This window comes from Vigna angularis, chromosome 5 (genome assembly GCF_016808095.1).
Source record: "Vigna angularis cultivar LongXiaoDou No.4 chromosome 5, ASM1680809v1, whole genome shotgun sequence".
Taxonomy (NCBI): domain Eukaryota; kingdom Viridiplantae; phylum Streptophyta; class Magnoliopsida; order Fabales; family Fabaceae; genus Vigna; species Vigna angularis.
The window spans coordinates 36,010,749-36,135,816 of NC_068974.1; the positions used below are offsets into that span (position 1 = coordinate 36,010,749).

At 32.6% G+C, this 125,068-nt stretch overlaps 17 protein-coding genes and 2 pseudogenes across 27 annotated transcripts; 15 read left to right on the forward strand and 4 right to left on the reverse strand.

Annotated features, from left to right (window-relative positions):
• The first annotated feature begins 437 nt into the window (after positions 1 to 437).
• On the forward strand, positions 438 to 7,497 carry LOC108319624 (uncharacterized). Of its 5 annotated transcripts, XR_001831307.2 has the most exons (15): positions 438 to 737; positions 893 to 982; positions 1,163 to 1,285; positions 1,572 to 1,739; positions 1,846 to 1,932; positions 2,071 to 2,195; positions 2,843 to 2,890; positions 2,988 to 3,044; positions 3,217 to 4,140; positions 4,398 to 4,535; positions 4,625 to 4,765; positions 5,877 to 6,059; positions 6,159 to 7,011; positions 7,243 to 7,316; positions 7,393 to 7,497. XR_001831307.2 is itself a non-coding variant. In XM_017550819.2 (13 exons), exons 1-13 carry the CDS (start codon positions 717 to 719, stop codon positions 6,790 to 6,792), a joined length of 2,739 nt encoding a protein of 912 aa, XP_017406308.1. In that variant the 5' UTR covers positions 438 to 716; the 3' UTR covers positions 6,793 to 7,048. The 5 variants fall into 5 exon arrangements, 1 of the variants encoding a protein (XP_017406308.1); XR_001831309.2 differs by lacking the exon at positions 4,625 to 4,765 and having other exon boundaries at positions 439 to 737; XR_001831308.2 differs by lacking the exon at positions 2,843 to 2,890 and having other exon boundaries at positions 439 to 737.
• Positions 7,498 to 9,292: 1,795 nt separating this feature from the next.
• On the forward strand, positions 9,293 to 12,808 carry LOC108319625 (protein PLASTID TRANSCRIPTIONALLY ACTIVE 16, chloroplastic). Its single transcript, XM_017550820.2, has 5 exons — positions 9,293 to 9,957; positions 10,733 to 11,185; positions 11,286 to 11,354; positions 11,925 to 11,983; positions 12,099 to 12,808. The coding sequence occupies exons 1-5, from the start codon at positions 9,517 to 9,519 to the stop codon at positions 12,628 to 12,630; spliced, it is 1,554 nt and encodes a 517-aa protein (XP_017406309.1). The 5' UTR covers positions 9,293 to 9,516; the 3' UTR covers positions 12,631 to 12,808.
• Positions 12,809 to 19,351: 6,543 nt separating this feature from the next.
• On the reverse strand, positions 19,352 to 20,323 carry LOC108319617 (transcriptional regulator TAC1). The gene has a single exon (XM_017550810.2). It carries the CDS (start codon positions 20,115 to 20,117, stop codon positions 19,602 to 19,604), a length of 516 nt encoding a protein of 171 aa, XP_017406299.1. The 5' UTR covers positions 20,118 to 20,323; the 3' UTR covers positions 19,352 to 19,601.
• A 3,770-nt stretch (positions 20,324 to 24,093) lies between these two features.
• Positions 24,094 to 25,854, forward strand: LOC108319649 (tropinone reductase homolog At5g06060). The gene is made up of 5 exons (XM_052878590.1): positions 24,094 to 24,307; positions 24,580 to 24,787; positions 24,928 to 25,147; positions 25,264 to 25,370; positions 25,478 to 25,854. Exons 1-5 carry the CDS (start codon positions 24,219 to 24,221, stop codon positions 25,658 to 25,660), a joined length of 807 nt encoding a protein of 268 aa, XP_052734550.1. The 5' UTR covers positions 24,094 to 24,218; the 3' UTR covers positions 25,661 to 25,854.
• A 2,405-nt stretch (positions 25,855 to 28,259) lies between these two features.
• On the forward strand, positions 28,260 to 29,962 carry LOC108319621 (tropinone reductase). The gene is made up of 5 exons (XM_017550813.2): positions 28,260 to 28,478; positions 28,752 to 28,959; positions 29,085 to 29,304; positions 29,414 to 29,520; positions 29,624 to 29,962. The coding sequence occupies exons 1-5, from the start codon at positions 28,390 to 28,392 to the stop codon at positions 29,804 to 29,806; spliced, it is 807 nt and encodes a 268-aa protein (XP_017406302.1). The 5' UTR covers positions 28,260 to 28,389; the 3' UTR covers positions 29,807 to 29,962.
• Positions 29,963 to 33,919: 3,957 nt separating this feature from the next.
• On the forward strand, positions 33,920 to 36,852 carry LOC108319619 (tropinone reductase homolog At2g29260, chloroplastic). 2 transcript variants are annotated; one of them, XM_052878591.1, is made up of 5 exons: positions 33,920 to 34,309; positions 34,409 to 34,616; positions 34,929 to 35,145; positions 35,248 to 35,432; positions 36,385 to 36,499. In XM_052878591.1, the coding sequence occupies exons 1-4, from the start codon at positions 34,119 to 34,121 to the stop codon at positions 35,388 to 35,390; spliced, it is 759 nt and encodes a 252-aa protein (XP_052734551.1). In that variant the 5' UTR covers positions 33,920 to 34,118; the 3' UTR covers positions 35,391 to 35,432; positions 36,385 to 36,499. The 2 variants fall into 2 exon arrangements, with proteins under 2 accessions (XP_052734551.1, XP_017406300.1); XM_017550811.2 differs by having other exon boundaries at positions 33,921 to 34,309; positions 35,248 to 35,354; positions 36,385 to 36,852.
• Positions 36,440 to 39,432, forward strand: LOC108319618 (tropinone reductase homolog At5g06060-like; annotated as a pseudogene).
• Positions 39,433 to 42,256: 2,824 nt separating this feature from the next.
• LOC128193338 (tropinone reductase-like) lies at positions 42,257 to 44,035 on the forward strand. The gene is made up of 5 exons (XM_052878592.1): positions 42,257 to 42,505; positions 42,780 to 42,987; positions 43,125 to 43,344; positions 43,437 to 43,543; positions 43,647 to 44,035. The coding sequence occupies exons 1-5, from the start codon at positions 42,417 to 42,419 to the stop codon at positions 43,833 to 43,835; spliced, it is 813 nt and encodes a 270-aa protein (XP_052734552.1). The 5' UTR covers positions 42,257 to 42,416; the 3' UTR covers positions 43,836 to 44,035.
• Positions 44,036 to 47,033: 2,998 nt separating this feature from the next.
• On the forward strand, positions 47,034 to 49,139 carry LOC108319622 (tropinone reductase homolog At2g29150). Its single transcript, XM_017550815.2, has 5 exons — positions 47,034 to 47,162; positions 47,422 to 47,629; positions 48,208 to 48,427; positions 48,520 to 48,626; positions 48,730 to 49,139. Exons 1-5 carry the CDS (start codon positions 47,074 to 47,076, stop codon positions 48,910 to 48,912), a joined length of 807 nt encoding a protein of 268 aa, XP_017406304.1. The 5' UTR covers positions 47,034 to 47,073; the 3' UTR covers positions 48,913 to 49,139.
• A 3,911-nt stretch (positions 49,140 to 53,050) lies between these two features.
• Positions 53,051 to 54,833, forward strand: LOC108319623 (tropinone reductase). The gene is made up of 5 exons (XM_017550818.2): positions 53,051 to 53,247; positions 53,515 to 53,722; positions 53,894 to 54,113; positions 54,230 to 54,336; positions 54,427 to 54,833. Exons 1-5 carry the CDS (start codon positions 53,159 to 53,161, stop codon positions 54,607 to 54,609), a joined length of 807 nt encoding a protein of 268 aa, XP_017406307.1. The 5' UTR covers positions 53,051 to 53,158; the 3' UTR covers positions 54,610 to 54,833.
• A 156-nt stretch (positions 54,834 to 54,989) lies between these two features.
• Positions 54,990 to 57,897, forward strand: LOC108319589 (metal tolerance protein B). Of its 3 annotated transcripts, none has more exons than XM_017550765.2 (2): positions 54,990 to 56,260; positions 56,684 to 57,897. In XM_017550765.2, the coding sequence occupies exon 2, from the start codon at positions 56,714 to 56,716 to the stop codon at positions 57,875 to 57,877; it is 1,164 nt and encodes a 387-aa protein (XP_017406254.1). In that variant the 5' UTR covers positions 54,990 to 56,260; positions 56,684 to 56,713; the 3' UTR covers positions 57,878 to 57,897. The 3 variants fall into 3 exon arrangements, with proteins under 3 accessions (XP_017406254.1, XP_052734553.1, XP_052734554.1); XM_052878593.1 differs by having other exon boundaries at positions 54,990 to 55,195; XM_052878594.1 differs by lacking the exon at positions 54,990 to 56,260 and adding an exon at positions 56,267 to 56,408.
• Positions 57,898 to 60,656: 2,759 nt separating this feature from the next.
• On the reverse strand, positions 60,657 to 62,773 carry LOC108319629 (ras-related protein Rab11C). Its single transcript, XM_017550824.2, has 3 exons — positions 62,534 to 62,773; positions 62,180 to 62,372; positions 60,657 to 61,335 (listed from the first exon to the last, which is right to left on the reverse strand). Exons 2-3 carry the CDS (start codon positions 62,342 to 62,344, stop codon positions 60,850 to 60,852), a joined length of 651 nt encoding a protein of 216 aa, XP_017406313.1. The 5' UTR covers positions 62,345 to 62,372; positions 62,534 to 62,773; the 3' UTR covers positions 60,657 to 60,849.
• A 2,115-nt stretch (positions 62,774 to 64,888) lies between these two features.
• Positions 64,889 to 67,442, forward strand: LOC108319627 (pentatricopeptide repeat-containing protein At4g01570). Its single transcript, XM_017550822.2, has one exon. It carries the CDS (start codon positions 64,906 to 64,908, stop codon positions 67,207 to 67,209), a length of 2,304 nt encoding a protein of 767 aa, XP_017406311.1. The 5' UTR covers positions 64,889 to 64,905; the 3' UTR covers positions 67,210 to 67,442.
• A 508-nt stretch (positions 67,443 to 67,950) lies between these two features.
• On the forward strand, positions 67,951 to 68,866 carry LOC108319608 (uncharacterized). Its single transcript, XM_017550796.2, has one exon. The coding sequence runs from the start codon at positions 68,130 to 68,132 to the stop codon at positions 68,733 to 68,735; it is 606 nt and encodes a 201-aa protein (XP_017406285.1). The 5' UTR covers positions 67,951 to 68,129; the 3' UTR covers positions 68,736 to 68,866.
• Positions 68,867 to 74,289: 5,423 nt separating this feature from the next.
• On the forward strand, positions 74,290 to 76,533 carry LOC108319653 (protein THYLAKOID ASSEMBLY 8-like, chloroplastic). Of its 3 annotated transcripts, none has more exons than XR_008249228.1 (3): positions 74,290 to 74,790; positions 75,233 to 75,684; positions 76,249 to 76,533. XR_008249228.1 is itself a non-coding variant. In XM_017550861.2 (3 exons), the coding sequence occupies exons 1-2, from the start codon at positions 74,416 to 74,418 to the stop codon at positions 75,620 to 75,622; spliced, it is 765 nt and encodes a 254-aa protein (XP_017406350.1). In that variant the 5' UTR covers positions 74,290 to 74,415; the 3' UTR covers position 75,623; positions 76,249 to 76,533. The 3 variants fall into 3 exon arrangements, 2 of the variants coding, with proteins under 2 accessions (XP_017406350.1, XP_017406349.1); XM_017550861.2 differs by having other exon boundaries at positions 75,233 to 75,623; XM_017550860.2 differs by lacking the exon at positions 76,249 to 76,533 and having other exon boundaries at positions 75,233 to 75,973.
• Positions 76,534 to 78,174: 1,641 nt separating this feature from the next.
• On the reverse strand, positions 78,175 to 79,907 carry LOC108319655 (universal stress protein PHOS32-like; annotated as a pseudogene).
• Positions 79,908 to 83,243: 3,336 nt separating this feature from the next.
• On the forward strand, positions 83,244 to 86,361 carry LOC108319606 (uncharacterized). 2 transcript variants are annotated; one of them, XM_017550793.2, is made up of 5 exons: positions 83,256 to 83,924; positions 84,057 to 84,353; positions 84,473 to 84,743; positions 84,959 to 85,078; positions 86,086 to 86,361. In XM_017550793.2, exons 1-5 carry the CDS (start codon positions 83,706 to 83,708, stop codon positions 86,196 to 86,198), a joined length of 1,020 nt encoding a protein of 339 aa, XP_017406282.1. In that variant the 5' UTR covers positions 83,256 to 83,705; the 3' UTR covers positions 86,199 to 86,361. The 2 variants fall into 2 exon arrangements, with proteins under 2 accessions (XP_017406283.1, XP_017406282.1); XM_017550794.2 differs by lacking the exon at positions 86,086 to 86,361 and having other exon boundaries at positions 83,244 to 83,924; positions 84,473 to 84,822; positions 84,959 to 85,077.
• Positions 86,362 to 102,845: 16,484 nt separating this feature from the next.
• LOC108319600 (copper transporter 6) lies at positions 102,846 to 103,587 on the reverse strand. Its single transcript, XM_017550786.2, has one exon. The coding sequence runs from the start codon at positions 103,433 to 103,435 to the stop codon at positions 102,977 to 102,979; it is 459 nt and encodes a 152-aa protein (XP_017406275.1). The 5' UTR covers positions 103,436 to 103,587; the 3' UTR covers positions 102,846 to 102,976.
• A 15,750-nt stretch (positions 103,588 to 119,337) lies between these two features.
• Positions 119,338 to 121,283, forward strand: LOC108319602 (UDP-glucose iridoid glucosyltransferase). Its single transcript, XM_017550788.2, has 2 exons — positions 119,338 to 119,859; positions 120,145 to 121,283. The coding sequence occupies exons 1-2, from the start codon at positions 119,382 to 119,384 to the stop codon at positions 121,020 to 121,022; spliced, it is 1,356 nt and encodes a 451-aa protein (XP_017406277.1). The 5' UTR covers positions 119,338 to 119,381; the 3' UTR covers positions 121,023 to 121,283.
• Positions 121,284 to 125,068: the final 3,785 nt, after the last annotated feature.

Below are 125,068 nucleotides of genomic sequence, written 5' to 3' on the forward strand. Positions count from 1 at the left end.
TATTTGTTGAATATGTTTCGAAGATATTTTTTTTCAAATTTACGTTTGGTCATTGTATTTTGAAATTGATTAATTCAATACTTAAGTGTTTTTAAAATATTTTACTTTAGTTTTTTATATCTAAATTTACTATTCACTATTAAGTTGATATAAGGATTAATTTTATTTTATACATGTGAAAACTAATTAATTACTTTTTGTAGTATAGAATCGAAATCAAGTTAACAAAATTACAGAAACTGAAAATATACTTTTCCTTATATTTTCTCAGTCAAATAATATTTTTATTATCATTTACATTTGTTTTCATGAACAATAATAAGAAAAATAATTTCTTCCTCTGTAATTAATTAATTAATAATTTATACGCACCTGTAGATCTAAAAGGGTGGAATTGTAATTGCACACTGGAGGGATGATTTTGTAATTGGGTCAGTGCAATTAGGGCACGCTTCGAGTAGGTTCTGAAACGCAACAGAGTTCCAAGATAGCGAGTCTGCGCTCCAACTCTGGAACTCGGTTCTCTTCTTCTCTTCTCAACCACATTGTTGAGAATCAGAACCTATCCATCTTCTCTCCCCCTATTTATATCGGTGTATGTGCCGTAGTTTAAACCTAAGTTCTGCTCCGAATCCGCCTTTCTCCGCTTGTGGGTTCTCGTTCGCAATCTCCGTCACACACTCTTCTCTCCGTACGGAAACGATTGCCATCAAAAGATGTCGGGAGGTTTCTTTCGAGTTAGTATAGCGGCACCTCTGAGCTTGCAATTAACTCTTTCCCCTGTTTAATCCTACCTAAAATATCTCAACATTTCTCAGATCTTCTCCTTTTTCCCATTAATTGTCATCTTAATTGCAGCGTGATACTCAGCTTTGTTGAATTTTGTATTCAGGGCACATCCGCGGACCAGGACACTCGGTTTTCGAACAAGCAAGCCAAGCTGATGAAATCACAGAAGTTTGCACCGGAATTGGAGCATCTGGTCTGTTTTCTTGTTTAAATCTTTAGTTTATAGGGTTTGTTGAAACGCTTTTGCTGTTTGGGTGCGACGAGGGTTATCGTTTGTGTGAACTTGATAAATAAAGTTTGCACTAGTTTGTAGTCAGTTCCTTTCCGTTTGCCTCTTTTTTGTTTTAATTCAGATATGCTTGATGGTTTGTAGGTGGACATGACGAAGGTGAATATGGAAGTAATTAAGCCTTGGGTCACCAGAAGGGTGACCGAGTTTCTTGGTTTCGAGGATGAAGTGCTTATTAACTTCATACACAGTCTTCTGGATGCTAAGGTAGTTTTATGTTATTAATCATGGAGATTAAAAAGCGTTTTCACCTTTGTAATTTGTTTTCCCCCCTCTTAATGTGTGTTGTTAAAAATTATATTTATATTATTTGCCTAACATCTATTTGCTTTTAGGTTGTGATTGAGAAGTCTTACTCCTTAAATTGAACTATCAGTAACATACATGTAGTCATGCATTTTTTTGTTGTATTACTTGGTTTTTTGCCAACTTTTTCACATATTTGTGCTTTAATTTTTCACCATTTGGTCACATTCTATTCATTATGACGCAGGAAGTGAACGGGAAGGAAGTTCAAATACAAATTACTGGATTTATGGAAAAGAACACTGGAAAGTTCATGAAAGAACTTTGGACACTTCTTCTCAGTGCACAGAAAAATGCCAGTGGTGTTCCTCAGCAGTTCTTGGATGCCAAGGAAGAAGAACTTTTGAAGAAGAAGGTGCTATTGAAGTTCAATATGCCATTCATTTTTGTCTCAAAATGCCTTTTCTCTTTATTCTTGTGTGTTTCTGAAAAAAAAAGGGTTTTTCTTGTGGATGTTTTAGGCTGAAAATGATCGGATAACCAGTGAAATTCAGAGGAAAAAGGATAAGGAAGGTAGAGATATTTTGGAAGAGAGGTTTAAGAAACTGGTAATACTACTCTGTACATGCTGGAGTTACATTTTATAGAGCTGAGATTTTGGTTTTAACTTTCATTTGTGTTTCCATGGCGTTCAGCTAGCTTCTGCAATTATTTGGGTTCATGTCCTTTACCTCAAACTACTGTAGGACGGTGGATTTGATTCCAAGGATAAGGATACTGCATCAGCTCCAAATTCAAAGTCGAAGGATTCAGGATATGATCGAGATGGGAAGGAACCTGAAAAGAGGAATGGTGTCAGGGCAAGGAGCAGGTGAAGTGGATTTTTTTTTTAATAATTACATGTTATGTTATTTCTTTTACTTTTTAGTGGTTTACCTATGGGTTAGGCTCCAGAATATAAAATGATTTCTTTTGGTTCTCACAGTCAGTGGATTATTATTTTGTTATATTTGGTGTATGTTGTTATATGACCTAGAACCCTTGCTTGAGTTTGCCCAATCGGAGATATAAGGTCTGTTTATAGTATAAACTCGTCTAACTTGCCCACAAACTTAAAAAGGCATTCTTAAATCCTAATCTATATCCTGTTAGAGCTCATATTTTTTCATGACAATTGGCAACCTTAAAATTGCCTATATTAATTAAAATAAATCACAATGTAATCTGCATAAATTTGCTGAAACTTCTGACATTATGAATATTTATTTATGTGCGTAAAATGTGATATATAAATATTACGTTTGATGTGGTTGGAATTACATATTTAAAGTTTATCAAGTAATGTCAATCACACCATGCAATATATTTTGAACTTTTTTTTTTCTGAAGCTTTACTTGTTAGTTGAGTATTTGGTTGGTGTTTGAGTGTAGAGAATCGAATCCACATAAACATTACTGTGCTCCTTCAAACTTTAAAGTTGAATTCTTATGTACTAATTGACTGTTAATTTATTATAGACTTTCTAGGTCCCCACATTCACCTGCAGTTTCTACTTCACCTCATCGGTAACTATTAAAAACTAACATTAAAACATATTTTCACCTTTCTTTTTTATATTGAATTGGAAGGTTATCAATACGTTGTGTTTGCCATTTCATGCAGAGGCTCACCCTCAAGGTCAATGAGCAAATCATTTTCAAATTCCCGAAGTTATTCAGGGTATGCTTGTATATTCAGGGTATCCAAATTTGATGCGTAATTAAATGCAACTTGGTCAGCTATTGGATCTTATTTCATTCCCCACCCCATTAGTCTTCTAATAAGTACTATACTGTGCATTATATTTTAATTTAGATTTGTCATTTTGTATTAATGGGTGTATATTGTTTAGTGGTAGACACAGGTCAAAAAGTATGTCTAGGTCTCCAACAGCTCGAGGACGCTCTCCTTCTTTTGAAAAGATTCACCGTTCTCCACAAAGACGATCTATTTCTCCTCATCGGCATTCACCACGACGTTTTCCTCATAGGAGGTCACTTTATTTGAGGAGAAGATCCGGATCTCGCTCAAGCTACAAATCTCCTTCTCCTATACGACGTAGAATTCATTCACCAGTGCACCGAAGTTCACCTTCTTATCGACGTCGGAGGTCACCTTCACTGGTGCGACGACGAAGGTCACCTTCACCGGTGCGACGACGGAGATCACCTTCTCCAGTGCGACGACGTTGGTCACCTTCTCCAATGCGACGACGCAGGTCTCCTTCTCCTGGGAGAAGACATAGATCTCCTTTGGTACGACGACGTAGATCTCCATCTCCTGATCGTCATCATAGATCACCGTCTCTTGGTCGTCGTCATAGATCACCATCCCCAGGGCACAAACATAGATCCCCATCACCTCTTGGAATGTGGAGATCACCCGGTCACAGACATAGATCACCATCACCTCTTGGACCAAGAAGATCACCTTCACCTAGACGACGAAGATCACCTGTCACTCGGCATAGATCACCTTCTCCAGTCCGTCGAGTTCCACCAATCAGTGCTCGGAATAGATCAGAATCTCCCATGCAATCCCCCTCCCCAATACAACGAAGGTATGGTAGTAGAACTCCTCCACACTCACCATCCCCATTGCGACGCAGATCACCTATTCCTAGCAAGAATAGATCTCCAAGTATCTCCCCTCAGAGGTCTCCTCGAGATGAATGGAGTTCTCAGTCTCCAATACGACATGTTTCAACCTCTCCAAATAGGAAAAGTTCTCAAAGACAACAAAGAAGTCCCATGCAGTCTTCTATAAGGAGAGTCAGGTATAGTAGCTTTTGAATAAAATTGCCGTTTATTTTTGTCTCTGGCCCTCTTAAATTTATTAATTCGATAATATTAAAGTGTTTAAGAAAGACATATTTCAAATACATAATTGCTTATTCAATTTTGAAGTAGGTTTGAAGTTTCAACTTTGGAATTTTATAATGACCCCACACCTTGTGAGGGACAACAAAATTAAGTAGTGATAGTTTGAACGTGATTTGTTCTGCATTTAAATTTAAATTTATAAAATATTCAGGAGTAGCCCTGTGGGGTCTGTACGAAGAGGCAAAGCTTTGAACTATAAATCACAAGAGTCAATGTCCACTCCGGAGAAATCTCCAAATCGATCTGTATCTGCAGAAGCAAGGAGTGAGACCAGCAGTGAAGGTAGAAGGTAATTTTTCTTCACTTTGAGCTATATTCTTACCTCCACCATTTTAAATGTTCACGCACACTTACTTTTTGCTCTTTGCAAATGTTTAGTCCTCATGGGAACACTATGAAACAAAGAGAAAAGTTATCCAATAAAAGAAGCTTGAGTCCTTTAAAGAAACAAAGAACCCATAAATCTAGCCATGAAAGCCCACAGACTAGAGATGAAGCAGAAGAAACATACTATTCCAGGTTTGGTATTGAATCATATAACTGTTTAGCTAGTTGGTTTAATTTTAGGAATACAAGCCGTGTTATTGAAAAGCAGCCATGGGTTTGCCATGGTGAATTTCAGTGGTGGACTATGTGCTGGTGGCAGACTTATTGCGGTTGTCACAGCATGGTGGTGGTTAATTGGGTCTTTCATGGCTCATAGAGGCTGTGTTGGCCGTCAAAGTAGTGGTTTATAGCAGCCATGGTGGAAATTGTGAAGCATGTGGAAGATGCCTCGGACCAGCATGGGCCAATCTGACCCGACACACTCAAGAAGCCTAATTTTTTCTTTGATGTTGGATCAGTGCAGTAGTCTTTCTTTTTAAAACAAAAAATCGGGTCATACAACCCGACCCAAACCCAAAAAACTATAAAAAATAAATTAATGCCACAGCCTCCTCTGGTTCACAGTGTCCCATTACAGCATTGTCACTGGCCCATTGCCGTGCCCTCGTTTCACTTACCTGCCTCCACAGCCACCTCCAGTTCCTCTGAAAGTCCTCTCTCTTTTTTTTTTCCTTTTCATTTTCTATTTCCTCTTTGTTTAGTGCACTCACCCTCTCTAAATTATTTTTTTCTTCTTTTCCTCTAATTATTCTCTAGATATCTGAAACATTTAATCATCTATTTTATAGCAACCCCAATGGCAGCTGAACAAGGTGATTTAAGAACATAAAAAATATGACTAGAAATTTAGGACATTAGTATTTTGTTATTTTAAGTTTAGAGTTTGAATTTCGTAATGTTTTTCATTTAATTTTGTTGCTATTTGGATTTCTAGACATGATATTATTATTATTATTATTATTATTAATTATATGGTTGTCTTTCATTCTTTTTAGCATTACAAATATATTTCTGCTTGTCTTAATTTTGTCAATATGTATATTATATTTATTTGACCACAATGCTTCCACCATAACCCAATATGGTTTTTTTATATTTTTTCATAATGGGCTTGTTGGATCCCCTGTAGTTTCCGTTATCTGCTATCAATCACAACTAGAACAATGAATACAAGTTACTATTATTGATTCATTTATTGTTTTTCTTGTTCTTTTCTCATTATTTTTTACGTTTCTTTTGTTAGAGAAAGGAGAGATCCTAAAGTAAACTCATCACACAAGATAGTAAGACACTCACCAGCTAGTACGAGAAAAGGTTCACCTGCAAAATATGGTCATGAGGATGAGTTCTCTCCTGAGAGGGATGCAGGTCATCCAGCTTCTGAACATAACAATGATTGGAGTAAGAAAGACCAGGAAATAAAACGGTAATACGGTTGACTTACTGCAGCTGTTCTAACTATTGGGATGGTTGGCTTCTACACTACACTACATACATATCTGACAATGGTAAACTTCTTTGGCAGGGATAAGTCTGCTGGAAAAGGCAATGAATTTCTTTCTCAACAAAAGCCCTCAGTTAACAAGGAAACTTTTTCGAGGGAGAAGCCTCGTGAATCTGTAGATATTAAAAAATCAGATGACAAGGACCAATCCCGTTCAAATTATGCCAAAAGTAGTGATCGGCACCAGAAATCAGAAGCCACTCCATATTTAGTTGGAAGAGATGATATTGGCAATCAGAGTGCTTCACATGATTCTGTTTCTGAGGAAAGTGGTAAGCATAGACGAGAGGGCAAGAACAGGAAAAGGCATAAAAGGTCTGAGAAAAAATATGCGTCTTCTGACGAGGATTATAGTTATGATTCTGAGATAGAGGACAGGAAAGAGGCTAAGAAGAGGAGAAAGGAGGAGAAGAAGTTGCGGAAGGAGGATAAGCGTAGAAGACGGGAAGAGAGGCGTCGCAGAAGGGAAGAACGACGTGCAGAGAAGCTGAAGCTGAAAAGTAAAACAGACAATATTTCAGATGACGAGGAAGCTGGACGAGATTATCATCAAAGTGATGGTGAAGAGACACCATCTGAGCAAAAGAAGCTTGAGATTGAATTGCGGAATAAGGCTCTTGAATCCCTCAAAGCAAAGAGGGGCATCAATAATTAAATGCATCACTTCTGAGTTTTTAAGTTGTTTTATTTAAAAACTTGAGAAATATCTTAGTTTGTTTAGGAACTTCCCATTTACAAATGTTATGTTTGTTTATTTTTTGGTAACTGTTTGATGTTATCTATCTTTAATGCTGGCAGCGGAAATGGATAAATGACGCTTACTGAGCAAATCTGTTGAGTACAACTCTATGCAGACATTGCCCTATATTTACTGGTAATATTTGTCTCCCCTTAGTTGGGAATTTCATGTTTTTTGGGTGGTGCATCTTGGTTCTATCTTCTACTGTTTTTTGGTTTGTTTCACGTTTCTTTTCTCTATTTCCCTATGGCTTTGATGTGCATAGTAATGTTGACTAGTTTCCTATTTAGACCAGATTAATCCTGAAGGTCTTGGTAATATTATTAATGAGTTTTATACTAAATTAGCTTTCTGGTCAATTGGTAGATGAATTTTATGTCAACTCTAGATGACCTGGTGAGAAGACCATGTGCAGATCTTTATTTTGAACTTCAATTCAGGTGAAGTATTCATTCTTTTAGCCATTTTTCTAGTTCTAGAAGAGCATTATAGGTAAATCTGTTGTATATAACACAGGTGGTTCTTTACCGCTGTATATTTTTCATGATTAACGTTGGCATCTCAGGAGTTGTTTCTGGGCTGTTTCCCGGTATTATTCCTTGAAAGCATTTATTGGGTCCATTGAGTTTGATGTAGCTGTATGCTTTGTTGTACAAATATGTGGTCGTTTACGTACTTTGATTGTTTGATTGTTTGCAAGAAGTTGGCGATATCTTTTTAAGTATTACTGTCTTGTGGGTCGTATGGTTGCTTCGTTGCGATGTTACGCCTTGTTTATTTTTACTTTATGTGATACGAGTGCTTGTTTCCAGGTTTTACTTGGTTGCGATTCAAAACTTATATTTTCGCCCTTTGCTTGAGAACTTTGAACGCCGTGTCCCCGTGTGGCGTGAATGCTACGAGCACACTACAAGAAACAAATGTTAGTTTTGAAAAAATGGGTGTGGGTATGTTAATGCAATTTTTGTTTTTTAAAATATAAATAAAAAATATTTGTATATTGTCGTGAAAGCATTTTCCGGCCTTCTTTTGAAGGACTTGTTTTAAAAATACTTGTAATATAAATAATGTTTTAAAAATATTTGTATTTTTGGCTTCATTGTGGAGTTATATCCAACAGTGGGTTGAATATAAATTTGTAGCTGATGTTTTTGATTAACCGTGGATTGTGATAGAGGATATTTCTAGTATTATTAACACGACCATTTTGGACATATAAAATTAAGTTTTATTTAGTATGTGTGTTTTTTAAGTTAGAAATATAGTTTATAGTTTTACGGAAAATTATTATTTCATACTTATTTTATCATTTTGAAAATACTATTCTGAAAAGTGAGTGAGTACTGGTTTTGGGTTAACGTTTTGAATGGCGTCATGTGTTTGGCTAGACTAAATCAGAGAACCGTAGAAGCACACTGTTGTCACACTCGTTTTGAACGATATTCGATATTAAGCTATTTATTCAAGTGAGTCTGGTCACAGCAGCTCAACACTCGTTCCATGCAGGGATGCTTATCGTGGCCTTTAAATAAAATTTGTTACGCTAATCACTTTATGCATAAGTAATTAGCCCTCGTACTCTCTTTTAGTTTTATCCCATGAGCACGCATTTTTCTTTGCAGTTACTAATTGTGAAGTTTCGACTTTTTTAATCAACCATAGTATTGGTACTTATAGTCAAGGGATGGAGTCTCATACAATACTTTGTTCAAAACATACTACATACGTATGTACTTCTGTTATTGTATGTCGGGCTAAAGATACACAAACTCTCTGTTCAACTGGCTATATCTTTCCTTTGTTTAGACATCTTCTCTCTTCTCTCCTATTGTGTGTCATTTTGTCCTTTCAAGTCAGCGGTTAAGACACAATTTAATAAATACAGTAGATGTTAAAATAATAATTGTCTTACCGACATACTATATTTGTAAGTTTCTGAGTTTTTTTACCTTAATAATGTTTTAATTATGGTCCAATTACTTTTAATCTTGTTTATCACGATAGTCTTATAATTAATTGTCAGATTTGTTTTTTTTATAACCGATCGACCATGGAACTTAACATCGGACGACACAAGGCTAACAAAACTGATCCGTGTAGTTCTTTTGTCTCATTTTTATATTATATATTCAACTTCTTTTTTGTCTTCATCTCCAGACAATATTAATGTGTATGTAATAAGTAAATGGTTCACAAAGGAAAACAAGTTTCGAAATATTTGTTTTAGCCCACAGTTGTTTGCATACGAAAGCTTTTGCTACCATATATTGGGTTGGGACATTGTACCCTTATCCAAAGTTCAGTGTAAAAAAATTCCATAACTAGCACAGTGTTGCATTAATGGACGAAAACAGTGCTAGAGGGGATACGATTTTCGATTCACGATCGTGTTTTAAAAGGGAACGTCATTTTCTGTGCTGTTGGAACGCTTGGTGTTGGATATTTCCGCAAAGGATAAAGTATGAGTACGTGGCTGGAGACAATTGGCCAGACTGCGGTTGCCTCTCCCATTGGGATAATTGTGAGAAGACGAAAGAAAATCAGTGATTGAAAGGGCGAGGAGGTAGAGGTAAAGGTAGAGAATCCAAAAGACGTATAGTCCCTCCTATTGAAGGCGAGGGTGAGCTTGGAAATCCATCCATGACTCCCACTCTTACGTCCAATTCATCCCTCCTAACCACAACCCCCCATTCAAGGTTCACCCTCCGGAACCCAAGGCTCAGAGTCTTCGCCAAGAAGTCTGGATCATTCCCATCATTTGGGCTTGGCAAACCCAAAGATGATTCATCTTCTCCTGATGACAAAGATACCTCTTCCAATTCCAACCCTTTTCGTTTAGACTTTGGAAAGATACCCGATGTCACTTCCTTGATCCCAGTTCCAACCAACAATTCTTCGCCAGGCTTTTCATTTGGAAATCCAAGGCGCAAAGATCCTTCAACCGTCTTCGTTGCTGGCGCCACAGGGCAGGCTGGTATTCGCATTGCACAGACGCTTCTTAGGGAAGGTTTCAGTGTTCGGGCTGGAGTCTCCGAACTTGGCTCTGCACAGGAATTGGCTCGTCTTGCTGCTCAATACAAGGTCAACCTCTCTCTTAATCAGCTTCCACTTCAAACATTAACCTTTTTAATTCTTCAAATTCTGAACGTCTCGAGGATCACTTACCAAAACAGTTAATCTTTTTTTATTCCTACTAAATTACATGTTTCTTTGTCATACGTTGCTGTACTTTTGAAAAGAAGAATATGATCAACTTCGCCATTACACGAGCCACCATGAAAAGCGAGATCTGTAACATGTTTACTGTTATACGGGTTTAATTGAACCATCTTAAAATATGGTGATCATTCAAATAATATAATAATTATGTAACAACATTCACCTCAAGTATTTCAACACTTTTTTAAGAACATCACGGCACAAATTCTGTTGCATGTCAAACACAAAAAATGATCAGCACCGTGTAAAGTTATACTAATAAAAAATGCAATTTGCAAATAAGATATTTAGATTGAAACACACTTTTTTTTAAATATTAAGACTACTTAATGAACTGGATCTTATGTGGCAAGAAAGATTACTAATTCTAATTTCACGGTCTAAGTAACGAAAGTGCTAAAACTCCGGAGAAATCACTAGTATTACAGAAGAATCAATGGGACATGTGTTGACCATTTATGATAGGAAAAATATTTGTTGGCACTAATCTGTGGTGAATAGATAGGTAGTACATGAGCGACGAGGAGAATAAAAATATAAATGTGATAAGAGAGATACGGTTGCATATCATTACTCTTTATGAAATTTCTATTTGGAGTGCTTTTCGGAAACTAATTCATGCATGGTGAATACACAGATTATATCAAATGAGCAGGCAAAGCGTTTGAATGCTGTGCAATCAAGCTTTGACAACGCTGACTCAATAGCCAAAGCCATAGGCAACGCCAGCAAAGTGGTTGTCACCATTAGTTCCGCAGAGAACGGTCCAACAGCAGAGGTGTCGGCATCAGACGCATTGCAAGTGGTTCAGGCAGCACAGTTGGCCGGAGTTGGCCACGTGGCTGTCATCTACGACGAGAACGGCGTTGGGGCCTCAACCTACAATGTACTGGACGGTCTCTCCTCCTTCTTCAACAATCTCTTCTCTCGGTCTCAACCCTTGACCATACAAGAGTTCCTACAGAAAGTTATTGAAACTGACGTCAAATACACCTTCATCAAGACAAGTTTGACCGATGATTTCGCACCCGAAAGTTCCTACAATGTGGTCGTCTTGGGCGAGGGAAACACTAGTGCGAACGACTATAAAGTAATGTAATGTATGCGATGAATGATATTGTTTCCTTTTTTCCCCACCCTTTTTCTCCCCATACCGGTGGGTAATAATAGACTTTTAGAAAATGATGTAGGTAGCGAAGTCCAAGATTGCATCGTTGGTGGCTGATGTCTTCGCCAATACTGAGGTAGCAGAAAACAAGGTATTCTTTTACGGATTATGCATCCAGTGTTTGCTGAAATTTCTTATAAAATCTTTATACTAGTGCTTCTGACATCAAATGAAGAAGGCATTGGATGATTCTAAATTTTTCTAGACATTCAACATATTTAACAATTTTTAAAGTACAATTAAGTTGTGATCGTAATTTCATTACAATATTTGATATTGTTGGAATTATGATTACGATAACAAAAGCTCTTTGATTTTGTTGTTAAATTGCAGTGGCGGTCATTTTTTTTTTTTTAATTTTAGCATTTAGTTTTTCACTTAACGTTTTTGTTTCTGACGTATTTATGAGAAGATATAATATGCATTTCCGATATCTCAGAACTACGTACATTTGAAAAGGTAAGGCCTGATATCTTCCCATTAATCATCTTAATATATTAGTATTGAATGAAAAACAGCAAAACTAAACTTGAAACCATGCATATAATTCTTTTTTCATCCAATGAAAAGTTATGGAGGGGGGGTTAAGTTATTCTATTTGAAAAGCTACAAAGATCGAAGCTTTTGGTTTGACCAATACACCTCTCTCTTAATCTAATAGGTCGTGAAAGTGTACTCGGATCCGAATGCCCCTTTGAAGCGTGTGGATGAACTTTTTAGGTAAAACAGTTGATGTATAGCTAGTTGTGTCTCTTTTTCATCTATAGCAGAACAATGATATTTTAGTAAGGAGGATCAGTATCTATTTCTATCTGATTTATGAGTTCCTTTGCAGTCCTATTCCCGAGGATGGAAGAAGGAAAGCCTATGCTGAAATGCAGGAGAAAGCAAAGGCAGAGGAGGCGGCAAGAGTGGCTGCAGAAAAAGCCAGTGAAGCAGCTGAATCAGCAAAGAAGTTGGAACAAGAGGTGAAAAAGCTTTCGCAGCAAGAAGCACTGGCTGCTAATCTGGCCCAAGAGGCACAAGAGAAGGCAGAGGCAGCTGGAGCCTCGGTGGAAAACCTCTTGAACAAGGCAAAAGACTTTGGTGCAGGGTTTTCCTGGGAAAAGTTGAGCTCACAGATTACTACTTCAATCCAAAACCCTGATGAGGATGAGAAACCAAAGGTTCAGCTAGCCACGGTAAGGGGACAGGCCAAGGCTCGGAACCTGGCGCCAAACAAAGCCGTGGTTAAACAAACTCCTCCGAGAAGAGCTGCTAGTAAACCAAAGGAGGAAAAACCGAAGAAGGAAGAGACAGCAAAAGAGGTGAGAAATGTATTTGGTGGCCTGTTCAAACAAGAGACTATCTATGTTGATGATGACTAGAGGAAGTGGAACATCTTGCACGGCATAAAACTGCGTTGTTTGAGTATTTGTTAACGTAGATAATTTGATTGCATGTGTATTGTCTTGTAAAGTTCTATGTTTTGAAGCAGGATATTTATGTAGTTGTACTGGTTCAGAACCCTGTTTTCGGGGAAAACAATAAATGGGTTTTCCCTTATCTTCTGCTTTCTCTTTATTCATTAACAACTTGTGCGTGTTTAGATTACACTTTTTTTTTTATACTTTTCTCAAATCATAATTCAAAGGGGAAAATTGATTTTATCTTCAAGTTAACATCTTTGGCAAAATTTTGAGAAGATCAACGAGATTTTGGTCTCGATTTATATTTAAACAGAGATAAGAAATAGTTGCGTTTAGGACCACATAACTTTCATTTTTATATGAGCAAAATTTAGAAACCAAAATTAGTATTTCTAGCTCATTTTTCTATCATAACCAAAAGCTAAAGACATCCTTAGAACATTTAGTATTGTCATTTCCGAGGTTTAATCTCCTTAATTTATGATTGTTTTTTTTTTCTTTTTAAAAATTGCGATTACGATAAAACTCTGATTCGTTATTAATTAACATTTATTGATGAATCATAAATCTATTTTAAAAATAATGGTAGATATACAATATTAGAAGTTCTAAACTTCTCTTAGGTGTATAGGACCCCATAATACCTTTTTTTTTTTTATCAATTCCATTAATACATTGGTATTAAGTCTACCTTGTTAAACCGGGTAATGGAAACTAGTTTTGTTATCATATATTTATTTTCAAATAAAAGTTTACCTTCAACTCCATACTCAAACATAATGGGAATAAAATTTTTGTCTTATCTCTATTTTCATTGGATAACTGGTATGATATCTTATACGTGTTTATACATTTTTTTTATGTTTAAATTAATTAATTAATTTTTATAAAATAATAATAAATTTTTGTAAAGAAAAAAATAATATTATTAAATATTCAATAATATCAAAATATTTATAAAAAAATTATAATTATTCATATTTCAAATATAATATCAAATAAAATTTCATGAAACTAAAACATTTATTAAATTTACAAAGTTAATGAAACAAATGGATACAATTTAAAAATACTTTTAAAAAATCATCAAAAAGAAAACATATAATCAAACTTAAAATATTTTAAATGTTTCTTTACTGTTATTCTTTAAATTATAATGAATTCTTTTATATACTAATAAAAATTATAATACACTTGAATGAAATTAAGCAAAGAACACAGATTAAAATAATAATAATTGAAATTTAAGATAATTTTTTTATTTTTTTGAACTTCATTGTATAATTATAAATAAGATTCATCATAATGACATTAAATTATTATATTATAGTAATGATTTTTTTATAGAATTATAGTGATAGAATTATATTCATGATAACGATTAGAAAATAAAATAATTATACATTAAAAGTATTGAGACATTTTTATCATAACATTATTATTTAATGACATTTCTATATATCTTTCTTGTTCTAATGTGTCAAAAGTTACTTTACAATATTTTTAATTTTTTTGATTTACGTCCTCGACTATTTAATTGTTTTAAACAATTTATGTCAAGCCATGTGTTGTCATATTCGCAAATGCCTGTAATTAATTAACAATCATATATCGTTTAATTACTTTGACAAATATATCACAACTAATTGATGTGTCGTCTAATTATAATTTATTTGTATATTCTTGGCTTAAGTTATTACTTGTTATATAGTATAAACTAATCCAATGTTGAATGTTATTTCATTTTAATTTTTTGTCACTTAGATGAGTGCTTATATATACTCCATCAATTTTAATGATAATTAAAGAAAATGACATTTATAAGTTATATAATCTATCTAGCTTTAATGACTTAATAGAGGGGTGTAAAAAGGTTATATTAAAGAAAATGACATTTATAAGTTATATTAATTTTTTTTTGGTTTTTTTGTAAATAGTCTTGTAAAAAGGTTAAAGTATCTAGTACTTTAGTATTAATATATTTTTTATCGATAAAAAAAATCTATACAAATGAGTGCTTGGACATTACATTCTCTACTAGACTCTTTATGTTTAAACAATGAGCTTCTTATAAGAAAAATATTAAACTTACTTCATATGAAGAAATATAAATTTGATTTGTATTAGACAAGTGATAAATAAATGTCATAAAAGACGTATTTATTTGAAAGAATATCATACTTAATGACCATTTGGTTGTCTTCTATATTGTATGATATTTTTGATATAAAACCACCCTTCATGACACTTTGGCTTGTTGTTAGGGTAACATGTGGCTGATAAGATATCTAGTGAGATCGAATAGTTGTGGATGATAAATGTATTATAACACTTAATAAATTTTAATGTTAAAGTCAATATATGAGAGATATTTTAAAAAATGAGTGCCTATATGTATGTTATAGAATGCGAGTTTACTACCTATAAGCTTCTTGACAATGAGAAAAAAAACAAAATTATCAACAAACAAAATTTATTGTAATAATACAAATTCGTCAATAAAACAAAATTATAGAACAAAAAGTTTATCAATATTAGTAACAACAAAAGTTTGTCAATAAAACAAAATTACAACAACAATAAATCTATTAATAAAATGATTGTATTCAGTTCTTTTTCTTCTTTACCAATGGATTTTTTTTTAAAATTCAATAAATCTTTACCAACAAATCTTTAAAAAATTCAATACATAGGCAAACTTATATATTAATAGATTTTTCCAATAAACTTAAAAAAATCATTTATTAACATATTTAATAACAAAATTTGAAAAAAAAAATCAGATAAAGATTGATTTTATTGCGAAATACGAAATGGTCACAACTTAAAACTAAAATTTTGATATCCATCTTATCAATGAAATTTATAAACAAATCCATCGATAAAAAAAATTTAAATTACTAATAAAAATATATCCATCAATAATAAAAAATTAAAATTCATGTATGAAATTTATTAATAAAACAAAAGTTTTGTTCTACCAATCAAATTTAATGGATAATTACATAATTTATTATAATGTTCATGATGAATGTCAATGTAAAAAAATGTACCTAATACTTTGAGAAACTGCTATACATCATGAAATAGTTAGATTTCATAAACTTTTTTTCATACTACACTCATAAAAATACAAAGGTATCGAGGATTGGTAGATATTATAGTGAGGCAAGACATATGAATGATGCATATGAGATCTTCAAAGAGTTGTAAAAATTATAATATTAAAGTCAATATATGAGGAAACATTGGATAACGAATGATTATCTATGACTTTATTCTTGTAGGCTGTCGTCACGGAAAAGATATTTCTAAGAAAGTCCAATAGTAGTATATAATGATTACATTATATTACAAAGACAAATTAAAAAATAGGGAAAAAATTAAATGAGTTTAATTGTTCTCTTGTTAGAAGAAAAAATGTCAAAAGGGTTTAATCGTTGTCTGACACGCCACCTAGTTGAATAGACTTAGGTGATAATTGTTGTCTCGTATTGATTTTATTCAAGTTATGGTGATGTGAAGAAATAGAGATATTTGACTTATAAACAAAAAATGGTTCATGAATGTGAAGGTCTGCTCTTAGGAAAATAAAAAATTATGAGAAGTGAAGATGACAATTCATAAATATAAATAGCATTTCCGGAATAATATGAAGATTTTGAAAAAAAAAACTTGCTAAGCTGAATGTTACAAAAGATAACAATATTAAGATTGAAACTCACTCCATTACTTTTTATAGATATTAAAAAAGAATATTTAAATACAAAATTCAATAAATGAATTTTAAATAAAATATATTTTAATATAAATTATTTTATTACTAAATAAAAATTTGTTTTAGGTTTTTCAAATTTTGAACTGCTTCTATGTTACTAATAGTTGAATATGAGGGTTGTAAATGTTGAAAAACAAAAATGTTTAAAAGAGACTTGATTGTTATATGAGACGCTCATGATTGAATAAGCTTGGATGATGAATTTTCTCTCTTACGATAGAATTTATCACATTGAGAAAGGATAATAAACAGTCTTTAAGTCATAAATCATTCATAATAAAATTCTAGAAGAAGAAAAGAGTAATAATAAAAACCTTACAAATAATTATACTAAATCATTTATTTTAAAATAGAAAATAATTAGTATTTCTATATTACAAATTATAATAAGAGCATTTATGTAAAACAAGGAATATTATATAACTGTAATTGTAATGAAAATATTTTATGGAAAAACCAAAACAAGTAAAAGTTAAATATTTTTATTTAACTACAAAAATATAACTTATTTCTTAATATCAGTATATTATATATTATAACATAAAATAATTGAAATTGTAGTAATCCAAAGGAGACTAATGCTCCCAACTCTCAATGTAGTTGTGTCTCTATTTTTGTTGACTATCACATTAAATGACACCTTGACTAAAACTTTAGACCAAAAATATTAAACATTTACAAGAATTTTTGTGATGTGAGTGATGAATATGAGATCTCTAACAAGATCAACAATAATGTACAACAATCATCTCTGGACATATTGTCTAAAAAACCTCTTAAAGTCAATGCTTATATGAAGAAACAGTTATAATAAGTGGTAATGTTTCTTCATTTAGACTTGGTAGGGACAAAATGGTAAAGGGATTGAATAGACTTGAATGATGAATTCACCTTCTTTATATATATATATATATATATATATATATATATATATATATATATATATATATATATATATATATATATATATATATATATATATATATATATATATATATATATATATATATATATATATGTTTGTGTGTGTGTTTTTTTTTCAAATTAAATTTACCATATAAGAAAGCTTAATAAATAATATTTAATTCACAAATAATTCGTGATAAAATTATATAGCAAGAACAAACACATATCATCTCATAATTAAAGATAATAACTATGTCAATGTTTTATGAGGCATAAACGAAATATAGCATTTACGTAAAAAGTATAAAATAATTATCTTCACAATGATATATAACAATAATAAATATTAATGGTAATATATTTTATCACAAAATAAAGTTTAAATATCTTTGTTTAATTTTAAAATGCAATTTAAATTAATGTCAGTATATGATTGTTTATATGAACAGGTTGAAATTGTAAAATTTGAAAGAGATTAAAAGCCCCAACTTCCACTATAATATTTTTTCTCTGTTCTTGCATTTGCTGTAAGACATGAGACCTTAACAGATTGCCAACTTAGTAGAAAGGTGTTAAGGATTCAGATGTATTGTAGTGAAGTGAAACATGTGAAGGATAATGATCGATCCATCTTCAACAAAACTCAACAAGATAATCTCATATTACAATACCTACAAACTCCAAAGTAAATGTTTGCATTTGAAGAAAAAGATTAGAAACTAAGTACTTATCTACATACTTGAGAAATGAGTCCTTCATATAAATGCTTTGTTGAAAAATAAATGTTAAAAAGACTTCATTGTGTTGGATGTCATCTATTTTTTTTATCAGCAAAAAGAATAATATTATTAAGTAGAGTATTTAGGATACTTCAATCCATATACTTCTAAATATATATATGTATATAAAATTCTAATCTTTCAAGTCACAGTTCTATATAATGTTCACAATGGACTCCAACTGGTTTCTATGTCATCTAGTTGAATAGGTTTATGTGATGTGTTCCCTTTTTTTGTATCATATATTGGCTGTAATCATGTTAATAATCATATCTTGATGTGAAGAGACAAGGCAATCGTGTTTAAGGTTCATATCTAGTAACTTACAAAAATGGAATATTCTAAGCTTAAATGTATAGGTTTTATCATATACTATGGGCACCTAGAAACATTGTACAAAAAACTTACAAAAATGGAAGAAGCTGACTTAAAAGCTGTACGTTGTGGTAAAGTTACTTGTTGGTGTCCCTACAACAAGAACAAGGTTGATATCTCTAAAAGAATTCTCCAGTGCACATTGGCACTAGGTAAACTATTTCTTCATGCAGGTCAAATGTTGCCAAACAAAATGTGGTCACTGAGACATATCCTACTATTACACATATCAAAAATAAGAAAAGTGGAGATTACAAGATAGTTATTTCAGAGAACGAGAAGTTTAGCATTTTCTGGAACCATAAAAGATATAATGAAAAAGCTAGTTAGACTGAATGTTGAATGTCACAAAAGATAACAATTTGATTACTTATGGAAAAGTTGAAACCAATAATAGAGACCGTGGATGAAGAAAAAGTAAAATGGTAGATTAATTTAAGTATGATTGAAATGTGTCAATGAAGAGAATTTAGAATTTGTATATGTATAAATAGTTTGGTCAGCTAGCGTTCTAAACTGTATATTGGATAAGTAGATTAATCCAAAGTATATAAGATACTGTAAAGTACAGCTAATAGATTGCCTTGTTCTTATCGATTCACTAAGTGGTTGATGAGAACAAGAACAAGGCTATCACCTGGTTCTAATCGAGAATAAAATTTTGTATGTAAACAAAAATACTCATTTAATTTGTTCTGAGGTTATCGACGATATTCATGTTTTAACTCCTTAATTACCAGCATCATATTAATTAGAAAAGCATAATTTCCATACATCAGGCAAGGGTATCGTCAATTGCTGCTTGTGAACAGACTAGATCTATATAGGGTTTGAGGTAATATCTGGAATGTGGTGCAATGAATTCAGTTCAAGAACAAAGCAGTAATATCATATACATATTTTGCAGAAAAACAGAAAATGTTGTATAAAAGTAGTAAATTTTACAACCATGTATAAAATACAAGCAATGGTAAAAATTAATTCAAAGGGTAAACTCGCGAGAACAAAATCAAACAGGTTATGAGCTCTTTTCACCAAGAAAAAAAAGGGTTCGTGGACATCTTCAGACAATAGCGTGAGGAGGATCGAACTCAAAAAAAATTTCTTGTACCCGTTTCTGGTGACGAATCCTGTGGTTCAAGTCCGAGTCTGAGTTCAAGGTCTAACTTCAACGATGAATCTCGGGTAGATAACAAAGCTCCATCAGTGGTATTTTGACCTTGTGGCTTCAGTGTTTCACTGCTGGTTGGTGATTCTTCAAAGAGTGGAAGCTGTTGCCTTGTGTGAGATGCTCTAGAGGAGGCATGTTCTTCTTGAGACACATTCCAATTCCATTTTGGCGTGTTCCGTTCTTCACCAGACTTGGTCTGATCCTGTGGAGGGATAACCTTGTCCAAAGATGGTTGATTTGAAGATTGTTGTTGCTTGAGCTTGGCTTTGTCTTTTCTGTGGATGTTCATGTGCCCCCCCAGTGCTTGTGCATTGGAGAAGCCCCTCCTGCAGAAGTTGCATTCGTAGGACCTGGATGTCACGTGAGTTGCGCCTTGGTCCTCCCCATCAGAGGGATTTTCAGATATTGCTGCTTGCTGATCATGATCAGATTCCATTTGATCAGTTTCAACTTTGAAGAAATATGAAAGAATGAAAAATACCAAGTATAGTGTGTAGATAGGAAAAGAGATGGTCAACAAAAGCAGATAACGGTGGTTTTATATGTTGAAGTTGAATGTATGTGGCTCATAGAAAGGCCTGCTTTCATGTAATTATTATTTTATGAAACTGCCATGTAGTGAGAATGTAACTTCCTGAATATGTTTTACAGCTTCAGTTGTTGCAAAGGACAAAATAGCTTAAGGCTCAAAAACTACTGGGTCAAGTATATATATATTCAAGACAACTTGCATTTTGGCTTCTGGCTTTCGGCCTACGTTAGATTCAAATGTTGTCTCACAAACTCGCAATTCATGTTACTGTCAAACAACTTTGTTTAACATTTATAAACTTGTACCATGTATTTAATTAACTATACGTAGCTTCGTCTAACCGTATATTCCTGTTATGTGACTTCTTTTCTAAGTTGTCTGATTTCTATCTTCTCGTGGATGTCGTAGTTTTTTATATGGATCAGAAAACATACTTCACTGCTTTTACTAAACTATAAATGAAATCAATTTTTAGAACTGTTTGTGAGGATCTGAAAGATACATATGAGTCATATTTTAAAGGATTGTGCAGTCTTTTTTCGTGTTTTTTTTTTCTCCAAGGGAAAGAAACAATGATTTTAGTTTCAAAATAGACTAACTTTTATGTTTTTTCTTGAAAAAAAATGATTCTGCCAAAGGAACTTCTCAGAATGTTGCTTTTACATGTAGAATGTGGAAGCGTCCTTTGTAGTCTACATAGATTAGTTTCTGACAGTGAAATTGACAGAAAATAATATTTTGCAGGAGTTTCAAAAATTCTGAGACATTAATTGGAAAGAAAAGTACACAATTAAGGACTCAACTATTATTTTTGATTTTAGAATCTCTTTAACAATTGTTAAATAGCTTAGAAGCTACTTAATAATTTAATTTTTTTTTGAAATAATAATTATTTAAAAAAATAATAATTGTTCTAACTTACAAAGATCCAAATGAAGAAAGTTAAGACAAAGAAGACAAATGTTGTGAGAAGAATAGATACGGTGAGCTGTGGGAGAAAGACTAAAATAATATTTGTTTTAAGTCAGATTGGTTTCTCTCCCAATATGAAAAGGTTACCTTAGAAATCACGCAATTGTCTATGGCATATGACCATTTGATTAAGAAAATAGTCAGAAATTTTGAATATTTTATTCACCCGTCCCATATTAAAACTAGCTACTTTTATTAAAACTAGTAATACTATTTAGTTTGCAGAGATATTTTAAGTAAAATAGAAATCAGTGTGAATGGTGTTGTTGACAAGAAATGGAACCGGAGTCAGAGTTTTTTCTTCTAAATATTCATATTAACAGAATCAATAAATATTTTACATTAACAACATAGCTAGAAAAAAAAATAGAGAGAATGAGGGGTTGACTTATATATATACAAGGGAAGGATATTAAGAATATGACATAGATCAAGAAATTAAAATTATTGGGAAAGATATTAAACAAAAATGTTACCACTAAATTCTCACTAAAATCTCATATTATAGGCTGAATTTATAGAATTGAATTAGATATAAATCAAAGCTGTTAAACAAACTAGGAGAAGTGATTACAGTAATAGTAGTTAATTAATTTAAAATTTCATATTGGTGTTTGATAGCTTTAGTCAAACACAGTGTCGTATGTTGTGGTGTTTAGCCGTCCTGAACATTGAATTTGACTTGGGCAATGTAGAAGCAAAATAGTAAAGAAGCAGAGGATTATTCACAGCTGGAAAACCATACAACACAACATAGCCAGCCATGAACGTTATCATGCTAGCTCATCTAGAACCTTATCATTAATATTCCAATTACATTTCAAATTTTACGTTGTATATATCAATACTGATGCAGTACATGTACATGCATATGTATAGTTAGTTTGCAGACGAAATTAGGGTTACCTGGTAAGGTATTATAGGTTATTCTTTAATACACTGAAATGGAAGTTGTCAAAATAGAATTCACTACAATTTATAAGTATTGTATCATCAAATTTTAATATTTATCAAATTTTTATATATTTTTTTAAACTAAAGTAAAATAGTTCAAACTATATCACAATAGTTACACGTCATCACAAATAAATAAACTGTATAATTTTAATTCATTTTCACAAAAGAAGTTGCCTTTTTTTTTCATAGAATATACTATAATTTTATCTATCAATAACAATTGTGTTTATTATAAGTACAAAGTAGAAGGGTAATGAATTATGTTTTATATAAATAGTATATTGAGGATTATTTGATGGATTCCATGTGATGTGATCAATATAATATGTTTTGAAAAGAAATATATGATCAATATTTTCATAGACTATTTTTTAACAGAAAATATAAGTTATTTATTTTTAATATATTATATCTTGTTATTGTTATATATATGTGTGTGTAAATTGAAATTGTAAAATTTTAAAGGAAATGAAGCTCCCAAACTTTCTATATAGTTTTGTTTCAGTTCTTTGTAGACTACATGCATGATGTTTTAGGAGAAAGTCAAACTTCAAAATAGAAAGGTGGTGAAACAAAGATTGAATGATGAAGATAAGATCATCAACAAAAAATCAATAAAGTATGATGTATAACGATTGTTTGCATATTGTCACTGTACATAATACCTTTGTAGACTTTGTCAAAGCTAGTAGTAAAAGGGTGTGTTCAGAATTCATAGGAATGTATAGCAGATATTTTATATTGGACCATTTACATATACTCTAAAGTCAAAGTCTACATCAGAGAAAATATCTGATTGATACTTTTTATTGAGTTAATTGAGTAAAATTTATTAAAATGATGAAGTCGCAATATTTTTATTAATTAAGTTTAAAGGTTTATAAATAAAAAAATTGTAATTGTTCAAATTTTATTTTAAAAAATCATTATTTTTACAAACATTTTTTTTAATTTATGAGATAAATCATATATATGAATTCATGATATATTTTAGTAGCAAGTAGAACATTTTTATTCTGATCCAAAGTTACTTTTTAGTATGTTTTTTTTTAATTAATGTAAAAGTTTGAGTTTGCATATGATGTTTCTTGCATAAAGATCAATCTCTATTATTTTAAGAACAGAGTAATATATTTAGATTTGTTAATTAGAGACTTTTATATATAATAACTTGTTTTGTGATAGTTTTGATTTTGAGAGTTTAAGCTTGGCTAAACAAGTGGTAAAGGTAAAGAAAGTTGGTTAATTGTTTTTTAATATCTTAGAGTAGATAAAATAGACTTTTTGGGAAAGTAATTTTAGTTTTGTGTAAGAAACTTATATTTTGGGAAAATATTCAAAGAGTTTGAGTTTGGATAGGAACGATATATATTACAATGACTTTTTTTTTTCTTTCATAAATTTATGATAGCGATTCTTGAAAATAAAGTTAATATATATTCCTAATATAGGTTACTTCCAGGTAATGCCACTACCTAATCCGTTGTCATTACTATTTTAGAAAAACTCATTCCATGTTATTTGTATTTGATTGAGATCCATAAAAAAATCAATAATTTGAAATTACTTATAACTATGATTTATGATAATTGAGATATTAGTTAATTTTATTTGTACAGGATGTACAAATAATCAAATACTTTTAAGCTAGATTGAAAAACACAAAAGTTTATGAAATCACTTTAAAATAATTCGCATGGAGCAGATTTAATTCGTTAGAAAAGTTTTCAAAATAAAACTCTAGTTCACTTACAAACAGCATCAATGATAACACTAATCATGCACATTTTATATTCTTGCTGATCACAATTTTTTAAGAATCTAACAACATAAAAAGTATGAGACCATTCAGTGTACTAAAGTTATATCATGGATGACGACTAGAGGCGAAGTTCGTATTTGATATTGCATCAACAACATACGAAGTTTCAAAGTTTTGACTCAGCATGGAGAAAAAAAAATTCTCTACCACAAAGAAAACAGTAGAAATATGACCTTATCCTTGCAATTATTAATCATATTTATGCAGCAAATTCATCATATCATATCATATCCTTCATTGAAGAGAGAAAAAACATGGGTGAGAGAAACAGTGGAAGCAAAAGCAGCAGGTGGTCTTTGCAGGGCATGACAGCACTTGTCACAGGTGGATCCAAAGGAATCGGGTAACTTTTCTACCTTCTTCTTCTTCCACTTTTTTTTTTTTCATTTCAGTTTTTCTTCCTACTACGTATATATATACTATACTTAATTTCAAGTTTTTAACAAAAACAAAGGGGCTAATTGATTTGTAAGTCTTTGGTGATTTCTACAAAGCAAACATGGTTGTATCAATGAACTATAGTGATTAATAATTGCAGAAAACAAGAGGGTAGGTCTTGCATAAATTTTTGTTTTTGTTTCTCACTATTCATTCCTCTCATATGTATATATATAGATATTCTATCGTGGAGCAGTTGGCAGAGCTTGGGGCCACTGTACACACTTGTTCTCGGAACCAAGCTGAACTCAATGAATCCTTGAACGAATGGACCGCAAAAGGATACAGAGTAACCGGTTCGGTCTGTGACATCACCTCTCGTGTTAACAGAGAAGAGCTCATAGCTACTGTCTCCTCTCAGTTCAATGGCAAACTCAATATCCTTGTAATGACATCTTCTTTTTTCATCTTTTCATCCTAAAACTTGTCTAACTATGACAAGAATGAGAACCAATTTGGGATCCATCTTGTAGGACTAAAAGTTAAAACATACGCTTTTTCGTTAATATTTTTGAATGGATTTAGGTAAACAATGTGGGAACAAACGTACAGAAGCAGACCCTGGATTTAACAGCGGAAGATTTTGAATTCCTGATGAATACGAATCTTGAATCCTGTTTCCACTTAAGCCAGATTGCACATCCTCTCCTAAAAGCTTCAGAAGCTGCAAGTATCATTTTCATATCTGCCATTGCTGGTGTTGTAGCTACAAACTTAGCATCCATTATATATAGTGCAGCAAAAGGTGATTGTTCATTGCACTCCATGTGGTAGAGTTAGGTAGTTAGAAATTGTAGTGTGTAATAAAAATGAGCCAATTGTAGCTGGTAATTTGAAAATGTGTATGTGATTGGCATGCAGGAGCGATAAACCAAGTGACAAAAAATTTGGCATGTGAATGGGCCAAAGACAACATAAGGACTAATTGTGTTGCACCAGGGCCAATTAGAACCCCTCTTTTGGACAAGGTAATATGTTTGTTGGCATTGTTAGTGTATGATTTTATTGTCATTTGTTTTGTTTTGTTTTTTTCTGTGGACTGAGGACATCATGTTATTGTGTTGTGTTGTTGAAGCACTCTAAAGAGGAAACAGTTATGAATGCTGTAATTTCTAAAACCCCTCTGGGACGGATTGGAGAGGCAGAGGAGGTGTCTTCGTTGGTGGCATTTCTGTGCTCGCCTGCAGCCTCTTACATCACAGGACAGATCATTTGTGTTGATGGCGGCTTCACTGTAAACGGCCTCCATTTAGTTTAGCCTTGTTTTCACATTTTGTGTTCAGTCAATTACAATCTAATTGTATTGGTTTCTGTGACATGTTAAGAATAAATCAACAGAGTGTGCTTTGGTAGTTGAGTCTCGCAGTGAGTGTGGTATGTTAAATGTATTTTGGAATGGCTGATGTTTATTCTTTGATAGCAATAAGACTAATGCTTGTTTTCACCTTAAAACTCAAACTTCAATGTCAAATATAGTTTCAGTCACGCTCAACCTCAAGTTTAAGGTAAACACTATAGATTGTTAGAATGGATGAAATTTCTTGCTAATAAACCAGTGTAGATGGAAGTAAAAATCAACTTCAGTTAAAGTATTTCAAATAGCTTGAGTTAAAAATCAATTAAAAAACTTGTTGGCAGATCAATTTATCAGGAGAAAAGGTTCATGGTACAAATCATAAGAAAACTTAGCTTATGAAATATTATAATTGAGTAAAAATGGGTAGAGTTTTGATTTCAATAAAATCATAAAGAATAAAAAAGAGTTACTCTTTAAAATAAAAGGAATTATTTAAATGAATTTGAGTGAGTTCTCATTAATATTAAATCTTCTCAATAAACCAACAATTTAAAGTGTAGATCATTCACATAAATCACCACAATCATATCACCATACTTCATTGGATCTTGTTAATTTTCACATCATTTATGTGCTTTTGAGTTTGTTTGTTTCTCTTAATATTACAAAGAAATTATTATTTATATTTACTTATACTGATCACTTTATTAGGTTAAAAAGGTTTCATAAATAGCTTAAAGACGTCATTTTTTTTAGTAAAATAAACTATTATTAAAACTTAAATTAGATTTGGATTTTAAAACAATCTAACATATTTTAGCTCCAATAACAAATGCTTTGAAAACTATAGCAGCCTCTTAAGATTATTGTACCTGTTTACACGTTTTGTTTATTTATTGCTTCGTGTTTGGAAAAAAATGTAGCATGCGTTTGTTATCCATACTCTAGTCATCACATCCTGGATGCAGAAAGAAAGTTAGTTACGCATGGAAAATTTTTCAAAGGATGCATTCTATTCGAATTATAAAACATTTAAAATATATTTACAAAAATTATTTAATCAAGATTTTTAAACATTATATGGCATTCAATTAAGAACGATACACACAAAACCCTTTCTTTGTAAAGAATTTGTGTTTCTTCCTATCTTTTCTTATTATATAGTATATTTTATAAATATTTTTTATTTATTCACATTTTTAAGTTTGGAAGAACATTTTGGGTTTTGATAAAACATTTTCAAAGTAAATTACTCCAGGCTAAGCACGCTTAACCATGGAGTTCTTATGGGTTAGGCTACCGAAAAGCAAATGCATTTGGTGATATGAGTAGCCAAATCAATCCCTTTAAGCTATCCTTCAATTGTATAGTCCCATACCTATACAGTCTCTAGATCCCTCTCATTCTGGTGTATGTTCGATTCATCCATGTGTCCCTTCCACTGGAAGCCTGCCAGGAGCCGCTCCTTGTCAGTGCCCCTTGCACTTCGTGCCTCTTGCACCGGCGATCACTCCACACCCTCGTCAGTGCCCGGGTGTCACATGTTCTATTTTTTACTTTAACTCTATAAATTGATTGATTGTATATATGTAGGTATCTCATTACTGGACACAATGTTATAACCTAGACTATAATAGAACAACTAATTGATTGTATATCTAAACATATAATTCATCATTAGTTATTCATAACACGTTGAACTTAATGTGAATTATAATAAAATTTACTAAGACATGATTTTTATTATTAAAGTTTAGATTTGTCGTCATAACATTAATTCTTGTTACATGTGTGAATATTAGAGTAAGAATTGGAAGTATATTTTTTAGTGCTTTTGATATTGATTTGATACATGAAATCTAATCCAGTAAAGTCTTTACCGTATAATAATTTTATTACTTTCTCAATTTTAGATTTATTTTATACACATGAACAATTTTTATTCGTTTAAAGTTTTTAACCTTAATCAGTGAATAAACATAATTTTTTTGGACAACACAAGTCTATGTGGAAAACAATATAAGAACTTATCCACTTTATTACTTGTACGATTTAGTACACTTACCAATTTTGTTACAACAAGTATAGAAATATTCATTAGACGATTATCCATACACTAATTAGATGAGTTTCAAACACAAATCAAGTTTGTTTATAAACTAATTAGACAAATCTAGCCATATACATTAGATAGGTTCAAATCAAGTTTGTTTAATTACATTTCTTTTGTTATTTAAAATGAATATTTAAAAAAAAATCTTATGAATTGACTTAGCTTATATAGCTTTCGTGAATATTTATTCATGTAACTTTTTTAACTTTTCAAATGAGAATTTTTTTATCATTTTTTTAGTTTTTCTAACCCCAATTTATTCGGACCCGAGTCAAACCTTGCTAATCACAATTTTTGAAGAATCTAGGATAAGACATGTATATGAAACCATTGAGTATGGTAAAGTTATATCATGAATGACGACTAGAGGCAAAGTTGGTATTTGATATCGCATCAACAACATACGAAACTTTCAAATATTTTAAACCAAAGTTTCAAATTTTTCACTCAAAGCAGGAGAAGGAAAAATTCTCCACCAGAGATAGAATAGCATAAAGAAAACAGTATAAAACGCAATCAGATTCATGCAGCAAATTCATCATATCATATCATATCCTTCATTGAAGAGAGAAAAAACATGGGCGAGAGAAACAGTGGAAGCAAAAGTAGCAGGTGGTGTTTGCAGGGAATGACAGCACTGGTCACAGGTGGATCCAAAGGAATCGGGTAACTTTTCTACCTTCTTCTTCTTCCACTTTTTTTTTTTCATTTCAGTTTTTCTTCCTACTACGTATATATATATACTATACTTAATTTCAAGTTTTTAACAAAAACAAAGGGGCTAATTGATTTGTAAGTCTTTGGTGATTTCTACAAAGCAAACATGGTTGTATCAATGAACTATAGTGATTAATAATTGCAGAAAACAAGAGGGTAGGTCTTGCATAAATTTTTGTTTTTGTTTCTCACTATTCATTCCTCTCATATGTATATATATAGATATTCTATCGTGGAGCAGTTGGCAGAGCTTGGGGCCACTGTACACACTTGTTCTCGGAACCAAGCTGAACTCAATGAATCTTTGAACGAATGGACCACAAAAGGATACAGAGTAACCGGTTCGGTCTGTGACATCACCTCTCGTGTTAACAGAGAAGAGCTCATAGCTAGAGTCTCCTCTCAGTTCAATGGGAAACTCAATATCCTTGTAATGACATCTTTTTCACCTTTTCATACTAAAACTTCTCTATGACAAGAATGAGAACTAATTTGGGATCCATCTTGTAGAACTGAAACATATTCTTTTTCCTTAATATTTTTGAATGGATTTAGGTAAACAATGTGGGAACAAACTTACAGAAGCAGACCCTGGATTTTACAGCGGAAGATTTCGCATTTCTGATGAATACGAATCTTGAATCTTGTTTCCACTTAAGTCAGCTTGCACATCCTCTCCTAAAAGCTTCAGAAGCTGCAAGTATCGTTTTCATATCCTCCGCTGCTGGTGTTATAGCTTCAAACATAGCATCCGTTGTATACAGTGCAGCAAAAGGTGATTGTTCAGCGCACTCCATGTGGTAGAGTTAGCTAGATAGAAATTGTAGTAAATAGTAGCCAATTGTAGCTGGTAATTTGAAAACGTGCACGTAATTGGCATGCAGGAGCTATACACCAAATGACAAAAAATCTAGCATGTGAATGGGCCAAAGACAACATAAGGAGTAATTGTATTGCACCTGGGGTAATCAGAACCCCTCTGGCGGAAAAGGTAACTCTTTTGTTGGCATAGTTAGTGTATGATTATTGTTGTCATTTGTTTTGTTTTTTTGTGTGGACTGAGGACATCATATTATTGTGTTGTGTTCTTGAAGCACTTTAAAGAGGAAACAATTAGGAATGCTGTAATTTCTCAAACCCCTCTGGGACGTATTGGAGAGGCAGAGGAAGTGTCTTCGTTGGTGGCATTTCTGTGCTTGCCTGCAGCCTCTTACATCACAGGACAGACCATTTGTGCTGATGGCGGCTTCTCTGTGAACGGCCTCTACATATTCTAGCCTTAGTTTTCACTTTTTCAGTGTTACGTCAGTTACAGTCTGATTGTATTGGTTTCTGTGACATGTTAAGAATAAATCAACAGAGTGTGCTTTCGTAGTTGAGTCTCGCAGTGAGTGTGGTATGTTAAATGTATTTTGGAATAGCCGATGTTTATTGTTTCATAGCAATAAAACACATGCTTGTTTTCACCTTAAAACTCAAACTTCAATGTCAAATATAGTTTTCAGTCACGCTCAACCTCAAGTTTTAGGGAAGTTATTGGAAGTCTGTGACTAGAAATAAGATAAAGTTATAATATATATATATATATATATATATATATATATATATATATATATATATATATATATATATATATATATATATATATATATATATATATATAAAAGTAAGTGGATAACAAATTTCACCTTCCAAGCTGGTTTTATAGGATTGAATTAATTTTAAAATTTATTTTCTAATATGATATCAGAATCATTATTAAATTAAAATAGTTTAAGTTAAAAATAAATTAAAAAACTTGTTGGCAGATCAATTTATAAAAAAAAAAGTTCATGGTAACAAATCAAAAGAAAACTTAGCAGCCGTTTTCAGCTGTTGTTACTTTTCTAAGGATAGGTTCTTACGCGTTACTCACATGTCTGTCACTGAAAACACAATTTCCCGTCCGACTTGCATGTGTAAGGTATGCCGCCAGCGTTCATCCTGAGCCAGGATCGAACTCTCCATGAGATTCCTAGTTGCATTACTTATAGCTTCCTTGTTCATAGACAAAGCTGATTCAGAATTCTTTTTCATTCTAAGGCATCACCTGTATCTAGGCGATTCATATTCGACTGGAGTTCGCTCCCAGAAATATAGTCCCACGCCTTTCGTGCAATCCCACGAACCTCTTATCCATTCTCCATTATTATATTATTCGATCAATTTTTATTCCGACATCCAAATAGAAAAACTTAGCCTATAAAATATTATAATTAAGTAAAAGATGGATAGAGTTTTGATTTCAATAAAATTATACCGAATAAAAAAGATTTACTTTAAAGGCAATTGTTTATATGAATTTGAGTGCATCTCATTAGTAGTAAATCTTGTCAATAAACCAACAATTTAAATTGTAGATCATTCACTTAAATGACCAAAATCATATCACCAGATCTTCTTATCTAATTTTCAGATCATTTATGTGCTTTTGAGTTTGTTTGTTTCTCTCAATATTACAAAGAAATTGTTATTTATATTTATTTGTACTGATCACTGTATTAGGTTAAAAAGTTTCATAAATGGCTTAAAGAAGTCACTTTTTTTTAATAAAATCAACTTTATTAAAACTTAAACTAGATTTAGATTTTAAAACATTCTAACGTGTTTTAGCTCCAATAACAAATGCTTTGAAAAGTATAGCAGCCTCTTAAGATTATTGTACCTGTTTACACGATTTGTTTATTTATTGCTTCTTGTTTGGAAAAAATGTAACTTGCTTTTGTTATCCAAACTCTGCTCATCGCATCCTGGATGCAGAAAGATGCATTCAATTCGAATTTTAAAACATTTAAACTTTTTAAAAAATTATTTAATCAAGATTTTTAAACATTAAATTATATTGCATTCACTTAAGAACGATACACATGTAAAGAATTTATGTTTCTTCCTATCTTTTCTTATTATATCATATATTTTATAAATATTTTTGATTTATTCTCGTTTTTAAGTCAAAAATATTTTGGATTTTCATAAAACATTTTCAAAGTTTATATCTTATTTCAGGATTGGATGTATCTTTGATCCCTTGTAATTTTTATTATTTAATATATTTTTTTCATTATTTTTATGTTCTATTTTCAATTTTAATTGTATGAATTGATTGATTGTATATATATGAATATTTTATTAGTAGATACTATGTGAAAACTTAAACTAGAATAAAACAACTAATTAATTGAACATCTATAAATAAAATTCATCATTAGTTATTCATAATATTAGAATGTTGAACTTAACGTGAATTTATAATAAAAATTACTAAGACATTAGGGTTTTTATTATTAAAGTTTTGATTTGTCACTAAGATACTAAGACTTCTTATTACATATGGTGTGAATGTTAGAATAAGAATTGGAAGTATACTGTTTAATGTTTTTTTTTATATTGATTTGATGCATGATATTTAATCTAGTGAAGTCTTTAATGTATAGTAATTTCACACATTTATTATTTTCTCAATTTTAGATTTATTTTATACGCATCAATAATTTTTGTTCTTTTAAAGTTCTTATCCTTAATTAGTTAGTAAATATACACAAGTTTTCTGAACAATGCAAATCTATGTGGGAAATGATATATGAACTTATTCACTTTATTACTTGTAGGATTTGGTACACTTACAAATTTTGTAACGAGTATAGGAATATTCATTAAACGATTATTCATACATTGATTAGATGAGTCTAACAACAAACACGAATCGAGTTTATTTATAAACCGGTTAGACAAATCTAATACATCCATACATAGATTAAACGAGTCTGTTAATACATATTAAATGAGTTTGTTCATTCATTGATTAGACGAATCTTGCAATACACATTAGACGAATCTGAACATACACTAATTAAATGACTTTGTCCATATACTAATTAAACGAGTCTAATAACAAACATTAAACGAATCTAACAATATACATTAGACAAGTATGTTCATACACAAATTAGACGAGTTTGTCCATGTATTGATTAGATGAATTTTGCAATACATGTTAAACGAATCTGATCATACACTTATTAGACGAGTCTAGCAATACACATTATAGGAGTATTTTCATATAGTGATTATGTGAGTCTAGCAATAATACACATTAAACTAGTATGTTGATCCATTGATTAAGTGAGTCTAGAAATATATATTAAACAAGTGTTTTCATATTAGACAAGTAAGGAAAAAATACATTACATGAGTTTAACAATATTAATCATTATATGACACTATCAATACATTAATTAGATGACCATAACTAAAAAATATTAGAGGAGTCATTTTATATATTGATTAAACAAATTTAGGAATACATTAATTAGACAAGTATAACAAAAAAACTTTAAAGAAGTATATGAATGCATTTATTAGACTAGTTTAACAATACAAATTAGAGAAGCCATTAATATATTGATTATACGAGTCTAGCAATACACAATTAATAAATTTGTCCTAGACAAAACTATTAATATCTATTAGAAAAATTTATTCATTCACTTATTAAATAAATCTTATCATACACATTAAATATCATACATTAATTAAACAAATATAAAGTAAAAAAGTTATGAGTATAATAATCAATATAATTCTTTTTTTCAATTTTGGATGAAAAAACTTAACAGATTTGTCAAAGGCTATTTATTTGGATGATTTAATCGAAACTTATTAGATGAATATTCAGATGGGTACTTAAATATTATTATGTTGAGTAATAGATTCCTAAAAAATTTCATATATTTAGATTCTTGATTATTCGTTCTATTTGTATAGCAGTCTATATATTTATGAGAGTTAATGACGGTCATTACTTCTTAAAATTAGCTAATTTTCAATTATTTCAATAATTTACTCTATTTTAGTGGCAAATGAAAATGAACCAAAGAACGAGCTTGATCCTGAGAAAGGAAGCAATTTGATCTAATTTTGAAGGAAAATAGTTGAACCAAGTACAAATTCAGTTGGGAAAAAGGAGAGAAAATTCCAGATTGGGCAGAAACTAGAAAGCAAAGTGATGAGATTTTTATGCTCCAGCTTAACAGAGCTTGCTTTTGGTCCTTTCTTCTATAACAATTTGATGAAAGAAGACATTATAAAAATAGGGAAAAATCAGAGTTCAGGAACAGAAGATGAGAGATATTAGCCAAGGGAAGTAAAAGAAATGATACTAATATTAGTTAAGGGGATTTGAAGTTGAAGAGAAGAAGAAAAAAGAAAGGTAATGTAAAGCTAAGAGGAAACTTTCAGAATCACCGTCAATGGATTTGGCATAGCAAACTACATTATTTATTTAATAAGAATAATATATAAAAATTTCTAACATAAACTCATGAGTGAAATTCGTAAATTAGATATAAAATCCCTCATGATCCAATTTGTATTTCCACCAGACTATCCAAAAAGAAAATAGAAAAAAGATAAAAGAAACCTCTGCCATCTGCGAACACACAGAATCCTTTGAATCGAGTTTTCGCAGTCCTACACAATACTGTAATGGAAAACCAAATTACCATAAAATGAACAATCCTGGTGGCATGATTTGCCAGTGATTAGAACAAAATGCATCTGAATTCCCTCATAAATCCAACTTCTTATCTTCCATTACCGTCAAACCGCACAACCACCTCTTTCATTTTCAATCACGGAAGAAAAATATCAAAGTCCAATTGCATTCGAAGCCAGTCTACACAGCAAAGGTGGACTCTTCAGGGGATGACAGCTCTCGTAACTGGTGGGACTCGCGGAATTGGGTATCAAATTCCTACTTTCACACCCGTGTTTCATTTTAATTCCGACCCTTTTAATCTCATCATAATTTAACTTGTGATTTCTATGGAGACATGTTAAAGGCGGGCCATTGTGGAGGAATTGACGGGGTTTGGAGCCAGAGTTCATACCTGTGCCAGGAACGAACACGATCTCACCGTATGCCTGAAGAAATGGAATGATTCGGGCTTTGAGGTTACTGGCTCAGTTTGTGATGTCTCAGTTCCAAAGCAGAGGGAGGCGCTCATGGAGTCTGTTTCCTCTCTTTTCCACGGGAAACTCAACATCCTTGTAAGTTGTCGATAAAAATAACCTATTGAATAATGGTACATGAGTAAAATGGTGCATAAAATTGGAAACTAATCTTATGTTATGAACTAACTGTTAGGGATCAAGGCTCAAAAGAAACTCATTAGACAGTACCGGAGTTTGTTCTAGTAACTGTTAGGCCTATCGGTTACACGACACTGATAATTTATTTTACCACCCCTAGATGTTTAGTCCTGTTGCAACAGTGGTTCTGGATTACTTGGAGGTTTAGATTGGATCAGTAGGCCTTATTAATGTAGATGTCCCTGCTAACCTGATAAATTTGATGTATAGATAAACAATGTAGGGACAAACATTCGGAAACCGGTGACAGACTTCACAAGTGCAGAGTTTTCCACTCTCATTGATACCAATTTGGGATCTGTCTTTCACATATGTCAACTTGCATATCCACTTTTGAAAGCATCGGGAATGGGAAGTGTTGTGTTTGTCTCTTCTGTTTCTGGTTTTGTCTCACTGAAGTCAATGTCTGTTCAAGGAGCAACAAAAGGTAATTTGCCTGCTCGATGCTGTATTGCAGCTTGTTTAACTAATGCTGTGATGTTGATGAGTTTATCAAATTTTGAAGGTTGGTTTGTTTTCTGATATATAGGGGCAATTAATCAACTCACAAGAAATCTAGCTTGTGAGTGGGCAAAAGACAATATAAGGAGTAATGCAGTGGCACCTTGGTACATCAGAACTTCAATGGTAGAGCAGGTTGTTCTTCTGCTTTGTCCTGTAACCATTGGTTAGAATGAGCTACCTATGACACTCATTAATGTTATTTTAATGATGGTATAGTAATACCAATACCTTTTACTTGCTTTTTTTTTTTGTTTTAAATTTACTTGGGTGCGAAAATACTATTTCCAAGCTAAGCAGCTTTTGAAATTACATGCACACTTGCTTTGTAAGTTTCTATTTTATTAGAGTATACCATAGATAGTTATGCATTGTTATTCCTATCTATTTGGCTCATGCCTATGATCTCTATTCCTCTCCCTCTGATTAACAACATCTTCAAAAGAACATAATTGATTCTACATCTTCGTATTTGCAGATATACATAATCAATCTCTTTCCTCTACCTTATCTTAGGTAGATTGTAATGAATATATTGTCTAGTGAATTGCTACCCTAGCTACTTATCTTGAATCCAGTCGTCTGGAGCAGTAACTCTTCCACAAGCGTGTATGACATCCCAATGATAATCTGGATCTAAATGCACAACCACTGCCTCTGTTAGACGACACAAATTTAGACAAAATGGCAGATACAGAGACACAATAGATTCTAACTACATTCCAAATATCTAAAACAGGATTTTTAAGATATTTTTTTCTGGTCCCATAGTTGGACCGTCCTGGGATTTGATTGGGAGTCTAAATCAGTAAATCCCTGTAAGCCCTTACTTTAACAAACTACTAGCACTCTTGCACCAACAAATTACATTTTCCTAGCATAGAGATCAAAGAAAAATGCGTCTTGGAAATTGTCTTTGGCTTTGTTACCGCATGAATTTTAGTTTGTGATTGTCCTTACCTAAAATAGATGCTGCAGATTAGCTCTGTGAAAAATTCTAACAGTGGTCAGCAGTGTTCCATTCCCTATCTAACAACTTTGCAATTGGGTTTACTATCTTCATTTGGAATCTTAGTCTTTCAGGAACATTCATGGTGCTCTAATAACAAAAGTCTAATGTAGTGATCATATATCTACGTTATCTAACTTTACCCTCTTCTTTTAGGTGCTCAGCAACAAAGACTATCTGGAAGAAGTGTACTCAAGAACTCCTCTTAGGCGCCTAGGAGATCCAACAGAAGTCTCTTCTATTGTTGCGTTTCTTTGCCTACCAGCATCAGCATACATCACTGGCCAGATTATTTGTATTGATGGAGGAATGTCCGTGAATGGTTTCTACCCAACAACGCAGTTCTAAGAGGTACTGCTTATATCATGCACTCTCCTTACTGATTATCCTATCCATCGCCATTCCTGGGAGCATTTGACATGGTTTTCTACTTTTCTGCCATGCTTGCAAGAGTTAGTCCTCTCAACAACCCCTGCTACGCCCTTCCAAGGTTTTGGAATCTGCGAATGCTTTTATTTTTGTTTACTAAACCACAATGAACTAGTTGGGCTATAATGAGACTTCCAATAATTTGTTTCCTTCATTCTGGTAACTCTATTTACTGATCAACACGTTTCTCGTTTAAGCAAAGTTTTGACGAAACCTGTCTTTGATGAGAAATTGTTTGATAGTTTCCAACCACTAGATGTCTATAGTCTCACTCAATCTTTCTGTAACTCAGCTGAACTTTTTATGATAAGAATTCATCTTTACAACATAATTTTGAATCATTTAAAATTTGGTACTTGTGATGTGATAATCTAAATAACATCAATAACAAATATACGTTGATATTAATTTAATGTAAAGTTTTATTTTAAAAGTTGTCAAAATAAAAATCTAATTCACTTAAAAGCAGCATCTGTTGTGTTCTAAAATTCAAGTTTACTCTCTTCAACGATAACACTAATCATGCACACTTTATATTCCCTTGCCAATCACAATGATTTAAGAATCTAAGATAACACAAGTATATGACACCATTTAATTCATTTCATTTGGTACATGAGTTATAGCCAAATGCAACTTTTTACGGTACATTGATTTTTTTACTTGTAATTAAAAAAGAAGTTAAATCTGTTCTTGAAATAAAAAATGTAAACCTTATTCTATAAGCAGCATCTGTCATGACCCCGTAAAAGAAATATCTATTTTGAATTGTTCCAAGCAACATTGTAGAGTGTTGCATTTTAAAAACGTGCTTTAATTAAAATTGAGCATTTAGTAAATTACGACTAGAGGCAAAGTTGCCACTTGATCTTGCATCAACAACATACAAAATTTCAGAATTTTGACTCAAAACAGGGAGAAGGAAAAATTCTCCACCAGAAATAGAATAGGACAAAAGAAAACAGTAGAAATATGACAAGCGGTTAGAGAGAAAGGAAGAAATAGAGAAAATATCTGTCAAATAATTGAACAATCAGCTACTCGGAAAACCAATGGTGTTAAGCAGCCTTCAATTTAAGCTTACAGAACTAAGTTGTGATTATAAATACAGAAAACGCAATCAGATTCATGCAGCAAATTCATCATATCATATCATATTCATTGAAGAGAGAAAAAACATGGGTGAGACAAACAGTAGAAGCAAAAGCAGCAAGTGGAGTTTGGAGGGAATGACAGCACTGGTCACAGGTGGATCCAAAGGAATAGGGTAACTTTACTACCTTCTTCTTCCACTTTTTTCTTTTTTCATTTCAATTTTTCTTCCTACTACATATATATACTATACTTAATTTCAAGTTTTTAACAAAAACAGAGGGGCTAATTGATTTGTAACTTGTTGGTGATTTCTACAAAGCAAACATGGTTGTATCAATGAATTATAGTGAATAATAATTGTAAAAAATAAAAGGGTAGGTCTTGCATGAAATTTTGTTTTTGTTCTCACCATTCATTCCTCTCAAATGTATATATATAGATATGCTATCGTGGAGGAGTTGGCACAGCTTGGGGCCACTGTACACACTTGTTCACGTACCAAGCTGAACTCAATGAATCCTTGAACGAATGGACTACAAAAGGATACAGAGTAACCGGTTCGGTCTGTGACGTGGCCTCTCGTATAGACAGAGAAGAGCTGATAGCTAGAGTCTCCTCTCAGTTCAATGGAAAACTCAATATCCTTGTAATGACATGTTCTTTTTTCACCCTTTCATGCAAAAACTAGTCTAACTATGACTAAAACATATTCTTTTTCGTTAAAACATATTCTTTTTCGTTAATATTTTTTAATGGATTTAGGTAAACAATGTGGGAACAAACATACAGAAGCAGACCCTGGATTTTACAGCGGAAGATTTCGCATTTCTGATGAATACGAATCTTGAATCTTGTTTCCACTTAAGCCAGCTTGCACATCCTCTCCTAAAAGCTTCAGAAGCTGCAAGTATCATTTTCATATCCTCCGTTGCTGGTGTTGTAGCTACAAACTTAGCATCCATTGTATATAGTGCATCTAAAGGTGATTGTTCATTGCATTCCATGTGGCAGTGTTAGTGTTAGGTAGCAAGAGTAGTAAAAACTAACCAATTTGAAATGGTGTACGTAATTGGCATGCAGGAGCAATGAACCAAATGACAAAAAATCTAGCATGTGAATGGGCAAATGACAACATAAGGAGTAATTGTATTGCACCTGGGGTAATCAGAACCCCTCTGGCGGAAAAGGTAACCCTTTTGTTGGCATTGTTAGTGTATGATTATTGTTGTCATTTGTTTTGTTTTTTTCTGTGGACTGAGGACATCATATTTTTGTGTTGTGTTCTTGAAGAACTTGAAAGAGGAAACAATTATGAATGCTGTAATTCCTCAAATCCCTCTGGGACGGATTGGAGAGGCAGAGGAAGTGTCTTCGTTGGTGTCATTTCTGTGCTTGCCTGCAGCCTCTTACATCACAGGCCAGATCATTTGTATTGATGGCGGCTTCTCTGTGAACGGCCTCCATTTATTCTAGCCCTTAGTTTTCACTTTTTCTGTGTTACGTCAGTTACACTCTCAGTTGCATTGCTTTCTGTTTCATGAAGAATAAATTAACAGACTGTACTTTCTGAAGTTCAGTTTATTCACAATTAAATGTTGCATGATGTTTATTGTTTGGTCTTAATATTCACCAAATTGTATTGAGTTCTCAAGTTATTAAATTATTATTTCTCTCTTTTAATTGTTTATTAATTACTTTGACAAGATTTTCGTAAATATATATTTTTTAATTGACAAACGTACTAAGGCTTTGGATAAATAAAACTATCATATTCTCAGGAAATTATCGGTTCAATTTTAAATTTTTATAATAATATGTATTTTTAATATGTGATTATAAACAACGTTTGTAATAATGATAAATTAAATGAAACTAAGTAATAACCATACATGATATTAAAAATAGCAATCATAGTTATTTGTGAACTCATGAAAAGCATCTTACAACCAATATTTTTACAATTATTTTAATTTTTAATCAAGTCTATAGTATAGCATGAAACATCATGTTCTAAACCATTAATTCATTATTATCTATTCTCATAAGCTTATTTACCTTCAAGGTATATTTACATAAAATATTTTTTCAAATATTTTTCTAAGATGTAAAACTGTATGGAACTCTCTCATAATTTAATTTTCAAAACAAAATAAATCAATATATTAAAATATAATATGTTCCTAACAATTTAATATATTTTAAATTAAAGATTATTTTTCTAAATATTAAGAACAAATTAATATACTTCCTTTTTGCTTAACTTAAACTCTTATTTATAGTCATGTATAATTAATTACTTGAGAAATTAACGGGAGATTCGAGAGTAATAATAAGTCAAATTGCATAAATATTATTTCTAATTCAAAATTTAACGAAATTATGATATTTTGTTTAGCCATTTTTATTTTTATTTAATTTTAAGATTTAGAATCGCATTTAAAAAATTGTAATAATATGTTTTTAAAATGTGAATTTCTATATTTCTTGAAATATATTTTAAACACAAGTATTTTAATATATATATATATATATATATATATATATATATATACAAGATTCAAAGGGAGGTAAATGTAGATCCTGTCTCCTTCCCTTTTTTTTTAAAAATAATATAAATTATATATATATAATTATTTTTAAAAGTCAAATATAATTTCTTTTTTAAGAAGGCATTGTCTTTTTCACACTTTGAAGTGATTTGTAAATTATAACCTTTTATTTTCCTTTCAAATTCTCTTTTCTTGAATTTCTGTATATTTGTTTTCTTACTAGTAATCATTTCTTGTATCTTAGTTCATCACAAAAAAAATGTTTATCTAAACTTTTGTCAATAAGACTTTTACAAGTTTTAAGTAAAAGTGATAAAGTTAAAAAACATAAAAGAAAAATCCTCACAAACTCATCTTATGATCTTAGTATAAGCTTAAATTCTATGTTGAGTAGAAATGATAAAACTCAGCAATCTCACAAATCGCTTTTTATATATGGAAAGTAATATAAACTCTTCATCTTAATTTAGCTCAAGTTTCATTGAATCTTTCTCATAAATTCTCCTAAAAGGATCTGAAGTTAAAGTGTAAATCATTATGTGATTTTGAATTGTTACTTTATACCAGCGTTACAAAGAAATTGTTATTTATATTTACTTATACTAATCACTTTATTAGGCCAAAAATAATTTCATAAATAGCTTAAAGACGTGACTTTTTTTTAAATAAAATAAACTATTATTAAAACATAAATTCGATTTAGATTTTTAAACAATCTAGCATATTGTAAATTTGATGTAAACCAGGTCATAGGTGGTTGGTGAATGACGTAACTAATTTTATTTCTAAAAACAAATGCTTTGAAAACTAGCCTCTTAAAATTATTGTACCTGTTTACATGTTTTTTTTTTGCTTATTGATTCATGTACAAAGTTGGAAAAAATGTAACATGCGTTTGTTATCCAAACTCAGATTCATCACACCTGTTCTCTTTATTTTATTTGTTTTTATCCTGGATGCAGAAAGTTACGTTGAAGACTTTTCAAAGTATTCCATTTGAATTTTAAAACATTTAAAAGATATTTAAAAAATATTATTTAATCAATATTTTTAAAAGTTAAATTATATCATTAGGTTTTATTTTCGAAGAAAAATCTCAAATTGTTCTAATATATTCTATGTGCTTTCAGTTTGATTTTTATTTTAAAAAATTTGATGGAATCATATTTTTTTATTAGTAATATATTAATACAGTTAAAAAATGTTATACAGTTCGTAACTTTTTACTTTTTATCATTTTATTTTTCTTATTTAAAAAGTTATCACATTTCAAGCCAAAGTCATGCCACGTGATAAATGACGTTGATAGTCACAGTGTCACTATCACACAAAATATTATTATTTTAGTTTCAATTTTTTTTTTTGTATTTTAATTTTTCTCAATTTAGTGCCAGTACTTTTTAAAAGAAATAATATTTTTTTTTCTAAATTGAAATAAAATTTAATTTTTGAATAAATATTAAAAAAAAATTTATTAAAATTGATATTTTTATTAAATATTTTTAATAAGATTAAGTTTATTTATTTTTATATTTTACATTCAATTTTATTTAAAATGGTTTTCAAATTTTAAACTTATTCGTTTTAAATTTTTTTGAAATTGTTTAAAATAATTTTTACATTTTCACACTGAAAAGTGACCATAACAACAACAATAAATTGTTTTGAAATTACACATAAATCAATTTTTTATATGAACTACAAACGGAAGCTGGTATATTCGCATGAAGTACATAAATACTTAAAAAGTTGATGAAAAAGTTAACATATTGTGTTGATCTACAACTAAAAGTCAGGGATATCACAAAAACTAATTTAACACGGATACCTCCAAAAATCTCAACCATTGATTAGATTTTCTCAAACCTTTAGCTACTGGACAATGATATATATAAACCAAGCATTCAGTCAGACTTTTCCGGCACATAATTAAGCAAGGAAAATAATTCCTTTAGTCAGTGGGATCAATGTCAAACTATTCTTATCATGGCTTAATATTCTCCCTGAAGATAGTGACTACAAATTAAGCCACTTTGAAGGTAGCAATATCAATTATTAGATACCATAAATCTTCATTCATCATATCATCATATCCTTCATCGAAGAGAAAAAGAAATGGGTGAGACGAACAGTGGAAGCAAAAGCAGCAGATGGTGTCTGCAGGGGATGACAGCTCTGGTCACCGGTGGATCCAAAGGAATCGGGTTCATATCATCTCTCCTTCTTCTTCCATTCTTTTCATTTCATCTTTTGTTCCTAAATTTCAAACTTCCCTCTGAAAAATACCCATTAACTTGTTAACTATCAACTAACAACAAAATCTAGAGGAAAAAGTGCTTAACTTTTGTGTTAATTAGTAAGAATGTTTTGCATCAATAAAAGATGGTAACAAGAAGATATACAAAATAAGTGGATGTTGCATGAGAATTGTTTCTGCTTATTAATTTCTCTCATGTTATTATTTTGACTATCACATAGATATGCTATAGTTGAGGAGTTGGCAGAGCTTGGGGCCACCGTACACACTTGTTCTCGGAACGAAGCTGAACTCAGTGAATCCTTGAAGGAGTGGACCACAAAAGGATACAGAGTAACCGGTTCGGTCTGTGACGTGACCTCTCGTCTTAACAGAGAAGAGCTGATAGCTAGAGTCTCCTCTCAGTTCAATGGAAAACTCAATATCCTTGTAATGACATCTTCTTTTTTCACCTTTTCATCATACTAAAACTTGTCTAACTATGATAAGAATGAGAACTAATTTGGGATCCAACTTGTAGGACTAAAACATATTCTTTTTCGTTAATAGTTTTGAATGAATTGTAGGTAAACAATGTGGGAACAAACATAGTGAAACAGACCCTGGATTTCACAGCGGAAGATTTCGCATTTCTGATGAATACGAATCTTGAATCTTGTTTCCACTTAAGTCAGCTTGCACATCCTCTCCTAAAAGCTTCAGAAGCTGCAAGTATCGTTTTCATATCCTCCATCGCTGGTGTCGTAGCTACAAACTTAGCATCCCTTGTATATGGTGTATCTAAAGGTGATTGTTCATTGCATTCCATGTGACAGAGTTAGGTAGCTAGAGTAGTAAAAACTAGGCAATTTGAAATTGTGTACGTAATTGGCATGCAGGAGCAATGAACCAGATGACAAAAAATCTTGCATGTGAATGGGCCAAAGACAACATAAGGAGTAATTCTGTTGCACCTGGAGTAATCAGAACCCCTCTCGCGGAAAAGGTAACCCTTCTGTTGGCATTATTAGTGTATGATTATTGTTGTCATTTGTTTTGTTTTTTTGTGTGGACTGAGGACATCATATTATTGTGTTGTGTTCTTGAAGCACTTGAAAGTGGAAAGAGTTGTGAATGCTGTAATTTCTCAAACCCCTCTGGGACGGATTGGAGAGGCAGAGGAGGTGTCTTCGTTGGTGGCATTTCTGTGCTCGCCTGCAGCCTCTTATATCACTGGACAGATCATTTGTGTTGATGGCGGCTTCTCTGTGAACGGCCTCCATATATTGCAGCCTTAGTTTTCACTTTTTCCGTGTTACGTCAGTTACACCCTCACTGCATTGCTTTCTGTGTCATTTAGAATAAATTAAGTGTCTGTACTTTCCTAAGTTCAGTTTAGAATATATATGACAGAAGTATGATCATAAATTATAAGGCGACATAGATAAAATAAATATGTATAATGTGTCTTATTTTATAACGACTCCTTTTTAATCAAGTCTATAGTATAGCATGAAGCATCATGTTCTAAACCATTAATTCATTATTATCTATTCTTATAATCTTATTTACCTTAAAGGTATTTACATAAAATCAATTTTCCAAATATTTTTCTAAGATGTAAAACTGTAAGGAATTTTCTCGTAATTTCAAAATAAATCAATATATTAAAATATGTCCCTAACAATTTAATATATTTTAAATTAATTTAATTAAAGATTATTTTCGAAATATTAAAAACAAATTAATATACTTTCCTTTTGTCTAACTTAAACTCTGATTTATAGTCATGTATAATTAATTTCTTGAGAAATCATAAGGAGTCAAACTACATTAAAGTTTAATGAATTTATGATATTTTGTTTAAATTTTTTATTTATATTCAATTTTAGGGTTTATAATCACATTTAAATTCTCTAACATTTTTTTTTCAAATATAAATTTATTTATATTGATATACATTTTTTTGAAATGTATTTTGAATCACAAGTATTTTGATAGGGACATATCCAAAAGGAGGCAGGTGTGGATCTACCCTTTCCTCATTTTTTTGAAAAAAATATAAACTATATATATAAAATAAAAGTTAAAACTTGTTTGAAAAGTTAAATATAAATTTTTTTCTTAAAAATTATTGTCTTTCTGACACTTCTATTTTATTTGCACGTTGCAACCTTTTATTATAATAAAACATGTTTGTTTGAATTTTCGTCATAACACTTTTAATACAAAACATATATTGAATTCGTCTAAGTAGATTGGTAAGATGAGTTTTTGACTCTAATATTATATTAAAGAATTTAAATACAATTCTAAGTTCACATTAAATAAAAATAAAAAATTGAAAAATATATAAAGAAAATTCTCAGAGACTCGTTTGAAGATTTTGGTGTGAGATTAAATTTTAGTAGAAATAATAAAACTCGTCAACGTAACAGCATATAACAAAGAAAACTTACAAATCTATATTTTTATATTGAAATTAATATAAATTCATCATCCTAATTTTGATCAAGTTTCATTGAATCATTCTCATAAATTCTCCTAAAAGGATCTGACAATTTGAAGTGTAAATCATTATGTGATTTTGAATTTGTTACTTCATGCGAGCGTTACAAAGAAATTGTTTTTTTTTTCTATATTTACTTATAGCAATCACTTTATTAGGCCAAAAATTGTTGAAGTTGGGTTTCTCGCTTGCCGAATCAAATTGCTTCACAAACAAAATGGATTGCAATCAAACAAAGTTCCATTCCGACCTCCAATGAAAAAGAATATGGTGACATGAGAACTAGACAAGGATTCAGGTTCGATTTTGGGTTGAAATGCTATAAGAGATACAAAAGACGCAAGTTTTTCTTAAGAGGAAACTAGCAAAGGGAGAAGGTGCTACTACGCTACCTAAAGACACGAGAAAAACTACAGGAAAACACAACGAAAACTCATTTTAATCGGTTCAAATAGAACATAATCCATCAAAGACTAATTTAATCGGAGTAAAAGTAAGTTTAAACGGTTCAAAATAGATAAAATGTACTTGGAAATGCAATGTCGCGGAGAGAAAAAGCGAGGAGAAAGACAATGAAGTGTGCGTAACCGCGGGTTCGCGATTTCTGATTTAACAAGAATCAAGACGTCGGTGCCCCCAGTGCCCGACGTCTATTCTCGACTAGACGTCGGGGACCTCACTAATATGACGTCGGGGACCTCACTAATATGACGTCCATTCGAATTAAAAATTAATATTCGCGGTGTATATAGACGTCGGATGTGGTGGGATCCGACGTCTAAATGGCAAAAAAAAATGACTTTTCACATTCTGGCGCATATAGATGTCGGTTAGGAGGATGCCCGACGTCTAGGTTAACTTTTCACCTACCCTGTCAGCCATATAGACGTCTGTTACAAGCGGCCGACATCTATAATCGCATATAGACGTCGGGGATGGCGAGATCAGACGTCTATATAGCGGAAAAAAATGACTTTTCACCTACCTGTTAGGCATATAGATGTCGGGTAGGGGACCCCGACGTCTATAATATTATAGACGTCGGGACCCCTCCTAACCGACGTCTAGATGCCCAACTTATTTACGAAAATGTCATCCATTAATAATTTACGTTAATTATTTTGTGGTTCGACATCTATGACGTTACGTTGAAAACCAATTATGCTCTATTGCTACGAAGATAGTGAATGCTTTGTAGAATGTCTATGAAGTTGACGGCGGTTGATTATATAAGGCAAAATCGACTAGAGGTTCAGCAAAAGAAAGATCGACTTAAAACATCAACTTAATGACTCACAGGTCTACAAACTTGAAGTAGAAAAGTTGTATTTGAAGTGATATTATGCACCAAACAGCTAAAGCAAATTTTAGGAAGTGAAATGTAAATCAACTTTCCTCCAATTTCGTGCCCATTCAAACCTTAAACATCAAAAGTTTATATAATACTTTCAAATAAATTAATATTTTAAGTTAAATATATTTTTTTGTCTCTCACAAAATTATAATTTTGTTTTTGTCTCAAATTTAAATACATTTTAATCCTTAAATTTTAAAAATAAATTGATATAATCTTTTTAATTTAATTAAATTAAATGTTTTTGACGTATAAAATACTGTGTTTGAAATTTTATATAATGTACCATATTGTAATTTAAATGTTAGTTTCAAACACATTTAACAAATTAAAAAATTTAATGTCATTAAGTCATGTCTTTAGGGTTCAGGGCTCTATCAATTGATTAGATTTTCTCAATCCTTTAGCTACTGAACAAAATGTATATAAACCAAACATGCAATCAGACTTTTCCTGCACAGAAATTAAGCAAGGGAGTTTGGAAAAGAATTCCTTTAGGCAGTTGGGATAAATGTCAAACTATTCTTTATCATGGCTTACGTTTAACTCTTAATTTTCTCTATGAAGATAGTGACTATAAATTAAGCCACTTAGAAGGTAACAACATCGATTATTAGATTCGATAAAGCTTCATTCATCATATCATCATACCCTTCATCGAAGAGAAAAAGAAATGGGTGAGACGAACAGTGGTAGCAAAAGCAGCAGATGGTGTCTGCAGGGGATGACAGCTCTGGTCACCGGTGGATCCAAAGGAATCGGGTTCATATCATCTCTCCTTTTTTTCACATTTTTCATCACTTTTTCTTCCTCAATTTCAAACTTATTTCTAAAAAATACCTATTAATTTGTTAGCTATCAGTTACCAACGAAAGCTAGTGGAAAAAGTTGTTAGTTTTTGTGTTTATCTGTAAGAATGTTTGTACCAATAAAATATAGTAACAAGAAGAAGTATAATAAGTGGATATTGCATGAGAATTGTTTCTGCTTATTAATTTCTCTCATGTTAACTATCACTTAGATATGCTATCGTGGAGGAGTTGGCAGAGCTTGGGGCCACTGTACACACTTGTTCTCGGAACGAAGCTGAACTCAATGAATCCTTAAAAGAATGGACAACAAAAGGATACAGAGTAACCGGTTCGGTCTGTGACATGACCTCTCGTGTTAACAGAGAAGAGCTTATAGCTACTGTCTCCTCTCAGTTCAATGGAAAACTCAATATCCTTGTCAGTAATTCATTCAATTCAAGTGCATGTAGTTAAAGTTATTTTTCAACCTTCTATTAAAAATTAATATTGTGAGGAAAGTCTGAAATCCATTCATTAGTTAGGAACTTTTTGTATTTGTTGAAAATTCTATGTGGAGCCAAATTTCAATGTATAAGTACGTTTAAATTTTATTTTATAAGATTGAATTAAATTTAAATTTATTTTTAAATATGGTAATAGAATTATTATTAGAACTTATTTTAATCAAATTTATTGTTTGCTAAATTTATTATTTTATTTATTATGGGATAAATATGAGATCATTCAGTAATGTTTAATTTTTAACATATATATTGTCACAAAGTCATAAACAAAGTTTTGTAGAAAAATTTATTATTTGTTAGATTTTTTTTTTCATTCATTATCAAAATTGTTTTCAAATTATTTGTTAATATTTAGTTTTACACTTAAGTTATATATATTTTGTGTACATTTTCCTTTACAATCTAGTTTTTTGTAATATTGAATTAGTATATGACGATATTAGTGTTTTTATTTGTTATTTGATTTCGGGTTACATTTCATACGGATTGTAGGTAAACAATGTGGGAACAAGCATACTGAAACATACCCTGGATTTCACAGCGGAAGATTTCGCATTTCTGATGAATACGAATCTTGAATCTTGTTTCCACTTAAGTCAGCTTGCACATCCTCTCCTAAAAGCTTCAGAAGCTGCAAGTATCATTTTCATGTCCTCCATTGCTGGTGTTGTAGCTACAAACATAGTATCCGTTATTTATAGTGCAACAAAAGGTGATTGTTCATTGCATTCCATGTGACAGTGTTAGGTAGCTAGAGTAGTAAAAACTAGCCAATTTGAAATCGTGTATGTAATTGGCATGCAGGAGCAATGAACCAAATGACAAAAAATCTTGCATGCGAATGGGCCAAAGACAACATAAGGAGTAATTGTATTGCACCTTGGGTAATCAGAACCCCTCTGGCGGAAAAGGTAACCCTTTTGTTGGCATTGTTAGTGTATGATTATTGTTGTCATTTGTTTTGTTTTTTTGTGTGGACTGAGGACATCATATTATTGTGTTGTGTTGTTGAAGCACTTGAAAGAGGAAAGAGTTGTGAATGCTGTAATTTCTAAAACCCCTCTGGGACGGATTGGAGAGGCAGAGGAAGTGTCTTCGTTGGTGGCATTTCTGTGCTCGCCTGCAGCCTCTTATATCACTGGACAGACCATTTGTGTTGATGGCGGCTTCTCTGTGAACGGCCTCCATTTATTCTAACCTTAGTTTTCACTTTCTCTGTGTTACGTCAGTTACACTATCATTGCATTGCTTTCTGTGTCATTAAGAATAAATTAACAGACTGTACTTTCCTAAGTTCAGTCTATGGGTGTGTTTGAGTTAACAATTAGTTATCAATCTCGTACTGAGTGTGGTTTAAATGTTATCAGTCTATGGGTATGTTAAATGTATTTTGGAATGCATTATGTTTATTGTTTGGTTTTATGTTCATGTCTCCATTCACCAAATTGTATCGAGTTCTCAAGTTATTAAATTATTATTTCTCTTTTTTAATTGTTTATTAATTACTTTGACAAGATTTTCGTAAATATATATTTTTTAATTGACAAACGTACTGAGGCCTTGGATAAATAAAACTATCATATTCTCAAGAAATTATTGGTTCAATTTTAAATTTTTATAATAGTATGTATTTTTAATATGTGATTATAAACAACGTTTGTAATGATAAATTAAATGAAACTAAGTAATAACCATACATGATAAAAATAGCAATCATAATTATTTGTGAACTCATGAAAAGCATCTTACAACCAATATTTTTACAATTATTTTAATTTTTAATCAAGTCTATAGTATAGCATGAAACATCATGTTCTAAACCATTAATTCATTATTATCTATTCTCAAGCTTATTTACCTTCTAGGTATTTGCATAAAATATTTTTTCAAATATTTTTCTATGATGTAAAACTGTATGGAATTCTCTCATAATTTAATTTTCAAAACAGAATAAATCAATATATTAAAATATAATATGTTCCTAACAATTTATTATATTTTAAATTAATTCAATCAAAGATTATTTTTCTAAATAGTAATAACAAATTAATATATATACTTCCTTTCTGCTTAACTTAAACTCTTATTTATAGTCATGTATAATTAATTACTTAAGAAATTAAGAGGAGATTCAACAGTAATAGTGAGTCAAATTGCATAAATATTATCTCTAATTCAAAATTTAAGGAAGTTATGATATTTTGTTTATATTCAATTTGAAGACATTTAATTTTTTTAATAATATATTTTTTAAAATGTGAATTTCTTTACATTAATATATATTTCTTGAAATATATTTTGAACACAAGTATCTTAATAGGTAACATATTCAAAGAGTGGTAGATGTACCTCTTTACAAAATATAAATTATATATATATATATATATATATATATATATATATATATATATATTTTGTTAACTTATATAATCTCTTAAGTGGACCAAATTTTAGTTAACAAAAATATCCTATTCATAAAAAGAAACATACTTTAAACACAGAGATATTTTAATATTTTTTATTTTTAATTTAAAATAAAAAAATAAAAATTATTCAAATTTTTTAATCTTAAAACTTAGAATTCATAATATATAAGAATATTTTTGTTAACTAATATTCGATACACTCTTCAAACTCCTATATGTATACTTTTAAATGATTTGTAAGTTGTAACTTTTTATTTTTTTTCAAATTTCTTTTTTTGAATTTCTGTATATGTTCCTTCTTATTAGTAACCCGTTCTTATATCTGAGTTCATCATAAAAGAAATATGTTTATTTAAACTTTCGTTAATAGGAGTTTTAATATAAAAATCAGATTGTATTTGTTTAAGTATTAATAAGAGAACTTTTTATTCTAATATCATTAAAAATTTAAATACATGTCTAAATTCACATTAAATAAAAATAATAAGGTTAAAAAGATTAAAAAGAAAATCCTCACAAACTCGTTTAAGATCTTAATATAAACTTAAATTCAATGTTGAGTAGAAATGATAAAATTCAGCAAGATAGGAGAAACCTCACAAATATCTATTTTTATATGAAAGTAATATAAATTCTTCATGTTAATTTAGCTCAAGTTTCATTGAATCTTTCTCATAATATCTCCTGAAAGGATCTGACAAGTTAAAGTGTAAATTATGTGATTTTGAATTTGTTACTTTATACCAGCGTTACAAAGAAATTATTATTTATATTTACTTATACTAATCACTTTATTAGGCCAAAAATAATTTCATAAATAGCTTAAAGACGTGACTTTTTTAAAATAAAATAAACTATTATTAAAAGATAAATTCGATTTAGATTTTTAAACAATCTAACCTATTGTAAATTTGATGTAAACCAGGTCATAGGTGGTTGGTGAATGACGTAACTAATTTTATTTCTAAAAACAAATGCTTTGAAAACTAGCCTCTTAAAATTATTGTACCTGTTTACATGTTTTTTTTTGCTTATTGATTCATGTACAAAGTTGGAAAAAATGTAACATGCTTTTGTTATCCAAACTCAGATTCATCACACCTGTTCTCTTTACTTTATTTGTTTTCATCCTGGATGCAGAAAGTTACGTATGGAAGACTTTTCAAACGTAACGAAGATCATGTTAATGTTATTTAACATTATTTACGAAAAGTGTCATGTTAACGTCTAATTCGTTGTAGTCAAAAGTAAATCACGAGACATAATTGATTTATTTTTATATTGCTTTTTAGTATTTTTTTTATTAAAGAAATCAATGAATTTATCATATATTTTGAGTTTCATTAACAATCTATTTTTTTATTATATTATCATTGCGCAAATTATCTTTCTCTATTCAGTATATTTTCGAATTGTTCTACGAAAGAAAAGTTTTCGTTTTGCACAGGTTACATAGAAACCGAAAACAAAAAATAAAGAAGAAAATTTTACATTTTCATGAATAACATATATTTTTATAGGAAGTATATTTATGATTAAAATAAAGGTTTTCTTTTTTAATAAAAGAATGTAAATAGAGATAGAATAAAAGTGTTGACATACTAACTAATATGATACTTTTAAGGAAAGGAGAATGATAAAAGCGTTCTTAATTATATTTATAATCTTCATTTTAATTTAATTTATTATTCAATTAGACTTGCTCTCTCTTTTATGTTTTTAATTTCTATATCCTATCAATTACACACATATATATAACATGAAAAAAAATTACAGAGAAATATGAAATTTCTAAATATGAAAACTAAAACGCAAATAATCTTTTATCCTTTTCTCCATAAAAACACTAAATAGTGTTCCTCGGTTTTATCAAGTAATAAAATTATGTTATATGCTTAAATTTTTGAAATGTTATTTATAAATATTTTCAGAAAATACAAAGTAAATATATCTATAACTAAAATGATTATATGCATAGATTAATTTAAATTTATTTAGATAAAAAAATTCTTAAGCACTTTTAATATAAAAAAATAAGAATATAAAGTGAAATGAACTTTTTCGGTAAGTTACAACTAATTTATATATATAGATCCAAATAATCTTTTGAAATAAGTGGAAAAAATTCTGACTAAAAAAATATCACAGTTAAATTTATATATACAATCAAAATTCGTATATAAATTTCAAAATTCGTATGTAAAATAATGTTAAATACATATTACAATCATTTATCTAAAATTTAATTAGTTAATGGAGAAAGAATACAATTTTTTTTTTATGGAATTAAATTTATTGATCTTTTTATCTTATATGAAATATAGTTTTGTCATCTTTACGTGAAATTTTTAGACTCACATCTAGGTTTTTCCAACTTTGTACCGATAAAAGTGTACATAATATGGTCAAAGAAAATCTCAGAGTAGTGGAATGCATGAATAAAAAACTAGCTAAGCAATTTCACAAGAGTGACTATCACAATAACAATTAAAAGGTTTTCATGAGACCAACCATTTTTTTTATCAACTAAACAGACGAGAGCCAGTACATTCGCATGAAGGAAATAAGCACTTAAATCGATAAAAGTATAATTTAACATAATGTGTCGATCTACAACTAAAAGTGATGGATCTCACACCAAAAAAATTGATGTTATGCAGTTAAATATACACGTGTATCTATATATCTTTTTATTAGTGAGATATTATCCAGAGCTAAGTTATCACGAATTTATTTTTTATATCACTCCCATTTATATATTATTTTATCCGTGGAACTGTATCCAACAAATATCTCAATCACCGATTACATTAAGTCAACTTTTGCTGCACACAAAATTAGGCAGAAAAGGATAAGTTTCGAAAACTCAGCAAGTTCAATATTATCAAATTAGTTTTTGTGTACACAGATAAAATGAAAATGACTATAAATAAAGTTCTTTAGAAGGTAATCATATCAGTTATTATATATTATGAATCTTCACTCATCATAACATCTCCTTCGTTGAAGAGAAAACAATGGGTGAGACAAACAGTAGTAGCAAAAGCAGTAGGTGGTCTTTGCAAGGAATGACAGCACTGGTCACCGGTGGATCCAAAGGAATCGGGTTACTATCGTCTCTCCTTCTTCTTCCATTTTTTCATTCCATCTTTTGTTCCTAAATTTCAAACTTCCCTCTGAAAAATACCCATTAACTTGTTAACTATCAACTAACAACAAAATCTAGAGGAAAAAGTGCTTAACTTTTGTGTTAATTAGTAAGAATGTTTTGCATCAATAAAAGATGGTAACAAGAAGATATACAAAATAAGTGGATATTGCATGAGAATTGTTTCTGGTTGTTAATTTATCTTATGTTTGTACTACATCCTAGATATGCTGTTGTAGAGGAGTTGGCACAACTTGGGGCAACTGTACACACTTGTGCTCGAAACGAAGCTGAACTCAGTGAATCCTTGAACGAATGGACCACGAAAGGATACAGAGTAACCGGTTCGGTCTGTGACGTGACCTCTCGTCTTAACAGAGAAGAGCTGATAGCTAGAGTCTCTTCTCAGTTCAATGGAAAACTCAATATCCTTGTCAGTAATTCATTCAATTCAATAGCATGGAGTTAAAGTTTTTTTTTTTTTTTTTAAATTAATACTGTGAGAAATAGTTCAAAATCCATTTTTTAGTTAGGAACGATTTTTGCGTTAGTGTTTTTATTTGTTATTTTATAGGATTCTGCTTACATTTTGCGCGGATTGTAGGTAAACAACGTGGGAACAAACATACCGAAAGAAACCCTGGAGTTAACAGCGAAAGATTTCGCATTTCTGATCAACACGAATCTTGAATCTTGTTTCCACTTAAGCCAGCTTGCACATCCTCTCCTAAAAGCTTCAGAAGCTGCAAGTATCATTTTCATGTCCTCGGTTGCTGGTGTTGTAGCTACAAACATAGTATCCATTATCTATAGTGCAACAAAAGGTGATTGTTCATTGCATTCCATGTGGCAGTGTTAGCTAGCTAGAGATTGTAATGGATAGTAAAAAGTAGGAAACCGTAGCTGGTAATTTGAAAAGGTATATGTAATTGGCATGCAGGTGCAATAAACCAAGTGACAAAAAATCTGGCATGTGAATGGGCGAAAGACAACATAAGGACTAATTGTGTTGCACCAGGGCCAATTAAAACCCCTCTTGGGGATAAGGTAACCTTTTTGTTTGCACTGTTAGTGTATGATTATTCTTGTCATTTGTTTTCTTTGAGGGCATGATATGATTATGTCATGTTCTTGCAGGTCTTTAAAGAGGAAAAAGTTCAGCGTGGTCTCATTTCTGAAATCCCTCTTGGACGGATTGGAGAGGCAGAGGAGGTGTCTTCGTTGGTGGCCTTTCTGTGCTTGCCTTCAGCTTCTTACATCACAGGACAGACCATTTGTGTTGATGGCGGTTTCAGTGTTAATGGCCTCCATATATTCTAGCCTTAGTTTTCACTTTTTCTCTGTCAAGTCAGTTACACTCTCATTGCATTGGTTTCTGTCTCATTTAAGAATAAATTAACAGACTGTACTTTCCTAAATTGAGTTTGAATTCACATTTAGTTGTCAATCTCGCAGTGAGAGTGTAGTATGTTAAATGTATTTTGGAATGCATCATGTTTATTGTCTGGTTTTAATAAAACATAGCGCTTGTTTTCACCTTAAAACTCAAACTTCAGTCACTCATCCTCGAGTTGATGGAAGTAAAAATCTTCATATAACAATAATATTCTGAGACAAAAGAGAGTATAGGGTTTCTCTTCCTTGGTAGCGGCGGTGGCCTAAGCGGTGGTGCAGGTGCTTGCTGTTTTTTGTGCGAGGGTGGTGTTGTTTGTTCGGTGATGCAGGTTTGGGAGAGGGTGCATGTTCCGTGTGTTGTGTTGCGTGAGCTCTTCTTTCAACGCGTGCAGGGTGTCAATCGGTGCGGCGCTGTTTTGGTGTGTCTTGTGGGCTTAATGGTTTCATTTCTCAAACCGCTCTGGGACGAATTGGAGAAGCAGAGGACGGTCTTCCTTGGTGGCATGCGGTGGTAAAAAAGTTGTAAAGCATCAATTATTTTTAACAACAATTTTTAACAATTTTTGGTATTTCATGTCTCACTATTTTATGTGTCACTGTTTTCACGAATTATCACATAAGCAATAGTAAAAAATTATTAAAAATACTTTTTCCTAAAAAAAAAGTGAATTTTAAGAATAAAACAATTATAAAAAATGAATTTTTATATATTTTAAGAAATATATATATATATAAGAAAAGATGAAACAAAATGAATATAACAAATTTATGTTACAAGATGAAACCATTTATGTGGAAGACCGCGTCATTACTCAAAACCAAGGACAGAAGCACTCCTGTTGCTAAGAATAAATAGAGGGAGGTCTTTATTTATTTATTTTCCTATGTAATTAGTAGATAATATCCAATTATAATTTTAGTGAATAATCATTATGACAATTTAAATCTTATATTTTTTGAAGTTAGAAGTAAATCTCAATGAATTTTCTTACAATTATAAAATATTATTATAATTAAATTTTAACCATAAAAAATTATCATATTAAAAGATGTGATATCATCTTAAAATTCAAGATACGAAAGCAAAAAACCTTTTATTCCTGAAACAGATATTTTTTCTATTATAAGAAAAGACAAATCCAAACTATTTACTGGCTTTCAAATCATAAATAAAAGTAAATAGCATTTTCTGGGCGAAGCAATTACATTCGAAACGTACAAATTAATTAGCAAAATAAAACTAACGTATGGCATGGTATTGGTATAATGGTATCTGTTCTAATTTTGTGAGGGACGGAATCTACATAAGAAACATGTTGTTTGGTTCTTCTGTACATGGTTGTTGCCGGCTATTGAAAAGTCTCCACGGAGAGACTTTTCGCACGGCAACATCAGGTTAAATTTGTGGTCACCATCATCAACATCAACATCTACGTCAAGTTTTTCTTCATTTCTATACCTTTCTCTTTCCCTTCCAATCTCTCTCTCGCTTCCTCTGACCTAAGCCCTCAATTCCTGAGACCATTCTTAATTTCCAATCTATTTCCTCGGTTCCACCACCGCTTCACTTCCACTGGTACGGTTTATTTATTTCATTAATTTACCTCCGTTTCTTTTCTGCAAAATCAAATTTTGTCACGTGCGAAAATACTCATTCCCCTTATGATGTAATTGGCGTTTGGCTTCGGCACTTTCAGTGATTTTCCCAACAAGCCCCTTAATAAGTAATGCCATCTCTGTTTATTTTATTTTGATTGCACACTTAAGATTGAAGAAGTCCAATTTATCGTTGACCCGATAATATGTCATTTTTTTATCTTATTGCTTTAGTTTGAAATGGTAAAATAATGTACAATTTACCTAATTCTGGCTGTTTCTACATAGGAATGTAATTTTGAATGCTCTTTCTGGTGTTCTGGTGTTGGTGTTGGTGTTGGCAATCTAACAATAGACTGAGCCTTGGGTGACTTTTTCTAAATGGTTTTCTTGTTTTGTTTAGGGTTTATAAGTACCCAGATTCCTGGAGCAAATGGAAAACGGGGAAGCCCCAATCTTGGTGGAAGAGAGGATAATGCAGGAAATTGAGATACCCATTGCATCTGAAAGACTTGATGTTCTTCCTATGAAGGCAGAGTCATCGTGTTGTTCTGGCTGTCCTTTTTCTGGACATGAAAATAGTGTTGTGACATCAAAAGAGTCTTCAAAGTCGGCAAAGAAACTTTGTGGTCTTATTGTTTTCTATGGTATTGTCATGGTTGTGGAACTTATTGGTGGAATAAAAGCTCACAGCCTAGCTGTCATCGGTGATGCAGCTCACTTGCTTTCTGATATTACTGGATTCTCTATCTCTCTCTTTGCAGTGTGGGCTTCGGGTTGGGAGGCAACACCACATCAATCTTTCGGATACAATCGTCTCGAGGTTTTGGGGGCTCTTATATCTGTTCAGTTAATTTGGTTGATATCTGGTTATTTGATATATGAAGCAGTTGGTAGAATTCTTCTACAAGAGGCCAGTGTGAATGGAAAGGTCATGCTTGCTATTGCAACATTTGGATTTGTTCTTAACTTTATCATGGTTGCATGGATTGGTCATGATCACGGTCATCATCATCATCATCATCATGGTTGTGAAGACTCTGGTCATGATCATAGTCATCATCACTGCCACACAGACCATGATCATGGGAATAAGGAGCTATCTATGATAAGTGACGAGGAGAGCGTTACCCTGGTTTCAAGTAATCACAGAAATACAAATGTCTTGAACCTAAATCTTCAGGGGGCGTATTTGCATGTCATGGCTGATATGATTCAATCTGTTGGAGTGATGATTGCTGGAGCCATAATATGGGCTGAACCTAAGTGGTTTATAGTTGATCTTGTGTGCACTCTTATATTCTCTGTTTTATCTTTAAGTGCTACCCTTCCCATGCTTAGGAATATTTGTGGCATTCTCATGGAAAGGACCCCAAGTGAGATAGATATCAGCAAGCTGGAAAATGGCATTAGAAATATCAAGGGAGTGCAGGATGTTCATGACTTGCACATTTGGGCTATAACTGTTGGAAAACTTGTTCTTTCTTGCCATGTAGTGGCTGAACCTGGCATAAGTTCCATTGATTTACTAGGCATGATTAAACACTACTGTGAAAAAACATATCAAATACAGCATGTAACCATACAAATTGAGTAAGGCAAATATTTTTCCTCTCCTTTACTAGTGAATAATTGGTTGATGCATAGTCATAAAAATTTAAAAAGTGGGGTTTATTCTTTAATGTTTTGACTTAAGAGTGAATTTGATATGCTAAAAGTTTAAGACAGCACAAAAAAATGTTTCATGTTTGATTTTAAGATTGCTAAGAATAGACAAGTTTGAAATTCTGTTACTCAAGACTATTATGCACAAAATCATCCAAAATTAAATAAGTCTCAATTGTTTTCCCTATCATTAATATCCCTGCTCGTTATATGTGAAGAGTGAATGAACTCATCAACCTGTCTCTCAATTTCTCCATCTATCCTTTCTTTCCCTATTCTCTTTAACAGTAAAAACAAACTCCATTACACTGAAGAGCATAATGTAGATGAATATGAAGAAATCACCATGATCCATTTAAAGCTACAACATCGAAAGATGAGGATTTGCTTGCCTGATGTCAAGTTGGGGGTTGTCATTGTAAGCAAGAATGTAGAGAAAAGTGTAATAATTACAAGTTTAACACACAATGATCAAAACAATCTTTGTTAATGTATTGTCCTTCCTTGTCTCTACAAGCAATTGCATCTTTTATTCCTCTTTCCTCGTCACTCGTCTTCAACTCCAATGGATTCCTTATCTTATAAACATTTTTAAGTACTATTAAGCCTTATGGAGGTTAAGTTTCAATCCTTTTAAGTCTTAAGTCCCTTTGAACTAACTGTTCCTGGACTAAAATGCGATCACTACGATCAAAAGTTTACTTGATCAGAATAGGATAGTCTCTGTCATAGAGAATCTTAAATGGAGTGATCCCAATACTATGATGATAAGAAGTGCTATACCAATACTCTGTCTCTGGACAAACAAAGCAAGTTTACACAAACTCCTTGACATCTTTATGGATATCCTTACAATGAAATTGAGCAAGATTCAAGCCAATGTTTTTCTAAATCCAGGACTACCTCCTATTAGTGAACTATAAAACTCCTATACATTTAACCAAAGCTTACGAGGGAATAACCAATTTGTCTTTCCGTAAAGCAACTAATCTTGGAAAAATAAAGTGTTCACTAGTCAGTTTTGAAAATATTTGTGATAAATTAGTGGTACATGGAAAATGTCATCTACATATCACCCTCGATTGGATGGCCAATCCGAGATTCTCAACAAATGTTTGGAAATGTATTTCGGATGTTTCACTTTTGACTCTCCAAAAGAATGGTCCAAGTTTCTTCCTTAGGCAGAATAGTGGTATAACACTCAAAGTTGTTTATAACTGTGTTCTCCCCCAACTACTAAAATATGTCCTTCATGGAAGATCCCATTGCTGTGAAAGGACAATTGTTGACAAGAGATGCTATATTGTAAAAGTTGGAAATGAATTTGCAAAGGACACAACAGATTCAAAAGAAGTATGCTGATAAAAAAAAGAAAGGATGTGCAATTTGAAGTGAGTTTGGTCCCTTTGCCATCATTCAGAAAGTTGGGAAGGTTGTTTATAAATTGAAGCTTCCGAATTTAGGAAGAATTCATCCAGTATTCTATGTTTCTTAGCTAAAATTGTGTCACATAAATCATGATCAACCTTATGCGTCCTTGCCATCAATACGTGAGGCATTCCCGTTAAAAAAATAGAATAATATTCTTGCTCCAATCACTGCTATTGTTTTTTGTGTGTTTCATTATATATATATATATATATATACACACACACACTTTAGTTAGAAAATTTAAAGGAGTGTCCATGAAACTACTAATGTTACTAATATTTATCAATTTATCCAACAGAAGACAAGTACACCGCATATATCTATTATAAAAACCACTAATATGCTGATATTTTTTCTTGTCCAACTACGTATTTTGCAAAAAATTAGATTTTGTTGCAAGAAATTAAGATTCTTTCTTGCATTAATGAATTATCTCAAACAATATGGAAGTGCATTATTCTTAACCGTTATATCCACTCATCGGTTAATATACATTAATGTGAAGATTGGAATGTAAAAAGTTGAAATAAAAAGATACCAAAACAATTGTATTAAGATCAAATTCTTGTGTAAACACAGACATTGCACTGAACAGATAATATTGTAATAAATTTTGTATTGCTGTAACCGACACTGTAGCTTGTGAACAGAATACGACCAAAGTGTCCCTAAATTTGCAGTAGAGCAACGTAAAACAATCAAAATACAACTAAATGTAAATGTTTTAAGGTCATAACACCGCTTTAATTATCATATGATATTAGCAATGGATGCCAATTTCCAACATCAACCTTTACTACGTGAGTTACCAATGTGAAACTCTGGTTTTTCAATGCAAAATAAGAACACTTAAGATTGACGTTCTAGAAAGCAATCTGGAGTTGCATTCTGTTTGATTGCAGTACGGATTCCACAACACAAAATTCCAAATTCATTGCAATTTTAATTATAATGACAAAAAAGTTGCTTTCCCCCATAAGCGAGGTGCTTGTAATTATCTACTTGCAAACTAGGCGCTTGATTTTACCTCCTGAATCAGCCAATGAGTAGAAGAACTTGCAAGAGAGATTATTATACACTGCCAAGCAGGTCACAGGTTTAGCCTTGTAACAACAATGTATCGACAAAAACCAGACAGAAGGTGTATATCTTACATGACCTCTCTCTGAAGTGTTAGATTACCGTTAACCATCACATTTTATCATCAATTTCTGTCCGCTGTTCAAATATTACATTAACTCGTTAGAAACTATCACATCACAGAATAGATAATCCAAAGAAACTAGCAAGAGTATTGTTTTATAAATTTCACAGACTTCGTTTTTGCAACTCAATGGAGTAAATGTAATCTACATGTGTCTCTCTCACCCATAAAGAAAAAAAATTAAAAAAGATAAAAAAGAGAAAAGGGCAAAACAGAATTGGGGGGAAAAATACTATCTGCTACCAACGTTTTTCCCTCAAATGTCACAACTAAGTGGAGCAGCACCCTCTCTTTGTATTCCCAGATGCCTCCCCAACATTGATGGTGGTACCTTGACCAGGAAGTGTGGTACCACCAGCTGCTTCCTGAGCTGCGAGTGCCTTTTTGCTAACAATATGATAAATCTCTGTCAAAATGGTTTGGAATGCCTTCTCAATGTTGGTTGCCTCCAGTGCAGATGTCTCAAGAAACGACAAACCTTCCCTCTCTGCCAAGTTTTGACCATCGTCCCCCGAAACCGCTCTTAGATGGTTCAAATCAGATTTATTTCCAGCCATCATGATAACAATATTAGAATCCGCATGGTCCCTCAGCTCACGCAACCACCTTTGGACATTGTCAAAGGTTTGTCTCTTAGTAATGTCATATACAAGTAGAGCACCTACAGCTCCTCTGTAATAAGCACTGGTAATGGCACGGTACCGCTCCTGACCTGCTGTGTCCCAGATCTGTGCTTTCACAGTCTTCCCCTCTACCTGTACACAAAGAAAAAGCCATTAGTAATGCTGTAATGCAAACAAGCCTTCATGATCAAGGTTTTCAAAAAACCTTCTGCAACCGTGATTAAGACAGCAAGATTGAGGTTTCGTGAGCCTCCAAATGCAACAGGCATTGCACCAGCATTGAGTTTGTAATTTTCAGGAACATCAAAATATCATGACAAAAATACAACCTCCGACTGCAATTTAAAACCTTGTTCATTCAATTGACAACCATCCATCCAATTAAGAAAACCATCAAACATAAATAACCAAAAAATTTCCACAACATTACCATATAATATTAGTCCTAAGTTCAAAGATATTTTCTTGATCAATTTTTAACTGAGAAGCAATCATCTCATCTGAAGGTACAAAAATCAGGCTAAAACAACTGTTTAGTTATTATGTTACATAAAATATTAATCCAAATCCTCATCCACTTGATCGTAACACCGAAAGCTAAAATCATTTCTCCAAAACATTATATTCATCAGAGGTTTTGAAAAACACTCTGTCATCGTAATTTTGATCACAACATCAAGGATTTTGTCCATAAACTCATGAAACGTCAAGATCACAGCAAAGCCACCAGCGCAACTTAAAACCTTGATATTTATTTCCTAAGAAAAGGATCTGAGATATAAATAAGCTATTCAATCAATCCTTTCAAGCAAAGACTAAAAAAAGACCATAGTCGAATACATATACATGCAAATAACGGGCAGAAATCCAAGCAGAAAGAAGAAAATAAAAAGACAAAATCAAGAAATACAATCAATCAGGAAAAACACACGTGTCCATTACGGAAAATCAGCAAAGAAAAAGGAGGCAGAAGTACCTGAAGAGTCCTGGTAGCGAACTCGACTCCGATAGTGGATTTGGACTCCAAGCAGAACTCGTTTCGAGTGAACCTGGAGAGGATGTTGGATTTGCCAACACCTGAGTCTCCGATCAAAACGATCTTGAACAGATAGTCATACTCGTGGTCCACTCGATGCGTCATGGCTCCTCTCCCCTCCGATCTCTCAAACCTGCCAGATCCAACACCGAACACCACATATTATTCATCCAGATCCAAAACCTAACCGTTAGGAGAGCACAGCGGCGCGTGGCCACACGCGCATAAAAACACATTCTCGAAACGACGAAACGGATCTCTCTACGAACTGAATCGGAAAGAAAAAGAACTCACCGCAAGACCGCGACGAACTGGTAAACGAAATTCGTTTGTGAAGTGTGTTTAGTTGTTAACTAAGCGAAGTAGAAAAGTTGAGAGAGAGAGAGGTGGGGAACCGGAGCAGAGCGGAGCGGTTCGGATAACCGGAGGAACCGCAGGGGATTTTGGTGGAGATGGAAAAGGAGAGTGGCCGAATTGGCCAACTGGAGAAAACAGAAATGTCTACGAGTGAGAAAGCAACGCCAACGCAAATAAATATGTTCATTTTTTAGAAAGAAAAGAAAAAGAAATATATATAATATATATAAATAATGTTTAACTATTATTATTAATTTATAATTTGTGGTGTTGAAGAATGTGAGAAAGACAAAGTCTGTGTGATGAAGTTGTAGGGTGTGGCAGGCTGGCTGGTGGAGGGTGGGGTGTGGTGCGTTAAGGACAGGGTGTCCCTGTTACACTGCCTTTTTGTTTCTCTGTTTTCTTTCTCCTCATACTCTTCTGTGCTCTCCCTCCCTCTTCTAACCAATCACAACCTTTTTAATAAGGCTAATCTCAATTTCAATTATTTTCTTTTCGTTCTTTTATTCTTCAAATTACTTTCAACTTTATTTCGATTCGACACTTCATAAACTTTTCAACAAATAATATAATCGGAGGAGGTTGTATTAAACTGAAACATTTTTATTTTAAAAATGTCAAAATACATTACCATCCAAAATAAAAAAAGTACTTAATAGATACAAGAGCACTTTAAAAAATCAGATTACCTTTTATTTTAATCACTAAAACGAAATCCACATTTCTTTTATACTTTTTCATTTTTTACAGTAAAAAGTGTTTCATTCAAAATAAATATATATATATATATATATATTAGATAAATTATAATTCATTTCAAAAATTAGATAGATTATGGTTTAGTGATGATTTTGAAAACAATTTACACTATATAGCATTTAAAATAGCTATAGACATTTGTATATATTTGTACAGACATGGTATGTACTTGTGTATATATATCTGTTCGCTCGTACGTACAGATAACATGTGCTTCCTGCACCTGCCTCAGTCTAAGTTTAAGAATAAGTGCCTATGTATGTCAAAGTTAAAGCTTTAGATACACGATAAAGAAGACAGCAAAGAACGTTATTTTTACTATGAAATATATATTAATAATTAATAATTTGAATATAGAAGTTTTTTACCGAATTATTTAAGTAAATTTAATGTAAGGTTGAATAGATTAAAACCGTAATTCTTCTATTTAAAACATTGATGGAAAAATATATTGTTTATTTAAACTTTATGAGCTTAAGGATTAAAAATTTAATAAAATGAAATATTAACCTCATATAATACTCTTATTTCTTTAAATGTTATTTTTAAAATTTTCTGTATTATTTACCGTTCTAATTGTCTATCATTATTTCATAACTACAAAACTAATAGAAAATGGTAATTTAATTTGAGAAGTTTAAGTAATTAATAACATTTACTTGCCGACACTAAGCCAAATTCAAGATTTGCATTACATATCACTACCAAGTATTTATATACAGTGATCAATGAAATGTCTTGAATTTGTTTCTGAAAAAAAAAAAACCAACAAGACGATTAAATTGAGTTAATTTTAAAAATAAAATATGTTTATTATCTTGATATATTAAAAGCACACATAATTTAATATTTAAAAGACCATGGTCTAACTAAATGAAATGTTAGAAAGGAAGATGAGAAAGTGGTTAAGAGAGACACAAAAACACTGTTTGTTTTCCTCTTAACTTATTGTTGTCAAAGCCAACAATGTCCAAGGAAATAACCAACCATTCCTTTGGTAAAAACAAATTATTTAAGTTGGTCTCCTGTCTCCATTTTCTGCCATAAAATATGTCTAAATAGTAGTTGTCCACGAAATCAAACTTTGAGTTTTTCTTTTCTTTTTTTAATGTCAAGTTACATGAAGTTATCTGTCATGACATAAGTGTACATACTATTATAGTTTGTATATTTATAGAATGTATTCATAAACTTATTCAATTGTTGACTAAATCAATAGAGTTTGTCAAAATATAAATTTATTGTTATTTAGTCTGCCACTATACCAGACCAAATGATTCCAATTCCAAAGCAGTTGGGTTTTATTTACTAATGTCTAAGTGGTTGGAGAAGAATGAAACGATGAAAATGAGAGTTATTTATGTTTACATTTATTTATTTTTACGATAAGTGTTAAGGCAGTGTTTGACCAGTGTCCCCCACCCGTAACTGCAAACTGGGCCTAGAAGTTGGTTCAGTGGGCCCAAGTCTTAACGCGCCGAAACGGCGTCGCATTGATTTCGAAACGGAATTTTAGAGTTTCAATTCGACTTACTAACGTTGAGAGTGTAATGCGGCAATGGAAACAGTTGGGAGAGGTCTTGGTGGCGGCCTCTATCACCAACACGCTATCCCACTCTCACTCTGCAACGCTCAATCTCCCACGCGCCGTCGCTCTCGGACTCACCCAGCCCCTTGTTCTGAGAATCCTTTCCAACCAATCGATTCACCCTTCGCAAAAGCTTCGTTTCTTCGAATGGACCCGCTCCCACCACAACCCTTCCCCGGCCGCGTACTCCCTCGTCCTCCGCTCCCTCTCCGGCGGCGGATTCTTCTCCGACATCCCCTCCGTTCTGCATTCCATGACGCAAGACGGCGTCGTTCTCGATCCCCACTCCCTCAACCTTCTCCTCCACTCCTTCATTCTCTCCTCGAACTTCAGTTTAGCTTTCCAATTATTAGATTACGTGCAGCACCTTCACCTCGATGCCACCACAATCTACAATACCCTCATCGCTGCTTTACTCACAAAACACCAACTCTCTTTCGCGTTATCCATCTTCTTCAAGCTCCTCGACGCCGTCGATTCGAAGTCCATCGCGTGCAACCAATTGTTGGTTTCTCTGAGAAAAGCAGATATGAGGGTGGAGTTTAAGCAAGTTTTTACAAAATTGAGGGAGAAGAAAGGATTTTCGTTTGATTCGTCGGGTTACAATGTGTGTATTCATGCATTTGGTTGTTGGGGTGATTTGGCTACTTGCTTCGCGCTCTTCAAGGAGATGAAGGACGATGGTAAGGGGTTGGTTGCCCCTGATTTGTGCACCTACAACAGTCTCATCACTGCGCTTTGCAGGCTTGGCAAGGTGGACGATGCGCTTGTTGTGTGGGAGGAGCTCAATGGCTCAGCTCACCAACCTGATCGCTTCACCTACACAAACCTAATTCATGCCTGTTGCAGAACTTTTAGAATGGGTGATGCCACAAGGGTTTTTAACCACATGCAGAGCCATGGGTTCCGTCCGGATACGCTTGTTTATAATTCTCTGCTGGATGGACATTTTAAGGCCACCAAGGTTGTTGAAGCCTGCCAGCTGTTTGAGAAAATGGTTCAAGAAGGGGTGAGACCTTCTTGCTGGACTTATAATATTCTCATTCATGGGCTGCTTAGGAATGGCAGGGCGGAAGCTGCTTATACTATGTTTTGTGACCTCAAGAAGAAGGGCCAATTTGTGGATGGGATTACCTACAGCATTGTTGTGTTGCAGCTTTGTAAGGAGGGTCAACTGGAGGAGGCGCTGCAGTTGGTGGAAGAAATGGAAAGCAGAGGTTTTACTGTTGACCTTGTCACCATAACATCCCTGCTGATTAGCATTCATAGGCACGGTCGCTGGGATTGGACGGACCGGCTTATGAAGCATATCAGAGAAGGTAATTTGGTACTTTCCGTTCTTAAGTGGAAAACTGGAATGGAGGCTTCTATGAAGAACCCTCCTGGAAAGAAAAAGGATTACTCACCTATGTTCCCTTCCAGAGGAGATTTTAGTGACATCATGAGCTTCATGACTGGTGCTCAGGATACCACCAACATTAATGATGGAGAGGAAACTTCCTTCGATGGGATTGACGAGTGGTCATCATCACCTCACATGGATAAATTGGCCAATCAAATGTGCTCTACTGGCTATTCTTCCCAGCTTTTTGCTCCTTCTCGCGGTCAAAGAGTCCAAGAAAAAGGACCGGATTCTTTTGATGTTGATATGGTGAATACTTTCTTGTCTATATTTTTGGCAAAGGGAAAGTTGAGCTTGGCTTGCAAATTGTTTGAGATTTTCAGTGATGCAGGTGTGAGTCCAGTGAGTTATTCTTATAATTCTATCATGAGTTCTTTTGTCAAAAAGGGTTATTTCACTGAGGCTTGGGCTGTTCTGGCTGAAATGGGAGAAAAATTTTGTCCTACTGATATAGCTACATACAATATGATACTTCAAGGTTTAGGAAAGATGGGACGAGCTGATCTAGCTAGTGCTGTTCTTGATAGGCTACTGAAGCAGGGAGGTTATCTTGACATAGTTATGTATAACACTCTCATCAATGCTCTGGGGAAGGCAGGCCGAATCAATGAGGTGAATAAGCTCTTTGAGCAAATGAGGAGCAGTGGAATAAATCCCGATGTTGTCACTTACAATACATTGATTGAAGTTCACAGCAAGGCAGGGCTATTGAAGGATGCTTATAAGTTCTTAAAAATGATGTTGGACGCTGGATGCACCCCTAACCATGTCACAGACACAACTTTAGATTATCTTGGGAGGGAAATTGATAAATTGAGATTCCAAAGGGCAACGATTTTGAGTGAAAAAGATGATCCTTCTTGAGGAGACACAGTTGTAACTTAAGTTCTGGGGAAGGGATCAAATTCTAGCAGTCTATGAAATTGGAATCTGTAATTTAGTTTTTGTATTATCTGAATTGTGCTGTGATCACAGCTGGTGTACTCCACGATCAGTTCTGTTGTTGTATTGTCTTGTCTTGGCTTCTTAGCTTGCAAATGGCTAGTCAATGTTATACATCCTCTGTTTTAATCCCAATTAACCAAAATTTTATGTCCTTGGAACAGTTTCGTTCTGATTCAATGTTTTAAAACACTTTAAACTTGAAAGTACTTCTTTTAGAATAGATTAAGAGAATTTGATCTGTAAATTAAAGAAACACTATAAACCATCATTCTTTCTATTCAAATCGTTGCACCTCTTTCCCCCTCCTTTTCATGGATTTTGAGGTGTTGTCTACAAATTAAAGAGGGATTATGATCATTATTGCTCCCTGCAACAATATTAAATTAAATGTATATTTGCTTTCGTATTCAGTGAAACCAAACACAAAAATTTTTATCCACTGAAATTATTGTGATTATATTTGTTTTTTTATATTTAAAATATGAATTCGAAACTACAAACGTGAAACATATAAGAGGTTACATTAACGGTAAGAAGAATAAGATTACTATGAATAATGCATTGTGATTTCAAACATTTATTCGTTGCAGTTTTTCTTTCTTACACAAAAGTAAAGGTTCATCTTTTTAACTTTTATTTTTTATTTTAACAATGTTACCTTTTGCACAGATTTGAGAAGGAAACAAGTTAACTGGGTTTGGTTCCAAACGTAAGCTTATACGCCACTCTCAACACACTGTAACGCATTCGTTAAATGGTTGCTTGCAAGCAATACAAAACACAATCCTTGAGTTGAGAAAACAAAACCACATTTGCGGTTTTATGCGAAGAAAAATATAATGCTATCTTTCTTAGGTTTGGTTTCATCACCGGAAATGTCCAACGTGTCTCGCCGGAAGATGACGACCACCAGAATTCACATAATGGCCTTAGATGGCATCGTCAACGTCAACTCTCTCTTCACCTTAGCCCTCTTCCTCGGCATCACCACCACCAGCACCACCAACACCCTCATAGACGCTGACGACACCGACTGCGCCGCCGGAACCTCCATTTCCGAAGGCCTCATCGCATTCCACGTCTACTCCTTCAGCTCCTTCCTCTTCTCAAGCCTCATCGCCTTGGCTCTCAAAAACGTGATCAACTTCAGCAAGGAAGTCGACGATGGTGACGTTTTGGGAGCCAACAACAACAACAGCTGGGTCCACAGTGTTGCGAAAATTAACACGGTGGTTTTGAGGTTGGGGACTCTGGTTTCGGCTTTTGGGTCGGTTTTCGGATGCGGGTTTCTGGTGGTGGCTCTTGTGGATTTGGTGCAGATCAAGTTGGGAACCATTGCTTGTGGGAGTCCTCATACTTTCGCTGCGGTGGCTCCCTTGCTCGTTCTTGTTCCCTCTGCGCTTCTTATCTACGTTTTTCTCGTCCTCTATGCCTTCACTCGTTAAACCAATAAAGAAAATACACATGATTCAATTCAACCATGTTTAAGGTGTCAAAGTGAATGATGTTATCATTAAGGATTCAAAGATCGTTGATGGAAAATGCTGATGATATCAAGAGATCGAATTCAAACGAATTCCAAGTGCTTTATTCATTTTTGCTTTGCTATTTGGCTTGCAAATTGTTTGCACCATTCAATCTTTTTGCATATATCAAATTATAGATATATATTTTTAATATTGTCATAAAAGAAGGGTGCAGGTCACTGAAAAATTGTGTCTTGCTCTGTTTGCTTGAGAGTGAGGAACAACGCGAAGTGATATTAGGATTATTTTTTGAGGAGCGAAAATGTTATTCAGTAGTAGAGAACACGTTACTAGGACTCGTACGTTAGAACTTCTATCTCATTTCCATTTGGAAAACGTTTCTTCGACAACGTCCATTTGACAACAAATTAACAACTACACGTGGGCTGCTGTGATTTGCTGTTTTAATAGGAAATTTGAAAAGGAGAAAACCTGATTTGAAGGGCATTTATGGAATAACCTGTTGGCGCCCATTCTCTTCCCGAAACTCTCTCTGTCCAAGTTATTCATTCGAAACTTGGCTTTCCACCAAATGAACTCCCAAACTCTGCGTCCACCATTCTGAACTTTGGGCACGCCAACGAGATGGTCTTTCTTGACCGACGAAATCGTGTTTGGAACTATTGAAGTCCTTTGTCTCCGTCCACCATTGAAGTGTTGGGAGGAAGTGTATTGAAGGGGCAAGCGTTGTCACATTTTCATGAAAGGAGTGGTTTTTTGGCTGTCGCCCTTGTTCCTTGGTTGGTTGGGTTGACTATTAATCGCAAGGTATTTTGTATGCCCTTGTTCGCTTTCGTTTTTTGGAGATTTGAGCACGGTTTTTTGTTGGCGAACCCGTGTTTTCCCATTTATTCGTTTCGTCATTTATGTATGTGGTTGTTTCGTTTTCCCGTTTATTGTGAGTTTGATTGTGTAATCTATGTTTTAAAGCTGAGTTCAGGATTCCTGACTCCATGGTATGGGTACTTGTGTTTTTGAAGGAGTTTGAGTAATAGTAAGTTGATCAGCCTTTGCTATTGTAGGTGAATATTTGACAGACGCTATTTTTAGAGTTGAAAATGGAATCCTCTAATAACAATGTAAGTAGACAGTAAACAGGAATGTTTTCTTTGTTGTTTTGGAGAAGCGAATTGACTGTTATAATTTTGAACTGTTTTATAGTGGCGCCTTCGAGCTTGGATAGATACATCGTACATTGCCAACATGAATTCCTTACTGCCAGCGAGACATAAGATGCGCATTTTACAAACTCCGTTTAAGTGGTGTTTAGAAATTGTAGATCCTTTAGAGGTGAACAACATGAAGAACCTGCAGATGAACAACATGAACAACCTGCAGATGAACAACATGAACAACCTGCAGATGACGAAGCTGCTTCTAGAACTGTTGTAGAAGAAGAACGAGTAGCCCTTAAGCTTCCACCACTTTTGACTGACATTGGCGATGGTGTAACTGCATCGCTGCTCCCCTATTTTGATTGAACAACTCCCCATTTAGTACGTTGGAGTAATTTGTACTTTGGGTTGATTGATTACCGAAAGTGCATGGTTGGTCCACTGTTATGACTGAGTTGCTCCCCAGTTATGGGCTGCTACTAAGTACTATGGGTTGATTGAGATAGCATGACCTGGTAGGTGGTTTTGTTGGGAACTTGTGGGTGTGGCTGTAGTTATAAGGCAATTTGACAGGAATAGGGTGCCCCCAACACTGTGTTTTGATGTAATGTTCTTAAGTCATTCTATTAATGTACATGGTTTTTATTATTGTTATAAAGTACTCCAAGAAGTTCTTATGTTATTGAATACATTATTTATTTATTCAATTTTCAAGTATTCCAAGTTCAAGTTATTACTATAAAGATCCTTCCATGTCTGGGTTCAGCAAACACTAATGGGGAGTTATTCAACCATGTCTGGGTAGAACATACATACTTTTGGTACAGAATGACATTTTTGTAATATTAATCAATTACGACTCCTAATTAATCGATTACAACACCGTTAATTTGTCCCAGGTTTCCCTGCCATGATCTCTGAACCTGGGAAGACTGAAAAAACACTACCAAACACTACTAGGGAGTTATTCAACCATGTCTGGGTAGCGTAGACATACTTTTGGTGCACAATGACATTTTTGTAATATTAATCGATTACAGTCCCCTGTATTCGATTACAACACCCTTAATTTGTCCCAGGTTTCCTGCCATGAACTTTGAAACTGGGAACACTGAAATAACACGAACAAACACTACTGGGGAGTTATTCAACCATGTCTGGGTAGAGAAGTTATACTTTTCGTACAGAATGAGATTATTGTTATATTAATCGATTACTAGTCCCTAGTAATCGATTACATCACCCTTAATTTGTTTCAGGTTTCCCTCCCATGATCTCTGGACATGGGAACACTGAAAAAACACTACCAAAACTACTAGGGAGTTATTCAACCATGTCTGGGTAGCGCAAACATACTTTTGGTGCACAATGACATTTTTGTAATATTAATCGATTACGAGTCCCCTGTATTCGATTACAACACCCTTAATTTGTCCCAGGTTTCCTGCCATGAACTTTGAAACTGGGAACACTGAAATAACGCGAACAAACACTACTGGGGAGTTATTCAACCGTGTCTGGGTAGAACAGACATACTTTTGGTACAAAATGATATTTTTGTAATATTAATCGATTACGACTCCTAATTAATCGATTACAACACCGTTAATTTGTCCCAGGTTTCCCTGCCATGATCTCTGAACCTGGGAAGACTGAAAAAACACTACCAAACACTACTGGGGAGTTATTCAACCATGTCTGGGTAGCGTAGACATACTTTTGGTGCACAACGACATTTTTGTAATATTAATCGATTACGAGTCCCTTGTATTCGATTACAACACCCTTAATTTGTCCCAGGTTTCCTGCCATGAACTTTGAAATTGGGAACACTGAAATAACACGAACAAACACTAATGGGGAGTTATTCAACCATGTCTGGGTAGAACATACATACTTTTGGTACAGAATGACATTTTTGTAATCTTAATCGATTACGACTCCTAATTAATCGATTACAACACCGTTAATTTGTCCTAGGTTTCCCTGCCATGATCTCTGAACCTCGAAAGACTGAAAAAACACTACCAAACACTACTGGGGAGTTATTCAACCATGTCTGGGTAGCGTAGACATACCTTTGGTGCACAATGACATTTTTGTAATATTAATCGATTACGAGTCCCCTTTATTCGATTACAACACCCTTAATTTGTCCCAAGTTGCCTGCCATGAACTTTGAAACTAGGAACACTGAAATAACACGAACAAACACTACTAGGGAGTTATTCAACCGTGTCTGGGTAGAGAAGTTATACTTTTCGTACAGAATGAGATTGTTGTTTTATTAATCGATTACTAGTCCCTAGTAATCGATTACATCACCCTTAATTTGTTTCAGGTTTCCCTGCCATGATCTCTGGACATGGGAACACTGAAAAAACACTACCAAAACTATTGGGGAGTTATTCAACCATTTCTGGGTACCGCAGACATACTTTCTGTACAGAGTGACATTTTTGTTATATTAATCGATTACGACTCCCCTATAATTGATTACAGTACCTTTAATTTCTCTTAGGTTTCCCTTCCATGAACTCTGAACCTGTGAACAGTCAAAAAACACTACTGAGGAGTTATTCAACCATGTCTGGGTAGCGCAAACATACTTATCGTACAGAATGAGATTTTTTGTAATATTAATCGATTACAAGTCTCCTGTAATGGATTACAGCATCCTCACACCTGGACATTTCATATAACTACCACAATTAAAACTTCCCACTACTACCAAACAAGAAATGGAATTAATATAACATTCAATACTGAAACAACCACTTTCTTTATCACCAATACAAAAGAAAAATGTTCGAAATACAACTATCCATAATTAAACATCAACCTAATACTGGAATAATCACAAATTACATTAATCAATCAAGTTTTGGACTATATCCAGTGTAGGGAGTTCTACAAACTCGGCTTTTGTAACGTTTTCGACGTACTATTTCCTTCATAACGGTTTCATGGCTGTAAACTCCTCCCTCACAGTCAAACTTATTGTAAAAATCATGTTGGTTAAAGGGTGTACTATAACCACCTTCATCTTTATTATTCTCTTGAAGCAGCTCAGCCTGCAATCCAGATAACTCTTCTTCAAGTTCTTCAATTACAGCATCTTGTTCCTCTACAGCATCTTGTTCCTCACTCAAAATGTCATTCAAAGAAGCAATATGTTTCGTTTTCAATGAGTGACGAACAAACAACTGCAAAAAAAATGTATTTTGGTACAAATAATCAACGTAAGTCACAACCCAAAAGCAAGACACACCAAAAAAATTACCAACACATGCAACACCAAAATCCCCTCCCCAAAATACGAATACGGAGACACGAAAAAGTTCATACCTTGTTCGAACAACCATTGTCACCGAACGAACCCATTGCACAAAAAAGGTAACAACTTCCACCAAATCCACATCGAACGACACAACGCTAATCTCTAACTCAAACAAAGAAGACGAGTTCACAGAGACACCGAAGGAGACAACGGTAATCTACAACTCAAACAAACAAACCCAATGTCCACAGAGATTCAAACGAAAACAATGGTGACAGGGAAGCGGGAAAGAGAGATCTTGAAAACAAACGAAACCCTTACAATGGAGGACGAACAACACTGCTATGAAGAGAGAAGTTCAAATGAAATTCAAATCCCTAAAATGGAGAGAGAAGAGGTTGATAAGGACAGAACATACAATTCGAAAATGAAGAGGGCACTTTCGGAATCCTAACTTCTGCCACTCCAAATCAGATTTTTAATTACAAATAACATTCAAATTTCGACCCGTTAAAAGTTGACACGTGGCGTTGTCAAATTTTCGTTGTTAGAATATCGCGATCCTTTCCATTTAGCCAGAAAAAATGGCACTTTTTCTAACTAATTGTGTTTGGTTTTCACAATCATTTTTGGCTTAAAATTGCATTTTCCAAATTTAAAATATTATTTGACGTATTTAAATTTTTTACATTCATTTTGATATTTTTTTTTATTCTTTTCTTTTTTTAAAAAATTACACTTTTATTACTAATTAACTCTTATACTTTGTGTAACATTATTCTTTTTAAATATTAGACTATAATATATACCAAATGTAATAATATTTAATAACAATCACAGACGAACAAATTCGGAGGTGTTTCAAATTATTTGTGTTTTTAATTTTTGGTCGCGTCACCAAAGGAGAGCATTAAAAAAAAGGAGTTTGATACCCATAAAAATACATCATTTAATAATATAATTATACATATTAAATTAAAAATAAAATAAATGTAGTTAAAATATTATTATTTAAAGTTGATAAATTATAAATATTTTTTTAGTTACTGTGAAAATATCACCTCCTTTTCCTTTATAGCTTCCTCAGGAAAAAAAAAACATAGCGTTGGTTTGAGTATCGAACGAACTGATCGGGATATCAGTTTCCAAACCCAAATCGCAGAGTGAGTTATCTGTGTTAGTATTTCAGTGGCAGTGCGGTGTGATGGCCAGTCGTTCCTTCTCGAAAGTTCGGAAAATCTGTGATTTTGGTTCTTTATTAGTGGGACAGCTTACGAGAGCTACTAAACTTATCGAACATGGTTCAGCTCCACTGCCCTTCGTTGAATCTACTTCATTCAAAACGGCGTCGTGTTGGAGGCAATACCACGACGGAAGGCCCAGAGGCCCCCTTTGGAGGGGAAAGAAGCTCATTGGCAAAGAAGCGCTCTTTGTGATACTGGGTTTGAAGAGGTTTAAGGATGACGAGGATAAACTTCACAAGTTCATCAAATCTCACGTTCTCAGACTCTTGAAGATGGATATGATCGCCGTTCTCACTGAACTTGAGCGTCAAGAACAAGTTTCTCTCGCTCTCAAGGTTTTCACTTTTCTAATTCTTGTGCATTTTTAATTTTCACGTTTTTAGCCCATAACCTGTTTGTCATAATGCTTCTTAGTCCTAACCTGTTTGTTATTATGACAACTATTATGAGGTTTAATTCATCACTGTCTCTTGAACGATTTGGGAATTTTTAATCTGGTCCTAAACTAAAATAAATTATAATTGGATCTAACTCTTCTGTGATACTTGTAATTAGGTTGTTAGAAATCACTATTTTTCTGCTATTTGAAATCATCATAAACTAACTTCAGGGACTCAGATATAATTTTGTATAACAAAGTACCTAATTGCAATTTAAGGACCTCATTAAAAATTCCCAAAAATGTTTAGGACATACTGATGTATTAAACCTTCCTATTATAGCTGTACACTTCTTATTGTACGGAGGTTACAAGTGATTAACTGAATGAATTTTCAGATGTTTAAGGTTATGCAAAAGCAAGATTGGTACAAGCCTGATACATTCCTTTATAAGGACTTAATCATCGCATTGGCAAGGTCCAAAAAAATGGACGAAGTGTCCCAATTGTGGGAAAGCATGCGAAAGGAAAATTTGTTCCCTGATTGTCAGACTTATACTGAAGTCATAAGGGGCTTCTTGAACTATGGATCTCCTGCGGATGCGATGAACATATATGAGGACATGAAGAATTCTCCGGATCCACCTGACGAGTTGCCATTCAGAATTTTATTGAAAGGACTCCTGCCACATCCTCTTTTGAGAAACAAAGTGAAACAAGATTTTGAGGAGATTTTTCCTGATTCAAATATCTATGATCCACCACAAGAGATATTTGGCGCTCGCTGAGGTTTGAACTCCCTTCACTCTGTCATCCCGGGAGTTCGGTGATTTGCTTTAAAATATAAATGGTATTTTATTTTTGTTTTGCTCATAAGCTGTCTTACGGGCACAGTAAAACGTAAATGAGTTTAATTAGATAGAATGTGGGTCAATAGGTTCTATGTTAGTGTAATCGGGTAGTCAATTTTTCCATCAAATAGATGATGAGAAGATTGTCAAGTTTGATAGCACGAATCTGGCTTATTGAATGAAAACTGTGCGGAGAAATTTAAGTGAAGAATGAGTGGATTTTAACTTAGGTCATTAGAAATTAGAAATATGACAATGCCATCGAATTCCAGTTATTATCCTCTGACATGTTATGACGTTGCTACTTTGGTTGTTTAGATTTTTACTATGCATCATCTATTCATTTTTTAAGGATCAAACTTACTTTGTTTTAGATAAAAAGGTTTCATTCATTAGTGTTTTACTTAAGTTTTAAAGGAGTTGCTGAATATTTTTTGCATATTTTCATCTTCTCCTAGCATAGTAGTAATTTCCCTAGTCAAATTTCAAGGTAGTAATAATGCTTATGAATAGTCTAATCAACTCTGTTAATATTTTGCTGGCCCCATGATGTATTCCTGAAGGAGCTGGATCATCAAAGGACTACAGTTCTTGTAGGATTTAAGGATCGAGGCTGCGCTCATTCTTAAGATTTGTGCTCATTGTGTGGTTTTGGGATGATTAGTTGACTGAGGGTTTACACTGTTTACCGAGTCCTTGCGCAATGGAGATAAACTTCTGGTTATTGAACTTTACTGTTCAGCTTGAAATATTCCAATGCTCTTTGTTCAGCTTCATCATCCATGTCCGCAATGTACCAATTGTTAACAATTGTTCAGAAGCAAGTAAGAGAATGAAACTTATGATCACATTTTCTCCGCCCTGCTCAAGAAGATGGTAAAAATTGATAATCTAACGATTCACTGGGAAGATTAGGCTTGCTTGCAGCGTTGGGTAATTAACGAGTGAAAGGCATATAAAAATCTATATTTTTAAGAGAGATATTAGAGATTCATGACTCTCGTAAACAAATTTATGTAAAATCATTAATCTAAAACATAAAATCATTGTATTTAAATACTGTCCATCAAGTGAGAATTGCAACTAATTATAAATTTTTAACATTTCCATATGAAGCTTAATCAAAATCTCGCTACCAATCCATTGAAGCTGCACAAACTCCACAAAAGCCTTAACAAAAAAATCCGCAACCAATCGATTAAAATGCATTGACAATCAACTTTTTTAAAACAATCAATTAGAAACTAACTTTAATAATAAAATATTAAATTTTTAATTCAAATATAAAGTAAATTATTTAATAAACACAAGTGTAGGATAATACTCTCATAAAAAAAATCCATTGTCAAAGGATCCAACTCCCTATTATAACTAAAACGTTTAAGTAGAGATGTCTTTTTTTTATGAAAGCAAATAACTAGTGTCATCACAATTGACATTAACTTCTAATAAATTCAGTCACCCACTATTGATTAATGTTTTTTTTTACAGATTATATTATGATGCAATAGATAAGTTGGATAACGTATAGATTATCGTCATGTTATTTGAACCTTTTCCGTTTTTGCATACATATAATGCGTGACTTTCCATTTAAATAACTTAAGAATTTCATAACCCACATAAAAATATTAATTTTTCCTCGTTTAGTTACATATGCATTTTACATATTTATTTAATATTTTTTACATTTAAAAAAACTCGAGTTAAATAAGAGAAAGTATATAAATATGTGATGAATATTGTTTTATGATAATTAAATATTTTAAGTTGAATAGCTTTAACCATAATTTTTACTTAATATTCTAAAAAAACTTTTTTAGATAGTAGCTGCTAAATGTTTGAATATTTAATTAATGATACATTTTAATTTTATATGCCAAAGCTTCTACAAATATACAAAATAATTCGTTGAACGGAATTTTTTTTTTTTGCGTTAGTGTGAGATGATTTTAAAGTAAATAAATATTTAATTGAGATTAACGTATTTAACTGGATGAAAAATACTTTCTAGTAAAAATAAAAATATTAACAACGGAGTATTAACTTAATTAGATTATATATTCACAAATATCTGCTTTTAATAAAAGCGATAGGAAGAAGTTATTCATAATAAAGTACATAAAAGTATATAAATGTCAAATAATCTGTGAAATTAAATCATACTTCCATTGTTCAAATTGAAAATCAGGAAAAAAATATTACATCAATAGGTTTATCAGGTGAGATTATAAGAAGAAAAAATTTAACCGTGAGCAAATTAGATTTAGCATAGAATTCAATTAGAACATGCTATGTTTCTTTGCAGTTGTTATTTGATCCATGTAATGCTTTCAGACCCCTTAGTTCAAACGAAAACAAGCAAATGTGGTTGAATTCTTAGGTAAAAACAGAATGAATAACTGTGTTCAAGTTGATTGACAAAAGTAGGGGTGAATATGCAGTTAAAGAAAGCTACCATATTAAAAACCACTAACACATCATTGTGATGCAGCAAAGACAGCAAGAATCAAATAGAATATCAAACATTTAACACCACCACATCATCATTTGCACTTGTAAGTTCAGTACAGATCCAACACAAAGCTTATTTATAAGCACAATTTTGGTCATAACTAAGCACTTAAAAGAGAGTGCTAACACTAGACATTTTGCTTGGCGAATCCTTAACTTCAAGTGTGTTCAAAATCCCAACTACACGTGTAAGACGAAGGAGGAAAACACAGTCTGGTCACTGATGAAGATGGAACAACCGATTGCAAGACCAATCAAATTCAGTAGCATATCAGATAGTGGAAGGGGCAGAGTCTTTCACAATCGTTATAGGGCAACTTGCATTTATGGTGACATAGTTGGTCACACTCCCCAGCAACACCCTACGATCAACCAATTTTGAAAAACAACATCATTAGATCATCACTGTTCTGTTCATCAATACAACTTATAAATTTGTAAGTATGTTTTGTTTTCTGTTTTATATGTTTGGGAATACATTTTTTCAATGGGAATATTTATACTATTTGTAGTTAAAGACAAAAAAAATAGATCCTCCCTCTTTCTTTTCATCCAAAAACTATCTCCAGAACATTAGGTGTCGACAAATCTATGAAGCCCCTTATTTTTGGAGTTGACTCAAGACTACCACTAGAGCCAAAACATGAGTCAAGATGCATTTAAGATGGGACAAAAACATCGATGCACTTCTTTGGGAGCTTTTATTTCATTAGTGTTGATCCCCCATTACAATTTGGATTTCATTTCATTAACTAATGTAATAAAGACATGCATTAAAGGTAAACATGTATTATAAAGGTGACATTTCAAATTCTAACTAGAGATCAACAGTAAATGAATCTAAGAAACTGCACTTAATTTAAACAATTAAATCATTATTTGCATGCACTTATCTCTAAACTAGAGGGGAAAAAAAACCACCTCTGTATGGCACCTAAGCCTCTGCTACCCATGACCAAAGAGTGAAGCTTCAAATCCCCAACAGCTTCACAAATTTTCTCCCTTGCATCGCCCCAGTACAGCTTTGCAACCACAGCCACCTGTATCCAAGGAAAATTCAAACACATTCAGCAATCAACGTATGACTAGAACAACCCTAACAAAGTCAAATCAAAACCTAAGAACTCAATCCAACAACACACGACAAGGTAGTACACTAGCAGAGAAATTAATTAGTAAAGTTAAACAGTAAAAACCTGTTTCTGCTTAGAAGCGGTGTCAAGCAGGTCCAACACCTCGGCATCAGAATCCACCTCATAATGATGCATCACATCCTTATCACGAAACTCCGACAACGGAATCAGTGCTTCACCCACATCACACCACACCACAATCAGAATTCAAAGATCAAAATTCTAGAAAAATTAATTGAATTTATTATAAGGGTAGAATCAAAATAGAAGCTTACGTGATCCAGTGGTGGACCATAGAAGATTTCGGGATTCACTGCCTTGGCCGTGCTTGATGTGGATGATGAATAGTGTGTCGCCGTTGCGGAGAAGATTATCAATAGCCCATTTGAGAGCGATCTTACTTCCCTTAGAGAAATCCAAAGCCACCCCAATTCTCCTTTCACTGCTCATCGTTTCAACAAATTCTGGTGTTTTTTATTGTTAATTCACTGTTTACCTTTGAGCTTCCGAAATGTTTGTTGGAGCTTCACAGTTGGGAGGAACTGTCCAATTTATGAAAACGTTTATCTTTTGTCGGTTCACGCGTGTTGGAAGTCAAAACATGTGTTCCATCTATCAACATGATAAATATTTTGTTTTTATATAATTAAAATGATACTTGTAATAAACAAATATTTTAGGTGTATAGATTATAGAAATAATTTAAATTTTAATAAAAATTAATTTTATCATTGATAGATTTTAAAAGTTTTGTCTATTAAATTTAGAAAGAAAAATAAAGTTGTAAGTTAAAGCACATAAACAGTTAAAAAGATATAGTAAAAATAATTTGGGTTGATTTAGGAGAGAATTTTTTGCTTGTTGCAAGTTCATGAGCAAGATAAACCATCAAACAAAACTGAGATGATATTAAAAAAAATGAGAAAATTAAAGCTTTATTTTGTATGATTTATGTTATAATTTACAATATAATCATTTTGGTTTTATGAAATATTGAATCATGATCAGTGCTGATAACGGTGGTAAAGATTATTTTATTTTAAAACAGTATTATATTTTCAATGACAACAGTTTTCTTTTGATAAATCTCAAATGTACATCATTATTTTTTGTAAATTAATTAAATATATTCCTTTCTAAAGCTTCTCAAAGACATTAAGTATTTATTTTAAAATTTATGATTAACTTTTTTCTATATAAATTAGATTATAATATTTTTTTAATGTTTAGTTTGCAAATTTCAAACAAATTATACAATAACATCTATTAATTTAATCCATAGTAGTGTGATCTAATTAGTTATGTTGTCTTTATAACCATTCGATAAGCGTTTGAGTTTGTATGACTCCAAATTAGTTGATTGAGTTATTTATAAATGATCAGTTAGTATTGCAAGCAAGCATTTAAACTTAAAAAAAATACATAAACACAAAGCATCAAATCAATCATGTTTAAGAATGATTGTGTCATGATTAGGTCAATAAAAAACAAAAACTATAAACATGAATAAACGCATATGGTACTTAGGCTAGGTTAGCACCATCCTAAGTTAGTTGACATAATTAGACCGACAAATAAAGTTTAGGTCAAGCCAAGGTAGGTCTTGGCTATGTGGAACTGATCACAAGTTAGGTTGGATTATGAGACTCATGTTGACATAGATGGGTAACACTTAGGTCAAGTCAAGTTGGATAGATAATAGGTCTATTATGAGTTAGTCATAGTCAAGATAATAAGGTTGAGTCGAATCTAAGTAAAGTAGGTCATTCAAGTTTGATCCAGCTGGATTCAAGTGAAGCCAAGGTTGATAGAGTTTACATCTTGATGAATTTATTTGAGAATATGTTGGATAAAGTTGATTTGAACACAAATCAAGCTAAGTTGAGTCAAGCCAATGTAGAGTCATGTCCAATTGATCCACAAAGGGTCAAGTTCATTTATATCCACCTAGGGTCAAGTTAGGCACACCTCAAATCAAGGCAAGTTAAATGCACCTAAGACGAAGTTGAGTAGGGTCCCTTGAGCCCAATCAATTATAATCAATCAAGTCAAACTCATGTTAAATCCAATCAAGTTAAGTCCACATGAGGCATATAGAGTCAAACTCACATTGAATTGAGTCAAGTAAAACTCACATTTGACCCATGTTAGGTCGAGTCAAGTTGGCTCCACTATGAATTGAGTTATTTTAGGTCTACATCGGACTAAGTTGAGTTAGGTTTATCTTTTGTCGAGTCAATTTGAACCCTTTCAAACACAACTCTTGATCAATTGAGTCAAACCTACTAAAGCAAAATAAAGTTAACTCCATCAAGAACTAAGACAAGTTGAGACTATATCAAACTAAATTATGTTAAGTTTAGACCTACATCTAATTAAGTTATAAGATATTCACATATTAAAGACTACAATAAAGCGGTCAAACTTATATTACGTTTAGGATTGATAGTGAATTTTTATTAATAAATCTTTTACTATGAATTTATATAAATAATGATAAACTTAAAATTTATATCATGTCGAGATTTATTTATTATATTTTATATAAAAAAAATTTACAGTCAAAAGTGATACAATGGTAAAATCTTTATAAATGCTAATTTAGTATAAAGAAAAAAATATTTGTATTATTTATAATAAAAAGGATGTTCCAAATTAAATTTATATATTTTAATTACATTATAACCTTTCAAGAGTTTTCTAAAAAAAAGGTTAAATTAACGTAATTAAACTCGAGTAAATCAATATAAAATAAGTCTTCAATGATATTTCGTTATATACTTGTACTATTTTATATCGTTGTACATATTTGTGAAAATATTCTATAGACATTTATAAATTAATGACGATTGCATATGGCTATTTACTCATATCGATCTTTTAAAAACTTTGCAAAAAAAGTATTAATATTTTATTCAAAAGGCTCATATATTATCTCAATTTCCACAAAATTTATTTTTATTTATGAAAATATTGAGTCGTGTAAATATAAAGATAAAAATGTGAAAATAATAATCATTATTATTAAACTTAAATTAGAATAGCAGCAGATGATTGGAATCTTTTCTTCCTGCAAGTTGATTCTAATCCATTGGATCATAAGTTAATATTGTTTACAATATAATTTTTGCTCATTAGACACATTTTTATACATAATAGAGTGAATAAAAACAACTCTGAGTACACAACACGGCCAATCCACCATAGTACACGTTTTGTCAACTAATTGGGACTTTGTTAAATTAAATACAAGCCTTTTAGTCTCAACAAGTTGGTGATTTTGTCACCTAAACTTAAACCTTCTGTTTAGTGCCAAATATTCCACCATGGCTTAAAAGTCAAAACTACATAATGAGTAGTAAGTATATCACATCGAGATATATAATATTGAAGCACTGAATAAGAACCTTCGATAATGGCAAGAACAAACGCCGTTTTGTTTACTTCAATTTTCTGCAGTTGGAGGTACGCTTAATAAAGTCCAGCATTAATTAACGCCGAAACATTTGAAATAATGTTCCTTAATTTCCCTCTTGGTTGCTTCGTTTTCTTTTTCCACTGCAGACGTCGACTTATAAACTTTTAACTCTTGCACAATATTCTTCCATTCCAACTGCTTCAGTATATAACTCTTTTTATTGAAATTAAAGTTTTTATTTTGTCAACGCGCAAAACAAAAGGAAACGAAAATTCATCTTAGTACATCGATTTTAATCGGACAGAAACATAACACACATCAACCTTTAGACAACCTTATTCGTAGCAAAGACGGCATCAAAACCGTAAGTACCTTAAGTTGAGAGTTTTCAGCTTAATTTTCTTCTAAACAAAATAGACTCAAATTCATTCGTATCTTTCTTACTGTATAGAGAATTTTAGACCTAATAAAATAAGTATTATACCAGAATCTTCTCTTAATAACATTGGAATCTTTGACATAATATTAAGAAAGATATATCCATCGCCACGTTCTCCTTCAGTGGTTGCAATTTGGAGAGAAAGGAAGAAAAGACAGATAAGACTCACATATAGAACCCGACCTTTGAGCCTGAAATGGCTGTACCAGAAGCTCCAACAGTCACTGGGCCCACCCTTCACCACCATTCTTAACCTTTAACCTAAAACTCGTCACAAATTATGTTGCCTGTTTTTTCCTCTCCTCAAGCACCCCTTTTTAAAACCATTTTTGTGCCATTATTTGGGGACACACACAAACACGAAGAGTCTACTCTTCCCTTGTCTGAGTAATAATTGAATATCTCTTCCCCCCATTGACAACCATAATTGCAACTCATTAAAGTCTCACCTTACCTATCTCATCATTTTCATTCATCCTCCTCCTGCACATCTACAATATCTCCCTTTATCATATAATGGCTATTCTCCCACCATCACGTGACACCCATCACACCAACTGCAACATCGTCAACGGACCAGATTTAAAGCCACGCCTCAAGCTCATTCCCTGTGAATTTCCATCCTTCACGATTTCACTCCCCTGCTCCACCCACCCACACACCAAGCACACCACCATGCTTCAAGACCAACCCAAATCAGATTTCTCAGGCATTCGTTCCCATCATTTTGATTCGGTAAATTTCCTAATTCTTCTACTATGCCAGCGTCTCCAAATTTTAAAAAATGCCTTTTTTTTTCCGCCGGTTTCTGGCTATGGCCTTATCATGTTTTTTTTTCTTGGCTTTTACCTTTTTCTCTTGCTGAAGCTGTTGGACTCAAATACTTCGCCCCAGTCAACGTTCTCGTCTACTTTGAGCTCGATTCAGGGGAGTCCTGAAGGTTCCTCTTCTGCTTCTTCCCCTTCTTATTCTTCTCAGGAACCGTCGCCTACCGGACATGAATTTTGTTGGGAAAGCGACTATGATACGATGAAGATGTTAGAGAAGATGAAGCTGGACGAAAGGGACAGTTCCGAATACCATCCTGGTTATGTGAATCAGAGGTTGGAGACCTCAAATGTTGGACTCCATTCACTCCTTCAGGAACAAATTCGAGCTATTCAAGTGAGATAACACTAACATTGATTTGACACCCTTTTTTTTATTTGTTTTGGCAAAGCCATCAAGAAATTAAAAGCGTTAATCTTTCAGTTAAATTTAATCCGTCCATTTGCTTATTATAGTTGTCTGGGATCAGACAAGAGGAGATTCTGTCTCAGAAGCAAGACCCAACAGCATATGTAGGAAAAACTCAAAGGCAGATATCACAGCAATTTGAAAAGAAAGGTAAAGGAGTTAATGTCGGGTATGATTACGAAAGAAGGATTCGTCCACCATGGCAGCAGGGTCGTTCACACCAGCAAACTGGTTCGAGAGGCTCGTCATATTCTGGGACTGGTGTTTTCTTGCCCCGTGGAGAAACTAGTGCCCCGTTGGAGTCACGTAAGAGACCAGGTATCGTTTCAGTTCACGTAACATTTTGGCGCTTCTTCGTTTGAGTCACACGTTGTATGTTCAGCGGTCGTTGACTTAGGTAAATCCTGACGTAGAATTTCACCATACCCGATTGGTTTCCAGTATTTGGTTCAGATGTTTGAGACTTTTGGGTTTTTCTTTTAATTTGAATTAAAAAATGAATATTTTTGTTTGATGGTTTTTGATTTGAAAAGGTAAAGGATGCACCGCGGTTCTGATACCGGCAAGAGTAGTGCAGGCTTTGCAAGTCCACTTTGACCAAATGGCTGCCACGTGTGGGCCTACTAAACCTTCTGCCTTCCCTCCCCTGCATGGTACCTCCTTCTCATCCTCCTCTGGGACAAAAACACTTATATAAAATTTGCACACTAATTATTTTTATACAAAATTTCAAATGTCTTAACATAAAAATCAAATTCTGATTCAAAATTTTAAAAATATAAGAGAGGAGTTTCATTATTTAAAATTCAATTTTTGGTTAAAAATTAAGAATTGTTATTGTTATAGCTTATTTCTTTTTTAAATTTATGTTTTTTTCTTTTAAATCTGGATCAACATCTCACTAGTGCAACTTTAATTGATACGATGTTCGATTGGATTAAGGTTAGGACATTATTAGCATTTAATTGATATGATGTCCGATTGGATTAAGGTTAAGACATTATTAGCACGATTTTTTCTTTTATGTTATAGAAAAGTTACTCTCATATTAAAGTTGATTGTTTTTATTTTTTTCATCATTATTTTTAAGATTATTGTTTTTTAACATACGTATGTTACTCTTTAACTAACATTACTTGAGAGTCCAACTTTTCTTTATTAACGTATATTAGTTTATGTTAATTACGATCTTTTTGGTTAATATATTAAATGAGATTATTTTGAAACTGATTTTCAACCGGTTTCTATCAAGATGTAGGCTATGATTATTTTTAAGTCAATATTAATAAAAATTTTATGAATTTATTGAATTCTATCAAAATATATTTTATCTAAATAAAAATATTAAAATTTAATGAATTTAAATTACGATGACCCGAAATAAATATTTCAAAATGAAAGTAACTAAAAGTTAATATATTTAAATTTTCTAAACATTGTAAAACTCTTTATCAAACTTCACTTTAATAAAGTGTAATTCAATTGGGTTTTTAAGTACACATAAACATAGTTATTTATTAGACAACAATTATAGTTGACTGCAGCTATTAAATATGGTGTAGTTACTACTACATACAAACATCCAAAAAAGTTGTGTCATAGTTATTGATTAGGCAATTGGAATATGCAGATGAATGAAAATTGAGTGTTATGTTTGCAGATGTTTTAGTAAGTACCAGTGATGGCATGTATTCACTACAGAACCGTCAATCACAAAACCAACAGCAACATATGCAGAATGAGATGCTTCTGCCTCAAGAATGGACCTATTGATTACTAAAGTCACAGACCAATTTGTAGATTGACGTGCCTTCCAAAGTTTCTGCAGGAAAACAAAGAGAGATTGAAGACAGATCAGTAAATGGGAAATTCTTCTTACATGGATTCAATGACAAGTTAACACTGATATTACGCATTACAGATATAGTTTTCTCTTCTTTTATGCTTTGCTTCTTTCTTATAAGTCTGATAGTCTGTTATACAGTTCTTAGTGATCAAGAATCATACCGAAATTAAAACATAACAATAAAATATGCATCACAGGGAACCATACCCTCAATAATTTGGGCTTAATCTCTCTTTTTTAATGACATGATCTTTCTCTCTTGTTTTGATCAACCCTTTAACTGTTGGAAAACAACGGTATTTGTTCCCTCCTCTGTGAACCCCAAAATGGGCACTATGCGGAAGCGTAAAAATGAAAGCGTAGGAAAAGAGAAAATTAACACTGGAAATTTTAACGTGGAAAATCCTCTCGGAAAAAACCACGGGATCTAGTCCAGAAAATTATCTCCACTATGAAAGTAGGATTACAGTGTTTCTCTCACTCTCTGAGGATCTCTCAATAAATCTCACCCTCTCGGATGGTATACAAGACTCTCCCTGTATCACACACTCACAAAATAGACTCTCTCTATTTTTTCTCTCTCACTCAATCGTGGCTTCACTTCTGAATTTGGTGGCTTTTCTTATTTCTGTTCGTTGCATCTTTTGCTGCTTGGTTTGCCTTCATTTATAATAAATGAAGGAAGGAGAAGAAAACAAGAAACATGCTGAAGAGGTGCACTCATTACCGTGAAACAAGGAGGAATGGGACTCATTTTCTCCCACTTTCGGTGGAGGAGAAAAACATTGACCCCTAAAGTATGGTGGATGGGTCCCAATCTTTGTTTTATTCCAACAAAACTCCCCCATAAAACAAACAAATGGGGCTTCCATCCCGTCTTCGTATCTTGACTTAGTTGGAAGGTACCACGACACCAACACCTTGACAACAATCTTCAACCTTCTTGATTGGTATTGACTTAGTCATCATGTCAGACCAATTCAAGTCTGTATGGACTTTCTCTATCTTCAATTTCTTCTCATCCAGCGCTTCTCGTATCCAATGATACCGCACGTCGATATGCTTCGAGCGTGAATGGAACATGGGGTTCTTGGTTAGATGGATGGTACTTTGATTATCACAATTCACCACATAATCATCTTGATCATGTCCTAATTCACTTAGGAAATTCTTCATCCATAGCATCTCTTTAGAGGCTTCAGTCACCGCTACATACTCTGCTTCAGCAGTAGACAATGTCACACATTTTTGTAGCTTTGACTGCCAAGAAACAACTCCCCCTGCAAAAGTAATCAGATAACCTGATGTTGACTTCCTTGAATCGACATCTCCAGCCATGTCTGAGTCTGAATATCCTATTAGCTTTAGATTTCCATTGCCAAAACACAAGCTTCTTTTGGCAGATCCTCTTAGATACCTTAGTATCCACTTAACAGCTTCCCAATGCTCCTTTCCTGGATTCGACAGGTATCTGCTCACAACTCCTACAGCATAGCCAATATCTGGCCTTGTACAAACCATTGCATACATAAGGCTACCCACGGCAGAAGAGTAGGGTACTTTGTTCATTTCTTCCTTTTCTTCTTCATTCTTTGGACATTGAGACTTACTGAGTTTGAAATGTCCAGCAATTGGAACACGAGCAGATTTGGCATTGTGCATGTTGAACCTTTTGAGAATCTTCTCAATGTAATCTTCTTGAGATACCCATAGCATTCTTCTAGAACGATCTCTGGAGATTTTCATTCCAAGTATCTTCTTTACTGCACCCAGGTCTTTCATGGCAAAAGACTTGCTCAATGCCTTCTTGAGAGCAGCTATTTTAATTTTGTCCTTCCCTACAATCAACATATCATCAACATACAAGAGAAGTATGATGGACTCACCATTTTCATAATGCTTCACAAACACGCAATGATCTGCGGAGGTCTTCTTGAAATTATGTTGGATCATGAAGGAATCGAATTTCTTGTACCATTGTCTTGGAGCTTGCTTCAGACCATAGAGGCTTTTCTTCAGACGACACACCAAGTGTTCTTTGCCTGGTTCTTCAAAACCCTCTGGTTGCTTCATGTAAATTTCTTCTTCTAGGTCTCCATGTAAGAATGCTGTCTTGACGTCCAGTTGTTCAATCTCTAGGTCTAATGTTGCTGCCAGACCGAGAATTGCTCTAATGGATGTCATCTTCATTACTGGTGAGAATATTTCATCAAAGTCTATTCCTTTCTTCTGGTTGCACCCCTTCACGACAATTCGTGCTTTGTACCTTGGGCTTGGGTTGTTCTCTTCATTCTTGAGCTTGAACACCCATTTGTTTTGCAATGCTCTCCTTTCTTTTGGTAATTCTACCAAATCATAAGTCTGATTTTCCTTTAAGGATTGCATCTCTTCTTCCATGGCTTGCAACCATTTGCCTTTGTCTTCCGTCTCCATTGCTTCTACAAAGCTTTGAGGTTCACCTTCATCAGTAAAATTAACATATTCATCTGAAAAATACCTTCTTGACGGTTGCTTCTGTCTTGTTGATCGTCTCAATTGGGGTTCTTGTTGCGGAGCATCCTCAATTGGTTGATCTTCTTCCGTCAAATTAGGTTGATCTGCTTCTTCAGCCATTTCATCAAGTTGTAACTCTGGTTCGGCTTGATGAGTCTCTCCCCCTGAGTTGTTCATCACAATAGGGCTTTGATCACTTATCAGCTTAAGTGTTGGTTTCTCCACTTTCTTGATGTCTTGGATTGTCTGATCTTCAAAGAACACCACATCTCTGCTTCGAACAATCTTTTTGTTTGCAGGATCCCATAATCTGAAACCAAATTCATCTCTCGGAGAACCAAGGTATATGCACTCTTTCGCTTTAGCATCGAGCTTTGCTCTTTCATCTTTTGGAATGTGAACTGATGCCTTACATCCGAAGACTTTCAAGTTGCGATATGAGGCCTTTTTACCGGACCATACTTCTTCTGGGATCTTACCATTCAATGGTCTTGATGGTGATAAGTTGATCAATTGAGTTGCTGTTAGCACTGCCTCCCCCCAGAATGTCTTGGGAAGTTTTGCGTGAGACAACATGCTTCTGACCTTCTCAGCAATTGTTCTGTTGAATCTTTCAGCTACTCCATTCATCTGAGGTGTCTTGGGAGGTACTTTCTCATGTCTGATCCCATGAGTCTTGCAATAGTGCTCGAATGGACCTCTGTACTCTCCACCATTATCACTTCTCAAGCATTTCAACTTTCTACCAGTTTCACGTTCAACAGAGGCGTGAAACTCCTTGAAGATTCGTAGAACTTCGTCTTTTCTCTTCAATGGATAGACCCACAATTTTCTGGAGTGGTCATCAATGAAGGTAACAAAATATTGAGCACCACCAAGGGACTTTTCAGATGTTGAACAAACATCTGAGTGTACAAGATCCAAAATATGCTCTTTTCTTCTTCCACTTTCAGATCTACGGAAGGACACTCTACGCTGCTTACCTGCTAGGCAGTCTTCACATAATTCAAGTGGTTGTCCTTTTATACTTTGGAGATGATCTTTTGCCAGGATCTCTAATCCCTTTTCGCTCATGTGGCCTAGTCTTTTATGCCACAACTCCTTACTTTCTTCTTGAGCGACATTTGTCTCTCCTTTGTATATTTTTCCTTGCATGCAGTACAAGGAGCCTTCCTTCTTGCCTCGAGCAACAATCATGCTTCCTTGACAGAGTTTCCATCTTCCATCGCTGAATTGGTTGTTCATTCCAGCATCATCTAGCTTACCGACTGAGATAAGGTTTAGACGTATCTCTGGTACATGTCTTACCTCCTTCAGCACAAGTTTGTTTCCATTTTCTGTCGTCAAAGTCACTTCTCCTATGCCCACAATTTTGCTTGTGACATGATTACCCATCTTGACTGTTCCAAAGTCTCCTTTTTGATAGGATGAGAAGAATCCCTCATGAGGAGTAACATGGAAAGATGCTCCGGTATCTACTATCCAAGTGCAATCATCAAAAGCAATATTTAGATAGTTTACCTCAGTGATAAGGAACACATTCTCATCATTTGATACCACCGCTGTTGTAGTCTTTTCCTCCAACTTCTTTTTGGGATCTACCACATCAGGGTGTATAGTTCCATTCTTCTGATCTCTTTTCAGGAATCTACATTCTTGCTTCTTGTGGCCATCTTTTCCACAATAAAAGCATGTCAAACCTTTGGAACGAGACTTGAATCTTCCTCGTGACTTTTCACGTTTTGCTTTGCTTCTGTTTTCACTCCTTCCTCTATTCTCAACAACATTGGCTTCTGAGTGACTACTCGATCCCCTTTCTTTCCTTCTGGATTCTTCATTCAGTAAACTGTCTGTGATGTTATCCAGACTGAGCTTTCCATCTGGTGCTGAGTTACTGAGAGTGACCACCAACGTGTCCCAACTCTCCGGTAGGGAACTAAGGAGTAGAAGAGCTTGTAACTCGTCATCAATCTTCATATCCGCCTTCATTAATTGATTCACAATACCTTTGAAGGTGTTGAGATGCTCGATCATATTCTGGTCGTCAGTGTACTCCAACTTTACGAGTCGTCTGACAAGGTGAGCTTTATTTCTGGGAGTCTTCTTTTGAATCAAAGATTCAAGCTTTGTCCATAACTCATACGCATCGGTATAAGTCGATACATGCTCAAACAAGCTTTTGTCGATGTATTTCCGAATCATAGCCACTGTTTTACGATTCAGAATCTCCCAATCTTTTTCAGCCTTCCCTTCCGGAATTTCCGGATTTGTGATCGGCTCGTACAAATCCTTGCAGTATAGATGATCTTCCATCATCGGCTTCCAGTAGGAGTAATTATCCGCAGTTAGCTTGAACATGTCTCCTTCCATCTTGAATTTCACAGGATTCTGACTTTTTCGAACCGGTAGCTCTGATACCACTGTTGGAAAACAACGGTATTTGTTCCCTCCTCTGTGAACCCCAAAATGGGCACTATGCGGAAGCGTAAAAATGAAAGCGTAGGAAAAGAGAAAATTAACACTGGAAATTTTAACGTGGAAAATCCTCTCGGAAAAAACCACGGGACCTAGTCCAGAAAATTATCTCCACTATGAAAGTAGGATTACAGTGTTTCTCTCACTCTCTGAGGATCTCTCAATAAATCTCACCCTCTCGGATGGTATACAAGACTCTCCCTGTATCACACACTCACAAAATAGACTCTCTCTATTTTTTCTCTCTCACTCAATCGTGGCTTCACTTCTGAATTTGGTGGCTTTTCTTATTTCTGTTCGTTGCATCTTTTGCTGCTTGGTTTGCCTTCATTTATAATAAATGAAGGAAGGAGAAGAAAACAAGAAACATGCTGAAGAGGTGCACTCATTACCGTGAAACAAGGAGGAATGGGACTCATTTTCTCCCACTTTCGGTGGAGGAGAAAAACATTGACCCCTAAAGTATGGTGGATGGGTCCCAATCTTTGTTTTATTCCAACATTAACAACCTCATAAACACGTCAACTCGATCTGACAAAGTAATTTCTCCTTAAGTTTATGTTGGTTTGAGTAACTCTGGTTTTGATAATAGATTAAAAAGTATATTTCAAATCTAACTTAATCTCACAAAAAAAATAAAGCTATGAGAAAATGTTTGAATGTTAGATTTTCTATTTATCATCATATTTGGACGAATCATAATAAGAAACCCAAGAAAATCTACAGTTTGTTTAGAGTTTTGTCACCTTAATTTCTTTTTCATGCTTTCAAATTTAAAATAAGGAATCATCGGAGTTTAAATCGATTAATTTGAAAATGCTACAACAACTTAGATACTTTTTAAAAGACATTGAGACTTAAAAAATATTTCATTCTATGTATTACAGTAATCACTATTTTTCAACTGCTGCATCCATCTCGTTCTTCAACGACGATTGTCTAAATCCGAACTTTGATTTGCAGTGCTCCGAACTCCCTTCAACCAATAAACAACGATCTTCGATAATCAATGCAAGCCTCCAACAATAAATTAGAACATTTGACCATCAACCATGATCTCGAACAATGCTCTCTGTTTCAGATTCACCTCTGATACGATGAGATTTAGATAAATTGTGCTATTTTAGGTTTATTTGGGATTAGGGCTTGAATATAATAAGAAATAAAGGAATTTTTTTTATTAATACGGCTTTCATACGACTTCCATACTTTTTGTAATAATATATATTAATTAATAACTTTTTATTTGTAATAATTAACATATAAAACAATAGCCTCAGAAATAATAAATAGTTCAAAAAATCAATTTAAGTATGACTAATAAGAATAGTTTTAATATTTTTTATAACACTTAAATGGAAAAGAAAAAAATATTGTATTAGTTAAATGTTATTTATAATTTTTAAAAATTATATATTAAATATCACTCACAACATAAGTAAAAAATTATGAACTTATATAATAATAAAATACACTCTCAATATTTTGTTAACACATTGATAGCTCATAAATTCTTTTAAATAGATTTATTCTTTTAATTTAATTTTTAATAAAATTTGTGATAGAATTGTGCTAAATAAATTAGTGTGGGAAGAACTTAGACATCATTTTCATGGCCAAATAAAAATTTCATTCATCAACCGTTGATTAGTCACAAAATTATCTCAGTTAAATAAATTTGATATTTTTTTTGTAAGGAATCAACTCAATGATGTACTTTCTCAAACTATAGTTAATTAATTTCAAATTAGTTACGCCATTTGTTTATTGTTAACTCCTCACCAAATAGTGAGAAATTAAGGAAAAGGACTTTTTCCACTAATTTTCCTAGCAAACCAACAAATTTGTTATGATGTACCAAGAATAATTATATCAGCTGATTATGCATCAAGTTCTTAAACTTAATAAACATCAACTTTGTTGTTTTCTATGAAAGGAATCATCGGCGTATAAACTTATAATGATCATGTTGCCCTCAATGTTTCATTTCATTATTTATAGACTTGATCACATTTTTTAAAATCTTCCATCAGGAAATATGTTTCAATATCGATGTACCAAGGGAGCTTGTTTAGTATTGGATTTAATTTATTTTCCGTTCATATCTGTGCATTTATCTTCATATATTTATATTCTATTTTTATATTTATATTCCGTTTATATATTGTTTCAAACAATTATATATATGTAAAATTGTACTCTCTTCTTATGGAATAAGAAATACAATTCCTATCCTTTCTTTTCTCATAACATGGTATCAGAAGAAAATTAATTTTTTATCACGTTCTTCCGCAACCAATTCTTTTCCTGTCCAGATCTTCATTTTCTACCTTTCATTCTTGGCTTTTCTGCCTTTTTCTTCTCCTTTTATGGCTACTCCCTCTATTACTCTCGCATCGTTGCAAGATACAACACATGACTATTACATTCATCCTAATGAGAATCCTTCATCGGTGCTTGTTTCCCCGATTCTTGAAGGTCACAATTATCATGGATGGGCTCGCTCGATGTCTATGGCACTACAAATGAAGAATAAATTTGGCTTTGTTGATAGTTCCATTCCTTGTCCAGCTGGTACAGATCCAATGGTTCAAGCATGGAAGCGTTGCAATAATCTAGTTTTATCTTGGATCAATCATTCTGTTTCTCATGAGATTGCTACAAGTATTATTTGGATTGACTCTGCTGCTACGGCATGGAAGGATCTCAAAGATCGTTTCTCCCAAGGTGATTTTGTTCGAATTTCACAATTGCATCAAGATCTTTATTCAATACATCAATCTGATCTAAGTGTTACTGCATATTACACTAAAATGAAGATTCTCTGGGATGAACTTTGCAATTTTCGTCCTATTCCTGAATGCCAATCTTCTGCTTCTTGTTGTGTTGTTTCTAAGACAATGAAGGAATATCGTGAAAATGATTGTGTTCTTTGTTTTCTTAGAGGCTTGAATGATAATTACTCTGTTGTTCGCTCTCAGATCCTTCTCATGGATCCCTTGCCTTCTTTACCCAAAATTTTTTCGATGATAATTCAACATGAGCGACAATTACAATCAGGAATTCTTTCTCAACCTCCAGTCATGGCGTCACAAGTTTCTCAATCTAAACCTTCTTTTTCTACCTTCAATGGCAGAGGTAAACCCTCTCCTGCCAATGATTATGGCCGGGGAAGATCTTCATATCAAGGTTCTCAGGCTCGTTCCTCAGGGGGAAGGTTTGGTGCACCTCGACAATGCACTCACTGTGGCAGGACAAACCACACCATTGATACTTGCTTTCTAATACATGGATTACCACCTGATCTCAAATCCAAAAGAGTCCACAATGTTACAACAGATTCTTCTACAGTAGTTCCTTCTTATAATAATTCTCCGGCACAGTCACATTCCGCAATTTTGGGACTTTCTCAAGAGCAAATTCATGGTTTATTGGCACTTCTTCCTCAATCTAATCCCACAATCCCACATTCTACTAATCTAGTGAGCTCTCATAATGCTTCCACTTCTTCCCAGGCTCAAGGTAATATCTATTCCAAATGGATTCTAGACACAGGTGCTACTGATCATATATCTAATTCTTTGTCTCATTTTATTTCTTATCATAGAATCTCACCAATTACAGTATCACTACCCAACAAGAACTCTTCATTTGCTCATTTTTCTGGCACTGTTTCACTTAGCTCACACCTTACTTTACATAATGTCTTGTTTATTCCTAATTTTTCTGTCAATCTTATTTCGGTCACAAAGTTAACTAAATCTCTATCTTGTAAACTTAACATTTCTGAATTTTCCTGTGAAATACAGGACAAGTCAACCCTGCAGATGATTGGCAAAGCTGAAGAAAGAGATGGCTTGTATGTCATGATAGTTCCTGCACCCACACCCCTTGGTTCACCAGCTGCTATTACTTCTGAGAATTCTATTGCTTGTTCTACAATAAGACATAACTCTATAGATATTTGGCACTATAGACTAGGACATCCTTCTTTTTCTTGTTATACCAAATTACGCAACATGTATGCCACTTTACCTAATACAAAATACACGCATTGTGATGCTTCTCATTATTCTAAGCAAAGAAAATTACCTTTTCAATTAAGTACTACTGTTTCAAAAGCTCCTTTTGATTTAATTCATGTTGATATTTGGGGGCCCTATAGTACTTCTTCTGTTGATGGTTTCAAATATTTCTTAACTATAGTAGATGATATGTCTAGATACACATGGATTAAATTAATGACAAGTAAATCAGATACAAGATCACAACTTATTGGCTTTGTTTCTTATATAAAAACACAATTTGGCATTGATGTAAAAGCTGTTAGATCAGATAATGGTAATGAGTTTGCAATGACAGATTTTTATAGACAAAAAGGGATACAACATCAATTATCATGTGTTGAAACACCTCAACAAAATGGAGTCGTTGAGAGAAAACATCAACACATTCTCAATGTTGCTAGATCTTTAATGTTTCAATCCCATTTGCCCATAATTTTCTGGTCTTTTGCTGTTCGTTATGCTGTGCAACTCATTAATATTTTACCTTCCAAAGTTTTGACATATTTTTCTCCATCTCAGCTGTTACACAATGTTAAACCTGACATTACTTACTTACGAGTTTTTGGCTCACTTTGCTATGCTTCAACTCTTCAAACTCATAGAACAAAATTTCAACCTCGTGCAAGAAAATGTGTTTTACTGGGTTTTAAAACAGGAGTGAAAGGCTACCTTTTGTTAGATTTCAATTCTAGGGAAATTTTTCTATCAAGGAATGTAGTATTTTATGAAAATATATTTCCTTTTCTTACTAGTGACAAGCACTCACCTATTAATACACAAAATTCCTTGGATTTTGTCACCAAAATTATTTCACCTCCATCACCTCTTTTCTTAGAAGTTACTGATCAACCCTCTTTACCACTTACATCTCCTCCTTCTATTGTTTCCGACCCTGTTATTTTCTCTTCTCAGCCTGTTTCTGTTGAACCTGTCACTGCTACTCCACAAAGGAAATCAATTAGGCCAAAACATACACCATCTTATCTGCAGGACTATCATTGCAACATGTCATCTACTTCTTCCGCCACTCAGTCATCCACAGGTACCTTATATCCTATCTCTTCATATCTATCATATGATGCATTATCATCTCTTCATAAATCATATGTCCTTAATCTTTCCCAAGTTAGTGAACCTAAAACCTATAACCAAGCCATCAAACATGATTGTTGGAGAAATGCCATGGATCAAGAAATTGCAGCTTTAGAAAATACCAAAACTTGGGTTTTGACTGATCTACCTAATGGAAAGCAACCTATCGGATGTAAATGGGTATACAAAATAAAGAGGCATGCTGATGGGAGTATTGAACGATACAAGGCAAGGCTTGTAGCCAAAGGCTACACACAACAACAAGGTTTAGATTACTTTGAGACTTTTTCACCTGTTGTCAAACTCACAACAGTAAGATTGGTTCTAGCTTTAGCAGCTTCCAAACATTGGTATTTACATCAACTAGATGTAACTAATGCCTTTTTACATGGGGATCTAGATGAATAAGTATACATGTCTCTTCCTCTTAGTTATAAATCTGAAAAACCAGGACAAGTTTGCAAGTTGTTGAAGTCTTTATATGGACTCAAACAAGCCTCTAGACAATGAAATTACAAGTTGACAACTACTTTACTTTCTTTGGGCTACACACAATCAAAATCAGATTATTCACTTTTTGTCAAAAGTGATTCTGCTCATATTACCATCTTACTTGTTTATGTAGATGATATAGTTTTGGCAGGTGATGACATCTAGGAAATCCAAACTGTGAAGGCTCTATTGAATGCAAAGTTCAAGATTAAAGACTTAGGCCAACTCAAGTATTTTCTGGGCTTAGAAATTGCAAGATCTCAACAGGGCATTAATTTGTCACAAAGGAAGTATGCTCTAGAGTTACTAGAAGATGCAGGATTGTTGGGGTGTCAACCTGTTTCTACTCCTATACAGCCAGGCACAAAATTTTCCAAGACAGAAGGGAAACCCTATTCAGATGTGCAGGCCTATAGAAGACTTCTTGGCAGGTTACTATATCTAACCAACACAAGACCAGATTTATGTTTCGCTGTTAGTACTCTCAGTCAATTTCTTTCCAATCCTTTGGAAGATCACTATGCAGCAGCAATAAGAATCCTGAGATATATCAAGAACAATCCAGGACAAGGATTATTCTTTCCCTCCAACACAGAACATGCTCTCAAGGCTTTTAGTGATTCTGATTGGGCTGTTTGCCCTGACACTAGAAGGTCTGTGACTGGTTTTAATGTGTTCTATGGTGCATCATTAATTAGCTGGAAATCCAAGAAGCAAGGTACTATATCTAGATCATCAACCGAAGCAGAATATAGAGCTTTAGCTTCCACAACATGTGAAATTCAATGGCTTATGTATTTGCTCCATGATTTGAAACAACCTCTACCACAACCAGTTTCTCTGTTTTGTGACAATCAATCTGCTATACAAATTGCACAAAATCCAGCCATGCATGAAAGAACAAAGCATATTGAAATTGATTGTCATCTCATAAGAGATAAAGTTCAAGCTGGTGTAATTAAGCTCCTGTCCATTCCTACTTCAGCACAACTTGCAGACATTCATACTAAAGCTTTGCATCCAGCACAATTTCAATCTTTGTTGTCCAAGCTGAGCATTAAGGATATATATGCTGCAGCTTGAGGGGGGATATTGGATTTAATTTATTTTCCGTTCATATCTGTGCATTTATCTTCATATATTTATATTCTATTTTTATATTTATATTCCGTTTATATATTGTTTCAAACAATTATATATATGTAAAATTGTACTATCTTCTTATGGAATAAGAAATACAATTCCTATCCTTTCTTTTCTCATAACATTTAGACATGTGAACAACTTTTTTTTAGCTTGTACACTTTCTCTTCCTTTCTCTTTTGAATGTAATTTCAACATTATTCAACAAAAATATTTATTAGATGACTCTTCATCTAAAAAGAAAGATTGTGCATATAATTAATGAATAATATATCCTTTTTGTGTTGCTAGAGCAATCATCAATCTAACAGTTTTCATATGAACTATCAAAGCAACCAGTTCTGCATAATCTATAACAGATTGTTGAGCACATAATTTATCCTCACTTTAAACTACAATTTTCCCCTATTATTTAGTTTAGTCTTGAAAACTCACTTTACTCCAATTGTTTTAACACCTTTGATTTGATTTACTAGTTCTATGTGTCATTTTACCTAATCACCTTAATCTTAGCATCCATGACATTTCTCCATCTTTTAGTTTTCACAACTTTTTCGCAAGTCGATCAACAACTTATTTATATTTATATATATATATATATATATATATATATATATATATATATATATGAAATAAAACAAAATTGTTGTATCTTCATAATTCCTTCCCTTGATACATAATCTTTTAACCAAAATGGTTGCTTCCTAATCATCCCTTCAAACTATCTAGATAAGTTTCTTTATTAGTGGCAAGAGACTTAACTACTTATGATCAACAACTTGTACAAGAGACTCTTTATTCACATTCTTTCTATCATCTTCAATTTTAGCTCGCAAATAATATCATGTTAAAAAGTAGACTTTATGTTTAATCCAATCTCACAAATTGACTTGTAAGGTAAACTTTTGCACCCACTTGTATACTTTGAAATCACCTTATCTATAGTGACATGAGACTTCTAACACACTCCATCACACTTAGTCATATATATCTTGTGGGTGGGACTACATATTAATGGGTAGTTCAATAACGAGTGGAACAATACACCCATCAAATAACAAATTTCACTAGGATAGGATCAAACTCACGAATCTAATATCATGTCATAAAAAATGGTTTAATGTCTTTCACTATTGTTATTCCCGCTATAAATAATGCTAAAATATTTACAATAATTTGTCCTCATAGTTACAAAATATCCTATAATATGAAATTAGAAAGAACAAATCAATTTATGGATTGCCTAGCTTATTCTTAAGAAATCATATCAAAATAATTAAAGAGACAACCTGATTGATACAAATAAATATGTGTTAAGAAGTGGACTTTAAACTTAACTCAACCCACAAAATTGGCTTGGTATGTGAGGTTTACACCCTCTTATTTATCTAAACTGACTTTATCACTAGTCAATATGGGACTTCCAACATCCACCTCGCCCCCCCCCCCCCCCCCCCCCTCCCCCCCCGACACCGAGGTATATATCTCGTGTATGAGATTACATTAATGGGTGATCCAATAACTTGTAGAATAATATGCCAAACAAAAAACAAATATCCCGATAGTGGGTGACATAATGGGTTGAACAAATAAGAAATCTCACTAGGATTAGCTTTAACTCATAACTCTCATATCATGTTAAGAAGTACACTTTAAGTGTAACTTAATCCTACGAAATCGACTTTTAAAGTAAGGTTTGCACCTACTTATAAACTATAAATTAGTCTTATCACTAGTCAAAGTGAGACTTTCAACACTATAAATTGTTTAGCTTATTATGAAATAATTATATCAAAATAAGGAGAAAAATTAATTCTTAATTGACAAGTCTCACATCTTAGGAATGGAGGCTAAGGACAATTCAAATATTATATCCTTCTTCAACTCTCTCATACATCTTTTAAGGAAAAAATTGTGAAGGAGTTTTAGAGTTTAAAGTGGACAATACATTAAATGTGGTGATTGACCTAATGATGTTATCTTGACAAACTTGAAGTCTAAAGATGCCTATGAAGACAAAAATATGGTTCTAAGGATAAACTATTGTTTCCCAAGGCCAATGACAGCTTAAATATTCATTTATCTTTCAACTCACTAGATATCTTTTAAGAATAAAATTATAACGGTATAATAGTCAATTTTGTCTCCAGTTTCGTTGACAAATCTCAATTTAGTCCCTCGTTTTAAAAGTGTTTGAAATGGATCCTCACTTTTAAAATTTTGAGTCAAATTAGTCTCTTCCGTTAAATAGAAACAAACAACGTTAAGGGTTTGATGATTTGGCAGAAGACATGTTATTTTATAGATATATTTATGCTGACGTGTTAGTGAATGGGTGCAGAGATGAAATTTAGAGGTGCACTTGATATTTTCTAGGCGAGGCCCAAGCCCTCTAGGGTTTCTTTTTTCTTTTCTTTTTCAGAAACGAAGGTCTCTTCTCTACCTTCATTAGCGGCAGCTCTGCCCTCTACATGACCAACGTCGTCGTGCCTTCCTCTAGACGACCAAAACTGTCGTCGATAGCACTGATCGTTGCTAGAGACACCGCCAGCCATTATAGTGTTCTTCCCTCTATGCGCACTTGATGACGCCACTGCCGCTACCATTAGGTTTCGATTCTAAGTAAACGTCGTCGGCGACAACATCGCCGCCCTGCGGAGAAAATCAAGTGTTTCTCCTCTTCGAATCGCAAACATAAATCGCAACTCGTCCTAAGCCTTCTTTTCTCCGCTTCACTTCAGCCTCCGATAGCATCATCGTCGATACCGATCAGAATCATCGGCGGCATCACCTTCGTTGCTGCCTCACAATCACTGTAACTCTGATCAAGATTCGAAACATCGCCGTCACTCTTCTCCTTCTTCCACCAACTCAACATTTTTACTTTATCCTATCTCTTTTTTATTTTAATTTTTTTCTGTTTCAAGATTTCTTATATTATGTATTGGTCTGGATTTGCTTTCCATGTAGAATTAAGAGAAGAACATTTTCCTCTTCAATTGAATATTTGAGGTTATGGAAATCAAATCTACAGAGTAGTGGTAACTCTGTTAGATAACATATTTTCTTTCCTTTCTTATTTTGTTACTTGTTTAATGATTTATAGATAACATTTATATTCTCGACCTCTATTTTTTATATCTTCATGCTCCGTGTTTGGCTCATGATCCACTGATAATTGTTTGGCCACACCCTTCTTGCATAAGACAACCCTGAAATCTCCAATGTTGGCTACTATTAACTTCTGACAATGGACTAATATGGTTGTAACTGCAGTTGAACCTTCTCTACCTAATTCACCCGACATCTCCAAAATATTAGAATTAGTTTTACTGTAAGCTCTCTTGACAGCATCTGCAGGTTCTTTCTAGAAGTCAGGCTACACAAGACAAAAAATGATTCTATAACAAATAGTAATCATATTCATTTGTGATGGGAGAGAACGGCGCGACGAAGTGAAAGGCGTAAAGGTAAGGAATGGTCATCTCTGGGATGTTGACGAATGTCCCATTGCTCTAGTTCCTGGTGGACCAGTACGAAGCCGTGTCATTGAAGACGAGCTCGAACTAGCCTAGAAGGATGGTTTCTCAACTGTAGGGTGTAAAGCCCCTGGGAAGCACAATACTTTTCACGTCAATCTTTACTCTTTCACAGTCAACTTCTAATTTACTAACACGTCAGCATAAATACATTTATAAAATAACATGTTAGCACGGTTTTCTGCCAAATCATTAAATTTTTAACACTGTTTGTTTATATTTAACAGAAGGGACTAATTTGACTCAAAATTTTAAAAGTGATCATTTCAAACACTTTTAAAATAAGAGACTAAATTGAAATTTATCAACAAAACTGGAGACAAAATTGACTATTAAATCAATTATAAAAGAATTTGAGGTTCTAAAATGATCCGTATAAATGAACATAATTTATTAGTGTTTTTTCTTGGTATTTTTATTTCATAAATTCCGAGTGACTTTTTAATGATTGTCTCCCAATAAAACAATCTAAAGCTATTTTCTTTTTTTAGAAATGTGTTGCTTTTATAAAACTCTAATATCAAATAAGAAGTATTAAATCCAAAGTATTAATATAGTAGCTTTTGATTTAAACATAACAATACGATAAATTTATTTCAAACTATCTCTCACTCAAACTTTTGGTTAAATTAAAATATTCTTTTGAAACCAGTGATAAAAATATTCTTCTCTTCTCTCTTACCTTCTATAATATTTTCAAAAGACATTTTTCTTGGAGAAAAAAGAGATATCTTGGAATACAATAACACTATTATAGTAAATAAAATTGACAATGGCAATAAAACTAGTTGAAAATGGTATATCTGTTTATATACGGCACAAGATGACGAAAATAAAACCAGCAATATCTGTTTTCTAATAATTTTTTCCCATGCCCGTTAATACTCATATTTATATTTAATGTTGATATTAATTATATTTAATGTTGACGTGTTATATCAAGTAACATGCCAAAAGAAGATATAAAATGAAAACAGGTTATTTTATTAAATAATAAAATTATCGATGGCAGAAAAAAGTGTATCTTTTATACCACAGTAGAGATAAAGAGGGAGATGGGAAAGATAATCAAACACTAATAAAAAAACAGTGAAAAAATTGTTTAGATGCTACTTACTGGGTGAAAAAACTCACAAGTTTCAATGGATGGATAGAACAGAATCATCCAAAATAATAAAGGTGTGGTACCACCATGGTTGTCACCATCGTTGATTCCAGTGGTAGCGTTTGACGCCAAGTGAATAAACAAACACAAAAATAAACAACATTTGCATAACCACAAGTACTCCAATGTAATTTAGATATCAACACAAAAAACACCTCCAGTTTCATTACATATGCAAATGTTACAGCCAATTAAGAAAAGGGGGAAAACTTAAAAAAAAAACATAGAAGATAATCTAATCAACAAGAAACTGGAGGAAGATCGAAACCCTCGTCATGGGGCGATTTGTTGAAAGCGAATGTTGTAATGAGAAACCCCAAGGTCTGACCTAGCACAGCAACCAAGAAAACACCACCGTTAAAAGACATGATTGAAAGCATAACCAGATAAGCGAGACCAACCCTGAAAGCGAACAAGAGGGTCTTGAACAGACCGGCCGCGACATGGTTTGAACCGGGTTTGATGAAACGGGTGTGCGAGAGCAGCTGCACGAAAACCGACATGACGAAGACGAAAACGAGGGCCAAGATATACATATCCGATTTGCCTCCCGGCCAGTTTTGGAAGAGAATATCAGTGTCTTTGCCCCAGAAGAAGGTCATGTGCATCATCATCTTGTGGTGCATCATGGTGCCCATGGTGTCGTTTGCGGTTGGCGGCGACGCCATCCCTCCCATCCCGTGCATGTGTTCATCCATCTAAAGCTTAGGTTTTGGGATTGATTTGTGAGTGTGAAGAAGAGAGAGATGTGGTTGAGTGTGTTGGGAGAATTAAATGCAATGGAAGAAAGTAGTACAACAGTCTGGTACTACATATTATCACTCTATAACCAAACGTTATTTCAAATTGTACTGTAACACTGCAATTTAATTCATTCCATCTTAATTTAATTTAATTAATTACTTTTCAAAAACACAAAAAAAAAATTTGTTTATTTCCCTTTCTTTGTCATTTAGAAAACAATGTATAACTGATTCCAATCTATATAAGAATAAGAATATTAACAAAATATGATCCGGTCAGGTATATTTTTTCTCTCTTATATAACTGATTAAATAAATAAAAAACATAATTTTTCTTCGATTTTAAATTTGAAATATAAACAATATTTTTCGACAAATTCAACCTATCTCGTCAAAGCCTTAAAAAATATTAAAAAGTTTAATATAAATTTGTAGATTTATTTTAATTCAAATTTTAGTTAAATATCTAGATATATTGATAGGACAATTTTTTGAAAAAAAAAAATCTCTAGAGATAGGATTTAAACATGATTTGGACTGGGCAATGTTGCGGTGATTCTTGACTTTACGTGGACGTGAAGGGACCAACGCTATGCGTGCAATTTTGTATCTACTCACAGAATTATTTATATTTTTCTAATTTTACATTTATGACGTTTTTATTTCTAAAATATGTGTGTTCTTTACTATCAGAAGATAAATCTTAGGCAGTTTTTTTTACTAAAAAAGACAAATTTATTTCAATATCTTCTACCATTTACTAGAAATGCATTCCCCTTGTTACTAACGAAAAAACCAAATACGTTTATCTCTCAAAAATATTCTCCTTTCTACATAAGATAAAAATGGTTTCAATAACTTCGACTCCTAAAAAGTATTAACTGTTCCCAACAAGAAAATTCTTTTTTCACATTTAAAAAATATTCTCCATTATATATATATATATATATATATATATATATATATATATATATATATATATATATATATATATATATATATATATATATTAATTATGTTTTTGACTCCTAAATTATAAAGGTTTTTAAAACTATTTTAAAGTTTAATCATATTAAGTTCTTTTACTTAAAAAATGTATAAATTCTAATTTTGGATTAAACAAATAAAATTTTTTCAATAACTTCAATTAAAAAAAAGCATTAGCTTTCTTTTTTCAATAAAAAATATATTTTTCATATTTAAAAAATATTCTCTATTTTTTAATTAATTATGTTTTTATCCCTATCTTTTTTTAATTTCAAAGCACAATAACCATTGGTTGTTTGATATATGTTGTCTTTTAAATTACACATGTTGGATTTTTTCAGGTTTTCGTTTCCCTTTTTATTTTTGTTCTTTTTTTCTTTCTCATATTCTCCAACTACCTTCTTCTCCCTTCTCACATCCATCTTCATCTTCCTTTCCCTATTTTATCATCTGAGCTCAGAACGTTGTCGTTGAAGCTGAGAGCACTTCCAGCACCACTGCGTCATTTGCCGCAGGCGACCCCATTTTCTTCCTCTGATGCTAATAGCGAGAGGGTTTATCCATTCCCTTTTTCACCCAGCATGAGCAGCACCCAGCCACAACGTTCTGGAAAATGAGAGATGTATTGGGGTGCATGGGAGGAAGGGTTTGTTTATGTAAAAGAATGAGAAGAAGAATCAGAGGTGTGGGTTGAATTGAAAAGTCAAAGTAAAGGAGAAAAAGAAGTAAAAAAGTTAATTAAATGGTCGTGGGACCCACTTGCAAAGTAGGTGATGGTGTGAACCTAGTAATTACAGGTGGTCTGTCAAAAATTTTGTTTTCTTGGACAGGGTTGTGAACCCTTTTGGTTGATTTTATACATGAGAATGCGTATAAGTTTGTATTGTGCACGTAAATTATGTTATTCTTTTGTAATTTTGTTCAACGTGTTAGCTTTTTGATACGACAATAAGTTTGAAGAGTCGGGGAGACAAGTCTGAAGTTACGATGAAAGTGACTCGAATCGTCTGTTATTGAGAACGGGTTGTGACGACGAAATGCAAGGAAACGACATTGGTTTATGAAAGGCCTGATTGTGATGTATTCTTCTATCTTGAGATATGACGTTATGGATTGTTATAGTCTGTGTGTAATGTGTTTATATTGTGTTATATGATATGATATTTTTTGTTGTTCATCCTTACATCTTGTGGTTGTGGTTCCACCTATAATGATCGTACTTGTACGAGAGTGAATGGTAATACAATGATGCTGGATTTAAGTAAAACTTGTCGAGGTTTTTATGTTGTTGCTTATTTTTTTATTTTTTACGTATATTTGATTTTGGTATTTTAAAGAACAAGTAAGATTTGTTTGTTTGTAATGTACGACATAAGTTATGTTTATTGTTTTGCTTCCATGTTTTTAATACTAATAAAAAAATTGGACAAGAATGTTTTATACAATTCGTACTATGTGATTATTTTCTTTATATTTAACATCCTATTAGGGATATCATAGAACCAGTATAAAAAGTGAACTTTCTATACTTGTATATTGGTAAAAATTGAAATAAAAATACTTTTCTAGCTAATGTGCTCTATGTGATAACCCTTAAGCATAATAATACTAGCTTAAGCGTAATAAAATAAATATATTAATAAAATAAATATATTGTTAATAAAATAAAGATAATAACAATAAATAAATAAAAATAAATTTATAAACACCTCACCAATAAAGTAATAGTAATAATAAATAAGCAAAAGATGAGATTATAAACATCTCACTAATAAAATAAAAATAATAAGAATAAATAAATAAAAATAAAGACACCAAAGTAAATAAATAAATATAAATAAACAAATATAGATAAATGAAATATATAAAATAATAAATATTTTATTTCTCTTGTCTTAGAAATTCTTTTAAAAGATGCAATGATGGATGATGACGTAGATGAAATAAGAAAATAAAATTTGGATTTTGTCAATTTTGTCACTTTAGCAAAATAGACTTATTAAGTATATGAATTAAATTCTATTAAAAAAATAGAGTTAAATGTGGTGTGAGTTTTGTAAATAAAAGTAATATTTTTACGTATTTATTTTTCTAACCGACTTAAATTAGTATTTTTACATATGTTACTTTTTTAACATGTTTAAAAATGTGTTTAAAAATGTGTTATTTTTACATATGTTACTTTTTTAACATGTTTAAAAATGTGTTTAAAAATGTGTTATTTTCACATTTTCACTTTCATTTGCTAATCCTATAAAAAAAATTCACTTTTCAACTTTTCACTACTCCATTTAGTCTTAACAACCACCAGCAACAACAACATTTTTCCGGCAACAACAACATTCTTTCAGCGACAATATGATTCTTACGGTAACGACAACAACAACAAATACAATGAATCAATTTCTTTGTAGGTGAAAGATGTCCATATTATGTTTTAAATGATAGGTTTTCTTATAAAAGTGAAATGGTGGGTGTAGAAGATGAGTAGATATAAAATGGAATTAGAATGATAAGAAAAAAGAAGTTTTCGAAGAAAGATACATTGCACCATAAAATGCTTAGAGATATTATACATTTGTTGGCTTCTTTACTTACACAAAGGATGCAGTTCTCCTCACAGTGTTTCTGCAATTTTAGAAAATATGGGTAAAAAAGAAGTGTGAAATTGTGAAGGGGAGAAGATGTTTCGATGAGTGATGAGTAATCTAGGTCAACTTAAATAATTCATAAATCAAATTGTAGACAAACGTAACAAATCATGTATAATGGTACATGAGATTGAATATATAAAACTCTTGACCGCAAACATGGAAAAACAATCAATACACTTCATCCTAAAACCAAATAGTTGGATAAAGAAAAAAAAAACAATTAATTTATTATTAATTGTTGTACGAGTAAAGCAAAGAGTGATTGTATTTAATACCTATCAATTTCTTTATATTTTTTATAAGACAATTGGTAAAATAGGAGTATATCCTCGGTAATATATGTACTTGCACAACATAATCCAATCTTTCGTTTTTTTATCAGTATACTCTCGGTCTTTTCATTTTAAAGCTTAATTTATAATTATTTAATTTTTTTTAATAATATAATTAGTTTACGATATTTGAATATATATATTTTTATCCAATACTCTCGGTCTTTTTTGTTTTTTATTTAAAGCTTAATTTATAATTATTTAATTATTTTAATATTATAATCAGCTTATAATATATATATATATATATCTATATATATAATCACTATTTTTATTATTTAATAATTAATTTTTTTAATATTATTTATTGTTGAAGGTCAGTTTTACCAAAGCTTTATTTTTTCAAATTTATGGCAATTACTTACATGATCATTTATCTTTCATTGTAGGTAGAAATGACAAAAAAAATATGCGGCCACAGGTATTTGCGGATAAAATTCGCGACATGTAGTTATTATTTGCGGATATTTACTATTCGCGAATAACGGGTAGTTGGTATTTTAATACTTGTTATCTGCAAAAAATATTAAAAAATTAATTTATATATTTTAATTAAATTTAATTAAAAATAAAATAAAATTATATTTTATTAGGTTAAATTTAATTAAAATAAAATTTTAACTTATATTATATTATATATAGTTTTTGTAATTTTATTTACATTTTATTTCAAAAATGTATCAATTTTTTTTTGTAGGTATTCGCAGGTACCAACGGGTATTTTCTAAACAGATACTCGCGCGGATAGCGGGTCGAGTAGCAGGTACAATTTTATAGACGGGTCGAGTTGCAGGTAGGCATTATCCATGCCCGACCCGACCCGTTGTCATCCCTAATTATAGGTTTCATTGGCAACTAATATTGATCATTCTAGAAGATTGTGTTGTTGTTTGGTTTTATTCTCTTCACAAGAAACCGAAGAACAAACTGAAGAACTTAATTCAAGGATAATGATACAACTTTTATATCATCTAACAAGTACATAGCAATTATGACTAATGTGTAGAGTTGCGGGTGGCATAAACATTTTATGTCAAAGGAAGTTCAAATTATATATCCTATGGTGAGATATCATTTAATTCTTAAATTAATTATTTTGTGTACAAATTATACAATATGAATTTTCCTTTCTTTTATTGTAGTGCAATAGACATATTAGTTCATGGGAATGTGGGTACTACGTGATGTATTGGATCAAAGTTATAATCTAAGCAGGAATTTATGATAGTTGGACAACGATAAATACTTATAACTAATGCATGAGTTCTATGATTTTAGGTACGCCAAACATAATAACATTGTTTGTTTTAGGTGTTCAATGATTCATCACCAATATTATAGGAGATCATTGTCGAAATAACACATGAATGACAAGTTACCTTCTACAACGTGGAGATTAGATTTTGATTAGGTGTTGTTTAAGTTTTGATTTGAGTTATGTTTATACTTAAAAGTTTAAATTAGACTTTCTCTAAACTACAAATTTTAAGTTAAACATCTTATTGTTTATTTTGATTTTGGAACTCTTTAGGTTTTGGATTAATGATTAAACAAATAAAATAAAATAAAAATATAGTAAATTTAAGTCTCTTATGGTCACAACAAACTTAAATTCGTTGAACAATAACATACTTAAATTTAAAGTTTGTGGGTCAATAATAAACTTAAAATTTTAGTTTGTTGGTCAACAACAAACTTAAAATTTAAGTCTGCGTAATCTAAGTCTATTGTAAAACATACTTAAAAAAATCCAAAATAACAAACTTAAAATGTTTGTTTTGTCATACTGGGTGATGGATGTAACACCCCGAATTTTTGGCGCTACATCGACAAAAATTTTCCGTACAAAAATAAATGTAGAAATTTTGAAATTTTAAACTTCAACATAGACAGAAAATAGTACATTATTTATTACAATCGATTCTTCCGAAAATAAAATGTCCACATAGTCAGGATCGAAATAAATTTTTAAAACACTAAAATCACAATCCCAAGTCTTCTATCCCATCTCTCTTTCGACCTTTATGCATGTTCAAAAGCGTCAGCCATCGCATCTGTAATAACATCTGCTCTCGTATAACATCACGCATTATACGATCATCGCATTCACATGCACACACAAGCAAGGGTGAGCTAACAATTCAATACAATAACCATACCCCGATACCAAACCATACTATACTCACTTTACTAGATCAAATTACATAAACAAATATGAGTTACACAATATATATCAAACACCAAATCAGAATGCATACACCAATATGCATCATGCATACACCAATATGCATCATGCATACACCAATATACATCATGCATACACCAATATGCATCAAACACCAAATCAGAATGCATACACCAATATGCATCACGTCCATCCATCCCAAAAGTCATACAAATTGACTATATCGCATACATTCACATATTTTCCACATAAATCACATCATTATAATTCACAATCATGTTCAGATGCATAAATTCAAATCTAATAAAATCCAATTATTTCAGAAATCATACAAACTGAATATATTCCAACAAGATATATTACACAATAATTTAACAGTACATAATCTGTTCAATAGGATTTAAGTTAAAAACTTGTCGAGTAGACTTCCAGGAAAGAGAGGTGCGTCACCATGGACAACTTAAGTACCAAATATTTCCTTAGCCAAAGCGTTCCTCAACTAGTTTTTAACAAATTTCTTATTTACAGATTTAAAACAACAGCATATAATATCAACACCGAAATTTAATATAGATATAAAAAAATAGAAATTAAGCAATATTGAGATCCCTGAGAAGATACGAAATTAATATCTATAAATCTGTAACTCCGATTTCAAATCTGAATGGTCACAATAATTCACTATTTGTTATAAACTACATATTAAAATTTCAGGTTGATCCAACGGTTAACTAGATAGATATTGAGGTTTTACCGAGGTAACTCAGGTGCAGAATTTTAAGTGGTTTTTTGGTTATACTCAAAATGCGGAACTAATTTCCCTAAGCACAGACATTTAATTTCAAATCTGAACGGTCAAAATGACTTAATATGTCTTATGAATTACATACTAAATTTTGGGCTCAATCTAACGGTAAATGAAATATATATAAAATTTTTACCATGATAACTTAAGAACAGAAATATAGTGTTCATCAGATTTTTCAAAACTTAAAAATTATTTTCTCCAACCATAGACTTTAAATTAAAAATCCGATCGGTCAAAGTGTATTAATATATCTTAGGAATCATATATAAAATTTTCAAGTTGATCTAGTGGTCAAATGAGTCATAATATATATTTTACCGAGATGACTAAGTAACAGATCTACAGGGGTAATTAATTTACTCAAACATGCAGGATTTATTTCTCTAAGTACAGACTTCTAATTACAAATCCAAACGGTCAAAGTGAAGAAATAGGTCTTAGGATTCATATATTAAAATTTTAGTTAAATCCAACGGTCAAAATAATTAAAAGAAAATTTTTACCATACTAACTCAAAAATAAGAAAATTATAATCATAAAAACTAAATTTATATAAGTGAATAGATAACTACCATTACCAAAATTTTAACATACTCATAACTCATATTCATTATCATAACATAGATAAAAATCATATACAAGAAGGATTAGCTCCCCTTACAAAATATATATATATAAAGTGTACCCCAACCCTTCATAAAACTTATACCCAATATAAAGCTATACACATGCAAAACATTTAATAAAGTTATACCCCATGCATTAAACATATCAAAGTTATACCCCATGCAACATATATATTAAGCTATACCCCAAATAAAACATATATCAAAGTATACCCCAACCCAATATCAAAGTTATACACATGCACATATATCAAAGGTATACCCCAACTCTTCATAAAATGTATACCCATGCATTTTAAAGATGAAACTAACACCATTACCTCATGCTATCATACTCCATAGATATACCCCTTACCTACAACAACTAACATTTTTCATGGTCACTCCCCCTTACATGCATATACTTATTCCCATCAAATATAAACAAAGAAAAGTAGCCCCCCTTACCTCTTAAATGTAGAGAATCTTCCAATGGGTTCTTTGATGTTAAAACTCCTCCACTCTTGTTCCTCTAGTCTTCTACTTCTCACTCTCACTTCACTTATGATAATAAAAATATGTTCTTTCTCCCCCCACTTTCATGTGTGCAAAGGTGCTTTTAAAGGCTAGAATGAATACCTTAGGATGACTAATGAGACAAATGAACCCCTCTCAAGAGACCCAAAAAGTCTTGGCCAAAGAGTTAATATTCCATATCAACCAAAAATGCACCAAACAATAAGGAAAATAAGGAGTAATAATACCAAACAAAGGTGCCAATATTTCTTCTACAAATTTATGTAACCCCAAAAATAACCTTATACCAACCAAGAGTATATAATACAATTTAGAAAAAAAAAGAAGAAAACAAATAACTCTAACTTCCCTTAAGTAACCAAGGCATAAAAAAATTTAAACTTACCATCACATTTCCTATTCATGTACCATGCAAGGAAGGAGTTAAGAAAACTAAAACCAAAGAAGAGAAAACTTCTCCTCTGCAGATTTTACGTGCACCACAATATTTTCTCTCTTTCATGCAAGATATGGGACCCACATACCCACCAACCAAAAATGTGAAAACAGTGGGAATCGAACACAGGGTCTCAATTATCCTTTCCACATGCACCTACCACTAGGCCATTATCTTTTTTGCTGACAATATAATGCGAACAACACTATCTAATCTTGTTTTATGCATTTTCGAGGATTAAAAATATTCATTTTCTTAACACGTTTTACACACCCGTAATTAAATATTTTGGATAATTAACTAAAATAAAACTTATTTATATTTTTCTATTCATTATTATTACTAATAATAACGCTAAAACTTACTTCTATTTATTAAAATATATATTTTTCATGAGTCTTACAATGGAGAATTTAGGTATAGAAGAAGAATTGATATCTTGAAGAGAAAACATGTTAGTATTTATAGAGTAATGAAAAAAAGAAATAAATGTAGAAAAATAATAAAATATAGGGAAATAATTAGATAAAAATAATAAAAACTATAGATGAAGTAATTAGGTATAAAATAATAAAATAATATAGTTAAAATAGGTTGAGCTTGTCCAAAAATTTAAAAATGAAAACCATAAAACACATTAAGTTAGTTGAATCATCAGAAGATGAGATAAAGATGTAAAATTGGTAGTTTCAAAATAGTAACAATAGTGGTGCAATCAGTAAAACAAATATAATAATAATAATAATTTTTTTTTTTACCAAATGACATGTATAGGATAACATTAATTTTGAGATGTTATAATCATCATGTCCCATGCTACAAAGATAGACTTTGCAATTTCAATGATAATGTCAGAAGTGTGGAGAATAAAAGTTAATTTAGGAAGCACAAATCTCATCTAATTTTATGAAAGTGTATTTTAGATATATTCTCTAAATACACAATAAGATTGCATTCTTCCATTTAAGAAATATAAAATTAGTTTGATAAAAACTAACAATACACAGTGTAAGAAGAAAAATTGCATTCTCCGACTCGCGATAAGTCAAATGTTCTGTCATAGAATATCTACAAGTAACACTACAATAATTTGAATTTCACACAACAAACAGTAACACTAAAAAACATTATCTCGAGCGATAAAGAATGATTATCTGATGGCCATTGTTGCAAATAAAGCATGATTATCTGATTTGAAACAAAGACTTATATTCTCTGCCACGTGAGCATTGTCAAAAGATAGAAAAGTTCACTGACTTTCATTCACACTAGAAATGAAAAAGACATAATAAGTTGAAATGAGAACATTGAAGTTACCTACATGTTAGTTCTGTTGGTGTTGTTTTTGAAATATTTTAATTACAATATTTTATATATTGTTAAAATCTTAAACAACATCCTTTATAAGAAGTTAAAACATAAAGATTTGTACAAAAATTCATTTAGATAACGTGGAGAAAGTCGAATATACTTTTTACATTTTGACTAAGGAACTCAACAGATTTGGAACATGTTATTGACCTATTTGGTACCTCTGATTGTTACAGCAAAGGATAAGAATTGAGTGGGACATGAGAGAGTTTTGAATGCATCTTATCCTTCTATTATTTTTAAATATTAGTTTATGATATCTTTTATAAATTAATTAAATGATTTGATAAATTTAACATGGTGTTTAAGCAGTAAAACCAGTAGAATGGTCCCTCCTAGGCTTAGAGACTATAAGCTTCTGGGTTGAAAGAGAAAGTTAAAAAGGTGACCATATTTAATTGCTAATATTTAGAAGAAATTATTATATATATGATCCAAAATCACGCATAATTAAAAGTACTTATAATTTATATTAACATGTTAGGTGGAATGAAAAAAAAAAATGATGTTATTTGTTAGTAAAATGATGTTGAACTTTAAAGGGAATCTTAAATCAATTTAATCACAATCTATATTCTAATGAAATAGTTTGCGTAGATTTTTAAGTTATTTAAAATTTTAAAACGTGAAGATTAATTAATCTATAATGATTGATTTTATTATAATATTTTTTATATTTTCTATCACCATAATTATTGTTATTAGTGTTACGATTTTCACTGTACCAAAATCATCATGATAATACTTGTTAAATCATCCGCATCAAAGTATTGTATATGCTTTAAGCGATCTTTATCCTATTTTTGTTCTAAAAATAAATATGGAATATTCTTTTATTTCTAAGTTCAAAGAAATATGGAAATTAATTATAGTCAGATATACATAAATTATGTGAATCACCCCTAATCAATTTAAATCAAATTAATTTTTATCACAAATCTAAAATTTAAATTTTGAAAAAATAATTATACATTATAATTATCATAATTGTAACTGTATCTATTGTTGTTGACATCATCATTGCCACCCATTGTCAGAACCATTAAAACGCACCAAAAAACCCCTCACTGTCAGAACCATTAAAATGCATTCAAAAACCTCTCTAAGCGGACGCCAGGTGTCAAGCAACGAGGATCCGAAAATCAGATAGTGGAATGCAGGTGTCAGCAGATGAGCGGACGTCCGTTTTAGGCAAAAACTGAATCTTGGAAAATCACGTCACACTCTTCTCCAAAACTCTGATCTTTCATTTCTCCTTCTTCTCTCTAAAAAGCTTTTCCTTCTCTCTACCAATTCTCACCTCTTCTCTTCTCCGATCACCGTTCAGGAACCAGTTCTACTCTTTCGGCGTAGAGGACGATCGTTTGCACCGATCAGTTTAGGATTCTGAACTGGTAAGTTCATCCTTCCTCCATTCGTGGGTTTTCTGTAACATGCAAACCCAAATTCTTGGTTGCATGAATTGATCCTATCATTCTGAGTATCTTTCTGGTTTTATGTTGGTTATAGTTCTTAGAACGTGTTGTAGAACGTTAAGGCCTCTGTTAGAAGGAGAACTCTAGTTCGTATCTGTGAACGTTCGACTACCTTAAAAGGTAAGGAAGCTTATTTAATTTAATTTGTATGTTGTTGAAATGTTTGAACGTTCGTTATTTGATTGAATGAATTGGATGCATGATGGTTGATATGATTGCAGTACATGAACGTTCGTTTATTTAATGAGTGGAAATGAAATATGACTAAGTTATGTTATGATGTATGAAATCTCTATGTTTGAGTGGTATGAAATATGAATGTATAAAGTTGTGAAACTATATGTTAATAAATGAGTTGGAATATAAATGATCATGATATGAATTTTCCCTAAGAAAGTATACGTTCGTTACTTAACGGTCCTTGACCGTTCGATTTTCTAGTGAATTTGGTTAGTGGTGGATTCTATCATTTGGAAAGAATCCTATTTGAGGACGAGCGTCTGCATTTCGAGTCACTATGCTTGAGCATTCGGCCAAGTATAGTTGTGTCTCGGTGTCCTGTTATAAATATATATATATATATATATATATATATATATATATATATATATATATATATATATATATATATATATATATATATATATATATATATATATATATATATATATATATATATGTATGTAATTGTATATTGTAGTTATTCGTAAACATTATCCCAATAGTATCTAGGTATAATTACCAAGCCTCTTCTCTTTCAGTTTAGTAGCATTTGGTCTCATACCAAGTGTTCGTCCTAAACAAGTGTTTGATCTTACACTAGGCACTCGTTCTATCTCCTTAAGTTAAACTTCCTAATATGAGCGTTCGTTCAAGCTCTCTAGGGCTCACTCACTATAGTTTTCAGTCTTTGACTGACATTGAGATTTCTTAATACTAAATTCAATTAATCTAAGTATTCACAAGTGTTCGGTTTCTTCATGTGAATCATTATAAGCATTAGTTTCGAATGTCTTGAAATATCCTTATTCATTGGTTTCATTTTGGAGTCTTCGTTCTTGGTCTGGTCTTTTTGATGTTTAATTGAAATTCTCAAGAGTCAGTTCACCTAATTGGCTCAATGTTGTAATTGACGTTCGTTCCATTAGTTTCTGGTGATTTATGATTGTATTCGTTATCTTTCTCAACCCGATATCAACCCCTTGACCTTAAATCCACTCTTAACTTTGAGATCTCTCGGTCTCGCTCTACATGTTCGGTCTAGTTCTGAGTTTGGGTTGAACGTTCGATATTTATAAATCTCATGAATCTTTGTACGAGTTGGCTAAAGGAGATGATTATTAATGAAAGATGAAGAAAATATGATATGGAAATGTTGTGGATTATAGACGAGCGTTCCGAGGAGGAACGACTCATGTGTGAATATTGGAATTTGTAAAGTATGATTATGGGTAAGCTAAGCTGGCTGTTCATCTTGATGTTCCGTGAATACTCGTCTTCACGTAGAGGAGGGTAGGTCATGTGTGGGAACGGCAGGAGGTCTTAGTCCTTAGGGTTACTTTGGACAGATAGGGCTAACCTCGGGTGGCAGCTATTGAGGGCATCCCAGTTACTACATCACCCGGGTGCACGAACGCCTATAGCTACATAGATTTCATACAATCCGGACAGTCAGTCTAGTAATAGGTTTTTGTATGATGCGTATGTTGAATTTATCTTGTGTGTTGATGGTTTGAAAATGTATGTTATACATGAATTAAATTACATAAGCTTACCCTGTGTTTTTCTTATGTTGTCTTGTTATGTATGTCTGTCTTGTCGTTGCAATGATCATCCGTGTGGATGTGAGCAGAAGGGGACGCGCTGTTGGAAGATGCGCTGGAAGAAGAAAATTTGGTAGAAGTTGAAGTTAAGACCGAACAGTAGAACGTTCGGTCAGTAGTTTAGTTTTTGTAGTGAGGTGGTCGTTCGATCACCTTCCCCTTTTTGTTATGTTTGACGATCGGTATATTGTTTTGTAAAACTGTTCGGATAGTTTGTACCGCTGCACAGTTTAACTTTGTAACTCTTTCTGTAAGGCCGTTCGGCCAGAACCGTACGTTTTCTAGTGTAAGACTGAACTGAAATATTATTAAATGTAATTATTCTATTATATAGTTTATTGCTGTATTTTTGGGATGTTACACCCATCAATACATTGTTACTCATTTTAATAATTAATGTATTACTTTTGGCTGCTGTTATTATTATTCATATATTGTTATATATAATAAGTAATTTAATCGTGCATAAAAAAAGTAATATATTATTTTTTAGATATTGATATTCTTATAAATATAGTGTCCAATAAGTATAGTAAATTTACAACACGAAGTGTAATTTTTTTAGACTAACAAAATAAATAGATTTTAAAATAATTAGTTATATGAATAAGTCATTCTTCCAAAAGTTTCAATCCAATGACTTTAGCTACATTCATATGTTCGTTTTTTTTTATTAAAGTCATACTTGCAAGTATATCTTCAATTTTTCTTTAAAAATTGTACTTTGAAAGAAAAAAAAACGTGCAAATATAACAAATGAAATAAATAAATAAAACAGAAATAGTACATGTAAACACAACTTTAATAAAAAAAAATAAAAAGTCGTGCACAACTTTAACATAGTTGAAAAGAAAAGTTTAAAGTTATATCCAAGAGTATAACTTTTTCATTGTAACCTCTCCATCATTATTTCAAAATCTACATACTTTAATAACTTAAAAGAAAATAACATTTGTATGGTAAATTTCTTGAAATTTGAGAAATTGTTGTTAGTTTTAGCTATTAGAGGTTGTAATTAGGTTCCTCGGTTGAATTTTCTACTACACGTGGTGAACCTAATTTCTATGGCTATTAAAATTAACTAAATGAAATGTAATTTGTAAAGGTTTGAGTAATCATACTTTTACGTACATTACATTCATTTCATAACACATTATAAGAGTAAATAATCATAAAACAATAATTTTTTCTATTTATAAAAGGTAAAAAATTAAAACATATTAATACTTTAATTTGAATCACATATTCGTGTTTAACACGTATATGTGTTCGATATTTTAAGATACATAACCCATACTTATCAATAAGTATTAATCTATGAAATAATAATATTTTTATAATTATAATATTTTATGTTGTTAATATTTGATAAACGATTTTAATTATTCATATTTATCATATTTTTAAGAAAATATAAACACTTTTCGATATTCATATATTATATATTGTATTTTATTATTTTAAAATAAACGTATGGGTGTTCTATAACCATTCATGAATCTTTTCGTGAATATTAAGAAAAAGTAATGAAAGTATTAAATATGGGTGTAAAAAGATTGTGACAAAAACATGATATTCTAAAATTTTACGATAATGATACTTTGAAAACATTTTTTTTACAACATTTTAACATTATTTACATGTTATTCTAAAATTTTAGGATAATGATACTTTGTCAACATTTTTTTTACAACATTTTAACATTATTTATATGTTATTCAATAATTGGTTCAAAATTACTCCATAATCAATAATAATAATCATAAATATCAACATGGACCAATCACATATACGTAGATAATATTAAAATATTATTAAAAAGATATTGTCAAAATATGATTATTCAAAGTTTTATACCGTATGAACGTAAGGTGATTGTTGTGTGTTCTCTGTCAGCATGGCTGGAAAGCTCTACGAGCAATAATGGATACAGAAATCCTCGTCATATCGCGAACATCATTATGAAATTAACAAAAGTAAGGAAACACCCTTTACTTTTAAAGGAAAACACCTTAATCAAAGTAATTATGAAGGGCTAACTAAGTCGGTGGAAAAGATGATGAAACCAAATGGAAAACAGACACCTGGAACACCAGAAAGAGGAGTTCATGTTCACATACATGCATGTAAATTATATTAATTAAGATTGAAAGCCAAATTAATTAATTAATTATATGAATTAAACGGTTATAGGATAAGTACTAAAATGCCCATGTAAGAATTTTGTTTTCCAAACACCTCTCATGAGACAGAGGGTCAAACATTGGGTAAATATGGGATTGATGTGACCAGAACTTGAATGTCAATGTCGTGTACAAGGTCTTTAAATAAATGAGTCATGATGCTACTTGTACCAGTCTAGATGGCAACAACTCAAGACTAGGTTTGGTCAAATAATTTTAATGAGTGAATAACATGAGTTTTCAGAGTCGTACACCTTCATAGCATAGGCTCGTTGAAACCAAGGTGATAGGTGTTGCGTGTCAAAACCATTATGTGGAATTCGTAATTAAAGTATCGAAGTCGTTGATTACAAGTCAATAAAGAAACTGAAGGGACAATGTTTTCACTATGTGAAAGATACATGCCCCTCTCAAATTGTTTATAAGGAGGTACTACCCATATGTTTCTTCACACCAATTTCATAGACACATAGTAGAACACAACACTCTTGTCCGAGTTAGAAAAATGATGGAAATTCAAAGGCACCGTTTGGTTCTAATAACACCACCATTTCAGGGCCACTTAACTCCAATGCTTCACCTAGCCACCGTTCTTCATTCAAAAGGGTTTTCCATAACGGTGGCACATGCCCATTTCAATTCCCCCGATCCTTCTAATCACCCTAACTTTTGTTTTCTTCCCTTGTTCTATGGTTTATCCGACACTCACATCTCCTCCAAGAATGTTGTAGATATTACAGCAACCTTAAATACAAGGTGTGTGTCTCCAATCAAAGAGGCATTGATTGATCAGATTGAGAAAGCAAATATAAACCATGAAAAGATTGCTTGCGTCATCTACGATGGATTAATGTATTCCATTGATTCTGTGGCCAGAGAACTGAAACTACCCAACATAGTCCTCAGAACCACCAGTGCTACTAATTTTCTCACTTATCATACATTTTTGCAGAGACAAAGCAGTGGCTGGCTGCCCTTGCAAGGTATTCATCATTATAAACTCCTATGACTTTGCCAAATGATATGTAATTGATCTAACGTGGAAAATAATTGAATTGATTTCATGTTAAAAGTAGTATTTTGCATAAACATAGATAGAAAAAACTTTCAGTAAATTGTAACTCTACATAGAAAAATATAAAATTTGACTTTTCTCCAAACAATGATTCCAAAATTTAAAGAACCAATGAAAAGAAACTCTTTTCCCTTTGTCGATGAGCACCATGGTTTTAGTGGTAACGAAACAAGAACTACCACGTTGCATGCAGATTCTATGTCGTTGGACTTGGTGCCAGAACTCGAACCACTCCGATTCAAAGACCTGCCGATGTTCAATTCGTGTGATATCCAGAAACAAATTGCTAAAACAGTGGCAGTGAGACCTTCTTTGGGTGTTATCTGCAACACAGTGAATTGCCTTGAAGAGGAGTCCTTGTATAGGCTACACCAGGTGTACAAAGTCAGTTTCTTCCCCATAGGCCCTTTACACATGATTGCCGAAGAAGATTCTTCTAGCAGTAGCTTTGTGGAAGAAGATTATAGCTGCATAGGTTGGCTCAAAAAGCAACCAAAACAATCGGTGTTGTACGTGAGTTTGGGGAGCATAGCTAGTTGGGAAGAGAAAGAGCTGACAGAAGTAGCTTGTGGCTTAGCAAACAGCAAGCAGAAGTTCCTTTGGGTTATTAGACCAGGGACAATCAGTGATGTTTCAGAATGGCTAGAATCACTGTGTAAAGATGTTAGAGTGGCAATAGCAGAAAGGGGTTGCATTGTGAAATGGGCACCTCAGGGTGAGGTTTTGGCAGACGAAGCTGTTGGAGGGTTTTGGAGCCATTGTGGTTGGAACTCTACGTTGGAGAGTTTGTGTGAAGGAGTGCCAATGATGTGTCAACCTCATTTTGGAGATCAGAGGGTAAATGCAAGGTTGTTGAGCCATGTATGGAAGGTAGGCCTAGAGTGGTCCAATGTCATGGAAAGGAATGAAATAGAAGTGGCAGTGAGAAGATTGATGGTGAATTCTGAAGGAAAAGAGATGAGGCAGAAAGCATTGAAACTCAAGAATGAAATTAAGATAGCTGTTAAAGATGGTTCTTCCTATGATGCCTTAAATAGGTTAGTCAAAAGTATCTTATCAATGAATCTCTAACTTCATATTAGTGGGATATAGCTTTAGGGCATGTAAAATCACCTTCAGTATAGCAGAGTAGCAGCTGTGAAGTAATTAAGAGTGAAAAAGTTTGAGTTGGTTCTGTGATGATGGAGATGATGGGGATAAATAGCTACGTATGTCCAACATCCAATTCATCGTGTTTGTATGGATAAACTCCTATTTATTATTTTATTATATTTCTTGTGTAATTAATATGATAAGCTTCTTATAAATTAAAATTAATATTTGTTCTTACAATAGAGATTAGATATAATCAATATTTTCATAAATTTCATTTGAATTATTTTTTATCGTAAAATTCTTAAAAGGCATCACTTGTGTCAGACCCACTAAAATCCACTCAAAATCCCGTCTTATTGAATTACACGTGTCAAGGAAGGGGATCTGAAAATCAGATAGTGAGAGGCAGGTGTGAGCAGCTGAGTGGCCGTTCGGCTTTGACGGTAGGAGTAAAACTCAAAGTTTTTAAAATTTCACGCCACTTTCTGCATGCACCCTTCTTCCCCAGATTTCTGAAACTTACATTCTCTCCTCCTTCTCTCTAAAAAGCTCTTACTTCTCTCTAAGGATTCTCATCGTTTCTTCTTCCGATCATCACTCAAGCATCATTTCCACTCTTCCGGTGTCAAGGGCTTTCGATTGAACCGATCGGTTTGTGAAGCTGAGCTGGTAAGTTCTTCTCTTCACTTAGCCGTGCGGTTTCCTGGAAGTGCAAACCAAGTTCTGGTTTCATGTGTTGATCACCCTTCTAAATTGAGTGGTTCTGATAGTGTTTTGGTTTTTACTTGGTTTAGTTTTGGAAATTGTTAAGCGTTGAGGGTAGAAGGACTTATAGAGGTGAACCAATAACCATATATGGAAGCGTTCGGTCACGTTAGAGGTAAGGGAAGCTTATATAATTTGATTTTTATGTTCGTTTTTACGTTCGTTTTCAATGGATGCATGTTCGTTGAATTGCTGAATGAATATGATTATTGCTATGTTTTGACTGTATGAAGTATGAAGATTTACTATGATATGGATGTATGAATTTATGGAGATAGATGTTGAGAAATGAAGTGATATAAAGAATTCTAAGTATGAAATTCCATATGAAAATTTATGTTCGTCACTGAATGGTCTTTGACCGTTCGATTTTCTTGTGGACTCGGTTGGAACTGGATTCTGTCATTTGGAGAGAATTCCAGTTGAGGACCGAGCGTTTTCATTTTGGTTATAAACTTCAGTATATCTATATTTATTTGTATATTTCGTTCATTCTTGAACACTAGTTAAATGGTATCTTATAATTATCAAGCCTTTATTTTATAAGTTTAGTAGTGCTCAGTCTTACACCAAGCGCTCGTACTAAGTAGTGCTCGGTCTTACACCAAGTATTCGTACTAAGTAGTGCTCGGTCTTACACCAAGTGCTCGTACTAAGTGGTGTTCGGTCTTAAACCAAACGCTCGACCTTGATTCTGTAATTTAATTTTTAAATAAGAGCATTCGGCCAAAACCAATAGCGTTCGGTCGCTACAGTGCTCGGTCTTCCACTAGCACTCATTCTCCTTGATGTTAAACTCATAAATAAGCTAAGTATTTATAGCGTTCGGTTTCTTCATATAATTCCGTCACTTATTATTATTCGATGTCCTACAGTATCAGTTTCTATGGTGTTCGGCCTAGAGCTTAGTACTCGGCCTAGGCTTATTGGCGTTCGGTCTAAACTCTCATGAGTCAGTTCATTAAAGTGGCTCACCTTGTAAATAATGTTCGATTCTATTAGTTTTTGAGAAATATTATTGTAATCGGTCTCTTTCTCAACCCCGATAGTAACTCTCTCGGCTTTGATCTGTTTTGGAACTGGAGACCTCTCGGTCTCACTCCAAGTGTTCGGTCTCGTTCGGGGTTGAAGATTAACGGTCGGTATTTGGTATCCTACGGGATCTGTATTCAAATTGGTTCGATTTGAGGTTTTGAAAATGAAAGATGATGGAATATGATGTAGATAAAATCAGTATGAATATGAAAGAGTATTCCGGGGAGGAATATCTCATGAATGGATATTGGAATTGGTAAAGTATGGATGTGGGCACGCTAAGCTGACGGTTCATCCTGATATTCCGTGATTACTCGTTCTCACGTAGAGAAGGGTAAGTCATGTGTGGGAATGGCAGGAGGTCCTAGTCCTTATGGTTAATTTGGACAGATAGAACTAACCTCGGGTGGCAGCTGTTGAGGGTATCCTAGTTACTACATCACCCGGGTGCACGAACGTCGTAGCTACACAGAATTCATACAGTCCGGACAGTTAGAGTCTAGTATTAGGCTTTGCATGTAAAAGTGAATGAACTATCTCGTTTATTTGAATTATGTGAAATCTATGTTGATACTTGAATTGAATTACATAAGCTTACCCTACTTCCTGTCTTGTCCGTTTTGTACGTTCGGTGGTTGTCCTTCTGTTGCAATGATCATCCGTGTGGATGTGAGCAGAAGGAGAAACTTTGTTGGAAGAGGCGCTGGAAGAAGAAAATTTGGTCGAGGTAGACGTTAAGGTCGAACAATAGAACCGTTTGGCCATCTGCTGTTTTCTTGTTTTGGAGGACCGTTCGGTATAAGTATTTTGTAAACCGTTCGATCTAGGTTATATATTTGTACAATTTTAACCCCTTGCTATTTTGTAAGGTCGTTCGACCATAACCATACGTTCTATCTTTTGTAAGAACTGATCTGTAATATTATGAATGTGATGTTCTTATTATATGACTTTACACTATATTTTTGTTACAACTTAAGATAAACTATAATATATATATATATATATATATATATATATATATATATATATATGATAGTTATGATGAAGATTATAATGAATATATAGTTGACTTTTAAATTTTCAAAATAAAAATTAAAATGAAGGCATTTTATATATATTTTACCTGAGACTATTATTTTTTACATGGATATACGAGTTCTCATATGAGAATATTCTACGATTTTTTTTTTCAAAGAATAATTTTTCATTTAATAATTAGACTGAAGAATTTTATGTTATCAGATAATATTTTTTTTAAAGAGAAACATATTCATTTAAAATATTAAAAGTAAAGTTTGTTCCCACAGAATAGATATAGAGACAGATGAATTTGATTTACTATGATGAGTTAAATGCATTGCAAGTGTTGAGGTTGTAGCAGTTTGACTTGGTCAGATCAGTGTCTTGCTGATGAGAAGGTGAAAAAACAAACTTGCTGTTTCATTTTAGTCATAGCATAAAGCAAACAACAGAAATGAGTCTGTTCTTTTGCCAAAGTTACGGTAAAAGATTACCAAGTTTGAAGGGAGAATTTTTTAACATTTAAAGCTAGCAAAGGGTAATCTTCTTACTGTGTTTTCTCAATTTTGTCATGCAGTATGTATAATTTTAAAAACAAATACATCTATTTCATTCCAGTGCGTGTGTGTGGAATACCTTTTGGAGGTGTTTATTAAAGTTCAAAGCCTCGTTAACAAAAATGGTTAACTTTCAAATATCATTAAAATAAAATATAATAATAGATTATAAATATTATATAATAAAACCAAATTATAATATATAAATAAAAATAATTATTATTTTATTAAATTGGTTTTATAAGATTAAATTCTGATTAAATTCATTATTTTAATATATCAAGTTTATAAAGGATTAAATATATTTTAAGGTTTAGAGTTTAAATTATTAAATCTTTAAATTATTTTAGGATCGTTGAATTGTAATAAAAAGAATGAAATTAAAATTTTATGTTTTAAACTTTCCTATAATTTGATTTTTAAATTTTAATATTGAATAGATATAAGTTTCTTATTTAACTGTATTAAATTTTCTTATGTGTTAAACAAAACTTTATAATGACGTTTGAGATGTTAATTTCTAAGCTTAAATATTAATCTAGAAAACTATTTAAAACATAAAAAAATTATTGTTATTGAATTAAGAGAATTATATATATATATATATATATAATTAAAAAATACAGTATTGTATCTCAATAA

Coding starts and splice junctions, on each gene's coding strand:
- LOC108319624 (XM_017550819.2), top strand. CDS start 717: ATGTCGGGAGGTTTCTTTCGA. Junction 3,045..3,216: donor AATTCCCGAAGTTATTCAGG/GTATGCTTGTAT, acceptor TATATTGTTTAG/TGGTAGACACAGGTCAAAAA. Junction 4,536..4,624: donor ACCAGCAGTGAAGGTAGAAG/GTAATTTTTCTT, acceptor GCAAATGTTTAG/TCCTCATGGGAACACTATGA.
- LOC108319625 (XM_017550820.2), top strand. CDS start 9,517: ATGACTCCCACTCTTACGTCCAATTCATCCCTCCTAACCACAACCCCC. Junction 9,958..10,732: donor GTCTTGCTGCTCAATACAAG/GTCAACCTCTCT, acceptor GTGAATACACAG/ATTATATCAAATGAGCAGGC. Junction 11,355..11,924: donor CTGAGGTAGCAGAAAACAAG/GTATTCTTTTAC, acceptor TTAATCTAATAG/GTCGTGAAAGTGTACTCGGA.
- LOC108319617 (XM_017550810.2), bottom strand. CDS start 20,117: ATGGAATCTGATCATGATCAGCAAGCAGCAATATCTGAAAATCCCTCT.
- LOC108319649 (XM_052878590.1), top strand. CDS start 24,219: ATGGGTGAGAGAAACAGTGGAAGCAAAAGCAGCAGGTGGTCTTTGCAG. Junction 25,148..25,263: donor TATATATAGTGCAGCAAAAG/GTGATTGTTCAT, acceptor ATTGGCATGCAG/GAGCGATAAACCAAGTGACA. Junction 25,371..25,477: donor GAACCCCTCTTTTGGACAAG/GTAATATGTTTG, acceptor GTGTTGTTGAAG/CACTCTAAAGAGGAAACAGT.
- LOC108319621 (XM_017550813.2), top strand. CDS start 28,390: ATGGGCGAGAGAAACAGTGGAAGCAAAAGTAGCAGGTGGTGTTTGCAG. Junction 29,305..29,413: donor TGTATACAGTGCAGCAAAAG/GTGATTGTTCAG, acceptor ATTGGCATGCAG/GAGCTATACACCAAATGACA. Junction 29,521..29,623: donor GAACCCCTCTGGCGGAAAAG/GTAACTCTTTTG, acceptor GTGTTCTTGAAG/CACTTTAAAGAGGAAACAAT.
- LOC108319619 (XM_017550811.2), top strand. CDS start 34,119: ATGCATCTGAATTCCCTCATAAATCCAACTTCTTATCTTCCATTACCG. Junction 34,617..34,928: donor ACGGGAAACTCAACATCCTT/GTAAGTTGTCGA, acceptor TTTGATGTATAG/ATAAACAATGTAGGGACAAA. Junction 35,355..36,384: donor GAACTTCAATGGTAGAGCAG/GTTGTTCTTCTG, acceptor CTCTTCTTTTAG/GTGCTCAGCAACAAAGACTA.
- LOC128193338 (XM_052878592.1), top strand. CDS start 42,417: ATGGGTGAGACGAACAGTGGAAGCAAAAGCAGCAGATGGTGTCTGCAG. Junction 42,506..42,779: donor GGTGGATCCAAAGGAATCGG/GTTCATATCATC, acceptor ACTATCACATAG/ATATGCTATAGTTGAGGAGT. Junction 43,544..43,646: donor GAACCCCTCTCGCGGAAAAG/GTAACCCTTCTG, acceptor GTGTTCTTGAAG/CACTTGAAAGTGGAAAGAGT.
- LOC108319622 (XM_017550815.2), top strand. CDS start 47,074: ATGGGTGAGACGAACAGTGGTAGCAAAAGCAGCAGATGGTGTCTGCAG. Junction 47,163..47,421: donor GGTGGATCCAAAGGAATCGG/GTTCATATCATC, acceptor ACTATCACTTAG/ATATGCTATCGTGGAGGAGT. Junction 48,627..48,729: donor GAACCCCTCTGGCGGAAAAG/GTAACCCTTTTG, acceptor GTGTTGTTGAAG/CACTTGAAAGAGGAAAGAGT.
- LOC108319623 (XM_017550818.2), top strand. CDS start 53,159: ATGGGTGAGACAAACAGTAGTAGCAAAAGCAGTAGGTGGTCTTTGCAA. Junction 53,723..53,893: donor ATGGAAAACTCAATATCCTT/GTCAGTAATTCA, acceptor CGCGGATTGTAG/GTAAACAACGTGGGAACAAA. Junction 54,337..54,426: donor AAACCCCTCTTGGGGATAAG/GTAACCTTTTTG, acceptor ATGTTCTTGCAG/GTCTTTAAAGAGGAAAAAGT.
- LOC108319589 (XM_017550765.2), top strand. CDS start 56,714: ATGGAAAACGGGGAAGCCCCAATCTTGGTGGAAGAGAGGATAATGCAG.
- LOC108319629 (XM_017550824.2), bottom strand. CDS start 62,344: ATGACGCATCGAGTGGACCACGAGTATGACTATCTGTTCAAGATCGTT. Junction 61,336..62,179: donor TCGCTACCAGGACTCTTCAG/GTACTTCTGCCT, acceptor CTTTGTGTACAG/GTAGAGGGGAAGACTGTGAA.
- LOC108319627 (XM_017550822.2), top strand. CDS start 64,906: ATGCGGCAATGGAAACAGTTGGGAGAGGTCTTGGTGGCGGCCTCTATC.
- LOC108319608 (XM_017550796.2), top strand. CDS start 68,130: ATGCTATCTTTCTTAGGTTTGGTTTCATCACCGGAAATGTCCAACGTG.
- LOC108319653 (XM_017550861.2), top strand. CDS start 74,416: ATGGCCAGTCGTTCCTTCTCGAAAGTTCGGAAAATCTGTGATTTTGGT. Junction 74,791..75,232: donor AAGTTTCTCTCGCTCTCAAG/GTTTTCACTTTT, acceptor ATGAATTTTCAG/ATGTTTAAGGTTATGCAAAA.
- LOC108319606 (XM_017550793.2), top strand. CDS start 83,706: ATGGCTATTCTCCCACCATCACGTGACACCCATCACACCAACTGCAAC. Junction 83,925..84,056: donor GTTCCCATCATTTTGATTCG/GTAAATTTCCTA, acceptor CTCTTGCTGAAG/CTGTTGGACTCAAATACTTC. Junction 84,744..84,958: donor GGAGTCACGTAAGAGACCAG/GTATCGTTTCAG, acceptor TGATTTGAAAAG/GTAAAGGATGCACCGCGGTT.
- LOC108319600 (XM_017550786.2), bottom strand. CDS start 103,435: ATGGATGAACACATGCACGGGATGGGAGGGATGGCGTCGCCGCCAACC.
- LOC108319602 (XM_017550788.2), top strand. CDS start 119,382: ATGATGGAAATTCAAAGGCACCGTTTGGTTCTAATAACACCACCATTT. Junction 119,860..120,144: donor TGGCTGGCTGCCCTTGCAAG/GTATTCATCATT, acceptor CGTTGCATGCAG/ATTCTATGTCGTTGGACTTG.